The following is a 121,238-nucleotide window of genomic DNA, read 5'->3' on the forward strand; positions in this document are numbered from 1 at the left end:
AGCGTGGCTCAGTGGAAAGAGCCCGGGCTTGGGAGTCAGAGGTCGTGGGTTCTAATCCCTGCTCCGGCATCTGTCTGCTGTGTGACCTTGGGCAAGTCACTTAACTTCTTTGTGCCTCAGTTACCTCATCTGTAAAAATGGGGATTAAAAAAAGAGCCCCACGTGGGACAATCTGATTACCCTGTATCTACCCCAGCGCTTAGAACAGTGCTCTGCACATAGTAAGCGCTTAACAAATACCATCATTATTATTATTAATTATTATTATCCCCCTCCCCTCGACAACGCTGCCCTCTGCCGGACCCAGGAGGAATTGCAGCACTTATTATGTGCCAAGCACTGCTCTAAGCACTGGGATTGATGATAACAATAATGTTGGTATTTATTAAGCGCTTACTATGTGCAGAGCACTGTTCTAAGCGCTGGGGGAGACACAGGGTCATCAGGTTGTCCCACATGAGGCTCACAGTCTTCATCCCCATTTTACAGATGAGGTCACTGAGGCAGAGAGAAGTGAAGTGACTTACCCACAGTCACACAGCTGACAGGTGGCAGAGCTGGGATTCGAACCCATGACCTCTGACTCCCAATCCCATGCTCTTTCCACTGAGCCACACTGCTCCAGCTAATCAGTTTGGACACAGTCTCTGCCCCACGTGGGGCTCACGGTCTCAATCCCCATTTGACAGATGAGGGAACTGAGGCCCAGAGAAGTGAAGTGACTTGCCCAAGGTCACACAGCAGGGAACTGAGGCTCAAAGAAATGAAGTGCCTTGCCCAAGGTCACACGCAGACAAGTAGAGGAACCAGGATTAGAACCCACGAGCTTCTGACTCCCAAGCCCGGGCTCGATCCACTACGCCATGCTGCTTCTCAATAATAATCATGGTTTTTTGTTGATCACTTATTATGTGCCAGGCCCTGTACTAAGCGCTGGAGTGGATACTAGCTAATCGGGTTGGACACAGTCCCTGTCCCACATAGGGCTCACAGTCTTCATTCCCATTTTGCAGATGAGGGAACCGAGGCACAGAGGAGTTACTTGCCCAAGGTCACACAGCAGACAAGTGGCAGAGTCAGGATTAGAACCCATGACCTTCTGACTCTCAGGTCCGGGGCTCTATCTGTATGTCACCCCCTCCCTCCCCCCACGGCCCTTCCCCCCGCCTCAGGCTCTGGTCCTGCTACCCAGACCCCCCCGCCTGCCCCCTGGCTCGTTTCCAATGCCAGATTCCCCTTTGGGTCCCGATTCTCCAACATCCTTTCCTCCCAGTGATAATAATAATGTTGGTATTTGTTAAGCTCTTACTACGTGCAAAGCAGTGTTCTAAGCACTGGGGAGGATACAAGGTGATCGGGCTGTCCCACGTGGGGCTCACGGTCTTAATTCCCATTTTACAGATGAGATAACCGAGGCCCAGAGAAGTCAAGTGACTTGCCCAAAGTCACACAGCTGACAAGCGGCGGAGCCGGGATTTGAACCCATGACCTCTGACTCCCCAGCCCCTGCTCTTTCCATGAAATCCAATCTCATGCTTCCTCTCCACAAGCCCTTAACAGGACCTCCACATCCCATCCGTTTCCCTGTCTTTATAATAATGATAATAATAATGACAGTATTTGTTGAGCGCTTACTACCTGCTAGGCACCGTACTGGTAACCATTTGTCTCCTTAGGACGGTCGTTTTTCTGGGCCTCGGTTTACCCGACCGTAAAATGAGGGCTTAACGCCTGGTCCCCTCCAACTTCAACTCTTAAACTCTAAACTGTGTCCAACCTGATTAACTTGTATCTGCCCCAGAGCTTAGAACTGTGCTTGGCACATAGTAAGTGCTTAACAAATATTAATTAATTCATATTATATTAATAATAGTCGCATTAGCAGCCGCAGTAAACAGCGTTAGTAGCATCAAACTGAGAAACGGTGTTGCCTAGTGGAAAGAGCGTGAGTATGGGCCTGGGAGTCAGAGGATCTGGGTTCTAATCCTGATTCCACCACTTGTCTGCTGTGTGACCTTAGGCAAGTCACCCAACTTCTGTGCCTCAGTTACCTCATCTGTGAAAACGGAGATTAAATCCTTTTCCCTCTGACTTAGACCGTGGGCTCCATGTGGGACGGGGACTGTGGCCACCCTGATTATCTTGGATCTACCCCAGCGCTTAGCAGAGCGCCCGGCACATAGAAAGTGCTTAACGAGTACTATTGGAATAAATCAAACAAATAAAAAGCTGTCTAGTGGGGGAGATGGATGTTAAAATAAATTTCAAGAAAGCGCTCGGAAGAGTGCACGACACTGAAGGACAAGGTCCTGGTTTATAAGGAGTTGGGCTTCTTTGTGATATTCGTTAAGCGCTTACTATGTGTCAAGCACCGTTCTAAGCACTGGCGTAGATACAAGTTAGGCTAAATACAGTCCCTGCCCCACTTGTGGCTCACAGTGTAAGTAGGAGGGAGAACAGGGATTGAATCCCCATTTCGCAGCTGAGGAAACGGAAGCCCGGAGAAAGGAAGTGACTTATCCAAGGCCACACGGCAGGCAAGTGGCGGAGCCAGCATTAGAACTCGGGTCCTCCGGCTCCAAGCCCGTGCTCTATCCGCTAGGCCATGCTGCTTCCCACTCTGACAGAGCCTCTGCCTCTCCCAGACCCCACAAACTGCCCATGTCGTTTGCCCCACTTAGGAGGAGGTCGGGGGGAAGTTATATTCATTCTTTCATTCATTCAATAGTATTTATTGAGTGCTTACTATGTGCAGAGCACTGTACTAAGCACTTGGAATGTACAAATCGGTAACAGATAGAGACAGTCCCTGCCCTTTGACGGGCTTACGGTCTAATCAGGGGAGACGGACAGACAAGAACAATAGCAATATATAGAATCAAGGGGATGAACATCTCATTAAAACAATAGCAAATAAATAGAATCAAGGTGATGTACATCTCATTAACAAAATAAATAGGGTAATGAAAATATACACAGTTGAGCGGACGAGTACAGTGCTGAGGGAAGGGAAGGGAGAGGGGGAGGAGCAGAGGGAAAGGGGGGAAAAGAGGGCTTAGCTGAGGAGAGGTGAAGGGGGGTTAGAGGGAGAGCAGAGGGAGCAGAGGGAAAAGGGGAGCTCGGTCTGGGAAGGCCTCTTGGAGGAGGTGAGCTTTAAGTAGGGTTTTGAAGAGGGGAAGAGAATCGGTTTGGCGGAGGTGAGGAGGGAGGGCATTCCGGGACCGCGGGAGGACGTGGCCCGGGGATCGACGGCGGGATGGGCGAGACCGGGGGACGGTGAGGAGGTGGGCGGCGGAGGAGCGGAGCGTGCGGGGTGGGCGGTGGAAAGAGAAGGGAGGAGAGGTAGGAGGGGCAAGGTGATGGAGAGCCTCGAAGCCTAGAGTGAGAAGTTTTTGTTTCGTATGGAGGTCGATGGGCAACCACTGGAGGTTTTTAAGAAGGGGAGTGACATGCCCAGAGTGTTTCTGCAGGAAGATGAGCCGGGCAGCAGAGTGAAGAATAGACTGGAGCAGGGAGAGAGAGGAGGAAGGGAGATCAGAGAGAAGGTAGACACAATAATCCAGCCGGGATATTATGAGAGCCTGTAGTAGTAAGATAGCCATTTGGGTGGAGAGGAAAGGGCAGATCTTAGCGATATTATGAAGGTGAGACCGGCAGGTTTTGGTGACGGATCGGATGTGTGGGGTGAACGAGAGAGCCGAGTCAAAGATGACACCGAGGTTGCGGGCCAGAGAGACGGGAAGGATGGTCGTACCATCCACGGTGATAGGGAAGTCAGGAAGAGGACAGGGCTTGGGAGGGAAGATGAGGAGCTCAGTTTTGGACATGTTGAGTTTTAGGTGGCGGGCAGACATCCAGGTAGAGACGTCTTGGAGGCAGGAGGAGATGTGAGCCTGAAGGGAGAGGGAGAGGACAGGGGCAGGGATGTAGATCTGTGTGTCATATGCATAGAGATGATAGTTGAAGCCGTGACAGCGGATGAGTTCACCGAGGGAGTGAGTGTAGATGGAGAACAGAAGAGGGCCAAGAACTGACCCTTGAGGAACCCCGACAGTTAGAGGATGGGAGGGGGAGGAGGAACCCGCAAAGGAGACCGAGAATGAAAGGCCAGAGAGATAAGAGGAGAACCGGGAGAGGACGGAGTCCGTGAAGCCAAGGTGAGATAAGGTGTAGAGGAGAAGGGGATGGTCAACAGTGTCAAAGGCAGCTGAGAGGTCAAGGAGGATTAAGATAGAGTAGGAGACACTGGATTTGGCAAGAAGGAGGTCGTGGGTGACCTTAGAGAGAGCAGTCTCGGTAGAGTGGAGGGGACGGAAGCCAGATTGGAGGGGGTCCAGGAGAGAATGGGAGTTAAGGAATTCTAGGCAGCGAGTGTAGATGACTCGTTCTAGGAGCTTGGAAAGGAAGGGTAGGAGGGAGATAGGGCAATAACTGGAAGTGGGGTCTAGAGAGGGATTTTTTAGGATGGGGGAGACATGGGCATGTTTGAAGGCATAGGGGAAGAAGCCATTGGAGAGTGAGCGGTTAAAGATAGAAGTTGAGGAAGGGAGAAGGGCAGGGGCGATGGTTTTTATAAGGTGAGCGGGAAAGGGGTCAAAGGCACAGGTGGAGGGGGTGGCACTTGCGAGGAGGGAGGAGATCTCCTCTGAGGATACTGCAGGGAAGGATGGGAAAGTAGGGGAGAGGGTTGGGGGGGGAGGCAAGAAGGGGAGGGGTGACTTTGGGGAGCCCAGACCTGATTGTGTTAATTTTCGTGATGAAGTAGGTGGCCAGATCATTGGGGGTGAGGGAAGGGGGAGGGGGAGGAACAGGGTGCTTAAGGAGAGAATTAAAGGTCCGGAACAATTGGCGGGGGCGACGGGCATGGGTGTCAATGAGGGAAGAAAAGAAGTTTTGCCTAGCGCAGGAGAGGGCAGAGTTAAGGCAGGAAAGGAAAAATTTCAAATGGATAAGGTGGGCTTGGTGTTTGGACCTTCGCCAGCAGCGCTCGGCAGCTCCAACATAGGAGCGAAGGAGGCGGAGAGAGGCGGTGACCCAGGGCTGTGGGTTAGTGGAGCGAGAGCCCGGAGGGAAAGGGGGGCGAGAAAGTTGAGATGAGTAGAGAGGGTGGAGTAGAGAGCGGTGACCTGGTCATCGAGAGTGGGAAGAGAGGAAGTTATATAAACTTCTTTCGCCGCTTAGTCCCCGACTTTGGCATGTCTCCCTCATTAACTGGAAAATAACTACCGGTCTCCTCCCCTGAGCTGGCATTCGTGGCAAAATCAGATTCTCTTCCTTGCAGGTCAAAGGTTGGGAATCTCAGGGTCATTTCCAATAGCAGGAGGGCAGGACCATGCGTCAGAGGCATCGATGAGCGGCTGGGAGTCGGTCAGTACGTATTTATTGAACGCTTCCTGTGTGCAGAGGACTGTACTCGGTGCTTGGGAGAGGACGATATAAAAAAAATAACCGACACTTTCCCTGCCCATGGCGAACTTACAGTCAAGAAGGGGAGAGAGACATGAGTAGAAATAAATAAATGGTGGATAGGGACATAAGTGGTGCGGGGCTGGGAGGGGGGATGAATAAAGGGAGCAAATCAAGGCCATGCAGAAGGGAGAGGGAGAAGAGGAGAGGAAGGCTTAGTCAGGGAAGGCTTCTTGGAGGAGGAGATGTGCCTTCAATAAGGCTTTGAAGGCAGGGAGAGTCATTGTCTGTCGGGTATGAGGAGGGAGGGCGTTCCAGGCCAGAGGCAGGACGTGGGCGAGAGGTCGGCGGTGAGACAGAGGAGATCGAGGTAGAGCGATAAGCTTGGCATTAGAGGGGCGAAGTGTGCGGGCTGGGTTGGAGTAAGAGAGTAGCGAGGAGAGGTAGGAGAGGGCAAGGGGCTTGAGGGCCGTGGGAATCCAGACCGCCCTACCTCCTGTCACCCCCGGCCCCCTCCCCCACCTCCGCCCCTCCCTCTGCTCAGTCCCGGAACCCAGGGCCTCTCCTAGAACTTAAAGCATCCCATCCCTCACCCCGCATCCCTGCATCCCGGCTTGGCACCTCCTAAGATGCCCCACCCACACACCAAGGTCCCAGATGGCCTCCTTGGCTAGCGCCCACGACCCCGGCCCCTGAGAGCCGGGTGGCGGAGCCCCAAAGTTGAGGTCGGGTGGGTGGGTTGTCTCGGGAGGTTGTCACATCAAGGGTGGGGTGCTCTGAGAAGAGCGGGAGGCAAATCTCTCCCAGAGGCTGAGGTGGGTTGAAGGTGGGGGTGCCCATAAACGGGCCCTTTGAGCCCTGGGCGGATGAAAGGAGACCGAGGGGGAGGCCAAAGGGTAGAGTGAGGATTTAAAAATCCTCACCGGGCTGCCTCCGCCTCTCCGATCGCCAGGGGCTTCCAAGAAGCGCTCTCCCTCTCCGGCCCCCCGCCCCCATGGCTGCCCCGGCCTGGGCCTTGCCCCTGCTGATGCTGTTACTGGGGCCTGCTGAGGGCCAGGGACATCAGCCCGCTCCTGTCCGGTGAGCTTGTGGGAGGGTGACGAGGAAGAGGCCAGGAACGGCTCAGCGGAGAGGGCGCCGGTTGGGGGGGGGGGCAGGCTGAGTTGGGGACGGATGGACAGAGGCCAGAGAGGATGTCTTGGACAGCGGGTGGACCGAGTAGGGGTCGGCTGGAATTTCTCGGGGGATTTATTTTATTTATTTCTATTAACGTCTGTCTCCCGCCTGTAGATTGTAAGCTCACTGTGGACAGGGGATATGTCCGTTTTATTGTCCTCTCCCGAGCACTTAGTACAGTGCTTTGCCCACAGTAAGCGCTCGATAAATATGACTGAATGAATGAATGGCACGAATGGAGTCCGGGACCTGCGGGGAAGGGGTGGGGGGAGAAAGGCCCACCTCCAACCCTGTGGACACAAGGAGTGCACGGGATTCCAGACACCGTCCTGGTTAATAATAATAATTTTGGTATCTGTTAAGCACTTACTACGTGCCAAGCACTGTTCTAAGCTCCGGGGCAAATGCAAGGTAATCAGGTTGTTCCACGTGGGGCTCACAGTCTTAATCCCCATTGTACAGATGAGGTCACTGAGGCACAGAGAAGTGAAGTGGCTGGCCCAAGGCCTCTCAGCAGACAAGTGGCGGACCCGGGATTAGAACCCACGTCCTCTGACTCTCAAGCCTGTGCTCTTTCCACTAAGCCTCACTGCTTCTCATCTCACGCCGCTTTTCATCATCCCTGGCTCAGAGAGAGCAGCGCATACTCGATTCAGCCATCCCCGAGAGAGGGGGCCCCGAGCTTCTGCTGCCCCAACTCCGTCCCCAAGACTGTCAGCCCCCCTGCCCTTCTGAGGGGACAGCTCTCACATCAGAGAGCAGGGTGGCCTAGGGGAAAGAGCCCGGGGCTGGGAGTTTGGAGACCTGGGTTCGAATCGCCGCTCGCCTTGCCCAGTGTGTGGCCTCGGGCAAATCACTTCTCTTTTACGTTTCTTTATCCTCATTCGTAAAATGGGGGTTCGGTCCCTGTTGTCCCTCCCACTTAGACTGGAAGCCCTTGTGGAATATGGATTGGGTCCAATCTGCTTATATTGTCCCTATTCTTGTGCTTGACCCGTAATAACCATTTAACAAATTCTTCTTCTGCTTCTCCTTCCTCCTTTCTTTTCTTCCACTTCTTCCTCTTTTTCCTTTTTCCTCCTCCTCCTTTTTCTTCTTCTCCTATTATTATTATAATTATTATTAATAAGAAGAAATCAGATCTTCTCTCCTCCTGGTTACATTTCTCAATTCTTGGCAATGTGAGGAACAGTCAGCAAAGTGGAAGGGAAGTGTTTCTGGGGGGCCTGTAGGTGTCAGGTCCTGGAGGGCAGGGATCGGGACTGTTAATTCCACTGTACTCTCCCAAGATTTTAGTACAGTGCTCTGCACCCAGAGGTGGAGCTCAATAAATCCCGCTGCATGGATTAGGCAGGGGGAGTTCCTAGGTGTGGTCTGAGCCTTTGATAATCTTGACTTCTCTCATTTTGACTTCTCTCCCCCCCCTCCGATCTCAATCCCCACAGGAGAGAGAAGCCCCTGGATGGGAGCGTCAGAATCCACCACTCGCTGGGCAGATGTAAGTTAAACCAGGGGCGTCTTCCCTGGCTCCACCCTCGTGACCCCCAGAGCCCCTCAATCTGCTCCTCTCCCTGCCCCCCCAGCAGTTATGTCCAGATCTGTCATATATTTATTGCTCTTAATATCTGTCTCCCCCTCTAGACTGTAAGCTCATTGTGGGCAGGGAATTATTGTTCTACTGGACTCTCCCAAGCACTCAGTGCGGTGTTCTGCACACAGTAAGTGCTCAATAAATACCATTGCCTGCCTGACTGACTGACTCTCCTCTGTTCCCCACAGCCCAACACCCCGCCAACCCTATTCCAATTAGAGGACCTAGTTATCCTGCATTTCGGCACTAATGCTTCTTTCCCTCCACCCTCTCCCGGAGCCAGATCTCCCCGCTCCCCCATCCATGATGGCGGTTTCCCCCCGGCCCCTATTCGGCTCTGGGCCTGTTGGCCCCCTGTGCCCAACCAAGCGCTGGAAGCAGGAAGCTGAAAGGGGTCCGGCTGCCATTTCGGATTTAGGTCCCAAGGGGGGAAATGAGACCAATCTGGGGCACTCTAGCTCCAAAGGCCTCCGGGGGGTCGGGGGGTGGGAGGGGGAGTCCGGGTCAACTGAGACCTCTCCGTTCAGGTCCCGGCTGTTTCCGGCCCTCAGAACCCACCGGAACCGTGACGTGGCCCTCTGAGATTTGTCAGCACCCCACTTGCCCACATCTAGGTCAGACCCTTGGATCTGATACCTGTGGGGGCAAGACCCCCACCCCGCCCTTGCCAATCCCCCCACACTCCAGGAAAACGCCAAGCTGATCCAGTTAGGACCCAAACTCAGGTTTGGAGAGAACCGACCTAGCCGATGGGCACAGGGAGGGAACTGGTCATCCCACAGTTTATCTGCTCACCAGGTCCACCTTGCCGGACAATGTCCTCACCCCTATCCCCCCGCCCCGTTTTCTTTGCTCTTTGACCCTCCATCACCCCGCTAATCCTTTATCATCTTTGTTCCCCTCCCCAGCCACGCTTGCGCAGTGCGATTTTGAGGATGACGCCGACCCCCTCTGTGGCTGGACCCAAATGCCCGGAGACGACGGGGATTGGACTCGGACTGACGGTCACACCCCTACCGAGAGCACTGGTCCCCCTGGGGGCTACCCCAACGGAGGTGAGAGACCAGTTTGGGTCCAGGGACCGGAGCTGGGGGGCTGGAGGACCTGGGCACTGGGGAGGATATTGGGGTTTTGGATGGGGACTAAGGAAGCAGTGGGCCGGGAGGTGTCTGTTATATTGTTCTATTGTACTCTCCCAAGCGCTGAGAATAGTCCTCTGCGCACCAGAAGAACTCAATAAATAGGACTGATTGATCGATTTAGTTTGGGCTCTAGGACGGGAATTGATTTGGGAGAAGACGCCAGAGGAGATGGAGGGAGGGAAAATGATGTGGTATCTCGGTGACTCTGCCCACTCTGCGCAATTTAGTTTAACGTCCGTCTCACCCGCTAGATTGTAAGCCCTGGGAGGACAGAGTTCATGTTTTCCTACTCTTTAGGAGTCCCCTGAGAGGTTGCACAGTAAGCACTCGGCAAGTACCAATCATTCAACGGCTTTATCAAGCGCCTACTATGTGCAGAGTCCTGCCCTAAATGGTTGGTAGAGGACCACTGATAGACTAATTGATCGACCCCCCCCCCGCCCTTTCAAAGTTTTATTGAAGACCCGCCTCCTCCCAGAGGCCTTCCCTGACTAAGCCTCCCTTTCCTCTCCTCCCACTCCCTCCCACATCACCCTGACTTACTCCCTTTATTTGTCCCCCCCAACCCCACCGCATTTACGTCGATATCCGTCATTTATTTCTATTAATGTCTGTCTCCACCTCTGAACTTTAAACTCACTGTGGGCAGGTGTCTTTTATATCGTTATATTGTCCTCTCCCAAGCGCTTAGTACCGTGTTCTGCACACAGTAAATGCTCAAAAAATACGATTGATTGACTGACTGGATCCCCTGGATTTTCACTCTGCCATCATGCTGTCCCCCGGAGCTAACGTCAGGAGGGCCAAGTGTCCTCACCTCCTTGTTTTCTCTCTCTTTCTCTCCATTCCCAGAGGGATATTACTTGCACATGGAAGCTGGAGAGTTCTCCAAAGGAGGGATGACTCAACTGCTAAGTCCCCCGCTCTCAGAGTCTGGCCCAGTGTGCGTGGAGTTTGCTTACCACATGTTTGGACTGCCTGATTCGTCCCAGGGTTTCCAGCTCAAGCTTCTCCTGAAGGGGCCCGGCAGCGGCCCCCCGACTCTTCTCTGGAACCGTACCGCCTCCCAGAGCCCCTCCTGGCTCCGGGCTGCCATCACGGTCACCCCCGCGTACCCCCGGCCTATGGAGGTGAGATTCACGGGCGTCCACGGATTCCCATCCAGATGCCTGTGGAAATGGGGGAGGGGGCAACTGGTCATCGGAGCTCGGTGGAGAGTGGAGGCTGGGGAGGGGGTGGGGGAAGGGCAGGCTGATTGGGTCTTCGAAGGGAGAGGTAGGTGAGGGGGAGATTGGAGATTTGGGGAGGGCAGGACGACTGACCTCTCCGCCCCCTTCCTTCTTTTTAGCTGATATTTGAGGCGGTGAGAGGAAATACCCCCTACTTGGATATCGCCCTGGACTCTGTGTCCATCCATTCCGGATCCTGTGAGGGTAAGTAATATTCCCCGATCTTTTTTTGCTATCCTTCTCCTGACCCCCGATTTCCCGGGATCCACTCATTCGGCTAATGATGATAATTGTGATATTTGTTTAACGCCGACAATGTGCTGAGCCCAGCCCGGGTGAATCGACTTTGATGCTTCGGCTTAGACCTCTCCATTCTGACTGGTCTCATGCGGCATGGCTCTAACCTTCATCAGTGTACGCAAACTCTCCTGGCATGATAAGGTGTCCATTCACAGATACGCACACCAGAGCGACTTTATGACAGAAGACGGGATGTTCTGAAGGGGGTGTGTCCACGGAGTCGCTACGGGTCGGAAGCGACTCCACGGCATTTTGAAGAGGAGGAATGTGCTGAGCGCTGGGATAGATTCGATACAATCGGATGAGTCACGGTCCCTACCCACGTGGGACTCCCAACCTCAGCGGGAGGGAACTGTATTCCCAAGAGTCCCTGCTTTATTATTATTAATAATGACCCAATGTTATTATAATATATAACATTATATAATACACAATATAATTGTATTGTATAATATTATTATATATAACAATAATAATGAAAAGAAGAAGAGTGGTACTTGTTAAGCGCTTACTCTGGCCTAGTACTGTTCTAAGCACAAGATAATTGGGTTGGACACAGTCCCTGTCCCACAGGGGGCTCACAGTCTTAGTCCCCATTTTACAGAGGAGGTGACTGGGGCCAGAGAAATGCAGTGACTTGTCCAAGGTCACACAGCAGGCATGTGGCAGAGCTGGGATTAGACCCCAGATCCTCTGACTCTCTGGCCCGTGCTCTTTCCACAAGGCCATGCTGCTCCTCACAGTTTCAATCTCGGCTAATGCCTCTTCCTGTTCCTCCCCGTCGACCCCAAATCGGCAGACCCCCTGAAGTAGGGGGACTCCGATTCATCACCATGGGACCGACCAAGCCCCTTCCCCAGAGCCAGTAGCATCGCAGGGCCTGGAAGATCACCCGGATGGACGGAGTAAGAGAGGTGATGCAGTCTAAGATGGGCAGCGCAGGAACTAATGAGCTTATTCCTTCCCTCAGCTTGTTCTTTCAGCTCCTGTGACTTCGACTCCCGTGGCGACCTGTGTGGCTGGAGCCGAATTTCCGAATCCCGGGACGCCAACTGGAACCAGCGGACGGGATCGGTGGCAGGGGGGCCTGCAGACGATTTCTCCAAACCCGGCAGTGAGTGACGCTGTCCACCCCACCCCAATACTCCCAACCAACATCTCGTTCGCCTCTCCCTTTACCTTCCTACTGGTGACTTACTCTACCTGTCTCCATTCATTCATTCAATCATATTTATTGAGTGCTTACTGTGTGCCGAGCACTGTACTAAATGCTTGGAAGAGTACAATGCAACAATAAACAGACACATTCCCTGTCCATAACGAGCTTACAGTCTCCTTCCCCCTTTTAGAGGGTAAGCATTTTGAGAGGAAGGACAGTACCTGTGTCTCCTTTTCTCCGCCACCCTACACTGAGAAACAGCATGGCATAATGGCTAGATCACGGGCCTGGGAGTCAGAAGGTCATGGGTTCTAATCCAGCCTCCGCCACTCTTCCGCTTTGTGGCCTTGGGCTAGTCACTTCGTTTCGCTGTTCCTTAGTTCCCTCATCTGTAAAATGGGGATTCAGACTGTGAGCCCCATGTGGGACAGGGACTGTGTTCGATCCAAATTGCTTATATCCACTCCAGCACTTAGCACATGGTAAACACTTAACAAATACCGCAATTATTATTATTATTATTACTACGACACAGCAGGGAGAGTCTCATCTGACCTGCAGCAACCACAAGCCTAATAGGGAGAGGGATTAAATCTCCCAATGGCTGCTGCTCTTCGTTGCCTTCTCCTGTCTTTCGGGGTCTTGGTACCTGTGGTCATTTCTCTTCTGGGTTAGTGTCCTCTTTCCCTTCATCCTCCCCATCTATCTCCATTCCCACCTGCTCTCTTCATCTCTATTTTCTTGTCACCACTCTCCTTTCTTTCAGTCTATCCCCTTTCCCACTCCAAACAAAGGTTTGTATTGAGCGCTTATGGCATGCAGAGCACTGTACTAACTGCTTGGGAGAGTACAATAAAGAGTTGTTAGACACATTCCCCGCCTACATCAAGCTTACAGTCTAGCCCTCTCTTCCCCCCACTCTTCTTTACCACCTCCCTTTTCTCCCCTTCTCTTCTCTCCTCACTTCCCTCACTTATTTTAGTCCCTATTTCTTCTCCTTCCCCTCCTTTTCCCTCTCCATCACACTGTTCTTCATTCTCTCTTTCTTGGCAGCGTGGCATAGTGGATAGAGCACGGGTCTGGGAGTCAGAAGTTCATGGGTTCTAATCCCGGCTCTGCCACTTGTCTGCTGAGTGACCTTCGGCAAGTCACTTCATTTCTCTGTGCCTCAATTTCCTCATCTGTAAAATGGAGATTGAGACTGTGAGCCCCACATTGGACAGGGAATCTGTCCAAGCCTGATTTGCTTGCCTCTACCCCCGTGCTTAGAACAGTACCTGGCACATAGTAAGCGCTTAACAAATACCATGGCTATTATTGTTCTTTCTCTCTCTACCATCTCCCTCACTTCCTCTTCTCCCACTCCTTTCTTCATCATCTAGATTTACTTCCTTTATTCACCCCCCTCCCTCAGTCCCACAAGCACTCCTGAACAGATCTCTAATTTATTTTTTCATATTAATGTCTGCCTCCCCTTCTAGACTGTAAGCTCTTTATAGGCAAGGAATGTGTCTACCAGTTCTGTTATATTGTTATATTGTATGCTCCCAAGCGCTCAGAACAGTGCTCTGCACACAGTAAGCACTCAATAAATACCAGCGATTGATTGATTCCCTGCCTTTTCCTCTCTGATCCCATTTACCCCTTGACTTTCCTCCCTTTTCATCCTCTAGGCTGTGAGCTCGTTGTAGGCAGGGGGTGTCACTATGTTGTTTTGTACTTTCCCAAGCGCTTAGTTCAGTGCTCTGCACACAGTAAGTGCTCAATAAATACGACTGAATGAATTTCCCTCTCTGTCTCCTCTCCTTTCTTCCTCTACCCTCCTTTTTTTCTCCTTTTCTCATTCATTTTCTCTCATCTCAACTATTCACCTTTTTCCTCGTCCTTCAAGTGCCAACGCCGAGAGACCGAGAAAACTCCTTCATCCCGGCCCCAAAACCCGCCTTCCCCCAGCCCGGTTCCGCTACGGAAACGCCCGGGCAAAAAGGACAACCTTCCCCTCCTCAGAGTCAGCTGTTCCTGAGGAGAAAAAAGGCTGAATTATAGGAGATTCATTCATTCAATCGTATTTACTGAGCGCTTACTGTGTGCAGAGCACTGTACTAAGCACTTGGAAAGTACAGAGGGTGTCCATCCCTATCCAACAACGGGCTCAGAGACTAGAAGGGAGAGACAGACAACAGAACAAAACAAGTAGACAGGCATCAATACCATCAAAATAAATAGAATTCTAGATAAAGACACATCCTTAATGAAGTAGAGTAATAAATATGTACAAATATACACAAGTGCTGTGGGGAGGGATGTGTCTTATCCCTATCTCCAGGAAGGCCTAGGGCATGGGAGCTCCCCGGTTCATTTTGGTGACGATCCCGCCCTAAAAGCAACCTTGACTAGGAGGAGGGTGATGACTGTTTTTATATGTGGTTGTTGGGGCGGCACCCCAGAGGCAGCCGCTTCCCCGGGGTTGAGGTTCGGGTGGACGGCCGTGACTCACAGGGGAGAGGGAGAGAGATGGCCGGATTTTTCTGTCATGGATTTCGGCTCCACCCTGGGATCAGCCACCTTTGAGGCTGGAAACGGCTCAGGTTCTACAAGGCCCTTTGAACTCCAACCCAGAGGCAGTTGGGTGTGAGGGGAGAGAATTGGCCGGGTTAGCTATGGCGGCTGGGGCTTCCCCCCGACCAGAGGCTTATAATAATAATAAAATGATGGTATTTGTTGAGCGCTTACTAGGCATCAAGCACTCTTCTAAGCTCTGGGGTCCACGCAAGGTCATCAGGGTGTCCCTCGTGGGGCTCACAGTCTTCATCTCCCATTTTACAGATGAGGTAACGGAGGCATAGAGAAATGAAGCGGCTTGCCCAAGGTCACACAGCAGATAAGTGGCGGAGTCAGGATTAGAACCCAGGTCCTCTGACTCCCACACCACGCTGCTTCTCTTTGGGAGCCTCTCTTATGGAAGCATAAAGCCCTCCAAAGAGTTGTATGCTGCTGCCTCAGTGGCCCCTATTATTTGTATTAATTTGTGGACCGCTTACAATCATAACAGAAGTAATAATTACAGTATTTGTTAAGCGCTTCCTATGTGCCAGGCACTGTACTAAACGCTAGGGTGGATACAAGCAAATCGGGTTAGACAGAGTCTGTATCTTCCCCAGTGCTTAGAACAGTGCTTGGCACATAGTAAGTGCCTAATAAATACCATTATTATTATTAATAATAAATAAGCACATATCCTGCTCACAATGAGCTTACAGCCTAGAGATGAGCTTACATTCAATCGATCAATCAGTGGTATTTATTGAGCGCTTACTATGTGCACGGCACTGTCCTGAACGGTTGGGAGAGTCCAACAAGATAATCAGTTGGACGCAGTCTAGACACATAATAAACACTTCACAGAGTATTCTTAGGAGTAGTGTAATAATAATAATCCCAGACACAGTCCCTGTCCCGCATGGGCCTCACCTGCCTCTCCGCTGTCCTTGTCTCCAACAGACGGCTACTACATGCTCCTGGACCCCAAGAATGCTTCACCTGGAGCAAAGGCCTACTTGATGAGCCCCCTGACCCAGACCGGCAGCTGTCTGAGTCTCTCTTTCCATTACTTCCTCCATGACCCCTCCCCTGGTGCCGTCCTGCAAGTCTACACCCTAGTCCCAGGTAAGTCTTATCTCGGGGTGCTACGTTCACATCATAATAATAATAATAATGATGATGGTATTTGTTAAGCTCTTATTCTGTGCCAGGCACCGTACTAGTCGCTGGGATGGATACAAGTAAATTGAGCCGGAGACAGTCCCTGTCCTACATGGGGCTCACAGTCTCCATCCCGTTTTACAGAGGAGGAAACTGAGGCACAGAGAAGTTAAGAGGCTTGCCCAAGACCACACAGCAGACAAGTGATGGAGTCACGACTAGAACCCAGTTCTGATTGATTAGATTTACTCAATCAACCTGTCAGTGGTATTTATCGAGTGCTTACTGTGTGCTGTCTTCTATACACCTTATTCGTTATTATTATTCATTATTATTATTATTATTATACGCCTGGGGACAGACGATATAATAACGTGGGTAGACCGATCCCTGTCCTTGGGGAGCTTCAAGTCTAACGGAGGAGACAAACATTCGCGTAAATTACAGTTAGGGGAAGGGGCAGAGTAGGGGGCTATGAACATTGGTTCTAATTCCGGATCCGCCACGTCTGTCGTGTGACCTTAGGCGAGTCACTTCACTACTCTGTACCTCAGTGACCTCATCTGTAAAATGGGGATTGAGACTGTGAGCCCCATGTGGGACGGGGGACTGTCCAACCCGATTTGCTTGGATCCACCCCGGTTCTTAGTACAGTGCCTGGCACACAGTAAGCACTTAACAAATGCCATCATCATCATTATTATTATTAAGCGTTGCGGGGCTGGGGGAAGGAGTACGAAAGCTCATACGCGGCTGCTTTTATTCAGTCAACCCTATCGATGGGATTTATTGAGCACTTACTGTTTGCAGAACACTGAAGCACTGGGAGAGTATATTCATTCGGTCATATTTATTGAGCGCTTACTGGGTACAGAGCACTTTATTGAGCGCTTTGGAAAGTCCGATCCAACAATAAACAGCGACATTCCCTGCCCACGGCGACTACAGCCCCTCGTTCTGATTTAGACCCGGTCCCCGCTCACAATTTCAGGGATGGGTTGAGGTGGGAGAGGGGAGACGGGTGAGTCGGGGGGAGCGCGGGCAGGGCCGAAGAGTTTCTTAAGACTCCTAATCCCTCGTTCTGACTGCGTCCTCCTTGTCTTCCGATGCAGGGGGTTCCTTGGGACCGACGCTCTTCTCGGGGCAGCCGGGTTCCGGCTGGCAGCCTGCTAACATCAGTTACACGGGCAGTGGAGAAGTCCAGGTATGAGGGGAGTGGGGTGTGTCCTCCTACGTCCAGGAGGGAACATGTGGGGGGCCGGAGGGTGAGAGGGCGGTACCTCTGGTTATCTGTAGATACAAACAAGATAGTGGCCAGATCCCAGGCCTGGGAGTCAGAAGGACCCGGGTTCTCATCCTGGCTCCGCCACTTGTCTGCTGTGTGACCCTGGACAAGTCCCTTCACTTCTCTGGGCCTCATTTACCTCATCTGTAAAAGCGAGATTCGCACCGTGAGCCCCATGTGGGACAGGGACCGTGTCCAACCTGACTGTCTGTATCTACCCCAGCGCGTAGTAGAGTGCCTGGCACATAGTAAGCGCTTGATAAATACCATTAAAAAAAAGAATAGAAAAAGAGTGCAAATAGAACACAGGCTGGAGAATCAGGCTACCAGGGTTTGAATCCCAGTGCCACCACTTGCCTGCTGGGAGACCTCGGGCAAGTGACTTACCTCCTCTGTGCCTCAGTCTCCCCATCTGAAAAATGGAGATGAAATACACCTTCCCCCTCCCCCTGTGACTGTGAGGCCCACGTAGGGCAGGACTGTGTTTGACCCGCTCATCTTGTGTCTATCCTACTGCTTAAAACAGTGGTTGTCGCATTGTAAGCGCTTAACCAACACCGAAATTAGTATTATTATTATTTTGAGAGGAGAGGAACAGGACTTTGGGACGGGAAGCCAAGGGGGTTGGTACTGCTGAGGGTTTGGGTCGGGGGAGGTATTTCTTCTTTGAGGAGAATAAGGAATCCATTCTCATCCCGTTTCCCCAATTTCTCTTTCTCAGTTTGTTATTCAAGGTGTGTTTGGCGAGACCCCTGGGCCAGCTGTGGCTGTGGACGCTGTGAGCATCACCCCCTGTGGAGGTGAGATTGGGAAGACCCAAAGTTCCCCTACTTGAGGATCGATCCGTCAATCAGTGGCATTTATTGAGCGCTTATTGTGCGCAGAGCACTGTACTAAGCGCTTGGGAAAGGATAATACAATAGAGTTGGTAGATGTGATTCCTGCACACAAGGAGCGTACGGTCTAGAATTAATTGGTATTAACTGTATTTGTTAAGCGCTTATTATGTGCCAGGCACTGTCCTACATGCTGGGGTGGAGACAAGCAAGTCGTGCTGGATACAGTCCCTGTCCCACGTGGGGCTCACGGCCTCCATCCCCCTTTTACAGATGAGAGAACTGAGGCACAGAGAATAATAATAATGTTGGTATTTGTTAGGCCCTTACTATGTGCAAGCACTGGGGTAGTTATAAGGTAATCAGGTTGACCCAGGTGGGGCATCCCCATTTTACAGATGAGGTCACTGAGGCACAGAGAAGTGAAGTGACTTGCCTAAGGTCACACAGGTGACAAGTGGCAGAGCCAGGAGTGGAACCCATGACCTACTGACTCCCGGGCCCGGGCTCTAACCACTAGGCCATGCTGCTTCTCACGTGCTGCTTCTACACGGGGAGATGGACATTAAAGTGACTGAGGGATGGGGGAGAGGTCGAGGGTGTGGGAGAGGGCTCCCACTAGCAAAGGAAGTGGGTAGCCAGATTCCCATCACTCCTTAAATTGGAAGCTCCTCGAAGGCAGGGATCGGATCTACTCACTCCCAGGCTTATGAGAAGCAGCGTGGAATAGCGGATAGAGCACAGACCTGAAAATCAGAAGGACCTGGGTTTTAATCCCGGCTCCGCCACTTGCTTGCTGCGTGGCCTTTGGGCAAGCCGCTTCGCTTCTCTGTGCCTCAGTTCCCTCATCTGAAAATGGGGGCTGTGAGCCCCAAGTGGGACAGGGACTGTGTCCAATCCGCTTGTCTCATATCTGTCCCAGGCCTTAGAACAGCGCCTGACCCATAGTAAGCGCTAGCAAATGCCATAATTATAATAATTATTATCATTATTTATAATAACAAATATTATTATTATTGGTACAGTGTTCTCTCCACCCTAAGCGCTCAGTCAAGCCCACTGATTGATTGATTAATCGGTCCTGCTTAGGTCCCCCCTCAGATATCTACCAGCAGTGTGACTTTGAGGACAACGCTCGGCCTTTCTGCGACTGGTCCCAGTCTTCGGGAGATAACGGAGACTGGATCCGGACCACCGGACCCACCCATTCTCCGGGCACCGGCCCGGAGGGAGGCTACCCCGACGGAGGTGAGACGGGTCCCCGGGCCACGGATGATCCGGGATGTCGAAGAGGTCCCTGAGCCCAGGGTTCCTTCGGTAGACTGTAAGCTCGTTGTGGGCAGGGAATGTGTTTATCGTTGGATTCTCCTCTCCCAAGCGCTTAGGATATTATTATTGTTATTATTAACGATTACAGTGGTATTTCTTAAGCGCTTAGTATGTGTCGAGCACTCTACTAAGAGCTATGATAGATCTATGATAATCAGGTTGGACCCAAGTCCCGGTCCCACACAAGGCTTCCAGTCCATATAGGAGGTGGAAACAGGTACGTAGTACTTTACCATTATTATTATTATTAATAATAATATGAGCATTGTAACTATCCCCAGGAATATCTGTTTCCTACCCTCTAGGTACTTTACCATTATTATTATTATTACTATTATTATTCCTTTATGGGCATCATAACCATCCCCAGGAATGTCTCTGCTTCCTACCTCTGGGCGAAAAGCTCTGGTCTGGGTTGAAATGCCAGATATCCATGTTCAATCTCAGGTTTTAACCGAGGAAAGGAGAGGGATCAATTCACATATCAATAGATAGCTGTATCTCAATCTAAATGATTACTAGATCAATCGATTCAGTACTTAATGGGAGGAGTAGATTCCTGATTGTCCGGGTGAGTTAATACTCAAGGAATGTGCTTCGGGCAGCACTAGTGTCCGTATCTTTATGCCCTAATTGCTTCGTCCTTCCGATCATTTATTTTAGTGTCTTGCCTCCTACGCTAGTCTGTAGAATCCTTGAGGGCAGGGATCGTGACTATTAACTCTAATGTGCTCTTTCAGTGTGCTTAGCGCAGCGCCCTGCAAAATCAATGCCGTCGATCGATTGAATGATAAGAGCAGATGTATCTCTGGGCAGCCTGAAGGAGGACGGGTGGGGCAGAGTGGATAGGAGCAATAAATCTGTCAGATAAGGACTAGCAGAAAGAATACGGGCCTGGGCGGCTGGAGAACTGACCTCTAATCCGGGCTCTGCCATGCCCCTGCTGTGTGACCTTGGGCAAGTCACATAACTTCTCTGGGCCTTGGGTTTCTCCTCCGTCAAATGGGGATGGAATATCCCGGGTTCCTCCCGCTTAGACATAGAGCCCCATTAGGGACTGGTCTTTTATCTAACCCGGCACTTAGCAGAGTGTTCGGCACATAGTAGAGGCGAAACAAATACCTCCAAAGGCCAGCGTAGGCAGAGTTGAACAGGCGGTGACCGTGCGAGGCAGCCAGTTTAGCTGGGCCAATAAAAATAGTTAAGGACAACTGGGCTAAATGTGAAGTGCTTTCCGGGTGCCAACACTGTCCTAAGCGCTGAAGGAGATACAAGATCATCAAGTCAGGCACAGTCCCTGTCCCACATGGGGCTCCCAGCCTAATGGAGAGGTAGAAGAGGTACTGCACCTCCATTTTCCAGATAAGGAAACTGAGGCCCAGGGAAGCGACTTGCTCAGAGTCGCCCGGCAGGCCGGGGGTGGAGCTGAGAGTAAGAATAATAATAATGGTCCTTGTAAAACACTTACTATGTGCCAAGCACTGTTCTAAGCGCTAGGGTAGATACAAGTCAGTCAGGGTAGACACAGTCCCTCTCCCACATGGGGCCCACACTTTTAATCCCCATTTTACAAATGAGGTAACAGGCCCAGAGAAGTGAAGTGATTTGCCCAAGTCACACAGCAGACGGAGGCAGAGCTGGGATTAGAACTCAGTCCTGGGCCCCTTTCCACTCAGCCAGCTCGCTTCTCTAGCACAAAGCCCCCATTCCATGGCGTAGTGGCTAGAGCACGGGCCTGGGAGTCCAAAGGTCATGGGTTCTAATCCCGGATCCACCACTTGTCTACGTGTGGCCTTGGGTAAGTCACTTCTCTTGTCCTCGCCTCAGTTACCTCATCTGTAAAATGGGAATTGAGACTGTGAGCTCCTGGTGGGAGGGGGATCGGATCCAACCCAATTTGATTGTATCCACCCCAGCGCTTAGTACAGTGCCCGGCACATAGCAAGCGCTTCACAGACACCATCATTATTATAATTATTGTTCTCCCTTCTCCCCAGAGGGTCACTACATCTACTTGGAAGCGGGCAACTTCTCCAAGGAGGGGCAGCTCATCCGGCTGGAGAGCCGCCCCATCTGCACCCCCGGGGCCATCTGCGTGGGTTTCGCCTACCACATGTACGGGATGGGCGAGAGAGCCCAGCTCCGCCTCCTGCTGCAGAGCTCCGCTGGGGACCTCCCGACCCCGCTCTGGAACCGCTCCGGCATCCAAAGCAGCGCCTGGCTCTATGCCAACGTCACCGTTCCCTCCGGATACCCCCAGCCCATGCAGGTATGCAGGTCGGGGGCCGCGGGACCTGAGCGGCACGTGGGCATCGAGGCGGGGGTGGGAGCGCCGGATCTCTGAGGGGACGGGCGCCGGCCGGGCAGGTCTGGAGAGGCGTGGGGGCCGGGGCCGGTGGACCCAGTGCTGGGTGTGTGACCTTGGGCAAGTCACTTCACTTCTCTGGCCCTCATCTGTAAAATGGGAATTGAGTGAGCCCCATGTGGGACAGAGACTGTGTCCAGCCTGATCAACTTGAACCTACAGCGCTTAGAACAGTGCTTGGCACATAGTAAGCTCTCAGCAAGTACCATAATTATTATTATTAGACTGTAAGCTCGTTGTGGATAGGGAATGTTTTATTGTTCGATTGGACTTTCCCAAGCGCTTAGTACAGCACTCTGCACACTGCAAGTGCCCAGTAAGTATGAATGAACAAGAGCAGGGCAGAGAAGAACCAGAAGCTTGAGGAGGCCCATCCAGGGAGAGTTTCAGCTGCGGGTGGGGGTCATCGTTCACTCCTTCCCTTTCTTTCTCCCAGCTCTTGCTCGAGGCTGTGAGGGGCAACACCGCCTTCATGGACATCGCCGTGGATTCCATCTCGGTCCAGCCGGGACCCTGCCTAGGTATGCTGGAGTCTGAGCCCCTGAGGTGCTCCTGGTGAGGGAGGCTGGCCTCCGGGGCCCACCCTTGCCTCACACCACCATCTGTCTCGACCTCTTTTCCTGTCTTTTCCCCCTTCTCTCCCCGCCTCCCCACTCCTCTCTTCCCTCTCCTCTCTTTTCTTCTCTCCCTTCTCTCCTTACTCCCATCGTCTCTCTCCTCTCTTCATCCCCCTTTCTTTTTCTTTCCCTTCTCTCCCTGCTCCCCTCTCCTTTCTCCCTCTCCCATTTTTCTCTCCCTTCTTTCCCCACTCTCTTCTCTCCTCTTCCTACTCCCCTCTTTTCTTTCCTCTCTCACTCCCCCTTTTTCTCTCTCTTCTTTTCTCCCTCCCTTCTCTCCCTCCCCCCTCTTTTTCTTTCCCTTCTCTCCCCACTCCCTTCTTCTCTTTCCCCTCTCCTTTCTCCCTCCCCCCTTTTCTCTCCCTTCTTTCCCCACTCTCCTCCTCTCTTCCTACTCCCCTCTTCTCTCTTCTCTCCTGCTCCCTGCTCTGTTTTTCTCTCCCTTCTTTCTCGACTCCCTTTTTGTCTCCCTTCTCTCTCCATTCCCCTCTTCTCTCTCTTCTCACTCCCCCCTCTCTTTTTTCTCTCTTTCCCCACTGTCTTCTTTTCTCTCCTCTCTCACTCCCCCCTCTTTTTCTCTCTCTTCTCTTCCCACTCCTCTTCTCTTTCCCCTCTCCTCTCTTCCCCCCTCCTCTCCCTTCCCCTTCTCTTTTTCTCTCCCTTCTCTCCCCAATTCCTTCCTTGCTCTCCCTCTCCCTTCTCCTCTCCTCTCTTCCCCCATCTCTCTCCACTATCTCTGCCTCTCTTCCTTTCTCTCCCCTCTTCCCAACCACCTTCTTGCTCTCCCTCTCCCATCTCTCTTCCTCTCTCCCCTTTCTGCCTCTGCACCATCTCTGTCTCTCTCCTCACTATCTCTGCCTCTCTCCCTTTCTCTCTTTTCCATCTTTTCTCTCCCTTCTCTCCCCATTCACCTCCCCTCTCTCCCTCTCCCATCTCCACTCCTCTCTCTCTCCTTCTCTCCACTTCTCTCCCACCCTCTCCCCATTTCCATTCCCCGCCACCCCCTGCCTTAGAATGCCTGAACAAGTGTGACTTCGACGCCGTGGACGACCTGTGCGGCTGGAAGGCCAACCCCTCGCCCAGCGGGGCCGAGTGGATTCAGTGGTCCGGGCCGACTGATGAGCCGGGGGTGGGGCCGGAGGATGACTTCTCCAAACCGGGCTGTGAGTGCCATCTCCCATCTCCTCCTCCCAGCCTCCCATCCCCTCCTGTCGTCCCAGGACAATCCCACAGTCTGCCCAACTAACCCCACAGCCAGCTGTCTCCTGGAGGGCATGGGTTTTAGGGGGGCACTCTGGTGGGTGAGATATTTTATGCCCGGGGGCAAGTTTGACACCCCAACCCAAAATGCCCCTTGGACTCAACCTTTTCTGCCCCCGGCCGCTCCGGAATGAGCGAACCATCCGATTCACCTTCTGGCTACCTGCAGAGGCCTCAGAAGTGGCTCTGAATTCGCACTGCCGGGACTTCTCCCTCCCTCCTGCATCACCTGTACCCTTAAGAGTCTGTATCCCCCTTGGATCCTCACCCCACAGCACTTAGGAACTTATCCTTCTGCTCAAGTGCTTAGTACAGTGCTTTGTGCACAGTAAGCGCTCAATAAATTCAATCGAATGAATGAATGGATGAACTCCGTCGCTTCCCCGGAACCTGTCTTTTAATGTCTGTCTCCCGGACAAGATTGTCAGCTCCTCGAGGGCAGTCTTCGTGCCTACCAACTCTAGTGGATCCTCCCAAGCGCTTAGTACAGTGTTCTGCCCACAGGGAGTGCTCAGTAAATACTGTCCATGGAGCGGGTGTGGTTCAAGCGTGAGGGCAGTGCCTTGGGCCGACTCCACCGGCTTCCATGCCAAGCCTGAGGTAGCTTCCCTACAGGTCCCTCTCTGGTTGAATTTCCCCGAGTGTTGGTGGGGGCAGGCTGGATTTGAGCACAATAGATTGGTCGGGGGTTGTCATCCTTACAGTCTCCTGCAGAAAAGCCTTACCGTTCTGTCGTATATGGGTTGCTGTGGTACCACCTAGTAATAATAAGAATAATAACTGAGGTATTTGTTAAGTACTTACTATGAGCCAGGCACTGTACTAACCTCTGGGGCGGGGAGTCCGGGGGGGTTACAAACAAATCAAGTTGGACACAGTCCTTATCCCACATCGGGCTCACGGTCTTAATCCCCATTTAAAAATGAGGTAACCGAGGCCCAGGGAAGCAAAGTGACTTGCCCAAGGTCACACAGCAGATGAGTGGCAGAGCAGGGAAGTGACCCATGACCTTCTGGCTCCTAGGCCTCTGCTCTAGCCACGAGGCTATGCGAGCCATCTCCCTCCCCTGGGGCTAATATTAATAATTGGGGTATTTCTTCAGCACTTACTACGTGTTCAACACTGTACTATGCACTGTGGTAGATGCAAGTTAAGTTCTTGTCCCACAAGGGGCTCGCCGTCTAAGGGGGAGCGAGAACAAGGACTGAATTCCCCATTTTACAGATGAGGAACCCAAGGCCCAAAGCAGGGGACCCACTTGTCCAAGGTCATACCGGCTGGCAAGAGGCAGAGCCGGGATTAGAATCCAGGTCCACTGGCTCCCAGGCCCTGGGTTCTTTCAACTCGGCCCCGTTGCTGCTAATTTTCCTAATGCTACCACGTCTGAGCCTCACCCAGCCGACTTCTCTCCGGCCTCCTCTCCCATTAGTGGGCTACTTCATGCTTCTGGATTCTTTCGATGCCAAACCTGGAGAGAAAGCCACCTTGCTGAGCCCTTCAGTTCCATCTCCCGGTTGCCTGAGCCTCTCTTTCCACTACATCTTCCGTGGCAAGTCACCCGGCTCTGCAATGCACGTCTACGCTGGAGCCTCCGGTAATAATAATAATAATAATAATAATTGTACGTGTTAAGCATTGAGGGGAGATCCAAGTTAATCAGATGAGATTCATCCCCGGCCCACACGGAACGCACAGTCTGAGGGGGAGGGAGAACCGGTACTGAATCCCCATTATCCAGATGAGGCAACTGAGGTGCAGAGAAGGGAAATGACCTGTCCAAGGTCACACCGCAGGAAAGAGGCAGAGCTGGGATTAGAACCTGGGTCTCGGGAAGCCTGGACCCTTGCTCTTTCCCCTGGGCCGAGCTGGGAGGAGTAGTGGCAGGTGAGAGGTTAGAGACCAGTCAGAGGCGTTATATAATAATGATGGTATTTGTTAAGCGCTTACTATGTGCCAAGCACTGTTCTAAACCCTGGCCTAAATACAGGGTAATCAGGTAGTCTCACGTGGGGCTCACACTTTTAATCTCCAATTTACAGATAAGGCACAGAGAAATCAAGGGACTTGCCCAAGGTCACTCAGCAGACAAGTGGCGGAGGCAGGATTAGAACCCACATCCTCTGACTCCCAAGCCCGGGCTCTTTCCACTAAACCAAGCTGCTTCTAAGCTGCTTCCAAGCTGTTTATATACCCAGATGGCTCACCCCTCCCCAGAACCTAGGCCTCTATTTTAGTGACGCCCCAAACGAGATACGGGCTTGGGGCCAGGTCTAGTTGGGGGAGCCTGGGGATGGATAGTGTTCAATCAAACAATCACTACCATTGATTGATTGATTGAAGCTCTTGCTTGAGGAGGGAGGGAAGCAAGACCGAGAGGCATTGGGAGGAGAGGAACAGGACCCGGGGGTGATGCGGGAAAAGGAAGGGGGCTGAGGGGGTACTGAGGATAGGGGAGCAGGGTCTGGAGTGGGGAAGGCATGAGAAATACTGGGCAGTGAGAGGGGTCGGAGGAGGGGGTGGAAAGGAGCCATCCGGGCGAGAAGAAGGATTGTTACCCGTCTCCCTCCCTGCAGGTGCCGCTCTGGGATCGCCCCTGCTCACCCTGACCCCCAGCACTGGGGCGGAGTGGACGGCTGTCACCGTCAACTTTGAAGCCAGCGGGGACATCCAGGTGAGGAGACCAGAGCCTCCTTCCCACTCCCCTAGATGAAGAGGGTCCTGTCCTCAAGTCCTGCCTCTGGCCTGGAACACCCTCCCTCCTCAAATCTGACAGACGATGACTCTCCCCCTAGTTCAGAGCCTTAGTGAAGGCCCATCTCCTCCAAGAGGCCTTCCCTGCCTAAGCCCCACTTTTGCTCATCCCCCACTCCCTTCTGCGACACCCTGATTTGCTCCCTTAATTCATCCCCCCCTTCCCAGCCCCACACCACTTATGCCCCTCTCCGTCATTTATTTAATTCTATTAATGTCTGTCTTCCCCTCTAGACCGTAAGTTCATTGTGGACAGGGAACGTGACTGTAATATTGTTATATTGTACTCTCCCAAGCGCTTAATACAGTGTGCAGAGCACACTGTAAGCGCTCAATAGGTAAAACTGACTGAAGCCTGGTGGGAGTTGGGCGATAAGAATCACACTAATTGGGATTATCTGTTAAGCGCTTACACTGTACGGAGCGCTGGGGTTGAGCCACGATCATCAGGTTGGATTCGGTCCCTGTCCCGCGTGAGATTCCCAGTCTAATAATGGCAATAATTATCATGGTATGTATAGATTACTTACTCTGCACCAAACACTGTACTAAGCACTGGGGTAGGGACAAGATCATCAGGACAGAAACAGTCCCTATCCCATTTCCAGTCTAAGTAGGGGTGCCTCTCTGTGAGATTGGGCACTGTGGAAATGGAACGGGGAGACGGGGGCGGGACGGGAGGATGGGGAAAAAAATCTCTTCTCCTGGGGGGGCGACTCTAACATCACTCTCTCCCTCCAGTTTGTCCTGGAAGGGGTGTTCGGAAATCCACCGGAGCCGTCTATGGCCGTCGATCAAGTCTGCGTGATTGGCTGTCAGGGTGAGTCTGAGACTTTATTATTAATAAAGGTAATTATGGTATTTGTTAAGCAGCTGCTACTTGTTAAGTGGCTATTACTCATCAAGCACCATCCCAAGTGTTGGCGTAGATAGGAGTTAATCAGGTCAGACACAATCCCTGTCCCACATGGGGCTCACAGTCTACGTAAGAGGGAGAGCAGGTATTGAATCCCTATTTTACAGCTGAGAAAACAGAGGCACAGAGAAGTGAAATGATTTGCCCAAGATCACACAGCAGGCAAGCGGTGGAACAGGATTAGAATCCAAGTCCTCTGACTACCAGGTCTGGGCTCTTTCCACTTAGGCCATGCTCCTCTCAGGGGGACCCGCTGAGGGGTCAGCAGAAGGCAGAGGGAGGGAAGTGGAAATGCTGTAATTCCCTTTCACTCTCTGCCTCTTTCTGCTCCAGAGGCTAAAAAATCTCCGGGACCTTAATTTCGAGGATTTGGTCGTAGCTTGGGTTCTTCTCCGCAACTGTGCCAACTCATACGACGGAGAGAAACAGAGAGAAATAATTGCGGCATTTGTTCGGCGCTTACTATGTGCCAGTGACTGTACTAAGTGCTGGACTGATATAATGCAGTCAGGTTGGACACAGTTCCTGTCCTCCATGGGGCTCACGGTTGCACGGAGAAAAGGCAATTCATCCCCCTTTTACAGGTGGGGAAACTGAGGCCCAGAGAAGAGCCTTCAAAGGCTTATTGAAGACACATTTCCTCCAAGAGGCCTTCCCAGGCTAAGCCCCACCTTTCCTCATCTCCCACTCCCCTTCTACGTCACCCTGACTTGCTCCCTTTGCTCGTCCCCCCCTTCCCAGCCTCAAAGCTCTTACGTACGTAACTGTAATTTAATATATTTGTACTGATATCAGTCTCCCTCCTTCTAGACTGTAAGCTTTTTATGGGCAGGGAATGTTTCTATTTATCGTTGTCTTGCGCTCTCCCGAGCGCTTAGTACAGTGCTCTCACACAGAAAGCACTCAAATACGATTGAATAAGTGAATGAATGAATGAAAGTGAAGTGACCTGCTCAACGTCACCCAACAGGCGAATGGCGGAGCCGGAATTAGAACTCAGGTTCTCCGACTCCCGGGCCCGTGATCCTTCCGCTAGGCCACGGTGCTTCTCTTCTCTCCTCCCCCCACCGTAATATCTTCCCTTTCTGCCCCGTCAAACTTTAGCTTATCAGGCCTCCAAGAGTTTCACCTCCTCTTAACTTTCCCATCACTGTCAAAAGCAGCCCCTTTGCCTCTCGGAGGTTTCTATACCTCATCCCACAGCTGGTTTCCTTCCAAGTTTGGTCTTTCCGTCCTTCCCATTTTTTCCCAGATGGAGAATGGACACCACCTAGTGGAAAGAGCCCCGGTCTGGGAGTCAGGAAACCTGGGTTAATAATGTCGGTATTTGTTAAGCGCTTACTATGTGCAGAGCACTGTTCTAAGCGCTGGGGGAGAAACAGGATAATCAGGTTGTCCCACGTGAGGCTCACAGTCTTCATCCCCATTTTACAGATGAGGGAAATGAGGCACAGAGAAGTGAAGTGACTTGCCCACAGTCACACAGCTGCCAAGTGGCAGAGCTGGGATTCGAACCCATGACCTCTGACTCTAACCAGTGGGTCTTTATTTATGGATTGCTAAGCTCATCGTGGGCAGAGAATGTCTACCCACTGTCGTACTGGACCCTCCCAAGCAGTTAGTACAGTGCTCTGCACGAAGTCAGCACTCATAATATACCACCGATTGAGTTCTTAGTCCCATGGCACTTATGTACCAATCTGTATTTATTTCTATTAACCTCCGTCTCACCCCTCTAATAATAATAATGTTGGTATTTGTTAAGCGCTTACTATGTGCAGAGCACTGTTCTAAGTGCTGGGGTAGATACAGGGTCATCAGGTTGTCCCACGTGAGGCTCACAATCTTCATCCCCATTTTACGGATGAGGTAACTTAGGCACAGAGAAGTGAAGTGACTTGCCCACAGTCACCCAGCTGCCAAGTGGCAGAGCTCACATTCGAACCCATGACCTCTGACTCCCAAGCCCGTGCTCTTTGCACTGAGCCACGCTGCTTCTCAAATAATAATAATAATGGTATTTGTTAGGCGCTTACTATGCGCAAGGCACTTTTCTAAGCACAAGTTGTCCCATATGGGGCTCACAATCTTAATCCCCATTTTCCAGACCCGGGAACTGCGGCACAGAGACGTGAAGTGACTTGCCCAAAGTCCCACAGCTGATAAGTGGCAGAGCTGGGATTAGAACCCATGACCTCTGACTCCCAAGCCCGGGTTCTTTCCACTGAGCCTCGCTGCTTTTCAAGACTGCAAGCTCGTCGTGAGCAGGAAACGTATCTTCCAACGTAGGCACAGTGGATAGAGCACGGGCCTGGAAGTCAGAAGGTCATGTTTTTTATCCTGGCTCTACCATTTATTTACTGTGTGATCTTGGGCAAGTCACTTTACTTCTCTGGGCCTCAGTGACCTCATCTATAAAATGGGGATTGAGGCCGTAAGCCTCTCGTGGGACAGGCATGGTGTCCAACCTGATTTGGTTGTAACCAACCCAGCTCTTAGAACAGAGCCTGGCACATAGTAAGTGCTTAATGAATACTATAAAAAATTGAGAAGCAGCCTGCTTGGGAATAAATGAGAGCCCGGGCTTGGGAGTCAGAGGTCAAGGGTTCAAATTCCGGCTCTGCCACTTGTCAGCGGTGTGACTGTGGACAAGTCACTTAACTTCTCTGTGCCTCAGTTACCTCATCTGTAAAATGGGGTTTAAGACTGTGAGCCTTACGTGGGACAACCTGATTCCCCTGTGTCTACCCCAGCGCTTAAAATAGTGCTCTGCACATAACAAGTGCTTAACAAATACCAACGTTGTTATTATTATTATAATTATTATTATTACTCTCTCATGTGCTTAATACAGTGCTCTGCACACAGTCCGTGCCCAATAAATAAATACCATCGATATTGACCGGGGACAACCTGATTCCCCTATGTCTACCCCAGCGCTTAGAACAGTGCTCGGCACATAGTAAGCACTTAACAAATACCAACAAATAAATACCACGGTACTGACAACTTAATGTTTGCCACGCACTGAACTGAGCGCTGGGAGAAGACTATACGACAGAGTTGCTAGATACGATCTCTTTCCGCTCGCTTACTTTGTGACCTTGGGCTAGTCACTTCACTTCTCTGGGCCTCAGTTTCCTCATCCGTCCAACGGGGTTTGCATTTTTTTGTCTAATCGTATGTCAGTGTCTCTGTTCTTTGCCAGACTCCACCCTCCCTTCTTGAAGTGCACATTCCTTGAGGACAAGGCCCAGGGTTTTGATTTCATTTCCCTGCAGCTCATGCCAGCACCAAGTCCAGGGTCTGCTTAGAAACAGCGTTCAGTCATGACTGCGGCTCATGATATCAAGGGGGTGGGTAAACTGAGGCCCAGAAGGGCAATACATCACGTCCGGCCCGACCTGGCCTGATTCTTCCCCTGGCCTGGGCCAGTCGAGGTGCTGCCGTGAGGTGGTTGGAAACTACTTCTTGGAGATGCCCCCCCCCCCCCCCACCCGGGATAGGTCGGGGTGCTGAGGAGGGAGGACGGGGGTGCCCAGAAGTTGGCCTGGGTGCAGCCGGGTCCTGCTCTGTCCTGGGGCTCAGGACCTACAGCCGTATCGGACGCAGCGGAGCTCTAGCGAGAGGTCCCTGGGGGCTGACATTTTGGGTTTTCTTGGTCTGCAGAAACCGGGCCCACAGCTAAGCCCCCCGGCCCCACGGACCCCACCAGGCCCACCGGCCCCACGGACCCCACGGCCGACCCTCCCGGCACCAGCACCCCCACAGCCAAGCCCCCCGGTCCCACGGACCCTACTTCCAAGCCCCCCGGCCCCACGGACCCCACCAGACCCACCGGCCCCACGGACCCTTCAACCAAGCCCCCCGGCCCCACGGACCCCACCAGGCCCACTGGCCCCACAGACCCCTCAACCGAGCCCCCCAGCCCAACGGACCCCACGTCCAGGCCCACCGGCCCTACGGACCCCACTAGGCCGACCGGTCCCACGGACCCTTCAACCAAGCCCCCCGGCCCCACGGACCCCACCAGGCCCACTGGCCCCACAGACCCCTCAACCGAGTCCCCCAGCCCAACGGACCCCACGTCCAGGCCCACCGGCCCTACGGACCCCACCGGGCCGACCGGTCCCACGGACCCTTCAACCAAGCCCACCGGCCCTACGGACCCCACGGCCAACCCTCCCGGCACCAGCCCCCCCACATCCAAGCCCCCCGGTCCCACGGAGCCCACACCCAGGCCCCCCGGTCCCACTGACCCCACGTCCAGGCCCACCGGCCCTACGGACCCCACCGGGCCGACCGGCCCCACGGACCCTTCAACCGAGCCCACCGGCCCTACGGATCCCACGGACAACCCTCCCTGCACCAGCACCCCCACAGCCAAGCCCCCCGGCCCCACGGACCCTTCAACCGAGCCCCCCACTCCCACGGATCCCACACCCGATGTGACGACTTCACAAACTCCCACTGCCAGCACCACTCCCAGCCCCATCACGGGCAGCACGCCAGCCCCAGGTATGGGGGTGGAGAGGGGTAGACAGGGGCCAACAGAAGGAGCCTGGGGTGAGCCTGAGGAGAAGGAGTGAGGGTAGATTGCAGAGGGCGGCGGGGATGTGGAGGCGAAGAAGGAGTTGGGGTGAGAGGCAAGGGGAGGAATGATTTGGGAGAGGAACCGAGCTGGGGTCAGGCAGGGATGGAGCCCTGACTGCCTCCTGGGGTGGGGATGTCCCAGGATCGTGCCCCCCGAACTCTCACTACGATCTGTGCGTCTCGAGCTGCCCCCCGACGTGTGAGGACCGCAGCCCCGACTGCGACCTCCCCTGCCAGCCCGGCTGCGCCTGCAACCCCGGCTACGTGGTCAGCGGCTCCCGCTGCGTCAGCGTCTCCTCCTGCGGCTGCTCCCGAGGAGGACACTACTACAAGGTGATCACCCGGGGGGCCGGGAGGGAAGGAACCTGGGTCCGCCGGGGGAGCCGGGGAACCGCCTGGCAGAAATGGTGCTGAGCCCGGCTGTCGGCGTCCCCAGCCCGGAGAGGTGATCTTCTCGGAGACGTGCGACGAGATGTGCCAGTGCCTGGGAGACAACCGGACCCAGTGTTTCCCCACCGCCTGCCGGCCCGGAGAGATCTGCATCAGCCAGAGCACGGGGGTCCAGGGATGCTTCCCTGAAGGTCAGCGGGCCGGACCCCGGGAGGAACGGGGGCTCGGGGGGTGAGGGGCAGACCTGGATTGAGGGCAGGTTTGGTCCGGCCAAGCCGGAGCCCGGGGTCCCCGAGCGGGTGGCATAGGGGACGAGGGGGGCAGGGAGAGACAGAGACCAGAGGAGAGCTCTTTGTTGTTGCTTTGTACTCTCCCACGTGCTTAGTACAGTACAGTGCTTTGCAGGCAGTAAGCGCTCAATAAATTTGATTGATGATGATATCTTGGGAGAGTCCAGCAGAGTAGACCCGATCCTTGGCTTTGACAAGCTTATAGGAGGTCAGCCAGTCATATTTATTGAGCTCTTACTGGGCAAAGAGCACCCTACTAAGCACTTGGAAGAGAACAATGTAACAATAAACGGACTCATTCCCTACCCACCATGAGCTTTTAGTCCAGCAGAGGTCCCGGGGTAAAAGGTGGGTGTGGAGTAAACGGACACCCGAGACCTGGCATCTCGAGCCGGAGCAGAGGGGCAGCTTGACTGGGAGTCCTGATGCCCGGGTCCGTCCTCCCCCGATCCAGAGTCGGGCACCTGCGTGGCCACGGGCGACCCCCACTTCACCACCTTCGACAAGAGGAAGTTCGACTTCATGGGCAACTGTAGCTACGTCCTGGCGGCCACCTGCAACGCCACGGGCTCCGGCCCGGCCTTCCATGTGGTCGCCGACCTGGAGCGTCGTTACGGCAACCAGAGGGTCTCCTACGTCCGCGCGCTGCACGTGGACCTGCTGTGGCTCCGTGTCTCCCTGCTGCGGAACCGTGTGGTCCGGGTGAGGCGGGGGTGCTGGGTCCCGGGCCCCAGGACGCGGAGGGTGGCGGTGGGAGAGGCTGGGTGTGTGGAGGAGCTGGCTGTGACCCAGGGGGCAGAGGGGTAGGGTTGGGGCATGTGAGGGGTTGGCAGATATGTGCCGGGGTGCTAAGGGATGGGGCAGGGGGATGATGGTGCTGGGAGCGATGGGGCACAGTGGGTCACAGTGAGGTGACCGGGCACGAGATTGGGGGAGGTGGTCCCTGGGACGCTGGGATGGGGTCTGGCGGGCAGAGGGGCAGAGCCGGGTCACGGTTGCGGTGGTCGGACACGAGAGGCCCCGCCGTGACCGGTCTTTCCCCGTCCCAGGTGAACGGCTCCAGGGTGACCCCGCCCAGCAACCTCGGTTCCGGAGTGACCGTGTCCGTGTCCGGCCGCTTCGTCACGGTGGCCTCCGGCTCTGACCTGGAGGTCCGCTACGACGGGGAGCACCACGCCGAAGTCCGCGTGTCCCGCAGGTCAGTGAAGAAGTCAGTCAATCGTATTTATTGAGCGCCTACTGTGTGCGGAGCACTGTACTAAGCACTCGGGTGAGAACAACAGAACAATAAACAGGCACATTCCCTGCCCACAACGACCTTACGGTCTAGAGAGGAAGAGGGTGGTTGCCCGTCTCGGTGTTGGGGGGAGCCTGGTGACCGGGCCCGAGGCGGGGGACCCCAAGCGCACCCACGTCACTCTCTCCCTGCCCCCCGCCACCGCCCCAATAGGTACCGTGAGCAGATGTGCGGCCTCTGCGGAGACTTCGACGGAGACGGCACCGACGACTTGCAGTTGTCCAACGGGACCCTGGCCCCCGGCCCCGGCCCCTTTGGAGACAGCTGGGTCACCGACAGCAAGTGAGAAATCCCATCCCCGGGACCCCTTCCCAACAGCGTGGCTTAGTGAATAGAACCTGGGCCTGGGAGCCAGAAGGACCTGGGTTCTAATCTTAGGTCCGCCACGTGTCTGCTGCGTGGCCTTGGGCAAGTGACTTCACTTCTCTGTGCCTCAGTTCCCTCATCTGTAAAATAGGGATTAAGAGTGAGAGCCCCTTGTGGGACAGGGACTGTGTCCAACCTGATAAATTGTTTCTACACCAGCACTTAGAACAGGGCGTGGCACATAATAAACGCTTAGTAAGAACCATAATTATTCATTATTGTTGTCCCTCGGCTGTCTTCCACGGAACCGCCAGCCCTTCCCAGTCCCCATTCTTGCCCTCCTGTCACCTCCTCCACCCCATCCGCTCCCTGTATTCTTGCCCCTCGCCCCCTCGCCCCTCACGGCCAACAGCGGCCTACGGCCCAGCCTGCCTTCACGGCCGTGTGTGACGGGTTTCTCTCCCCGGTTGTTGTTTGCTCTTGCTCTCTTCCCCTCCGTGAGTGTCTCCAGCATTCAGGGTCTGCCCTCCCAAGTGGGTGGCGCGGGGTTCACCGTCCCCCCTCTCTCCTGACAGCTGCAGCTCCCCGGTCCCACCCCCCGCCCCGCCCTGCCCCGAGGAGCAAGTGGAGAACTACGAGAGCTCCTGGTTCTGTGGCATCCTGACCAACCCCCAGGGACCCTTCGCCTCCTGCCACCCCTTCATCAACCCCACGGTGAGCCGCCGGGGACCATCGCGGCCGGGGAGCCGAGGGGAGGGAGGGAAGGATGGAGGGGCCCGGCCAAGGAGGGTGAGCAAGTCGGGGGGTGACCCCGAAGTCACTTACTTCTGAAGGCACAGGAGAAGTGATGAAAAGTCGAGTTTGGGAGGAAGAGAAAGAGAGGGAAGGAAGGAGACATGGAGACGAAAGGAAAGTGCACAGAAAGAGGGGACAAAGGGAAGAGAGGAGGGAGAAAAGGGAAAGGATGGAGGGATTGAGACAGGGAGGAAAGAAGACAGTTTGAAGAAACTCCCTGAGGTCAGGAATAGTGTCTACAACCTACTGTAGTGCACTCTCATAAGCATTTAGTACACTGCTCTGCACCCACTAAACACTCAATAAAGATCATTGATGGAATGATTGATTAGAGGGGCAAGGGAAGAGGCTGGGAAAAACGCAAGAAGCTACTGCCCAGTCATGGAACGTAGCGGCTGTGGAGAAAATCTATCAGTTGATCTATGGTTATCATTTATTGAACACTGAATGTCTGCACTGCCCTGTATGAGCGCCTGGAGTGCAATAAGATAGTTGGTAGATATGATTCATGCTCCAGAGAAGCTTATAGTCTGTTAGGGAAGAGAGATATTAAAGTACAGACGGGGGAAGTAAGTCGGAATAGCTACGGCGGAATGGGGGTTGGAGGGAGGACATCACACGGGAGGCCAAATCTAGAGAGTGGGAGGGATTTGGGGAGCGGGCCGGGCGGTGGGAGGAACGTGGAGGAAGACTGGAAGGAAGCCAGGAGATTAGAGAACAGTCAGTCAGGGAGAAATGGGGCACCCCTGGAGCGAGGAGGGACACTGAGGGCAATCGGGGTCGGGGGGTGGCGCCGTTCGGGAGGGGAGGGGAGCGGGTCCCTGAAAGGGGCCGGGTCTGAGGCCAGGACGGATCCGAGCCTCCCCGACCCCCTTCCCGCCAGACATTCGCCAAGGACTGCGTGTTTGACCTGTGCGAGACGGACGGAGACCCCGGCCAGTTGTGCCGCTCCCTGGAGGCCTACGCTGCCGCGTGCCAGGCCGCGGGGATCTCCCTCGGGCCCTGGAGGGACCAGACCCGCTGCCGTGAGTGCCCCTGCCCCCTGCCCCCTAGTCCCCGCCCCCGAGCCTCTCTTCCTGCCCAGCCTCTGTGCATTCCCAACCCCTGAGCCTCCTGAACCTTGCCCCAACCCCAGCTACCGACACCTCAGGCAGATTCGTTCCTCTCCACCCTGGCCCCGGCCCTATTTCTGGCCCATGATGCCCGTCCTCTGCCTGGCCCCGTTGCATCACCCCAGTCTGTCTCCTGCATCCCCAACCCTGGCTCTCTCTGTCTCTCTCTCTCTCTGCACAGCCCTCGTGTGCCCTCTGAACAGTCACTACGAGGCCTGCGGTACTCGCTGCCCAGGCTCCTGTGCCAACGGCGGGGCCTCGTCCTGCTCGGGGGGCTGTGTGGAGGGCTGCCAGTGTGACCCTGGTTTCCTGCTGAGCGGAACCACCTGTGTACCCCGAACCCAGTGTGGCTGCACTGTCAACGGGCAGTATTACAAGGTGAGCGGGGCAGTGGTTGGGACGCCGCCAGGGACCGGACGGGGTCCCCTACAGTGGCCACGGTGATGGGGTCCACCCGGGGGACCACACGGATGGTGGGGATGGTTCAGGAGGGAATGAAGTTGGATGTCAAAGAGGATTTGTTTCTGGGGGTGCAGGGATAAAAGGGCATCTCCTTCCTTGGATATCTCTCCGTGCTTGGCTGCAAAAAGGGCCGGCCGGCCCTCAGGAAGAGGGGGGGACAGATTGACCCTGGAGGTCCGTAACCCGTCTGTCCTCCCGCCAGCCCCAGGAAGAGTGGTACGGCTCGGGCTGCGAGGAGAGGTGCCGCTGCCTGGGCGGGAACCACACGGAGTGCCGGGAATGGCAGTGTGGGCCGCAGGAAGTCTGCCAGCTCCAGGACGGGCACTATGGCTGCCACTCCAGCGGTGAGGCTCCCGGCTCCACCCCTGCCCCACTCCCACGGTGACGCTCAGCCCGGGGTTCATCAGGCGTTCCTCAACCCTGCGCGCTGGGCGGGCCCCAGAAGCTTCTTGAGGCCAGGGATCGGGACTCCCGACTATTGGATCGGTGTCTCCCAAGTGGCCGTGGATCTCCTCAGTGGGTACCACGGTTAGATTGGGAGCAGATGACCACATGTCCCCCGCCTCGACCAGGGAACGGGTCAAGGCCACTGGCAGATGACGATCCAGGGGCAGAGAGCCGGGATTGAGGAGGGGGCGCGAGATCCCCGGCCACAGACCGGGCCTTCTCTCCCCCGCCGGATTCCGGCATTTCTTAACCCCGGCCCGGGGCCAAAGCTCGGGGTTTAGTCTGGGATCGGGGTGACCTCCCGATCCAATTGCACAGGCTCGGCCTCCTGCTCCATCTCCGGAGACCCCCACTACCACTCCTTCGACGGCCGACGATTCAGCTACATGGGGACGTGCACCTACATCCTGACTCAGCCCTGCAACGACTCCTCGGGTACAGAGGCGGGAGAGTTGGGAGATCCAGAGGCCAGGGGGACAGAGGACCGCCATGGAAGGGTTGGGAGCCGGGTCAGGAACGGGGGCCGACGTGGAAGGAACCCCAAAATTAGGACTTGCATCCGGGAAGCGGGGTTGGGGGTGCTCGGCGGGCCGAGACCCGTGCTTGCTGTGGGGCGGGGGCTAAAGACCGTAGTGTGGCAGAGGAGAGAGAGATGGAGGGCATGTGGCCAACTGCTGCAGGGGTCTGAGAGGGGTTGGTGAGGGGATATGAGAGGAGAGGGAAGCCGAGGGAGAGGCCCCAGCCTGGTCCTCGGGGCCGGGGCCGGGCCGGAGCATCCTCTGAGGGACAATGGCCCTCTGTGCACCACTCCAAGAGGGCCAGGCGGAGACAGAATTAGAGGAGGAGAGGGGGTAAGATGCCCCACTGGAGACAGGATGCCCCAGTGGAAACCCTCCAGCCAGTAGGGATCCTGGCCTTGGCAGAGGTGGGGGAGGTGGCAGAGGATGGCACTGAGGGAAGGGAAGGGGTGAGGTGACGCCATCTCCGTCTCCCCCGCCCTCCACGTCGGTGCAGACCGGATGTTCAGCGTGGCCGCCAAGAACGAGGAGCGGGGCCAGCGGGGCGTCTCCTACCTGAGCAAGGTCTACGTGAGGGTCCCGGGAGCCAACGTGACCCTCCTCAAGAGCCAACGGACCCTGGTGAGGCCCGGGATGCCCTGCCCTGCCCCAGTCTCTGGGAAACCCGGGGCGCCCCCCGTGGGTTGGGGGGCAGGGGAGCCTCCTGTGGGGGAGAGGTGTGTGCCAAACCCCTTCTTTGGGGACCATTCCTCCCCTTGGGCCTGAGAGGCCGCCCTCTTCCCTGCCCCTCCTTCACTGAGGCCCTGCTCCCATCTCTGGACTCCTCGGGATTGGTTCAGCTGTTTCCCTTCCTCCAGACCTCGTCCTTCAGCCGCCGCAGTCAGGCTGGGGATTGGTAGTCAGTCAATCATCCAGTCAATCATATTTACTGAGCACTTACTGTGTGCATAGCACTGTACTAAGCACTTGGGAGAGTTCAGTACAATAATAGACACATTCCCTGCCCACAAGGAGCTTACAGTCTAGAGGGAGAAAGAAACATTACTAGAAATAAATCAATTAAGGATTGGCCCGTCCTTGCCCCTGCCTCGCTGACCATAGCTCTGTCCTGGGGACTCTTAGGGGATTGTCTGTGTGTCTCTCTCTCCTGAGTGACCGTCCCTGCCTCTGTATGTCTCCATGTGTCTCTGACAGGTTGGGGACCAGCGGGTGACCCTCCCGTCCGAGCCGGCCCCGGGCGTCTCCCTGGCCCAGAGCGGCCGCTTCGTGGAGCTGCAGACGGCCTTTGGGTTGCGGGTCCGCTGGGATGGGAACAACCAGCTGGACATCACCGTGCCCAGGTGCAGACCGGGGTGGCCCCGCTGCCTCTGCTCTCCCTCTGGTCCCCCCCGGAGCCGAGACCCCCCCCAGCCCGCCCTACCCCCTGCCCCACCTCTGCTCCACCGACCCTCTTTGCCCCCCGCCCCTGCAGCCTTGCCTCCCGCTCATTGAGTGGTATTTATTGAGTGCTTACAGTGTGCAGAGCACTGTACTAAGCACTCGAGCACTGTATAAAGCCCTCAGCACTGTACTAAGCGCTTCCCTCACTGGTCCGGTGACCCCTGGGCCGTCCATGGACACTTCCCCTCTCCGTTTCTCCGCCCGCAGCTCCCTCTCCGGCCAGCTGTGCGGACTGTGTGGCGACTACGACGGGGACGGCGGCAACGACAACCGGAAGCCGGACGGCAGCGCGGCCGCGGACGAGGACGAGTTCGGTGACAGCTGGCAGACCTCAGGGGACGAGGATGAGGAGTGAGTGGGAGTGGCCCTGCCGGACCCCGGGAGTCCTGTGCCTCTAGCCCTCCTCCCCGGCAGCCTCCTCCTCCCCGGCCCCGTCAGGACCCGGGCGACCTGCCTCCCAACCCGATTCTCCTCCCCATCGCCGGCTTTCCCAAAGGCAGGAACAGCGGGCAGCAGAGTCCCGGGGCTCTTCCTATGCCCGTTTTGGTGGCCCGGCGGAGTGTTGGCTTGGGGCCCATTGTGTCTGGTCCGAGCCCTGGGAGGAACCCTGACAGGTGGGGCAGGTGTCTTCTCCACAGCTGTTGCCTCGTGGATCTGGTCCCCTTGTATCTGGAAGTCTTCCTGCCCTCTGGCACTCTGGAGTCCAAGGAACCGGCCTGAGCATCCCTTGCTCGACCTGGAGCTCTTGGGTCCGGTGAGGGTGTGTGGGAGTGTCAAGAGCCTCCCCACAGACCCCAGTCCGGCCACTGGGGCTGGAGAAAGGCAGGCTGAGCCCTAGCCTGGTTGGTTCCAGTGGGGGCTCCCTGGGCTGGTGGCTTCGGGTGGGCTCAGCGTGGGCGGTGGGCGGGGAGGGCGGAGACACATTCCGCCTTGGGCACTGAGCTCCGGACCGGCGGGCATATACCCTCCCTCCCCGCCTCGCCCCCAGGTGTCGGAACAACCAGACGGCGCCCCCGACTTGCGACCCGGCCCTGCAGGAGAGTCTGAAGGGACCCGAGTACTGCGGGCGGCTCACCGACCCCAAAGGAACCTTCAGGTACCAGCCTTCTGGGTTCTGGGCCTTCCTCTATCTGGCACCCCATGAGTTGAGCCCGGAGACCCCAACCCTCTCTTCAACTCTTGATCCTGCCGGGCCACTCAGTCCCTCCTCTCGTGCCCCCGGTAGTGGAGCCCAGAGGCCCCTTACAGTGTCCCCCGCCTCGGATTTCTGAGCCCGCTTCTCCCCGCAGAGCCTGCCTGCCTCACCTGAACGCCTCCTCCTACTTCGAGAACTGCATGTTCGACATGTGCAGCTACCAGGGGCTGCAGCAGACGCTGTGCGACCAGCTGGCCGCCCTGACCGAGGCCTGCCAGGCCGCCGGGTTTCCCGTGGAGCCCTGGAGGGGACCCCAATTCTGCCGTGAGTGACCCCCTCCCCTCGGCTCCCCACACCGGTTCTCAAGGGGTAGCAGAGCGCTTAGCACAGAGTAGGTGCTCAAGAAAACCCAGGTTTTTCAGGGTTACTGTGAATAATGAGAGGCAGGCCTTGTCCTCCTTGAACTTGGCCACTCAGAGAGCAGGGAAAGAAACAGATAGAGGCAAACAGAGCCATCCCCATGCAAGGGGTGTCCATGCTTCTCTAGTAGGAGGAGGAGGGAGGCGGGAACCCGTTGCTGGACATCGGCCAGGGCAGGGCCAGTGACAGGGAGACCGATGATTCCCGGTGATGACACCTGCCCCCTACGTCAGGCTCCCTCTGATTCCGCTCCCATCCTATCCTGCACTAATCCGTGCCCCGCACCGTCTCCAACCCCGCTCGCCATCCCTCTGTCCCGCAGCCCTGTTCTGCCCCGCGGGCAGCCACTACGCCCTGTGCGCCGACCCCTGCCCGGCAACATGCCACCGGGGCTTCTCGCTCCCGTCCTGCCCCTCCCGCTGCACCGAGGGCTGCGAGTGCGACCCCGGCTTCGTCCTCAGCGGCTCCCGCTGCGTCCCCACCGCCCAGTGTGGTTGCCTGGACCCTTCTGGAGCTTACCACGAGGTGAGGCGGAGGACCCAGGGGACCCAGGGGATTGGGGGACACATGTGTGTAAGGGACCCGGGGAAGATCCAGGCCAGGATGGGGGTGGGGAGAGGCCCAGGGCAGGTGGGTTAATGGAGTCAGGGGCAGCCAAGGGTTGGCCACGTTGGGGGTCAGTGGCCGAAGGGGCAGGTGAGGGAATGGACGGAGTCTGGGGGATGGAGAAGGGTTTGGGAGACAGAAAATGGTCTGAGGGAGCAGAGAAGCGTCATGGGGAGTGGAGAAGTCTCTATGGAACGGAGAAGGGTCCAGGGTAATTGGGAAAGGTCCAGAGGAGCGGGTGTAGGTTGGGCGAGCGGAGGTGCGAAGATTTCTGGCACTCAGAACCTCCAGTCAGAGGTCAGCGCGCTTCCCGTGGGCTCGGTCCCCAGCCCCGCTCCCTCGCGATCCGGCTGGGTCTCGTCCCCTCCCCCCAGTCCCTCCCCCGGCCGGTGCCCCTTTGCCGACACACTCCGGGCTTCCCCAGGCTGGAGAGCAGTGGTTTGGACCGGACTGCCAGGAGCGGTGTACCTGCGAGGGGCTGGACAACATCCGCTGTGAGCCCGGAGCCTGTGGGGCCCAGGAGAGCTGTGGGCTCCAGGACGGCGTGCTCGGCTGCCACCCGCAGGGTAGGCTGGGACAGGGGGCTTCCATCCACATCCCGGATCAGAGCGGGGCATCTCCACCTGGGCCGGTGGCTGCGGGGTCAGGGTAGTGCGGGCAGTCGATCACCAAGGAACCGGGACCCTGACGGCAGAGACCCAGAGAGTTGGGGGAGGAGGGCCCAGGGCGGTGCCCTGGAACTGGCAGGGAGAGCAGGAGGCCTAGGCCCCGTCGACCCCCGGCTCCTCCAACCCCCTGCCCCCCAGGCTCGGCCACCTGCAGCGCCTCGGGCGACCCCCACTACCTGACGTTCGACCAAGCCCTGCACCACTTCATGGGCACGTGCACCTACACCCTGGCCCAGTCCTGCGGCGGCCCCGGCGGGCGCGAGAACTTCACGGTCACCGCGTCCAACGAGCGGCGCGGCGGCCAAGTCCACGTCTCCTACGTCCGGGCCGTCCATGTCCACGTCTTCGGCCTCAGCGTCTCCCTTCTCAAGGGGCGCCGGGTCACGGTGAGCGCCTCTCCTCCACGGAACCCCGAAACCCGTGGGCCCTCTAACCCTCAGGCCTCGGGCCCCGACTCCGTCTCCGGCCCTCCCGCTCCCGGCCCCTGCCCCTTGTCCCTCGACCTTACCCTGCCCGGACCCCCATCGCTCTGCTCTGTCTCTGCCTCCCCAGTTGGATCCCCTCGACTCCCAGTACTGTCCTTCCCCCAACATCCAAACTCCCCCCACGTTCCTGTTCCGCTCACGTCTCCCCCACCTCCGTCCTCCAGCTGGACGGGCTCCGGGTGGGACTGCCGCTGTCGGCCGCGGAGGGCCGGCTGTACGTGGGGCTCGGCGGCTCCTTCGTCCTCCTGCGCACCGACTTCGGGCTGCGGGTCCGCTACGACGGGACCCACTTCGTGGACGTCACGGTGCCCTCCTCCTACTCCGGCCAGCTGTGCGGCCTGTGCGGTGAGTGACCCCCCACCACTGACCTGCCTCAGTGTCCCTGTCTCACCCGCTGTCCCCGAAGGCCTCCAAGGGCCCCTCTCCCCATATCCCGTTTCTCCCATCCTCCGGGACTACTCAGGATGGATAAGCATCGCTGGACAGTTGTTCCAGTGCCCAGTTGTCAGATTGGCCCTGTGTGTGGGCAGGTCGTAGGTTACTGGGGCGGGGGTGGCGTGGAGGCTGGGGCTACTCCCGTGGTGGGGAGGAACGGGGCACGAGAGGCATCTGGCAGCTCCTCTCTGACCGTTCGGCATCCCCCTCCTCGCAGGCAACTACAACAGCGACAGCTCCGATGACAACATGCTCCCCGACGGGACCCCCGCCGACAGCTCTGCCCAACTCGGGGAGGGCTGGCTGGTGCCCGACCCCAGCGATCCTCAGTACGTCAGGGGTCGATCCGTCCCTCCCCTGACCTCCGCGCCACTTGGCCGCTGCCCCGGGCCCAGATGGGACTCGTGCTGGAGAGTTGCCTTCTAGAAAAAGGACTTCCCAGCCTCCCCGAGTCCTCCTTGTTGTTGAGCCCTACCCTGGGCTTCAGCTGCCCTGGTGGGCGTGGGGCTGGGAGGGGAGAGAGAGAAAGAAAGCAGAAAGGGAGACCGATGCCAGGCCCGGCACCCCTTCCCCTTCGTCCCTGTACAGATGCTCTCCGGATGGTGGCGAACCCCCCAACTGCCCGGATGACGACCAGGCCGACCGGTGGAAGGCCAACTGTGCCATCCTGAAGGACCCCAACGGTGAGCTTGCATCATTCCCTGTCCTCGAGCCAGGCCTTGGAGGGCGGGATGGGAAGCGAGTTCCCCTTGCCTTGCCCTCGCACCCATGTCTCATCTCTATCATGAATCTGCCCTTCCTACTCCCATAGGCCCCTTCGCCCACTGCCACGGACTGGTCCCCGTGGACGGCAGCCTGGCCAGCTGCGTGTACGACCAGTGTGGGACGCAGGGAGACGCCCCCACGCTCTGCCGCTCCCTGCAGGCCTACGCCGCTCTCTGTGCCCAGGCCGGCCTGCCCCTCGCCTGGAGGAACCAGACCTTCTGCCGTGAGTGGACCCTCTCTGCCCGCCGACCCCGCCGGGGCTTCGGCCTTCTCCTGCACCGCCTTCGCTGCCCGGCCCTTCCTTGCCCTGTTGTGCCTCCCTCCCCTTGGGACCGCCGTTCCTCCTCATCTGCTTGGCTCTACCTGTCCTCTTTCTACCCTCCATCCGTCCGTCTTCGTTCCCATGTCTCTGTCTCCTTGCCCACCCTCACCCGCTCTCATGCCATCTCTGGCCCCAGAACCTCCCCTCCCAGAGCTGGCATCTTTCCTCCCACCGCCTGCTCTCCCCGCTCGGCCCAGCTCCCAAATCCCCTTTAGCTGCCCTCGCCACACGGCCATTCCTCCGTCCCTCTCCCGCTGCCTCACCCCGCCTCTCTCCACAGCTCTGAACTGCCCGCCCGGCAGTCGCTACAGCCACTGCTCCAGCCCCTGCCCGGCCAGCTGCCCCGGACTATCGTCCCCCGGGGACTGCCCCTCCGGCCTGCCCTGCTCCGAGGGCTGCGAGTGTGAACCGGGCCACGTGCTGAGCGGCGACGCCTGCGTCCCCCTGAGCAACTGCGGCTGCTCCGACCCCGACGGAGGCTACCATCCGGTGAGTGAGGGCCGGGGGCCGGGGGCTCTCACATTCTCGGGGCCCACGTGGGCGAGGCCGAGGAGACCATCCCGTCCCGGAGATCAGATGGCCTAGGTGGGTGGGTGGCTCTCCGACCTGAGGTCGAGCGGGCCGAGGACGTGAGGGAGAGGAGTCCGTCACCGGCCCCCTGCCCCCTGCCTTCTTTAGGTGGGCGACAGTTGGTACACAAACAGCAACTGCTCCGAGCTCTGCTCCTGCTCCGGCCCCAACGCCGTGACCTGCCGGGACTCCAGCTGCGGCCCAACCCAGGTCTGCCGGCCCCAGGACGGGCTCCTCGGCTGCCACGACGACGGTAGGTGCCGTCCGGAACCTGACCCCACCTAACCCCCTCTTCCCGGCCCCCTCATCGTCATCATCGATTAAATGCTGACCGTGTGCAGAGCACCGTACCTAGCGCTTAGGAGGGTACAGTATGACAGAGTTGGTAGACACGTTCCCTGCCCGCAAGGAGTTTACAGTCAGATGCCATCTCACCGTGTGCAGAGAAGGACCTCTCAATCCCCTTCTCTCTCCCTTCTCCTTCCGGGGAAGACTTGGGCGTAGCCTCTCCAAACGGCTCCAGCCGCCGCCTCGGTAGCGGGGCATCCCGGGCTGGGGGTGTGGAGATGGGGAGGGTGGGATTGGGGTAGGGAGAGGGCAGCTGGGCGACTGGGTGGAGGACACCGCGGGGGAGGAACCGAGGCATGAACTGGGGAGCGTCAGGAGGAGCTCAGGGATGGATCCCTGATTGCCTCCGGGGTGGTCCCAGAATCCTGCCCCCCGAACTCTCACTACGATCCGTGCGTCTCGGGCTGCCCCCCGACGTGTGAGGACCGCAGCCCCGACTGCCAGCTCCCCTGTCATCCCGGCTGCGCCTGCGACCCCGGCTACGTGGCCAGAGGCTCCCGCTGCGTCAGCGTCTCCTCCTGCGGCTGCTCCCGAGGAGGACACTACTACAAGGTGATCACCCGGGGGGCCGGGAGGGAAGGAACCTGGGTCCTCGGGGGGAGCCGGGGAGCCGCCGGGCAGAAATGGTCCTGAGCCCGGCTGTCGGCGTCCCCAGCCCGGAGAGGTGATCTTCTCGGAGACGTGCGACGAGATGTGCCAGTGCCTGGGAGACAACCGGACCCAATGTTTCCCCACCACCTGCCCGCCCGGAGAGATCTGCATCAGCCAGAGCACGGGGGTTCAGGGATGCTTCCCTGAAGGTCAGCGGGCCAGACCCCGGGAGGATCGGGGATTTGGGTTGGGGGAGTGGGGGCGGTAGAACCCGCTGGAGTCGGAGGTTCGGTCCGGCCAAGCCGGAGCCCGGGGTCCCCAAGCGGGAGGCAGTTTGACAATTGGAGGTTGAGGGGGTGGAGGAGAGACAGAGACCAGAAGAAGGCTTGGGAGAGTCCAGCAGAGTAGACTCGATCCCTGCCTTCAAGGAGCTTATAGTCAGTCAGCCAATCGTATTTATTGAGCTCTTACTGGGCAAAGAGCACTCTACTAAGCACTTGGGAGAGGACAATGTAACAATAAACAGACTCATTACCTGCCCACGACGGGCTTTCAGTCCAGCAGACAGACGCAGAAGTCCTGGGGTAAAAGGTGGGTGCGGAGTAAGCAGACACCCGAGACCTGGCATCTCTAGCCGGAGCGGAGGGGCAGCTTGATTGGGGGTCTTGATGCCCGGGTCCGTCCTCCCCCGATCCAGAGTCGGGCACCTGCGTGGCCACGGGCGACCCCCACTTCACCACCTTCGACAAGAGGAAGTTCGACTTCATGGGCAACTGTAGCTACGTCCTGGCGGCCACCTGCAACTCCACGGGCTCCGGCCCGGCCTTCCATGTGGTCGCCGACCTGGAGCGTCGTTACGGCAATCAGAGGGTCTCCTACGTCCGCGCGCTGCACGTGGACCTGCTGTGGCTCCGTGTCTCCCTGCTGCGGAACCGTGTGGTCCAGGTGAGGCGGGGGTGCTGGGTCCGGGCCCCAGGACGCGGAGGGTGGTGATGGGCGAGGCTGGGTGTGTGGAGGAGCTGGCTGTGACCCAGGGGGCAGAGGGGTAGGGTTGGGGCACGCGAGGGGTTGGCAGATGTGTGCCAGGGCACTGAGATGGGGCTGGGGGACGGTGGTGCTGGGGGCAGTGGGGTCAGGTCTGGAGGCCAAAGGACAGAGTGGGTCACAGTGAGGTGGTCGGGCACGAGCAGCCCCGGCCGTGACCGGTCTTTCCCCATCCCAGGTGAACGGCTCCACGGTGACCCCGCCCAGCAGCCTCGGATCCGGAGTGACCGTGTCCGTGTTCGGCCGCTTCGTCGTGGTGGCCTTCGACTCTGACCTGGAGGTCCGCTATGACGGAGATCACCACGCCGAAGTCCGCGTGTCCCGCAGGTCGGTGGGGAAGTGGGTGGGAGCCCGTCCTGGAGCCCGGGGGCAGCCTGGTGACTGGGCTCGGGGTGGGGGACCCCAAAGGCACCCATGTCACGGTCTCCCCGTCCCCCGCCGCCACCCCCATAGGTACCGAGAGCAGATGTGCGGCCTCTGCGGAGACTTCGACGGAGACGGCACCGACGACTTGCAGTTGTCCAACGGGACCCTGGCCCCCGGCCCCGGCCCCTTTGGAGACAGCTGGGCCACCGACAGCAAGTGAGAAATCCCGCCCCGCGGGACCTCCTCCGGGACCCTCTCACCAGCTCCCCGGCCCTCGTCCCTCCGCTGTCTTCCAGGGAGGTCCCAGCCCAGTCCCGTCCCCACTCCTGCCCTTCCGATAACTCCCCCACCCCTGCCCCCCACATTCTTGCCCCTTGCCGCCTCGCCCCTCACCGCGGGCCCACGGCCCAGCCCGCCACCCCGGCTCTGTGTGCCAGGTTTCTCTCCCCGGCTGCCGTTCGGTCTCGCTCTCTTCCCCTCCGTGCGTGTCTCCGGCATTCAGGCTCTGCCCTCTCCGGGGAGGTGTGGGACTCACTGAATGTTGGTATTTGTTATTTGTTAAGCGCTAACTATGTGCCGAGCACTGTTCTAAGCGCTGGGGTAGACATAGGGGAATCAGGTTGTCTCATGTGGGGCTCATGGTCTTAATCCCCATTTTACAGATGAGGGAACTGAGGCACAGAGAAGTTAAGTGACTCGCCCACAGTCACACAGCCGACAAGTGGCAGAGCTGGGATTCGGACTCATGAGCCCTGACTCCAAAGCCCGTGCTCTTTCCACTGAGCCACGCTGCTTCACTGGCCCCTCTCTCCCTTGCAGCTGCAGCTCCCCGGTCCCGCCCCCCACCCGGCCCTGCCCTGAGGAACAGGTGGAGAGTTACGAGGGTGCCACGTTCTGCGGCATCCTGACCAGCCCCCAGGGACCCTTCAAGGCCTGCCACAGCCGCATCAACCCCTCAGTGAGCCCCTGGGGACCACTACTGGGGGGACTGGGGTGGGGGAGGACCAGGGAGATGAGGGGAGGGAGGGAGGGACAGAGGGGCCGGACCAAGGAGGGAGAGAGAGTCCGGGCAGGGGTGACCCCAAGGTCATATACTTCTGAGGGGACAGGAGAAATGGTGAGGCGTGGAATTGTGGGGGCAAGGGAAAGGGAGAGAAGGAAGGAAACATGGAGATGAAAGGAAGGCACACAGGAAGAGGGGACAAAGGGAAGGGAGGAGGGAGAGAGGAAAGGAAAGAAGGCAGTGTGAGGTAATACCCCAATGGCAGGGATCTTGTCTATCACCTACTGTAGGGTACTGTCACAAGTGCTCAGCACACAGTAAGCACTCCATAAATAGCATCGATGGTATTTATTGATTCACTGATTGAGGGGTGAGGGAGAAGGCTGGAAAGAGCTACTGTAGAGAAAATCTGTCAGTCGATCAATCGATATCAGTTATTGAACACTGAATGTCTGCAGCGCCCTGTATGAGAACTTGGAGTGCAGTACCATCCTTGCCCTGGAGGAGCTTCTAGTCTGATGGGGAAGACAGACATTAAAGTAAATTAAAGACCGTAGAAATGTCAGAATAGCTACGGTGGAATGGGGGTTGGAGGGAGGACGTCTTGGGAGGCCAAATCTAGAGAGTGGGAGGGATTTGGGGAGCGGGCCGGGTGGAGGGAGGAATGTGGAGGAAGACCGGAGGGAATCCAGGGGATTAGAGAAACGAGGAACCCCTGGAGCAGGGAGGGACTCTAAGGGGAATCGGGTGGGGGGGTGGGAGGGAGTGCCGCTCGGGATGGAAGCGGAGCGGGGGCCGGGTCTGAAGCAGGGATGGTTCTGAGCCTCCCCGACCCCCTTCCCGCCAGACCTTTGCCAAGGACTGCGTGTTTGACCTGTGCGAGACGGACGGAGACCCCGGCCAGCTGTGCCGCTCCCTGGAGGCCTACGCTGCCGCGTGCCAGGCCGCGGGGATCTCCCTCGGGCCCTGGAGGGATCAGACCCGCTGCCGTGAGTGACCCCTGCCCCCTACCCCCTACTCCCCCCCGCCCCCTGAGCCTCTCTTCCTGCCCAGCCTCTGTGCACCCCCAACCCCTGTAGATACCTGAACCTCACCCCGAGCCCTAGATGCCGACACCCCAACCCGATTCATCTCTCCGGTGCCAACCCCTGTGCTCTCGCCTCCAACCCCTCCCTTGCCCCATTTCTGACCTGCAGTGTCAGCCCTAGACCAGCTCCATTGCCTCACTCCTACTGGGCACCTGCATCCCGTCCCTCTGCCACTCCCCGATTTCTCTCTCTCTCTCCACGCAGCCCTCGTGTGCCCTCTGAACAGTCACTACGAGGCCTGCGGTACTCGCTGCCCAGGCTCCTGTGCCAACGGCGGGGCCTCGTCCTGCTCGGGGGGCTGTGTGGAGGGCTGCCAGTGTGACCCTGGTTTCCTGCTGAGCGGAACCACCTGTGTACCCCAAACCCAGTGTGGCTGCACTGTCAACGGGCAGTATTACAAGGTGAGCGGGGCAGTGGTTGGGACGCCGCCAGGGACCGGACGGGGTCCCCTGCAGTGACCACGGGGGTGGGGTCCACCCAAGGGCCCACACGGATGGCGGGGATGGTTCAGGAGGGAATGAAGCTGGATGTCAAGGAGGATTTGTTTCTGGGGGTGCAGGAATAAAAGGGGATCTCCTTCCTTGGATATCTCTCCGTGCTTGGCTGCAAAAAGGGCCGGCCGGCCCTCAGGAAGAGGGGGGACAGATTGACCCTGGAGGTCCGTAACCCGTCTGTCCTCCCGCCAGCCCCAGGAAGAGTGGTACGGCTCGGGCTGCGAGAAGAGGTGCCGCTGCCTGGGCGGGAACCACACGGAGTGCCGGGAATGGCAGTGTGGGCCGCAGGAGGTCTGCCAGCTCCAGGACGGGCACTATGGCTGCCACTCCAGCGGTGAGGCTCCCGGCTCCACCCCTGCCCCACTCCCACGGTGACGCTCAGCCCGGGGTTCATCAGGCGTTCCTCAACCCTGCGTGCTGGGCGGGCCCCAGAAGCTTCTTGAGGCCAGGGATCGGGACTCCCGACTATTGGATCGGTGTCTCCCAAGCGGCCGTGGATCTCCTCAGTGGGTACCACGGTTAGATTGGGAGCAGATGACCACATGTCCCCCGCCTCGACCAGGGAACGGGTCAAGGCCACTGGCAGATGACGATCCAGGGGCAGAGAGCCGGGATTGAGGAGGGGGCGCGAGATCCCCGGCCACAGACCGGGCCTTCTCTCCCCCGCCGGATTCCGGCATTTCTTAACCCCGGCCCGGGGCCAAAGCTCGGGGTTTAGTCTGGGATCGGGGTGACCTCCCGATCCAATTGCACAGGCTCGGCCTCCTGCTCCATCTCCGGAGACCCCCACTACCACTCCTTCGACGGCCGACGATTCAGCTACATGGGGACGTGCACCTACATCCTGACTCAGCCCTGCAACGGCTTCTCGGGTACAGGGGCCTCAGAGCCGGGAGGAGCCGGGGGCCGAGGGGAGGGGGGACCGCCATGGAAGGGTCGGGGGCCGGGGCAGGGACGGCGGCTGACTTGGAAGGAACCCCAAAATCAGGGCTGGGAGCTGGGGGGTCGGTAGTGGTTGACCCCTATGGAGGGGAAGGGCAGGGTGATGCCACCTCCGTCTCCCCCGCCCTCCACGTCGGTGCAGACCCGATGTTCAGCGTGGCCGCCAAGAACGAGGAGCGGGGACAGCGGGGCGTCTCCTACCTGAGCAAGGTCTACGTGAGGGTCCCGGGAGCCAACGTGACCCTCCTCAAGAACCAACGGACCTTGGTGAGGCCTGCGATGTCCTGCCCTGTCCTGGGCTCCGGGAAAACCAAGGCACCAGTTGGGGAGAGTGGGCGGTGGGGGCGGGCAGCCTCCTCGGGGGGAGAGGTGTGTGCCAAACCCCTTCTTTTGGGCCCATTCCTCCCCTTGGGCCTGAGAGGCCACCCTCTGTCCCCGCCCCTCACCCATCAAGGCCCCGCTCCCATCTCTGGCCTCCCCGGGATTGGTCCAGCTGTTTCCTTTCCTCTAGACCACGCCTTCCACCCACCGCAGTCCGGCTGGGGACTGGTAGTCATTGGTCATGTGCATAGCACTGTACTAAGTACAATCTCGCCCACCTGGCTGACCGTGACTGGTCTGGGGGCTCTTTAAGGGGTACGTGTCTGTCTCCCGGGTGACCGTCCCTGTCTCTGTGTGTCTCTGTGTGTCTCTGACAGGTGGGGGGCCAGCGGGTGACCCTCCCGTCCGAACCTGCCCGGGGCATCACCCTGGCCCAGAGCGGCCGCTTCGTGGAGCTGCGGACGGCCTTTGGGCTGCGGGTCCGCTGGGACGGGAACCACCAGCTGGACGTGACTATGCCCAGGTGCGGAACCGGGGCGGCCCCACCGCCTCTGCTCTCCCCCTGGTCCCCCCGGAGCCGAGACCCCCCAGCCCGCCGACCCCTCCCCCACATCTGCTCCACCGGCCCTCCGACCCCTGCAGCCTCACCTCCCGCTCATTGAGTGGTATTTATTGACTGCTTACGGTGTGCAGAGCACTGTACTAAGCACTTGAGCACTGTATCAAGCGCTTAGCGCTGTACTAAGTGCTTCCCTCACCGGTCCGGTGACCCCAGGGCCGTCCGTTCACCTTTCCCCTCTCCTTGTCTCCCTCCGCCTCCCCCGCCCGCAGCTCCCTCTCCGGCCAGCTGTGCGGACTGTGTGGCGACTACGACGGGGACGGCGGCAACGACAACCGGAAGCCGGACGGCAGCGCGGCCGAGGACGAGGATGAGTTCGGTGACAGCTGGCAGACCACAGGAGACGAGGATGAGGAGTGAGTGGGAGTGGCCCTGCCGGGCCCCGGGAGTCCTGTGCCTCTAGCCCTCCTCCCCGGCAGCCTCCGCCTCCCCGGCCCCATCAGGACCCGGGCGACCTGCCTCCCAACCCGATTCTCCTCCCCATCTCCGGCTTTCCCAGGGGCAGGGACAGCGGGCAGCAGAGTCCCGGGGCTCTTCCCATGCCCGTTCTGGTGGCCCGGCGGAGCGTAGGCTTCGGGCCCATCGTGTCTGGTCCGAGCCCTGGGAGGGACCCTGACAGGTGGGGCAGGTCTCTCCCCCACAGCTGCTGCCTCGTGATCTTGGTCCCTTTATATCTGAAAGTCACCCCGACCTGCGACTCTCTGGGGTCCAAGGAACCGGCCTGAGCCCCCCTGCTTGACCAGGCGCTCTTGGGCCCTCTGGGGACATCAGGAGCCTCCCCACAGGCCTCAGTCTGGCCACTGGGCCTAGGGAAAGGCTGGTTGAACCCTAGCGGGGTTTGGCCAAGTGGGGGCCGCTGCTCCCGCTCCCCAGTTTGGCGGCTTAGGGCGAGCTCAGCGTGGGCAGCGAGATGGGGCGGTGGGCGAGGAGGGCGGGGACACATTCCGCCTTGGGCACTGAGCTCCGGACCGGCGGGCGTATACCCTCCCTCCCCGCCTCGCCCCCAGGTGTCGGAACAACCAGACGGCGCCCCCGACCTGCGACCCGGCCCTGCAGGAGAGTCTGAAGGGACCCGAGTACTGCGGGCGGCTCACCGACCCCGAAGGAACCTTCAGGTACCAGCCCTTCCGGGTTCTGGGCCTTCCCTTATCTGGCACCCCCATGAGTTGAGCCCGGAGACCCCAACCCTCTCTTCAACTCTGATCCTCCCGGGCCACTCAGTCCCTCCTCTCGTGCCCCCGGTAGTGGAGCCCAGAGGCCCTTACAGTGTCCCCCCGCCTCGGATTTCTGAGCCCGCTTCTCCCCGCAGAGCCTGCCTGCCTCACCTGAACGCCTCCTCCTACTTCGAGAACTGCATGTTCGACATGTGCAGCTACCAGGGGCTGCAGCAGACGCTGTGCGACCAGCTGGCCGCCCTGACCGAGGCCTGCCAGGCCGCCGGGTTTCCCGTGGAGCCCTGGAGGGGACCCCAATTCTGCCGTGAGTGACCCCCTCCCCTCGGCTTCCCACACTAGCTCCCAATGGGTAGCAGAGCACTTAGCACAGAGTAGTCGCTCAAGAAATCCCAGGTTTTTCAGTGTTGCTGTGAATAATAAGAGGCAGGCCTTGTCCTCTGGGAATCCTTGTCCTCCGGAGACCCTGCCTGCCTCCTGTGGGGAGACTGGTGGTTCTGGGAGATGTCACCTGCCCCCTCCGTCATGCTCCCTCTGCCTCCACTCGCACCCCCATCCCACACTAATCCATGCCCCCCCACCATCCCCGCCCCCTCTGACGTCCCTCTGCCCCACAGCCCTGTTCTGCCCCACGGGCAGCCACTACGCCCTGTGTGCCGACCCCTGCCCGGTCACGTGCCACCGAGGCTTCTCGCTCCCGTCCTGCCCGTCCCGCTGCGCCGAGGGCTGCGAGTGCGACCCCGGCTTCGTCCTCAGTGGCTCCCTCTGCGTCCCCACCGCTCAGTGCGGCTGCCTGGACCCCGCCGGAGCCTACCACGAGGTGGGGTGGGGAGTCTGAGGGACCTGGGGGGACATGGGGACTGGGGACCCAGGAGAGATCGGGCCGAGCTGGGGGCGGGGTGAGGCCCGTGGGCGAATGGAGTCCGGGGCAGCCCGGGGTCGGCCCGGTTGGGGGGTCAGTGGCCGAAGGGGCAGGTGAGGGAATGGATGGGGCGTGGGGAATGGAGAAGGATTTGGGAAACAGAAAAGGGTCTGAGGGAGCAGAGAAGAGTCATAGGATGTGGAGAAGGGCCCAGGAGATGGAGAAGGGTCCAGAGAAATCGGGAAGGGTCCAGAGAAGCAGGTGTAGGTCAGGGGAGGAGAGGTGCAAAGATTTCTGGCTCTCAGAACCTCCAGTCAGGGGTGAGCGCGCTTCCCGTGGGCATCCATCCCTGGCCTGGCCCTGATCAGTTCCCTCGCGATCAGGCTGGGGGTCGCCCCTGCCCCTCGGCTCCTCCCCGAGCCGGTCTCCCTTTGCCGACACTCTCTGGGTGCCTCCAGGCCGGAGAGCAGTGGTTCGGACCGGACTGCCGGGAGCGGTGTATCTGCGAGGGACTGGACAACGTCCGCTGTGAGCCCAGCGCCTGTGGGGCCCAGGAGAGCTGCGGCCTGCAGGACGGCGTGTTCGGCTGCCACCCGCAGGGTAGGCTGGGACAGGGGGCTTCCATCTACATCTTGGGTCAGAGCGGGGCATCTCCACCTGGGCTGCTGGCCGCGGGGTCGCCAAGGAACCGGGAGCTTGACAGCAGAGACTCAGAGAGTCTGGGGAGGAGGGCCCCAGGGTGATGCCCTGGGACCGGCAGGGAGAGCAGGAGCCTAGGCCCCGCCGACCCCCGGGTCCTCCAACCCCTCGCCCCCCAGGCTCGGCCACCTGCAGCGCCTCGGGCGACCCCCACTACCTGACGTTCGACCAAGCCCTGCACCACTTCATGGGCACGTGCACCTACACCCTGGCCCAGCCCTGCGGCGGCCCTGGCGGGCGCGAGAACTTCACGGTCACTGCGTCCAACGAGCGGCGCGGCGGCCAAGTCCACGTCTCCTACGTCCGGGCCGTCCACGTCCACGTCTTCAGCCTCAGCGTCTCCCTGCTCAAGGGGCGCCGGGTCACGGTGAGTGCCTCTCCTCCACGGAACCCCGAAACCCGCGGGCCCTTCTAACCCTCAGGCCTCGGGCACCAATCCTGTCTCCGGCCCTCCCTCTCCAGGCTCCTGCCCCCTTCCCCTCGACTTTCCCCTACCCGGACCCCCAATGCTCCGCTCTGTCTCTGCCTCCCTGGTTGGTTCCCCTTGGGTCCCGGTACTGTCCCTCCCCCCAATCCATACTCCCCCCACATTCCGGTTCCGCTCACATCTCCCCTCTCTCCGTCCTCCAGCTGGACGGGCTCCGGGTGGGACTGCCGCTGTCGGCCGCCGGAGGGCCGGCCTGTACGTGGGCATCAGCGGCTCCTTCGTCCTCCTGAGCACCGACTTCGGGCTGCGGGTCCGCTAAAACGACGGGACCCACTTCGTGGACGTCACGGTGCCCTCCTCCTACTCCGGCCAGCTGTGCGGCCTGTGCGGTGAGTGACAACCCCCACAGACCTGCCTCAGTGTCCGTGCCTCACCCGCTGTCCCCGAAGGCCACCAAGGGCCCCTCTCCCCGTATCCCATTCCCCCCATCCTCCGGGACTACTCAGGATGGATAAGCATCGCTGGACAGTTGTCCCAGTGCCCAGTTGTCAGATTGGCCCTGTGTGTGGGCAGGTCGTAGGTTACTGGGGCGGGGGTGGCGTGGAGGTTGGGGCTACTCTCGTGGTGGGGAGGAACGGGGCAGGAGAGGCATCCGGCCGCCCCGCTCTGACCGTCCGGCGTCCCCCTCCTCGCAGGCAACTACAACAGCGACAGCTCCGATGACAACCTGCTCCCCGACGGGACCCCCGCCGACAGCTCCGCCCAACTCGGGGAGGGCTGGCTGGTGCCCGACCCCAGCGATCCTCAGTACGTCAGGGGTCAATCCGTCCCTCCCCTGACCTCCGCGCCCCTCGGCCGCTGCCCCGGGCCCAGATGGGTCTCGTGCTGGAGAGATCCCTTCTAGAAAGGGGACTTTTCAGCTTTCCCTGCATCTTCCTCGTTGTTGAGCCCTACCCTGGGCTTCAGCTGTCCTAGTGGGCGTGGGGCTGGGAGGGGAGAGAGAGTGAGAAAATAGAAAGGGAGACAGATGCCAGGCCCGGCTCCCCTTCCCCTTCGTCCCCGCACAGATGCTCCCCGGATGGTGGCGAACCCCCCAACTGCCCGGATGACGACCAGGCCGACCGGTGGAAGGCCAACTGTGCCATCCTGAAGGACCCCAACGGTGAGCTTGTTCACGCCCCGGGCGCATACACACGTACCCTCAAAGCCCCTTCCCAACCTCCCCTACAACCCCATCGTTCCCCGCTCCCGAGCCGGACCGTGGGGTCCCCCTTGCCTGGCCCTCACACCGGCCGCGCATCTCGATCGTGACTCTGCCCTCCCTACTCCCATAGGCCCCTTCGCCCACTGCCACGGACTGGTCCCCGTGGACGGCAGCCTGGCCAGCTGCGTGTACGACCAGTGCGGGACGCAGGGAGACGTCCCCACGCTCTGCCGCTCCCTGCAGGCCTACGCCGCGCTCTGTACCCAGGCTGGCCTGCCCTTCTCCTGGAGGAACCAGACCTTCTGCCGTGAGTGGACCCTCTCTGCCCGTCGATCCCACCGGAGCCTCGACCTTGTCCTGCCCGGCCTTCCTTGCCCGGCCCTTACTTGCCCTGCCGTGCCCTCCTCCCACGTGGGACCTCCCGTCCTCCTCCTCGCCTCGGCTCTACTTGTCCTCTGTCTGCTCTCCGTGCGTCCGTCTTTGTCCCCATCTCTCCGTCTCCTTGCCCTCCCTCACCCGCTCTCATGCCATCTCTGGCCCCGCATCTCCCTGTTCCTGGAGCTGGCACCTTTCCACCCACGCCTGCCCTCCCCGCTCGGCCCAGCGCCCAAATCCCCCTCCAACCACTGCCCGGCTCCCACCCGCTGCCCAAGCCACGCCACCCTTCCCGCCACCCCCGCTCCCGCCGCCTCACAGCATCTCCGTCCACAGCTCTGAACTGCCCGCCCGGCAGCCGCTACAGCCTCTGCGCCAGCCCCTGCCCGGCCAGCTGTCCCAGCCTATCGTCCCCCGGGAACTGCCCCTCAAGCCTGCCCTGCTCCGAGGGTTGCGTGTGTGAGCCGGGCCACGTGCTGAGCGGCGACGCCTGCGTCCCCCTGAGCCGCTGTGGCTGTTTCGACCTTGACGGCGGCTACCATGCGGTGAGCGCGGGGCGGGAGGCTGGGGGTCGGGCTGGAAGGGGAGGCTCTCACACTCCCGGCACCCCTGTGCTTGGGTGGGTAGCTGTCCATCTGGGGGCGAGCGGGCCGAGGGCGCGAGGGAGAGGAGTCCGTCACTGGCCCCCTGCCCCGTGCCCTCTTTAGGTGGGCGACAGTTGGTACACAAACAGCAACTGCTCCAAGCTCTGCTCCTGCTCTGGCCCCAACATGGTGACCTGCCGGGACTCCGGCTGCGGCCCAACCCAGGTCTGCCGGCCCCAGGACGGGCTCTTCGGCTGCCACGACAATGGTAGGGGTCTCTCCGAGGGTCCCCCGACCCTCCCCAATCCATCCCACCTCCCCCTAATCCAGGGGATCAGGGCCTCAGTTCTCCTGCTCTCCACCCTCTGTTGGGATTTTCCCTCCCGAGTCAGTCTCACACTCCTCTTGTTCCCTGCCATATCCGGTCCCCCGAGAGCCCCTCTTTGAGGTCCCCCCAACTGGGCCTCCAGTCTCACCCCATATCCAGCCTCCTCTGCCTCCCCGGACCCTACACTCTCCCCCTCTAGTTCCCCTCTCTTCCTCTCCCATTCTGAATCCTCGCACCCAGAGCTGTGAATAATAACAATGATAAAAGCCTTTGTTAGGTGCTAGCTATGTGCCAAGCCTTCATTCGTTCAATCGTTCAATCGTATTTATTGAGCGCTTACTGTGTGCAGAGCACTGTACTAAGCACTTGGAATGTACTGTACTTAAACCTCCAGGTAGTAGAAGGTAGTCAAGTCAGAAAAGCGGCGTGGCTCAGTGGCAAGAGCCCGGGCTTGAGAGTCAGAGGACGTGGGTTCTAATCCCGGCTCCGCCACTTGTCAGCTGTGTGACTTTGGGCGAGTCACTTCACTTCTCTGGGCCTCAATGACCTCATCTGGAAAATGGGGATGAAGACTGGGAGCCTCACGTGGGACAACCTGATTACCTTGTATCTACCCCAGTGCTTAGAACAGTGCTTGGCACAGAGTAAGCTCTTAACAAATACCATCATCATTATTATTATTATTCTCTCTGCCACAGTTACCTCATCTGTAAAATGGGAATTAAGACTATGAGCGACTATATCCAACCCAATTATCTTATATCTACCCCAGTGCTTAGAATAGTGCCTGGCACATAGTAAGCACTGAACAAATACCTCAATTTATTATTATTATTATTATTATTATTATTATTATCTCAGACACAGTCCCTTTCTGAGTCTAGAGGAAAGGGAGAGCACTTGTCTGCTGTGTGGCCTTGGGCAAGTCACCTAACTTCTCTGTGCCTCGGTTGTCTCATCTGCAAAATGGGGATGAAGACTGTGAGCCTCAAGTGGGACAACCTAATTACCCTCTATATACCCCAGCGCTTAGAACAGTGCTCTGCACATAGTAAGCGCTTAACAAATACCAACATTATTATTATTATTAAAATGGATTTTAAGACTGTGGAATGGGGACTGGATCCAACCCAGTTATCTTGTATCCATCCCATTGCACAGTGCGGTGTCCGGCACATAGTAAGCACTTAACAAATAGCATAAAAATAAAATTTTGAATCCCATTTCACAGCTGAGGAAAACGAGACCCAGAGAAGTGAAATGTCTAATCTGAGGTCACAACAGTGGGCAAGTGACAGAGCTGGGTCCCCTGACTCTTAGACCCCGGGGTCTTTTTGCAGGGCCACACCCTCACCCCTGCTCTGTCTTCGCCTTCCCTCGCGGCCCATACTTACTTAGCCCTCTGTCCCCCAACTAGCCATCGCCGTATGCCACGTCTCGGGGGATCCCCACTACCTGAGCTTCGACGGCACGTACCACACCTTCATGGGCACCTGCACCTACACCCTGGTGTCTCTGTGCCAGCCGGGCTCGGGACTGGTGCCCTTCAACGTCTCAGCGAAGAACGAGGAGCGTGGGGGCCGGGCCCAGGCCTCCTACCTCCGCCTGGTCTACGTGGACGTCTACGGCGCCCGCGTCACCCTGCAGAAGGGCCGGCGGGTCCTGGTGAGTCCCGGGACCACCACTGGTCGGGCCGGGAGGGTCTCCTCGCAGGCCTCCCGGCCTCCGGCCTCTCCCTTTTCCAGACTAAGCTTCACTCCCCGACCCAGATCATTTTTCCAAAAAATCGTTCTGCCCTCATCTCCTCACTCCTCATAACTCTCCGGTGGTTGCCCATCCACCTCCATGTCAAACAGAAACCCCTTGCCGTCAGCCACGAGACACTCAATCAGGTCTTCCCCTCCTAACTTACCTTGCTGATCTCCTTTTACAACCTAATCTGCACGGGCTGCCCCTCTAAACTGCTCCCTGAACCTCCGTCTTGTCTGTCTCGGTGCTGACCCCTCGCCCACGCCCTCCCTGTGACGGGGAACTCCCTACCCTTCCATAACCTCTTCTCATCTTCAAAGCTTTACTCAAATCACATCTCCTCCAGGAAGCCTTCCTTGACTAACCTCGCCACCCCCTCCTTCTCTTCTGAACCTGCTCTGCACTTGATTCTCCTTCACCCTTTGATATTCACCCCACTCCAGCCCCACAGCACTTGTATCCTTGTCTTTTCACTCTGCTATCTCCCCTCCCTGTATTTATTTTATTCAGGGCTTTCTGCCTGTTGGATTGTAAGCTCGCTGAGGGCAGGGATCAGGTCCCCCAACTCTATTCAGTCAGTCAGTCATTTTACCGTATTTATCGAGCGCTTTATTGAGTGCAGAGGACTGTACTAAGCGCTTCAGAGTGTCCAATATAACAATATAACAGACACATTCCCTGCCCACAATGAACTTGCAGTCCAGAGGAGGAGGGATTGTCTCTATCTGTTGCCGAATTGTACATTCCAAGCGCTTAGTACAGTGCTCTGCACATAGTCAGCCCTCAATAAATACTACTGATTGAATGAATATAACCAGACTCCACCAGCTGAGAGAGGGCCAGATGCCCCGGGGGGGAGTGCTCGATTGTATGGTGGTTGCTTAGTACGGGGTTCTGTCTCCAGGAAGCGCTCAGTAAATACCATCGATGGATGGAGCAGTGTGGCAGGGTGGGTGGAGCTCGTTGCGGGCAGGGATTGTCACTCTTTATTGCTGTATTGTACTTTCCCAAGTGCTTAGTACAGTGCTCTGTACAGAGTAAGTGCTCGATAAATACGATTGAATGAATGAAATAGAGGTGGGGAGGGAAGTCTTTGCCATCTCTTTAAGGTGGGGGTTGAATTGGAATGAGATCAGGAGATGATGGGTCTCTTCCCCTTCTTCCGCCTCCCCCAACTCTCGCCTGCCCACCCACCCCCCAAGATCAACGAGGAACGGGTCCGCCCGCCAGTGGTCAATCACGTGCCGGGCGTCACCATCACCACCAGCGGCATCTACGTCGTGCTCACCACCGACTTCGGGCTCCTTGTCAAGTTTGACGGGAACCACCACCTGGAGATTCAGATCCCCGGGGGTTACTTCAACCAGGCAAGTGGTGGAGGTATCGGGCTACCGGGGGAGGGGGTCTGCGGGGGTGACGGGCAGACAGATGGGGCTGGAGGGGAGAGGGCTCTCACCCTGAGGAGGAGGAGGATGAGCGGCCCCCAGGAAGCTGTGCCCTCCCGAGCCCCCTGCCTGCCGGTCCCCCACCAGGTCTGCGGCATGTGCGGGAACTTCAACAACCGGACGGACGATGAGCTGATGACGCCCCAGGGGACCCAGGCCCGGAACGACACGGAATTCGGAAACAGCTGGATGGCGGAAGGAGATTCGGATCCGGGGTAACCATCCCCCTGAGCCAGAGATGGGGTCCTGACTGCCTTCTGAGCCCGGGCTGGAAATGGGGGCGGACGGGGGACCGGGAGGATGAAGGGGCTGGGGACAGGTCACCGAGGCCTAATAATAATAATAATAACAGTACTTGTTAAGTGCTTACTATGTGTCAACCACTTTTCTAAGCACTGGGATAGACACAGGCTAATCAGGTTGGACTCAGTCCCTGTCCCACATGGAGCTCACAGTCTTAATCCCCATTTTCCAGATGAGGTAACTGAGACCCAGAGAAGTGAAGTAACTTGCCCAAGGTCACTCAGTGGACAAGTAGTGGAGCCGGAATTAGAACCCAGGTTCTTCTGACACCCGGGCCTATGCTCTATCCACTAGGCCATGCCGCGTCTCGCTTTATCCAGAGGCCTAAATGAAAGAGCCCAGCCCTGGGAGTCAGAGGACCTGGGTTCTAATCCTAGTTCCACCACCTACTTGCCGGTGTGATGATGATGATAATGATGATGATGATGTTAGTAAGAAGAAGTGGTGCTTATTTAGTGCTTACTAAGTGCCAAGCACTGTACTAAGCATCGGGACGGATCCAAGATAAGCAAGTCAGACGCAGTCTTGGGCAAGTCACTTAACTTCTCTGTGCCTTGGTTTCCTCATCTGTAAAATGGGGATGAAATACTTGTTCTCCCTCCTAGACTGTGAGCCCATGTGGAAAAGGGACTGCGACCAACCTGATGTTCTTGTATCTCCCCCGTTGCCTAGTACAGTGCTTGGCAGATAGGAAGTGCTGAATTTATTATCATTAGCCCCAGAACAAGGCAGCCTGGAAGTCAGATGACCTGGTTACTAATCCCGGCTTTGCCTTGGGCAAGTCACTGCACTGCTCTGTGCCTCAGCTTCCTCAAATGTAAAATGGGGATTCGATATCTGTCCCCCCTCCTACTTAGAATATGAGCCCCAAGTGGGACAGTGTCTGATCTGGTTATCTTCTATCTATCCCAGTGTTTAGAACAGTGCTTGATACATAGTGAGTACCTAACAAATATGTGGCCTAGTAGATAGAGCCTAGGCCTGGGAGTCAGAAGGAGCTGAGTTCTAATCCTGGCTCCGCCACATGCCTGTTGTGTGACCTTGGGCAAATCACTTAATTTCTCTGTGCCTCAGTTCTCCCATCTATAAAAGGGGATTAAGCTTGTGAGCCCCCTGTGCGTAGGGACTGTATCCAACTTGATTGACTTGTATCTACCCCAGTGCATAAAACAGTGCTTGGCACATAATAAGAACTTAAACAAATACAGTAATAATACCCAGGATGCCAGGACAGCCCACGGACAGGGCAGATCTGTAACTTGTCCTCCCTGGGGTCCAGGTGGTGGAGGGGCAGCGAGAGGGGCCTCTGGCCCGACCTCAGCGCCCTGGAGGGGGTCTGGCCGGGCTGGGGGCCAGGCCTGATGGGGTCCCCATTTCTTAGAAGGCGAGAGTGCGGTTTCCGTCGATTCAGGATCTCCCTCTCATTGAGGGGAGAGATTGTGTCTACTGTTGTATTGTCCTCCCCCAAGCTCTTAGTCCAGTGCTCTGCACACAGTAAGCGCTCAATAAATACGATCGAATGAATGAACCTCCCCTCCTCTGCCCGCAGGTGCCAGCCAGACAGTCGAGAGGACTTGAACGGGAGCTGCGGGGCAGCGGAGAAGGTGGAGGCGGCGGCTCGGTGCCAGGCGGCCCTTGGGGGCCCCGCTTTCTCCGCCTGCGCGGGGCTGGTGCCCGTGGAGCCCTTCCTCCGCGGCTGCGCCTTCGACCTGTGCGAGTTCGGGGGCCTGGGCAGCCTGCTCTGCGACACCCTCCAGGCCTATGCCGCGGCCTGTACGGCCCAGGGCCTGCGCCCACCCCCCGTCTGGAGGAACGAGACTTTCTGCCGTGAGTCGCCCCCTCCCCTCTTCCCCCACTCGGCCGCCCCAGCCTGGCCCCGGGACCCAGGGACCCCCCCCTCCCCACCTCCAGAAAACCACGAACTGGCACTGCAAGGGCCTGTGCCCAGGCCTGCCCCAGCCTGGGGGAACAACTCTCCTCTCACATGGCTTCCTGCCCCCTCCTGGGCACTCCCCGGGCGCAGCTGGCCCCTCAGCCCTGTGCAGGACGGGGGTCTGAGGAAGCCTGAGCCCACGGCCCAATCAACCCCTCCCTCAGAAACCCGGCACCTTTGAGCCCCGGGCCCCCTCCAGCACGTCAGTGGTCTTCCCCAGCTCCCTGGAAATCAATCAATCAGTCAGGCAGTCAACCTTTCATTCATTCACCGAATCGTTTTTATTGAGCGCTTACTGTGTGCAGAGCAATGTAATAATAATGGTATTTGTTAAGCCCGTACCGTGTGCCGAGCACTGGGGTAGATACAGAGTCATCACACTGTTCCACGTAGGGCTCGCGGTCAATCTCCATTTTACAGATGAGGTAACTGAGGCACAAAGAAGTTAAGTAACTTGCCAAAGTCACACAGCAGACAAGTGGCAGGGTGGGGATTAGAACCCACAACCCCTGATTCCCAAGCCTGTGCCTTACTAAGCACTTGGGAGAGTACGACACAAGAATAAATGGACACATTCCTTGACCACGATGAGCTTACAGTCTAGAGTCAGCATGGCATAATGGCTAAAGCAAAGGCCTGGGAGTCAGAAGGTCATGGGTTCTAATCCCGGCTCTGCCCTTGCCTGTGTTACCTTGGACCAGTCGCTTCACTTCTCTGGGCCTCAGTTCCCTCATCTGTAAAATGGGGATTGAGACTGTGAGCCCCATGTTTGACGGGGACTATGTCCAACCGGATTTGCTTGTATCCACCCCAATGATTAGTACCGTGCCTGGCACTTAATAAATGCCACAATTATTATTATTATGATGATTCGAGTCAGACTGTCTCACTGTTCCCCTCCCCTCTCTCCTCTGCAGCACTGCTCTGCCCAGCCAACAGCAGCTACACGCCCTGTGCCCCCACCTGTCCCCCGACCTGCCCGGATCTGGAGGGCTCCTGCGGGGGTATCAGAGTGGGCTCGCTGCCCTCCTGCTCCGAGGGCTGCGCCTGTGACCCGGGCTTCGTGCTCAGCGAGGACCAGTGCGTGCCCATGAGCCAGTGTGGCTGCGTCGATTTCCAGGGCGGATACCATGAGGTGAGGCTGCCGGGGGGCAGGTGTCGGGGGCCGGGGGCACCTTTCTGAGGGCCCCTCCGGGGCATTCGGCCGGCCACTAGCCCTCGGCCCCAGAGCCGGTGGCTACAAAGGTTGGGCCAGGCTGATTCCCGCTCCGCCCCAGAGGGCCGGAACGTGGCCGGCTTGGTTCTGGATCCGGCAGACGCTCAGCTCTGCCCGGCAGCTTCCGGCCTCTGTGCCGGTCAGGGAAGGGACAGCGGGGGGTGGAGGCGATCATCAACACTCGATAAGGCCAGCTGGTGTTGGATGCCTGCAGGCTACTGAGACGATAATAATAATAATAATAATAAAAATTAAGGTTTTTTTTAAGCACTTATTATGTTCCAGGCACCGTACTAAGCGCTGGGGTGGATACAAGCAAATCGGATTGGACACAGTCCCTGTCCCACATGAGGCTCAAAGTCTCAAACCCTGTTTGACAGAGGAGGTAACTGAGACCCAGAGAAATGAAGTGCCTTGACCAAGGTCACACAGCAGACAAGTGGCGGAGCTTGGATTAGAACCCACGACCTTCTAACTCCCAGGCCCGAGCTCTAGCCACTAGCACAGGCTGCTTCTCTAGTAGTCAGCCGTGCCCGGTGACTGACTCCCCAGCATGGTGGATTGTTCGCCCCGCTGCCCGCACCATCCTTGTCCTTGTCTGCTGTGTAACCTCGGGCAAGTCACATCACTTCTCTGAGCTTCAGTTCCCTCATCTGAAAATGGAAATTGAAGACCATGAGGGAAAGGGACTGCGTCCAACCTGATTACCTTGTATCTCCCCCAGTGCTTAGAAGAGTGCTTGGCACATAGTAAGCACTTAACAAATGCCATCATTATTATTATTTATTATTATTAGAGCGGCCCCCTGTGCCAACGTCCGGCCTCTCCGGGGGGGAGCAGAGTGATCTCGGGGGGCTCTGACAGACTGTGAGTGGGTGGGAGGCGGGACGGTCCTCAAGGGCCTTGCAGCAGCAGGGATCGGGGTCCCCCCGACCCTTCCAGGACACCTCTGCCGCCGCCCCAGTTCCCACTCGTCACCCTTCCTTCCCACTCCCGGCAGGAGGGGGATTCGTGGCTGGTGGGCGACTGCCAAACACACTGCACCTGCACGAGCGGATCAGTGAGCTGCCGGTCTCTCAACTGCCCCTCCGGATCCCGGTGCCAGCTGGGCCCCAGCGGCCCCGTCTGCAAGGCCGTCTGTGAGTGTGGGCGACGGGCGGGGATCACGGGAACCGGGGGAGGACGTTAGCGGCAGGAGCCTGGGCCGTTTTTCATTCAATATTCATTCAATAGTATTTACTGAGGGCTTACTATGTGCAGAGCACTGTACTAAGCGCTTGGAATGGACAAATCGGTAACAGATAGAGACAGTCCCTGCCCTTTGTCGGGCACACAGTCTAATCGGGGGAGACGGACAGACAAGAACAGTAGCAGTAAGTAGAATCGATCGGGTGGTGGGGACGGGGCGCAGGAAGGAGAAAGGGGACAGAGAGGGGTGGGGGAGGAATCCGTCAGTCAATGGTATTTATTAAGTAATAATAATAATTATTATTATGGTATTGGTTAAGTGCTTACAACGTGCCAGGCACTGCCCTAAAAGCTGGGGTGGATACAAGCGAATTGGGTCGGACACAGTCCCTGTCCCCCGCGGGGCTCACAGTCTCCATCCCCCCTTGACAGATGAGGAAACTGAGGCCCAGAGAAGCCAAATGACTTGCCCGTGGTCACACCCGGTGGCAGAGCCGGGATTAGATTGATCACTGACGGTGGGCAGAGCATTGTGCTAAGCATCCCTCTAGTCATTCAATCATTCGATCGTATTTATTGAGCCCTTACTGCGGGTTCTGCAAGTAGTTGTGAAGTAGACCCTCTAGACTGTAAGCTCCACGTAGGCAGGGGACGTTTCTACCAACCCTGTTCTGGTGTGCCCTCCCAAGCGCTTAGTACAGTGATCTGCACACATAAATGCACAATAAATACCAGTGATTGGGAGAGTTCAATACATGATCCCTGCCCCCAACGAGCTTGGAATCAATTAATCAATCAATCTCCTCTGAAGAGGGCCCGACCCCCCTCACCCGCCGCGTCACCCCCGGACGGGTGACTCTCCTCAGTGCCTCAGTCTCCTCCTGTAGAATAGGGATTAAATCAGTGCTAATATTGGCATTTAAGACCTCGCTAGGGGCCAGGCACTGTGCTAAGTGTCCATCCCCTTGATTCTATTTATCGTGATGAAGTCGTCTTGTCTGTCTCCCCCGATTAGACTGCGAGTCCGTCACTGGGCAGGGATGGTCTCTATCTGTTGCTGAATTGTCCATTCCAAGCGCTTAGTCCAGTGCTCTGCACATAGTCAGCGCTCAATAAATACTATTGAATGAATGAATGAATCATCATCATCATCATCACTCAGTCAATGGTATTTACTGAGCACTTAATAATGTTGGTATTTGTTAAGCGCTTACTATGTGCCGAGCACTGTTCTAAGCGCTGGGGTAGACACAGGGGAATCAGGTTGTCCCACGTGGGGCTCACAGTCTTAATCCCCATTTTACAGATGAGGGAACTGAGGCGCAGAGAAGTGAAGTGACTTGCCCACAGTCACACAGCCGACAAGTGGCAGAGCTGGGATTCGAACTCATGAGCCCTGACTCCAAAGTCCGTGCTCTTTCCACTGAGCCACGCTGCTTACTGTATTAGGGTCTCCCAAACACTTAGGACCGTGCTCTAGACACAGTAAGCGTTCACTGAATATTATTAATTCGATTATTGGTTCCTTGAAGGGCAGAGATCGCATCTACCAACGTGTGGCATAGTGGCTAGAGCCTGGGCCTGGGAATCAGAAGGTCATGGATTCTAATCCTGACTCTGCCACTTGTCGGCTGTGTGACCTTGGACGAGTCACTTCTCTGGGCCCTAGTTCCCTCACCTGTAAAGCGTGGGTTGAGACTGTGAGTCCACGTGGGACAGGGACTGTGTCCAACCCGATTTGCTCGTATCCACCCCAGCGCTTAGTACGGGTGCCTGGCTCATAGTTTTGCACTCAGTAAATACTACAGTTATTATTCTTGAAGGGCAGAGATCGTATCTACCAACGTGAGAAGCAGCATGGCTTGGTGGAAAGACCCCGGGCTTGGGAGGCAGAGGTCATGGGTTCTAATTTCGGCTCCGCCATTTGTCAGCTGTGTGACTGTGGGCAAGTCACTGAACTTCTCTGTGCCTCGGTTACTTCATCTGTAAAATGGGGATTAAAACTGTGAGCCTCACGTGGGTCAACCTGATTACCCTATATCTACCCCAGCGATTAGAACAGTGCTCTGCACATAGTAAGCACTTGACAAATACCAACATTATTATTATTACCCCATCTGTAAAATGGGGATGAAGACTGTGAGCCCTACGTGGGACAACCCGATTACCTTGTATCTACCCCAGCGCTTAGAATAGTGCTTGGCACATAGTGAGCACTTAACGCATACCAACATTATTATTATTATTACCAATTGTGTTGTTCTCTCCCAAGCCCTCAATCCAGTGCTCTGCACACAGTAAGCGCTCAATAAATACCACCGATTCATTGATCGGTCTGGGTCAGGAGGGGGTGGAAGACGGAAGCAGGAGAGCGTCAGGGTGCGCGTATGTATGTGGGTCTTGGAGGTGGGCAGGAGGAGCAGCAGAAGGGGGGGTCCTGGGAGAAAAGAAGTGCTCACGAGGAGCCATCTCTCTCTCTCGCCCCACCCACCAACCGCCCCCCGCCATTTTGGACCCCAGCCACCGAGCGGTGCTCCATCTCCGGAGACCCCCACTACCGCACCTTCGACGGCTTCAGCCACCACTTCCAGGGCCGCCAGACGTACACGCTGACGCAGACGGTAGACGGTCTGCCCCGGGAGCTGGAGCCGCTGGCCGTCGAAGGCCGCAACAAGAGGCGCTCGGGCTGGACCCGCGTCTCCTTCCTCCACGAGATGGCCGTGGCCGTCTACGGCTACAGCATCCAGCTCCTGCCCGGACGCAAGCTGGTGGTCAGTGTCCTCGGGGGCGGTGGAGGGGGCACGGGGAGGGAGGTGAGGGTGGACTTGAGGGGAAGCCCAGACCCCTTCTAGGCTGTAGGTTCGTTGTAGCCAGTGAACGTGTCTGATTATTGTCCTATCGTCCTCTCCCAAGCGCTTAATACCGTGCTCTGCACACAGTAAGCGCTCAATAAATACCACTGAATGAATGGAGAGACCCTTCCCTAGAGGTCAGCCGGTCCTCTCCCAAGCACTTAATACAGTGCTCTGCACACAGTAAGCACTCAATAAATACCACTGAATGAATGGAGAGACCCCTCCCTAGAAGTCAGCTGGTCCTCTCCCAAGCACTTAATACAGTGCTCTGCACACATTAAGTGTTCAATAAATACCACTGAATGAATGGAGAGACCCCTCCCTAGAGGTCAGCCGGTCCTCTCCCAAGCGCTTGATACAGTGCTCTGCACACAGTAAGCACTCTATAAATAACACTGAGTGAATGAAGGAGAGGCCCCTTCCTAGAGGGCAGCTGGTCCTCCCCAGGCGCTTAATACAGTGCTCTGCACACACTACACGCTCAATAAATACCACTGAATGAATGAAGGCGAGACCCCTCCCTGAGAGACCAGCTGGTTCAGCTTCCTGACTCCCGGCAAGACCGGGTGAACGCTGGGCCAACGGGCGACTCTTCTAAACCCTAGAGTCACCCAGCACGTAAGTGGCGGAGCCAGGACTAGAACCCAGGTCCTCTGACTGCCAGGTCTGGGCTCTTTCCACTAGGCTACACTGCTTCCCCAGTGATGGTATCTGTTGAACGCTCACTCTGTGCTGAGTACAGTGAACCCCAGGCTCCAAACAAAAACAAGCAGTTCAGACCCAGGAGAGACACACAGAAAAGAGAAATGAATTGCAAATTACAAGCCACAGGGGGCATTTGAAAAACACAAGCAGGGAGAACTAAGAGCAGAGAAGTCTCATTTGGAACGGTGTGGCCTAGTGGAAAGAACCCAGACCCGGGAGTCAGAGGACCTGGGTTCTGATCCCGGCTCTGCCAATTGTCTTCTGTGCGACCTCGGGCAAGTCGCATCACTTCTCTGTGCCACGGTTCCCTCGTCTGTAAAATGAGGAATTAACACGAGAGCCTCGTGTGGAACATGGACCGTGTCCCACCTGATTAGCTTATACCTACCCCAGCACATAATACAGTGCCTGGCACGTAGTAAATACTTAATAAATACCATTAAAAAAGTGGGGGAGAGAGCTCCTTGGGGTTGCTGAGGGAGAATCCTTCAGGGGAGCGAGAAGCAGCATAGCTCAGTGGAAAGAGCACGGGCTTGGGAGTCAGAGGTCATGGGTTCGAATCCTGGATCTGCCACTTGGCAGCTGTGTGACTGTGGGCAAGTCACTGAACTTCTCTGTGCCTCAGTTACCTCATCTGTAAAATGGGGATTAAGACTGTGAGCCTCAAGTGGGACAACCTGATTACCCTGTGCCTACCCCAGCGTTTAGAACAGTGCTCTGCACATAGTAAGCGCTTAACAAATACCAACATTATTATTATTATCTCCTGAGCTGCAGCAGGAAGGAGAAAGGCCAGCCTTCAAGGAGGACTTCCTCCTGTCAGGGAAATAATGATGGTATTTTTCAAGGGCTTACTTTGTGCCAGGCACTGAACTAAGCGCTGGGGTGGACACGCGCTATTTAAGTCGGACACAGTCCCTGTCCTATGTGGGGCTTGCAGTCTCAATCCCCATTTTCCAGATGAGGTAACTGAAGCCCAGAGCAGTGAAGCGACTTGCAGGCAAGTGGCAGAGCCGGGATCAGAACTCATGACCCGACTCCCAGGCCCGTGCTCTAGGCACTGGGCCGCGCCGCTTCTCTGAAGAACAGAGGGAGGAGAGCGAGAGCTTTCCTTGGCCGGAAAGGCGTGGGCCCAGGTGGGGAAGCGGTAGGAGGGTACTGTCGACTCGGTTTACCTCTAACTCCCCCTCCCTGCCACCCTACCCCAGGTGAACGGGGAGAAGGTGACACCCCCTTTCCGGCCTCACGACCACCTGCACATCTACCTGCGAGCCCGGCGCCTCTACTTAGAGACCGACTTCGGGCTGGCGGTCAGCTTCGACGGCCAGGACAGCGCAGGTGCCGTCCGGAGGCGGAGGGAGGGGTTGGGGGCCGGGTGGACGGGGTTGGGGGGCGGGGAGGGGACCGAAGGGAGAGAGCTAGAGAGGGTGGGTGACGAGATACTGTACTCTCCCAGGCACTTAGTACAGTGCTCAGCCTTCAATAAATATGATTGACAGATTAAAAGGCGGCGGGGAGAGGAAGAGTCAGAGATCATCTGGGGACTTGTAGGGGTGGATCTCCCAGGAGCTCTGGGCTGAGGGATCCCCGGAGACCCTGGGGTCACTGACCTTCCGCCCCTCCCTACCCTGCGGTCTCCCCCTGCCGCCCTTGCCAGTGATCACCCTGCCCAGCACCTACCGCACCCTGGTCCGCGGCCTGTGTGGGAATTTCGACGGGAACCGGAAAAACGAGTATATGCTACCCAGCGGGACCCTGACCCGCTCCCTCGACACCTTTGGCAACAGCTGGGAGGTCAAGGACAACAGGGCTGGGGCTCGGCGGCAGCCCAGGTGAGGCAGCGGTGGGGCCGATGGGAGGGCGGGGATGCGAAAATGGGTCAGGGCTGGGCCGGGGAGGCTGGGGGCGGTGGGGCCCGAGGCTTGGGGCTGCTTGGCCTTTTGGAGTCAGAGAGCTGGGGAGAGGAAGAACCAGAGACTTGTCCCTCGCTGCTTCACTCTCTACCTCCTAGCTGTCTACACGGCTCTGGCCCCCTTAGACTGACAACTACCTGAGGGCAGGGTCTGCTTCTCCTTCCTCTGTCATTGCCCATACTGCTGTCGATAGCTGCAACCTATGGCTGATTCTCTTTTCTTCCTTCTTTTCCTCTTTCCATCCTTCTCTTTCCCCCTCTTTTCCTCTTTCTATCCTCTTTCCCTCTCTCTTTTCCTCTTTCCATCCTTCTCTTTCCCCCTTTTCCTCTTTCCATCCTGTTTCCCTCTCTTTTCCTCTTTCCATCCTTCTCTTTCCCTCTCTTTTTCTCTTTCCCACCCTTCTCTTTTCCTCTCTTCCTCTTTCGACTCTTCTCTCTCCCTCTCTCTTTTCCTCTCTTTCTCCCCTCTCTCTTTCCCTCCCTCCTTTCCTCTATCCATCCTTTCCCTTTCTCTTCCTTCCTCTTTTCCTCTTCCTCTCCCTCTTTTCTCCTCTCTCTCTCTCTCTTCTCCCCCTCACCCCTATTTCTGCTGCCTCTCACCGACCCCATGAAGTCGCTAAGGGAGTGCCAGCCAATGTCCAGTTTAAGGAAATTCCGCGGCCCCCCCAACCCCTGGGTCGCATGCAGATGGGCCCCCCCCGCCTCTCTCCCCCGCCTCTGCCTCTCTGCCCCCTCCTCACCCCGATCTCCCCGCCCGCCTGCCCACCCCCAGGGCCGCGCCCAAGGAGGAGGAGGGAGAGAGCGACTCTGGCTTCGACTTGTCCGCGTGCACTGAAGAGCAGCTCCGGGTCATCAACGGCAGCCAGCATTGTGGGGCCATGTCCGACCCCCAAGGCCCCTTCGCCTCCTGTCACGGCCTGGTCGACCCCCAGCCCTTCCAGAAGTATGAGCAGGGGCTAAGGGGGAGCGGGGATGGAACGGGGGTGGGGAGGGAAGGGTCTCCTCCCAGAACCCTTTCCAGTCCACCAGCTTGATTGCATCATGATCATCCTGGGTTCTAATCCCAGCTCCTCCACTTGTCTGCTGTTTGACCTTGGGCAAGTGACTTAATTTATCTGTGCCTTAGTTGCCTCATCTGTAAAATGGGGATTAAGAGACTATGAGCCCCGTGTAGGATGGGGATTGTGTCCAACCCAATTTTCTTGTAACCACCCCAGTGCTCAGAAGAATGTGTGGCACATAGTGAGTGCTTAACAAATGCCAGAGTTATTCTTTTTTATCGCAACCACACCAATAATAACTGTGACATATGTTAAGCCAAGATTAGGTGCCCAGTCCTGATCCAAGGACATCCAGTATACTCAGGCCTACATGGGGCTCACAGTCTATGGGGGAGGAGGAGCACAGGTACTGAAAGCCCATTTGACAGAAGGGGAAATTGAGGCCCAGAGAAGTGAAGTGAAGTTGCCCGGGGTCCAACACCAGGCAGGTGGTGGAGCCAGGACTAGAACCCAGGTCTCTCGACTCCCAGCCTTTTTTTTAAACGGTATTTGTTAAGCATTTACTATGTTCCAGGCACTGTACTAAGCACTGGGGTAGATACACGCTAAGCATGTTGGACACAGTCCATGTCCCCCATGGGGCTCACAGTCTTCATCCCCTCCCTTTATAGATGAGGTATCTGAGGCCTAGAGAAGTAAAGCAGCTCTCCCAAGGTGTGCCGGCAGATGAGTGGTGGAACTGGAATTAGAACCCAGGTCCTCCTGCCTCCCAGGCCCGGGCTCTATCCACTAGGCCACACTGCCTGCCGGGACTGTCTTGGACCTGCAGCCTGCTTTGTTTCTAGTCCGGCAACTGATTTCACTCAGCTTGATTTCCTTTTTGCCCACAGCCTGGCTTCTCCTCACGCTGCAGACCCTAAGGCCTGGATCTCCCTTCAGGCCTCGGGTCCTCCTGACTTTCTCTCTCTCTCTCTCTCCCTCTCTCTCTCACCCCGACCCCTCACGCTGCAGTGACTGTCTATTTGACCTCTGTGCGATCCAGAGTCAGACGGAGTCCCCGGAGCTGCGCTGTCAGAGCTTCACAGTCTACGTAGCCGCCTGCCAAGCGAAGGGAATCCCGCTCTTGGGCTGGAGACAGACCCTGAAATGCGGTGAGGCCGCGGCTACTCCTCCTCGCTCCCCCGGACCACCCCCTGACCGCCCCGAGTGTCCCCTAACACCCCAGACCACCATCCGATCAATCCATCCATCCATCCCTGCATCATCTCTACTGAGAGCTTACCATGTGCAGGATAAATCTATCAATGATATTTTTTGAGCGCTTACTGTGTGCAGAGCACTGGACTAAACGCTTAATGATGAGGAGGAGGATGGTATTTGTTAAGCACTTACTATGTGTCAAGCTCTGTCCTAAGCAATGGGTATTCCTTCACTCAGTCACTGATTGTGTGTGTGACTTTGTCTTGGCCTGTCCACCCCACAGTCATGTCTTGCCCAGCCAACACCGTGTACCAGGACTGCATGACCCCATGCTTGTCCAGCTGTGCGGAACTGGCGGCCCCCGTGGAGTGCCCGGGACCCTGCGAGGAGGGTTGCGCCAGCCTCCCGGGCCACGTCTACAGCGGCCTGGACAGCCTGCCCCTGCAGAGCTGCGGCTGCACCCGCGGTGCCCGCTACTACGAGGTGCGGGCTGGCGGACCGGGGTCCCGGGCGGGCCGGGAGCCCCGAAGCGGGGGGGACCCCAAGGCGGCGAGGCCCTGACCCCTTTCTTGCGTCCTCCTAGCTGGGGGAGACCTTCGTGAACCAAGACTGCTCAGAGCGCTGCAGCTGCATCAGCTCCGGGACCCTACGGTGCCAGCCCATGAGCTGCGAGCCCGGGAAGATCTGTGCCCTGGCCAACCACACCTGGGGTTGCTTCCAAAGTGAGTCGGCACGCCCACCCTCCGCCGACCACTCAGGCGACGGGCTCACCCCCTCCACCAGCCCCCGAGTCAGCAGTCGCACTCCCCACTGGCCCCCGAATCGGCAGACCCATTCTGGTCTCTGAACCAATAGGCCCACCCCTCTACCCCGCCATAGTGATGACCGGTGGTCAGGGAGGGGGCGTCCCGGACCCCCAACACTGACCCACCATCAGGGAGAGAGAGGCCCAGACTTGTCCAGCTCCAACCACCAGTAGTCTGGAAGAAACAGAGTCCCAGAGGATGCTTCCTTTTCTCCCTGCGCTCTCCCTCCACGCCAGCTCTACACCTCTGGGGACAGGGCCGCAATGAGCTCCCGCCCCAGGGAACCCCCTTCCGGGGACCCTCAGCCACCGGCTGAAGTCGTCCCCCCGACTCTCTCGGCCCCTCGGTTGCCCTCCGCCGGCCCTCTGCTCATGCCCCCTCCTCTCCACAGAGAGCCCCTGCCTCCAGAACCCCTGCTGGAACGACGGGCGATGTCAGGAGAAAGGCGGTGACGACTACATCTGCGAGTGCGAGCCCGGCTACGGTGGGCCTAAATGCACTGAGCTTCGCGATGACCCCAGCCCTGAATCTGGTAAGAGAAAGCTCCCGTCCTCCCATATCCCCCTCCATTCCATCTCCCAGTGCCACATTCCCAGATGAACTACATCCCCAGTGAGCTCTTGGGGCGAGGGTGAATGAGCAACTGGTGCCAGGGGATCAGGGAAGTTGTAGTCTCGATTGGTCCTGAGGCTGATGGGGCCTCCCATCTAACGCTGCTTGTGTTCACCTCCACCCCAGGATGGGAAAGAGGAGGAGAGGCAACCTTCTTTATACCCTCTCGTTGCTCTGGTCCTCCAACAAACCCCTGGGCCAATTCTGCCTCCATCAGGACGAGCATCCATCCCTGAAGCCGATGTTCTCTCTAAGCGGGGAAGGGGCTTGGGAGCGGTTGGGGAGGGATGGAAGGGACAGGGGATTCCCTCTCAAGGCTTGTCTCCGCTCTTCCTTCCAGATGAGAATCAACTCGTGGCCATATTGTTAGGCATTCTGATCCCCGTGGCCGTGATTGTGCTCATCGTGAGCGGAGCCTTGATCTACCAGAGGCAGAGGAAGTGAGCGCGGGCTTGTGGCAGAGGGTGGGAGGAAGGAGGGAATTTCTTGATAGGGGCAGGGGACTGGGTGGCGGAGGGTGGGTGGAGTCGGGGGCTGGGGAGGAGGACCGCTGCAAGTCTGGGATTGCGTCGGAGACCCGAGAAGGGGAGAAGGGGTGGGATGCGGAGAAGGGGCCGGGCATGGGAGGTCAGTGAGAGATCTGGGGGAGTCAGGGGAATGGGGATTTGGGGAACGGAGGAGAAGCCCAGATAGAGGCAGACTTGAACTTCTCGGTGTGGTCTCCTCCCACCAGGAAGAAAAGCCGAAGGCTGAACAACGAAATTACCCTGTCAAGTGAAGGTGAGGAGCAGGAATCAAATTCACGGGTTCCCGGGGGTTGGGAGGTGTAGGAGGCTGAGAACTAGGGTCCTCAGGGGTGCGGGAGGCCAAAAGCCAGGAGGAGAATAGAGCCCTCTTGTTCTGAGAGCCACCTCTCACTCCCTTACCTCCATTCCACTCTTCCATCAGATATGATCCCCGAGAGCACCATGAAGATCACCAAGTTTTAAATTGACTCCCAGTGAACCGGGATGCTGGCTCGTCCCATCCTTCAGACATCACTTGTCTCCCCCACCCTCCCCATTTCCACAGCCACGGTCCCCTCCAGGGGGCCAAGATAGTCTTCATTTTGCTGAATGTCCCCTGTTGTCTTCTCTGCACACAGTAAACGGTCAATAAATGCTACTGATTGATTAATTGAAGCCTGGGCCTCAGCTGGACGCTTGCATCCCTGAGGTGGGAAGGAGCGAGTCAAAATGCTTTGGATGTTGTGCCCCGGGGGGAGGGTCCCTGCTGGGATTTGGTGGGTGGGCAGAGATGGTGGGCTAGAAGCGAGTGAGGGTCTGGGGTGGGGAGACCGGATTGGGGCAAGGAGGCCGGTGGGAGTTGGGAGGAAGCCACCGGAGCTAAGCACCCCCCGGAGACCGAGCCTCAACCCAGCCCTCCTGCTTCGCCCCTCTGATGCCAGCCTACTCACTGTGCCCCCTCTATCTGTCAACTCTTTGTTCCTATCCCCCCACCCCTTTCATACCCAACAGACGCCCTAGTTCTCCCCCTCTTTATAGCCCTCTTAAAAAGTGGAATAGTAGATAGTAGACCTGGGAATCAGAAGGTCATGAGTTCCGGCTCTGCCACCTCTCTGCTGTGTGACCACGGGCAAGTCTCTTCTGGGGCCTCAGTTACCTCATCTGTAAAATGGGGATTGAGACTGTGAGCCCCACATGGGACAGTGACTGTGTCCAAATTGATTTGCTTCTATCCACCCCAGCGCTTAGTTCAGTGCTAGGCCCAGAGTAAATGCTTAACAAATACCACAGTTATTATCATTGTTATTATTAAAATCCTATCTCCTCCAAGAAACCTTCCCTGGCTAACCTCTCATCTCACCATCCTATTCTCCTCCCCGACCGCGTCAGGTATATACATGGATCCACAGCCCGTAAAGTACTTTGATCCTCTCCCCAGCCTCAGAGCACTTACATCTACTTCCTTATACTCTTTTGCTTCCCCTCCCTGTAATTTATTTTATGTGTCTCCCCCACTAAATTGTAAGCTTGTGGGCAGGGATATGTCTGCTTACTCTCTTGTGCTCTCCCAAGCACTTACTACAGTATTCTGCCTGCTGATTACCTGAGATTCTTCCACATCTCTGAGGAACTCCCCAAATTCAGACCTGTAACTGGAGGTGGGGAGGGGAAGGAGGAAAAGGGACCCCAGGGCCTAGGCTGGTGTTATCTTCCCTGCCCCCAACCCTCCTCATCTGGTCCTCTCTGATGTCTCATCTTCAGCCCAAACGATCTCTGACACAGTTGACCTTCCTCCTCACCCCCATCACTTCACACGCCAAGTCAAGAGACAAACAGGAGACAAAGATGATTAGAAGCAGCGGGGCCTAGTGGAAAGAGCACAGACCTGGGAGTCAGAAGACCTGGGTTCTAATCCAGGCCCAGGCTGTCAATTGCTTGTGTCTGATCTTGGGCAAGTCACTTCTCTGGACCTCAGTTGCCTCGACTGTAAAATGGGGATTCAATACCTGCCCTCCCTCCTGTTTAGCCCCATGGGGGACTGGAACTGTGTCCAAACTGATTAACTTGTATCTATCCCAGCGCTTAAAACGGTGCTTGACACATAGTAAGTGCTTAACAAATACCATAATAACAATAATACTGATAATGAGAGACAATTAGAGGCAGGTAAGAGAGAGGCAGAGAGACAATGACTTGAGTCTGTCGCCTGGGGAGATACAATTTGGATTTCCCCTCACTGCAATACCTCCTCTCCCCCTCTAATAATAATAATAATAATAATTGTGACATTCGTTAAGTGCTTACTATATGCCAGACTCTATACTAAGTGCAGGGGTAGGTACAAGTTTATCAGGTTGGACACAGTCCCTGTCCCTTGTGGGCTCACAATCTCAATCCCCATTTTATAGATGAGGGGACCGAGCTGCAGAGAAGTATAATGACTTGCCCAAGGTCACACCCTCTAGCCTGGAAGCTCCTTGTGGGCAGGGTTCACGTCTACCGACTCTATTACATTGTACTTTCCCAAGCGCTTGGTCCAGTGCTCTGCACAGAGTAAGCTCTAGTAAATATCGTTGATTGACGGATCGCTGCTCTCCACCGCCCCAAGCCAATCATCATTCATTCAATCTTATTTATTGAGCGCTTACTCTGTGCAGAGCACTGTATTAAGCGGTTGGAAAGTACAATTCAGCAAAAAATGGAGACAATCCCTACCCAACAACGGGCTCACAGTCTAGAAGTGGGGAGACAGACAACAAAATGAAATAAAACAAGTAGACAGGCATCGATAACATCAGGATAAATAAATAGAATTACAGGTGATAGGTGAGGATCCTGAGGAGCGGGATGAGGTGAAGTTGGCTGGGGAACCAAAGATAGGACCGAGACCCTCGAGGGGGATGGGGAGACGATCTGGGGAAAACTCAGTGTGCCCCTGAGCCAGGAGACGTGGTTCTAATTCCGACTGTACCACCCATCTGTTGTGGGATGGTGATAATATTTGTAGTATTGGTTAAGTGCTTGCTATGTGCCAGGAAGATGAAAGAAGATAAAAGATAATCAGGTTGGGCACAGTCTCTGTCCCACATAGGGACCATGGACAAGTAGCTTTTTTAAATGATATTTGATTAAATGCTCAGTATCTGCCATCATTGTACTAAGCTTGGGGGTAGATACAGGTTCATCAGGTTGGACACAGCCCCTGTCCCACATGGGACTCGAACCCTTAATCCCCATTTTCCAGATGAGGTAACTGAGGCCCAGAGGGGAAAAAAAAATTTTTGGTATTTGTTAAGTGCTTACTACGTGCCAGGCACTGTTCTAAGCACTGGGTTAGATATAAGGTAATCAGGTTGGCCCACATAGGGCTCCCGGACTTCATCCTCATTTTCCAGATGAGGTAACTGAGGCCCAGAGAAGTGAAGTGACTTCTCCGAGGTCACACAGCAGGCAAGAGGAGCCGGGATTAGAACTCACATCCCTACGACCCCCAGTCCCCGGGCTCTATCCACTAGGCTACGTTGCTCCCCTTTCCCCAGGCTCTATCCGCTAGGCCGTGTTGCTTCCCCTCCCCTTTAGGCTGACGCCCTCGTGGCACAGGGTGTGTCTGACCTCATCTGCTTATATCTGGCCCGGCGCTTAGCACAGCGCTTAGTACAGGGAGTTGGGGGAAGGGGGAGGGTGGCACTTGGGCCCGAAAAGTAAGGGGACTCAGGGAAGAAGGGAGCCGAAAACTTGGGGTTTCGGCAGAGATGTTGGTATGCTACCAGGGAGCGTCCCGAGGGAGGAGCCGGGTGGAGGGGCCTAGAGCTTGAGATCCATGCCAGGCCCTGCCACCTCCCCCCAAAAAATCCCCCTGGTTCCCGCCCCCCAACAAGACTCCTCCCCGAAAGAGGATTATTGCCCAGGAGGGTGGGATGGGGGTGGGGAGGCAGACACCCAGGCGGACTCCTGCCCCCTCCTCTCAATCTCCCCGGGGCCTGGGAGAACCGGCCGGGGCGGCCTCCTCAATGGGGGATTGTCCTCCCAGCCCAGTGCCACACGTGGGGTAAGAGGAGGGGGAGGAGGAGGAGGAAGGGGGCACCCTGAGCCTGCCACCCTTCCCCCACAGCCAAACCAGTCCCCCATTCTGGCCCCTAGCTCCCCCTCGGCTGTCAACATCTGGAGCGCATCTGTCTCCCCTTTACTGACCCGCCCCTCCCCACCCCCATCCCCTTCCCAACTCCCTCTCCAGGCCTAACCGCCCCCTCCCCTCCCCAGGTCTGCAGGGCGAGAGGGAGGGGGAAGGGAAAGAAGGGGTGAGGCGGGAGAGGGGAGGGGGGCAGGGAGAAGGGCGGCCCCACCCCGGAGATGCCTTGGGCTGTTGGCAGCGCCAGCCGGAGCCGTTAGGAACAGAACAGCTGCCTCCACATGACTCATCCCTATCCCCCTCTTCCCTCCCTCCCCCACCCCGGGGGAACCAGGAACCCCCCACCCCACCCCCTCAAGCCCCCCGAGTCCCATGGGGACTCAGGTGTCCTCCCCAATCCCTCCTCTTTCACCGACCAGGCTTCCGGGCCCTCAGTCGCCCCAGACCAGTCTGTTTCCTCTGGCTTTTTATTTATACAAAAACAAAGTCTTTATAACTTAAGGACCTTCCCCCCGACCCACAGGGCTGGGCTGGGCTGGGGTCCTCACTTCCTGGATCTCCCCCCAGCCCTAAAATCAAAGCTGGTGGGCAGGGGGGAACGGGGTGCCATGGCTGGGGTGGTCCCCAACTGAGGGGCGGGGGGAGATGAACAGGCCTGTGTCAGATGGGCTTCGAAGGGTCCAGGTAGCCTGGATCCGTCCAGTTTCAGTGGTATGAGGGGGGTCATGGGGAGTGTGTTCCCCTGACCCGTGGGGGAGACCCAAGCGAGAGACAGAAAAAAACATTTTTAAAAAAGCAAAAAACAAAAAAAAAAAGCCTTCAATATGAAGGTGGCAGATACCAAGGAAAAAGGAAGTCAGAAGGGGCGGAGGGCGGGGAACATGGTTGGGTACACACGGTGACATCATAGCTGCTTCCCAGGCGCTCGTGACATCATTTCTTCCCCGTGTGACACCATGTTCGGTTCCCCGTAGCCTCTCAGGGCAGCGACCACAAAGAGCTCCCTCCCCGCACACGCCTGCACCCCTTCGTGATTTCTTTGGTTTGTGACCCTGGGGAGAGGGAGGAGAGGGAAAAAGTGGGGGGTAGTGGGGTGAGAAGGGACCCCAAGAAAGAGGCCCAGCCCCCCTTCCCCCCCTCAAGGGTGGGCAGGAGGCATTTGCCCCATCCCTTAGTCTTCCCCAAATCCCCACCCCAATCCTCCATGTCCTTCCAAAGCTGAGGGAAGGTAGGAGCCTACCCACAGTCTCCCCCAACTGGGGTTCTTTCCCCCGACCCCCACGTTTCCATGAGTTCAAAGTGCAATCCGGTGTGGCGGGCGAGGGAGCTCCTGGGTCCTCCCCCGCCCCTCGTCCGTGCAGGGTCCTGGGATGATGGGAGGGGCAGGCCTGGGGGGGTGACAGGTCAGTACTGGGGAGCCGGGGTCCCCGGCCCGGACGTCGACGCTCCGGGTTTGGCCTGCGTCTTCATGTGCTGGACGCTGGTCAGGATCTTCTTCTGGTGTCCGGCCAGGGTCACCCCGATCCGGAGCAGGTCCCTGAGAGGGGGAGGAGAAGGAGGTACAGGAAGGGGGTCAGCCCCACACGCACCCCCAAGCCCTGGCTGCAAACTCTCGCCCCCCCTCTCTCTGCGGCCCTCTCCCTGAAGCTCTCTCAGGTTCTGACAAGGGGATCGGCCTCTTTCCAAGGTTCTCACAGGAGGGTCTCGCTATATTCTGGTTTTGGCTATCAAACCCTTTCCCTGTGCCCCTTCCCCGCTTTGGGCCACCGGTTTCATCGATTTCATTAATCGGCGCGTAAATCTCTGCTCGGTGGTCGGGGGACCTGGGGGCTTCGCCAGTCACGGAGGGGCCGGAGGAAGAGGAGGACCGTGGGGCTGGGGGTGTCAACCGGGCTTAGCACGTGCCGGGAGTCGAGGGAGGGAGGGGTGGGAGACGCAGATGGCGAGAGAAACAGACCCGAGGTGAGACCGAGGCAGAGAGACTCAAGGGAGTCGGAAACAAGAGACAGACAGAGAGAATATGAGGGGAAAGAGAGAGGGACAGAGAGGACCAGAGAGACTGCGGGGAAAGAGACATAAGGAGACAGAGAGATCAAGAGAAACTCTTGGGAAAAGGGAGGCAGGGACTGACGAGAAAGAGAGACAGAAAGAGACAGAGAGATTAAGAGAGACTCTGAGGGAAAAGAGAGAAACTGAGAGAGAAAGAGAATCTGAGGGAGACTGAGAGGGGAATAGATATATAAAGAAACAGAGAGACCAAGAGAAACTGAAGGAAAAGAGAAACAAAGAGATAGAGTCTGAGGGGAAAGAGACAGAGACTCAGAGAGAGATTGAAGGGGGGAGATAGAGACATAAAGAGATAGAGAGACCCAGGGAGATCCTGATGGGAGAGAGACTGGAAAGAAAAGAGAGAGATGCAGAGAGATTCTGAGGAGAAGGATTCAGAGACCCAGAGAGAAGGGGGTATAGGCTTGAAGAGACAGAGACCTAGAGAGATGCTGAGGGGAAAGAGAGAGACACAGAGAGACTGGAGGATAGAGATATAGTCACAGAGACGCAGAGATTCAGTGAAGGGATAGCACAAAACAGGTAGACACAGAGTGAGGAAAAAATAATGAGCCAGAGCAGGATCGAGATAGAGGGGAATAAATAGCTACAGCCGGGCCGAGAAGAGGAAGTGGGAAGAATGATTGTGGAAAGGGCATAAAGGCAGGAGAGGAAGCGAAAGAAAGGAAAAAAGAGGAAAGGGAAATGGGGGCAGGAAGGGGAATGAGTGTGGAGAGTCAGGAAGAGAAGTGATTACAGAGAAGAGGGCGGGGTGGGGAGTCAGGGAAACGGGGGATGGCGGTGGGCAAGACAGGACCAGACAGGGGAGAGAAAGAGAAAAGGCTGGGGAAAGCAGAGTGAAGATAGGGAGGGAAAAGAGTTTGTGGAAAAGGAGGACGAGAAAAGTGAGGAAAAGAGAGAAGAGGGAGAGAGAGAGGGAAAGGCAATGTCATCAAACAAGTCTGGGCACATAATGTTTTAGTTATTGGTGCTAAATTTCTTCCAAAGAGCACAGCAAATATTAATAGGCGAGGGAAGGGACTTGGGGAGAGGTGGAAAGGGAATGGAGAAAGACAGGAGGTTGGAGAGAAGGAAAAATGGGAAAAAGAAGGAAATTTATGGGTCAGAGCTCGAGAGATGGGTGGGAACTACGGCCCGCGTAGCCCGAGCCCTCCTTCGAGCCAGAGAAGGGGCGGCCAAAATTCCAGGAGAGTAATTAATTTATTTCTATTAATGTCTGTCTCCTGCTCTAGACTGTAAACTTGTGGGCAGCGAATGTATCTGTTTATTGTTCTATTGTGCTCTCCCAAGTGCTTAATACTGTACTCTGCACACAGCAAGCACTCAGTAAACACAATCGACAGACTGACTGATTAGACTATAAGCAGGGAATGTGTCTGTTTACTGTTTTATTGTCCTGTCCCAAGCACTTAATACAGTGATGTGATGACGATAGCATTTGTTAAGCGCTTAAACCCTTGGGAGAGTAATAAGAATTATGGTATTTGTTCAGTGCTTACTATGTGCCCAGCACTGTTCTAAAAGCTGAGGTAGGTACAAGGTCATCAGGTTGTCCCACGTGGGGCTCACAGTCTTAATCCCCATTTGACAGATGAGGTTACTGAGGCGCAGACAAATTAATTGACTTGCCCACACACACAGCTGATAAGTAGCGGAGCCGGGATTAGAACCCACGACCTGTGACTCCCAAGCCCGGGTTCTTTCCACTAAGCCATGCCGCTCCCACACTGCTCAGCACACAAGAAGAGCTCAATCAATAGTGACTAGCGAGACTAGAGTGTAAGCTCATTGTGGGCAGGGAATCTGTCCGTTTACTGTTCCGTTGTCCTCTCCCAAGCGCTTAGGACAGTGTCTTGCACCCACTAAGCTCTCAGTAAATACAATTGAATGAATGAATTAATTAATGAGAGTGGAGGGTTTTTCCTCCCACCCTGAGCTCGAACACAGGTCAGCGGGGTTCGGTCTGGGCTCCCGCCCCCGCCCCTCAGCCTAGGGTCGGTCGGGTCTCCGGTCGACCCTCCCGCAGCTCCAGCTTCTCTCCCGAGTCGGTTGCCTCCTCTCCGGTCTCCTCCGCCTCCCCCCCCGCCCGCTCCCGGCCCCGGGACTCACTCGGCCGAGATCTGGCTGACGAGCTCGAAGGAGTTGAAGCCGGCCGCCGTGAAGCTGTCCTCGTATCTGCCCATCTTGATGGCCCGCAGCCACTCTCCCACCGAGCCGAAGGCCGAGAAGTGGGGGAGCCGCTGGTCCAGGAGCGGGTGGGAGGCACTGGGGAGGGGAGAGAGTTGAGGGGGGGCCGGTCCTGAGCATTCACACAGAAGCTTAATGCTTAGTTCAGTGCTCAAGCGCTTCCAGCACTTAGTATAGTGTGTGGCATATAGTAAGTGCTTAACAAATACCGTAATTATTTTTAGTAGGAGTATGTGGTCATTCATTCAATTGTATTTATTGAGCACTTACTGCAAAGCACTGCGCTAAGCGCTTGGGAGAGTACAATATAACAATAATAATAATTATTATGGTACTTGTTAAGCACTCTCTATGTGCCAGACACTGTTCTAAGCTCTGGGGTGGACACAAGCAGATCGGGTTGGACACAGTCCCTGTCCCCACGTGGGACTCACAGTCTCAGTCCTTATTTTACAGATGAGGGAACTGAGGCACAGAGACGTGAAGTGGTTTGACCAAGGTCACACAGCAGACAAGTGGCGGAGCCGGAATTAGAACCCATAACCTTCTGACTCCCAGGCCCGGGCTCTAGCCACTACGCCATGCTGCTTCCGGACTGGGAGTCAGGGCCCCTGGGTTCTAATCCCACTTGCTGGCGGGATGACCTTCTCTGGGCCTCAGTTTCCTCATCTGTAAAATGGAGATTCAGTAGAGCTGTTCCTCCCGTCGGCCTGTGAGCCCCATGTGGCAAGGAAGCGGAGTCCAATCTGAATGTGTTGTTATCTACCCCAGCGCTTGGTACATAGTAACCGCTAAACAAATACCACAGTTATTATCGTTATCTGCGTATCTGTATGTCTGATCGTTTATTCAGCTAGTTAGTTTACCCGGGTATTTGGGCTACAACGTGATACAGTCATTTTTCCCTCCTCCTCTCCGCGATACTGGTAAAATTGGATCCCCCGTCTCTCCCCGGCTGACTGGAAGCCCTTTTATGGCCCGAAGGATGATGATGATTATGGTACTTGTTAAGCGCTTTCATTCATTCATTCAGTCGTATTTATTGAGCGCTTACTAGGTCATTGGACTAGGTTACCATGCAATGCACCGCACTGTGCTGAGCACTTGGGAGAGTAAAATAGAACAATAAACAGGCACATTCCATGCCCACTATGGGGCAGGGGAAGCAGCGTGGCTCAGTGGAAAGAGCCCGGGCCTGGGAGTCAGAGGTCATGGGTTCGAATCCCGGCTCTGCCACTTGTCAGCTGTGTGACTGGGGGCAAGTCACTTCACTTCTCTGGGCCTCAGTTCCCTCATCTGTAAAAGGGGGATGAAGACTGTGAACCTCACCTGATTACCCTGTATCTCCCCCAGCGCTTAGAACAATGCTCTGCACATAGTAAGATCTTAACAAATACCAACATTATTATTATTATGAGCTTACAGTCTAGACAGGGAGATAGGCATGAATGGAAATAAATTATAGATACGTACTATGCCAAGCACTGGGGTAGATACAAGTTAAACAGGTTGGACAGAGTCCCTTCCTCTACTCCCCCGCCCCACCCCATCTTCCCGATTCGCTCCCTTTGCTCTACCCTCCTTTCCGCCCCACAGCACGTGTGTATATGTACTTATTTATAATTCTATTTATTTTTATTAATGATGTGTACATATCTAATAATTCTTTTCATTTATAATAATGCTACTGATGCCTGTTTACTTGTTTTGATGTCTGTCTCCCCCCTCCTAGACTGGGAGCCCATTGTGGGCAGGGATTGTCTCTACTTGTTGCTGAATTGTACTTCCCAAGGCTTAGTACAGTGCTCTGCGCCCAGTAAGCGCTCAATAAATATGATTGAAAGAATGAATGAATGAACATGGGACTCACAGTCTCAGTAGGAGGGTGTAATGGCTTGGTGAAATATCACTGATTGATGGATTGGTTAAATACCATTAGCTGATGGATTATTAAATAGTATTGATTGAGGGATAGATTAAATACCATTGTTGGACGGACGGATTAATTACCACTGGCCGAGGGATTGATTAAATACCATGGGCTGATGGACTGATTACACAGCATAGATTGGAGGAGTGATTAAATACCGTTTACTGACGGATTGATTAAAAAGCACTGATTGACGGATTGATTAAGTGGCACTGATTGGCTAGAGAAGCAGCGTGAGCCTAGAGGCTAGAGCCCGGGCAGCGTGGCTCAGTGGAAAGAGCATGGGCTTTGGAGTCAGAGGTCATGGGTTCGAATCCCGGCTCTGCCACTTGTCAGCTGTGTGACTTTGGGCAAGTCACTTAACTTCTCTGTGCCTCAGTTACCTCATCTATAAAATGGGGATTAAGACCGTGAGCCCCACGTGGGACAACCTGATTCCCTTGTGTCCACCCCAGCGCTTAGAACAGTGCTCTGCACATAGTAAGCGCTTAACAAATACCAACATTATTATTATTATTCTAATCTCGGCTCTACCACTTGTCGGCTATGTGACTTGGGCAAGTCACTTCACTCCTCTGGGTCTCAGTTAACTCAGCTGTAAAATAAGGATTAAGACTGGGAGCCCCACGTGGGACAGGGACTGTGTCCCACCTGATTATCTTGTAGATACCCCAGCGCTTAGAGTAGTGCTTGGCACATAGTAAGCACTTAACAAATACCATTATTATTAGTAGTAGTAATAATCTTGACCCGTTCTGGCCCGTTCTGGCGGAGGTGGGTCCCCGATCAATGGGGTCTTCCAGGGGCGGGGACCGGTCACCCCCTACCCCAGCAGGTGGGGGGTTGGGAGGATGGTCGTGGGAACGGAGGGCCCTCCCCACACCCCTACCCTGCCCCTCACCCGCCATTGTCTCGAGCCACAATCTTGAGGCTGGCCGGGTTCCGGATGAGCTTGTCCAGGGCGCTGACCACCTGCGGAAACCGAGGCCGGGCGTTCCGGTCCTTCTGCCAGCAGTCCAACATGAGCTGGTGCAGGGACGTCGGGCACTCCGGCGGCGGGGGCAGTCGGTAGTCCTGCTCGATGGCGTTGATCACCTGCGGCGGGGGGCAGAGGGGACGGGCTGGGGTCAGAGGGCGGCTGGCTCGGGGCGGGGGCCGTGATCCCTGCTTCCTCCTCTAGACTCTCAGCTCGTGGTGGGCAGGAAATGGGCCTCTTTTATTGTTCTAGCGTCCTCGCCTAAGCGCTTAGTACAGCGCTCTGCACATAATAAGCGCTCAAGAAATACGACTGAACGAATGAATCTCACCCCCGCCCCACCCGGGCGACAGCCACGAATAACAACCTCCCATGACAGAGGGTCCTGAGTTGGAGCGAGTAACAGTCTAATGCCTTCTGCCCCCCACCGAGAGGCAGCTGGAGGAGAGTTGGGGTGAGGGTGCCAGCCATCGACAGCACCCTCCTAGCCCGAGGAGCTCCGGTGCGCCCCACTCTGGGGTGGAGATGGAGGGTGCCCGGCCAGGGAAGATTCGAGGGGGAGATGGGGAGGAGGACGGGGGGAGCGCGTACATCCTGGTTGCTCATGTCCCAGTAGGGCCGCTCTCCGAATGACATGACCTCCCACATGACGATCCCGTAGCTCCAGGCGTCGCTGGCCGACGTGAACTTCCGGAAGGCGATGGCCTCGGGGGCCGTCCAGCGGATGGGGATTTTCCCGCCCTGCACGGAGACAGCGGGGGTGTGGGAGGAGGGTCGATTAGACTGTGAGCCCGTCGTTGGGCAGGGACGGTCTCTATCTGTTGCCGAATTGTACATTCCAAGCGCTTAGTACAGTGCTCTGCACATAGTAAGCGCTCAATAAATACCCTTGAATGAATGAATGAGAAACAGGGTGGGATCGTGGACAGAGCACAAGGCAGAAAATCGGGAGAACCTGGTTCTCTTTTTTAGTATTATTATTACTGTTGTTATTATTATTTTAATATGTTATATAATATATATATGGATATGCTGTATAATACAATGTTGATATTGTATGTTTGATGCAATGCGTATTATATTATAACTGTGATTTATAACATAATGCATTTTCCTTATATGGTATTTTAATGCACACTTATAGTTGTGTTCTATTAATATAATTATATCTCATGATATTGCTATTGTATAGTGTTATATATTATAATGTACGTTCTATTATAATTATAACATAGACTATGTCATATTAGTATATTGTATTAGTATTTTCATATATGCTAATATAATATTACATTATTATAACATAATGATGATAATAATAATAATTCCAGCTCCACCACCTGCCTGCTGGGTACCTCAGGCAAGTCACTTACCTTCTCTGGACCTCGGTTTCCTCATCTGCAAAATAAAATACCCGTTCTCCCTCCCCCTTAGGCAGTGAGCTTTGTGTGGGCCAGGGTCATTCATCCAATCGTATATATTGAGCGCTTTCTGTGTGCAGAGCACTGTGCTAAGCGCTTGGGAGGCTGCAATTGAACAATAAACAGACACATTCCCTGCCCACAGGAGATTACAGTCTGCGCGGGAGACAGACATCAAGAGAAGTAAAGAAATGACGGATATGGCATAAGCGCTGTGGGGCTGGGAGGGGGAAAGAACAAAGGGAGTGAGTCAGGGAGACGCAGAAGGGAGGGTCTGATCTGTTTATCCTCTGTCCTGCCCCAGCGTTTAGCACAGTACAAAAGTGCTAGACTGTAAGGTTGTTGGAGGCAGGGAATGTTTCTGTTCTATTGGCCTCTCCCAAGGGCTTAGTAGAGTGCTCGGCACACAGTAAGCGCTCAATAAATACGATGGACTGACCGCTACTTGTGGGCAGGGATTGCTGAGAAGCAGCATGGCCTAGTGGAAAGAGCCTGGGCCTGGGAGTCAGAAGACCTGGGTTCTAATCCAATTGCTTGCTTATTGACCCTGGGCAAGTCACTTCGCTTCTCTGGGCTGCAATTTCCTCAACTGTAAAATGGGGATTCAATACCCGTTCTCCCTCCTACTTCGACTGTGAGCCCCAAGCAGGACAGGGACCATGTCTGGCCTAATTACCCCAGAACTCAGAACAGTGCTTGACACATAAGCACTTAACAAATACCATTAAAAAAAATCTGTGGTATTGTACTTTCTCAAGCGCTTAGTACAGTGTTTGGCACACTGTCTCTTACCCTCTAGACTATAAGCTCATCGTGGGCAGGGAATGTGTCTGTTATACTTCGCCACTTGCCTGCTCTGTGACCTTGGGCAAGTCGCTTAACTTCTCTGTGCTTCAGTACCCTCATCTGTAAAAATGGGGATTCAATCCTACTCCTTCCTACCTAATAATAATAATAATAATTATGGTACTTGTTAAGCGCCATGTGCCAAGCACTGTTCTAAGCACTGGGGTAGATACAGTTAATCGCTGTTCCACTCGGGGCTCAAACTCTTAATCCCCATTTTACAAATGAGGCCCAGAAAAGTGAAGTGATTTCCTCTAGGTCATACAGCAGATATGTTCATTCAATAGTATTTATAGAGCACTTACTATGTGCAGAGCACTGTACTAAGCGCTTGGAACGTACAAATCGGCAACAGATAGAGACAGTCCCTGCCCTTTTAATATGTGCTTGAGTCGGGATTAGAACTCAGGTCCTTCTGACTCCCAAGCTCATGCTCTATCCACTAAGCCACACTGCTTCCACTCTGCTACCTAGACTGAACCCCACATGGGACAGGGTCTGTGTCCAACCTGATAAACCTCGTCGATACCCCAGTGCTTAGAACAGTGCTTGGCACACAGCAAGCACTTAGCAAATACCATGATCATTATTATAGTGTACTCTCCTGAGCGCTTAGTACAGTGCTCTGCACACAGTAAGGGCTCAATAAATACGATCGACTGTCAACGTTCACTAAATATCCTTCATTGTTTACTAAACACCTGAGTTGGTATTCTTCCCAGAATCCCTGATCCCCAGGCCCACCGGAACCCGTACCAATCAATCAGCGGTATTTATTGAGCACTTACTATGTGCAGGACACTGTGCTAGGCGCTTGGGGGAGTCCAATACAAAAGAATTAGCAGGCACGTTCCCTGCTTATTCCCAGTTTCTCAGAGGTTGCACGAGAATTTCTAACTTCTCGGTGCAACGGGGGAAATAAACTAGAATGTGTCCGTTTATTGCTGTCGCGTCCTCTCCCAAGCGCTTATCCCAGTGCTCTGCACACGGTAAGCGCCCCATAAATACGACCGAGTGAACGACCGAGCCGACCATCACCCTAACGACATGGGAATGGTGGTTTCCTTCGGCTTCACCCCCCCAGTGGAGAAAAATGCCAGTGCCCTACCAGAGAGCTGGTGTAGGTGGGGTCGGACGAGTTCTCCTCCAGGAAGCGGGAGAGGCCGAAGTCGGACACCTTGCAGACCAGGTTGCTGTTGACCAGGATGTTCCGGGCGGCCAGGTCGCGGTGGACGTAGCTCATCTCGGCCAGGTAGCGCATGCCCGAGGCGATGCCCCTCAGCACGCCCACCAGCTGGATGGGCGTGAACTGGCCGTCATTCAGCTGATCGCCGCGGGGAGAAGGAGAGGAGACGGAGAGTCAGAGGGGGGACGGCGGGAGGGCCGAGGCGGGTGGGGGCCGGCTCTGGGGAGGGAAACCCCGGCCGCCTAGAACGGGTCTGCCAGGCGCGGGACAGGGGCCGGTCGGAAGCTTCACGCGGGGTGGCAGGGATTGACCGAGTCGTTCGTTCATTCGATCGAATTGATTGAGCGCTTACTGTGTGCAGAGCGCTGGGGAAACTGTGGCTGGGGAGGAGCGTCCCGGCTGGGGGACGGCTGAGGCTGAGCCTCCGGAGAAGCAGCGGGGCCTAGTGGGTAGAGCCTGGGCCCGGGAGTCAGAAGGACCTGAGTTCTAATCCCGGCTCCACTACATGTCCAACCCGATACCCTCTGTGAACACATTGTGAGCAGGAATGTGTCTGTTTGATGCTACATTGTACTCTCCCAAGCACTTAGTACAGTAAGCACTCAATAAATACGATTGAATGAATGAATGCAAGAAGTGTCACTTCACTTCTCTGGGCCTCAGTTCCCTCATCTGGAAAATGGGGATTGAACTGGTGAGCCCTGTGTGGGACAGGGATTGTGTCCCACCCAATTATCTTGTATGTACCCCAGTGCTTAGTACAGTGCCTGGCCCATAGTAAGTGCTTAACAAATACCGTTATTATTATTATTGTTATTATTGGCTACGTTCCACCCAGAAGACCAGCTGTGGCTGGGGAAGAGCATCTCAATTGGGTACAGCCCAGAAGGACAGTTGAGGCTGGGGAGGAGCCTCTCAGTAGCAAAAAACCCAGAAGACCAGTTATAGCCGGGAAAGAGCATCTTAGCTGGGTACATTCATTCATTCAGTTGTATTTATTGAACACTTACTGTGTGCAAAGCACTGTACTGAGCGCTTGGAAAGTACAATTCAGCAGTAAAGACAGATAATCCCTGCCCACACCGGGTTTACAGTCTAGAGGGGGAACAGAGAAGTGGCATGGCGTAGTGTTTAGACCCTGGGCCTGGGAGTCAGAAGGTCATGGGTTCTAATCCCTGCTCTGCCACTTGTCTGCTGAGTGACCTTGAGCAAGTCACTTCACTTCTCTGGGGCTCAATGACCTCATTTGGAAAATGGGGATTGAGACTGTGAGCACCACGTGGGACAGGGACTGAGTCCAACCCGATTTGCTGGTATCCACCCTAGCGCTTAGTACAGTGCCTGGCACATAGTAAGCGCTTCACAGATACCATAATTATTATAATTATTATTAATATGACAGCCCAGAGGGATGGCTGAGGCTGGGGAGGAACCTCTCGGCCGCCTACGACCCAGAGGACCGGCTGTAGCTGGGGAAGAGCGTCTCAGCTGGGGACGGCCCAGAGGGACGACTGAGGCTGGGGAGGAACGTCCCGGCCGCGTAAAATCCGGAGGACCGACCGAAGCCGCCCGGCCTCCTGGGACCCGGGGGGAGACCTCTCTCGGCAGGGCAGACCCACCCTCCCGCCACATACCCCCACCGGAGGGAGAGGGCGGAACGATCGCGGACGGTGAGAGGCGGCTCACCCGCAGGAAGGAATCGAGGGCCCCGTTCTCCATGAACTCGGTGAGGATCATAACCGGTACGCTGTTGGTCACGACCCCCTCCAGCCGGATGATGTTGGGGTGCTCAAACTGGCCCATGATGGAGGCCTCGCTCAGGAACTCACGCCTTTGACGCTCCGTGTAGCCTCCCTTGAGTGTCTTGATGGCCACGTAACTCTCCTTCTTCCCCGGCGCCTTCAGCCGGCCCCGGCACACCTCTCCGAACTCCCCTGCACGCGAAAACGGACCCCCGGGGGGGGAAGGGGGAGCTGACCCTCGGCCCGACCCGGCCGCCTCACCCCCCCCCGGGGTGACCCCTCACCCACTCCAGGGATGCCACGTGCCCGGGAGCGACTTCAGTGTCTCCTCGGTGCTTAACACAGTGCTTGGCACCTCGTGAGCGATTCACAAGCAACGCAGCAGGGAGAGAAGCAGCGGGGTCTACTAATAATAATAATAATGTTGGTATTTGTTAAGCGCTTACTATGTGCCGAGCACTGTTCTAAGCGCTGGGGTAGACATAGGGGAATCAGGTTGTCCCACGTGGGGCTCACAGTCTTAATCCCCATTTTACAGATGAGGGAACTGAGGCCCAGAGAAGTGAAGTGACTTGCCCACAGTCACACAGCCGACAAGTGGCAGAGCTGGGATTCGAACTCATGAGCCCTGACTCCAAAGCCCGTGCTCTTTCCACTGAGCCACGCTGCTTCTCACTTGCTACTAGTGGCTAGAGCCCGGGCCTGGGAGTCAGAAGGACCTGGGTTCTAATCCCAACTCTGCCACTTGTCTGCTGCATGACCTTGGGCAAGTCACTTCACTTCGCTGTGTCTCCTTCACCTCAGCTGTAAAAAGGGGGATTAAGACTGTGAGTCCTAGGTGGGATGGGAACTGTGTCCCATCTGATCGACTTGTATCTACCCCAGCTTTTAGTACAGTGCCTGGCATAGAGTAAGCGCTTTACAAATATCAGTAATTATTATTATTTTTTGCTGCCCTCAAGGAGCGTAAAATCCCAGTCCTTGGAGTACTGCCCCCCAGGCGCTTACTGTGCGCAGACCGCTGGACTCACCGCTCGGAAGAGTATAATGGAGATGGTAGACGTGATTCTTGCCCTCAAGGAATTTACAATCTACTGTGCAAAGCACTGCCCTAAGCAATTGGGCGAGTACAGTAGGGTTGGTAGATATGAGACACATAGATAGAGAAGCAGCATGACCTAGTGGAAAGAGCAGGGGCCTGGGAGCCAGAGGACCTGGGTTCTAATCCCAGCTCTGCCACATGACCTTGCGCAAGCCACTTCACTTCTCTGTGCCTCAGTTACCCCATCTGTAAAGTGGGAATTAAATCCTACTCCCTCCTATTTAGACCGTGAGCCCCGTGTGGACACGGGGACTGTGTCCAACCTGATGATCTTATATCTACCCCAGCGTTTAGGGCAGAGTGTGGCACATACACGGCGCTTAATGATAATTCTTCTTCTAGTTATTATTATATGATCCCTACCCTCAAGGACCTGACCATCTAGGAGGGGGAGACAGATGCGAATATAAATCCGACGATGGTTTACTTCCTTAGTGTTTTATCGCACTCTCCCAAACACTTAGTACAGTGCTCTGCACAAAGTAAGTGCTCAATGAATTATATTGACTGACTGATTGCCACCAAGGTCGACACCTCCGGCACACACTCTTTTCTCAGACCCCAGCCCCGCCGCCCCCCCACCATCTCCCTCCCGGGGTCCTCACCTGCTCCGATCACCTCCTCGATCTTGACGTAGGAGACGTCAATCTCCTTGGCAAATTCCCTCACCGCCTCATTGGGGTCTTCGTAAGTGAAGGGGTCGATGTAGACCTTAGTGCCTGGGGTGGGAGGGACCGCGGGTGTCCGTGAGCCCAGCGGTTTTCCGCTCCCGGTCCCCCATCCTCCCGCCATGTCCCCAGGCCCCACCCCCGGCCCCGGTGGTCTCGCATACCCACCGTGCCCGATGAGGTACTGCCCGGGTTTGTCCGAGTATTCGGGATCCCGACTGCTGCTCTGCTTCCTGCGGGCCATGAGGGGAGGGGAGGGAGGGGTCAAACAGGATCCAGAGCCCCCCCAGAGCTGGGGGGGCAGGAGTAACCCCCGCCCCGACCCCCTACGCCGGGCTGGGTCACCCCAGTTTTCTGCAGACAGGGAATGTGTCTGTTCATTGATCTATTGTCCTCTCCCAAGCGCATATCCAGTGCTCTGCACACAGTCAGCGCTCAAACGATACGAGGGACTGAATGAATGAATGAATGAATGAATGAATGAATGGGAGGGCAGGGCCACCGGCGCCGGGGGTCGTCACCTGAGGCAGAGGACGGCCACCACAACGACCACGAGGACCAGGACGACACCCACGACCGCTGTGCCCGCAATCAGTGCCAGCTGCTCCCTCCAGGTCTCGTTCTCTGTCAGGGCGGAGTTGGGGGGAGACCGGAGGTCAGGGGACTGCGGGGGAGAGGGGCAGCCCGGGGGGCGGGGGCCCAGGTTCAGGGGTCCAGAGGGGTAGGGGGGATGCGGTGATGGGAGGAGGGAGCAGGGTTGGGGGGGAAAGCAGGGTGCCCTTCGCTAGGGACCGAGTGGAAGTAAGGGGTGAGGGCAGAGACGGTGGGCCTAGTTATCTGGGAAGAGACAGACCTCCGCGCCCTCCCGCCCCCTCCAAGGCGGGGCCTCACCATCCAGCTGGGTCTGGGTGTGGTGCTCGCGGCCGAAGGGTCCATAGCCGGCCTCGGAGCGGGCCCGGACCTGGACCAGGTAGGTGGCCCCCAGCTTCAGCCCCCTCAGCTCCACCCGGTTCTCCGAAGTCTTCAGGAAACGAACCCCGCTGGGGCCCTCCACGCCCTGCGCGCGAGCCGGGGAGGGGGCTCAGCTTCCCTCACTCCCTTCTGGAAACCCAGGCGTCCTGTTCCTACTCTCCCACCCCTTCCTGGGGCCCAGGGGTCTTTTTTTCCAATCTCCCAGAGCCTACCCACCCCAGCCCCCGCTCCCCGCATGGGACCCAGGCCTCCCCCAGTCTTCAGCGCCCCACCCCCCTCACCCCAGAGCTCCACTGTCAGCCCTGCCGACCCCACTCACCTTTTCATGGTACTTGACCTCGTAGTCGAGCACGGCCCCGCTGGACGTGTGGGGGACACTCCAGCTCAGCCTCAAGCTGCTCGGGGACCTCCCTGTCACCGCGACGTCGGATACAGCGGGAGGCACTGAATGGACCCGGGGATGTTGATGATGATGGTTGATTTGGGAGGAGGGAGAGAGGAGGAGAAGAAGAAAAAAGAAGAAAGAAAGACGAAAAAGGAAGAAGAAAGAAGAAGAAGGAAGAAGGATGGCATTTGTTAAGCTTTTACTGGGGGTCAAGAACCGTTCTAAGCACTGGGCTAAATATAAGGTAATTGAGTTTGACACAGTCCCTGTCCCATTTGGGGCTCACGGTCTTCATCTCCATTTTACAGAGGAGTTAACTGAGGCCCAGAGAAGTCAAGTGACTTGTCCAAGGTCGCACAGTGAACGAATGGTGGAGTAGGGACTAGAATCCAGGTCCTTCTGACTCCCAGGCCTGTGCTCTGCCCAAGGGAGCAGGTTGTATTTCTCCGGCCCCCTCCCCCGGTCCTCCCCGTACCCCACCCCTGCTCCCGGCTCCCCCCGGCCCGGCCCTCACCTTCACGGTCAGTGGTGACGTTGACTGCTTCGGCCGGGGGCGGCCCGGGGGCCTGGGCGGACACCCCGTTGGAGGCGGTGACCTCGAAGGCGTAGGTGACGTCGGGGCGCAGGCCCTGCACCCCGACCCAGGGTTCGGCCAGGCCGCGGGGGCCGGGGTCGAAGGCGATGCCCCCGCTGCAGGGGACGCACGAGCCCCCCGGGCGGCACTCCCGGCAGCGCAGCCCGTAGGTCAGGTCCTCGCGGCCCCCGGTCTCCAGCGGGGCGCTCCACTCCAGCCGCAGGGACGACCCGTTGAGGCGGGCCACCACGCTCCGGGGGGCCGACGGGGGTGCTGGGGGTGGTGGGACGGGGGAGGGAGGGGGGAGAGAAGCAGAGACGGGGGGCACCCGAGTCAGTTGACCTGTGGCGCCTCCGGAGCCCCGTGCCCACGTTGGCGATGGTGGCTTCTCCTGGGGTGGGAGGGAGGTGCCTGGGCATGGAGGTGGGGGAGTTCGCAGCAGAGCGGGGCCCTGGGGAGGGGAAGGGAGGAATGCGGGACTCCTGGGTCCGAAGGAGAGAGGGGTGGGGAGTCAACCCCCCGAGGCTTCACAGAAAGGAGGAATCGGGGAGGCAGGAGGAGGGAGGATGAGGCAAGGAAGGCCTAGGGAAGTGGCCATGAGAGAGAGGGGACGGAGAGATAGTCAACTGTATTTATTGAGGGCTTACTGTATAAAGAGCGCTGTACTAACCGCCGGGGGAGATAGAGTACGACAAAAAACCCGACACATTCGCTGCCCACAACGAGCTTAAGGTCTAGAGGAAAAGTAGATGGGTGCGGGGGGAAGCGGGCGGGGCGGGGGTCCGGTTCTCGGTCGGAGTCACTCACTGGTGCAGGGGGAGCCGGGAGAATCCGTCGGGGCCCGGAAGTAGCCGACGCCGACACGGACAGAGGACAGAGCCGGGGCGTTGGGAGCGCTGTTCTGGGGGCACTGCTGACAAGACCCTCTCCCGCCAGCGGTTTGAAGAACCCGGAGGCACAGGCTGCAGGAGAGAAGGAGGTCATGAGAACTCCTCCCCGGGACCCCAGCTCGGAAGGCTGGGGGGGACTCGAAGGAAGGCGGCGGGAAGAGGGTCCGCAGATGCTGGAGAGGAGAGATGAGCAAGACCCCAAGGGGGTAGGGGGGAAACCCGCTGAAACTGAGAATGGGACCGAAGGAAAAGAAGCCAGGGGTCAGAGTGGACCCTTGCACCGCCAGGATGCACCCACATCCTTCGCTACACGTAGGACCCAGGTCCGGGCTGCAGTCGGAGGGGGCCCCGCTGAGTTCCAGTCCGAGGAGAAGCAAAGTGGTAAAGTGGAAAGAACAGGAGCCCGGGAATCAAAGGACCTGGGTTCTAAACCCCAGCTCTGCCAGTTGCTTGCTTTGTGACCTTGGGCAAGTCACTTCCACTTCTCCAGGCCTCCGTTTCCTCCCTGTAAAATGGTGATTCAATCTCCGTTCTCCCTCCTGTTTAGATTGTGAGCCCCACGCGGGACAGGGGCCGTGTCTGACGTAATTAACATGTACCTACCCCACCGCTTTACAGCAGCGTTTGACACGTAATCAAGCGCTTAATTACCATTAAAAAAAAAAGGACAGGCAGAGAGACCTCAAGGGAGGGGCCCGGCTGGGACTCTGGGGAGAGGGAGCGAGCAGGAATCTCGCTTCCTGACAGGGAAGGGTGGAGGAGCCCTGGAAACCGGAAATGTAGAGCAGTAAGAGAAGCAACGTGGCCCAGTGGAAAGACCCGGGCCCGGGAGTCAGAGGGTCATGGGTTCTAATCCCGGCTCCACCCCTTGTCTGTTGTGCGGACCCTGGGCAAGTCAACTCACTTCTTTGGGCCTCAGTTCCCTCATCTGTCAAATGGGGATTGATATGTGAGCCCCACGTAGAACAGGGACCGTGTCCAACTGGATGGGCTTGGATCGATCCCAGTACATAGTAAGCGCTTAAAAAAATCCCATCATTAGAGGCATGCAGGGGATGGACCCCCACCCCCATTCCGCTCCCATCCCCGTCCCCCTTACCACGGCAGCGGGTGTGCTCCTCGGCGGCCTCGTAACCCGGGGCGCAGACGCAGCCGGTGACCGGCTGTTCGGCCCACTGACCGTCCTCCCGGCAGTAGAGGCTGGGGCCGGGCCCGGGGGCCGGGGCGGTGCCCGCCACGCAGCTCCCGGCCACGGGCACCACCAGCTCCCGGGGCACGGTCTCGGGGAAGCGGGTGAGGTTGACGGTCAGCTCGGGGCACTTCTTGTAGAAGAGGTGGAGGGAGAGGAGAGCCATGCAGGCCCCCTGGTCCTGGAAGGCCAGATAGAAGCCGGCCTTGGACAGGGGGCCCAACCTCAGCGTCTTCACGTTCACCTTCCCCGTCGCCTCCGCCCCAGGGCGTTTCCGCGTCAGATGTTCCGCCGCCACTGTGTCCACCTGGAACGGGACGGGACGGGAGGGAGGGTCACCGAGGGGCAATGTCGCCTAGTGGATAGAGCCCGGGTCTAGGAGGCAGAAGGACCTGGGTTCAAATCCCGGCTGTATGACTTTGGGCATGTCATTTTCATTCATTCAATAGTATTTATTGAGCGCTTACTTTGTGCAGAGCACTTCACTTCTCTGGGCCTCAGTTCCCTCATCTGGAAAATGGGGATTAAGACCTACTGGATAGAGCATGGGCCTGGAAGTCAGAAGCATGTGGGTTCTAATCCTGGCTCTGCCACTTGTCTGCTGTGTGACCTTGGACAAGTCACTTCACTTTTCTGGGCTTCAGTTACCTCATCTGTACAAAAGGGATGAAGACTGGGAGCCCCGTGTAGAACAGGGACTGTGTCCAACCCAATTTGCTTGTATCCACCCCAGAGCATAGTATAGTGCCTGGCACATAGTAAGCGCTTAACAAACACCATAGGTATTATTATTACTATTACTGGAGCCCCATGTGGGATAGGAACAGTGTCCAACCTGATTAACATAGATCTACCCCAGTCCTTGGAACAGTGCTTGGCACATAGAAAGCGTTTTATTCATACCATAATCATCACCAATCAACAGGACTGACTGAGTGCCCATTAAGCACTGTGCTAAATGCTCGGAGGAGCAGGCTGTGATGTCCCCACCCTCAAGGAGCTGATGGTCTATCCGGAGATGGGCACTCTCTGTAGGCAGAAAGCGCTGGCCGGACGGAGAGCACCGGGACCCTGGTGTCCTGGCCCTCGGCCCTCATCCCTCCCCTGGTTCCCATCGCCTTCAGTCCGATCCTGCTCTCCCCTCCCAGAAACCGAGGTGTTCTGCTCTCCCGCTTGGGGTGGGCTTCCCCTCCTGACTCCAGACACTCTGTCCCACCCCCCAACCCAGAGACTCTGTCCCACCAGGACCCAGGAGTGCTGTCTCCCCAGGTCCAGGAACTCCAATGATGATGGTATTTGTTAAACGCTTACTGTGTGTCAAGGGCTGCTAAGCGCTGGGGTAGATACAAGCTCATCAGGTTGGACACAGAGTCCCTGTCCCACATGGGGATCACACTTGTAATCCCCAGATGACAGATGAGGTAATTTAGGCCCAGAGAAGTGAAGCGACTTGCCCGAGGACACACACCAACTAGAAGCAGGGCCAGGATTAGAACCCAGCTCTTTCTGACTCCCAGGTCCGTGCTCTAACCCCTGGGCTACGCTACTTCCCCGACCCAGGTACTCTGTCCCCCAACCCAGGTACCGTGACTCCCCCCAACCTAGGAATTCTGTCCCCCCAACCCAGGCATTGTACTCTCTCTACCCAGAGATTTTGTCCCCCCAGGACACATGCTGTCTATCCCTGCTGACCCAGGCACCCCATCCCCCAACCCAGGAATTCTGTCCCCCAGACCCAGGTGCCATCCCCCCACTTCCCAGAGATCTTGTCCCTCTGACCCAAGCACCCTTTCCTGCCATTCCAGGAACTCTGTCCCTCACCAGATCCAGGCACCCTGTTGTCCCCAAGACCCAGGCAACTTGTTCCCTCCTCCCAGTTGCCCGGAGCCCACGTCCCTCCCCGGGGCCCTCTCCCGGGCCCAAGCACCTTGACGTAGGGGTTCTCCATCCAGGAGGGACTGAGGGCAGTGGCGGTGTCGGCGTCGCTTTCGTAGTAGAAGACGGTGAAGGTCTCCTTGCAGGCCCGGCCGGCGCGGGCCAGGGACAGGCACTCGAGCATGGTGAAGCGCAGGGTGGCGTAGACGGTGGACGCCCCCCGCCGGGGCACCCAGCCCGTGCGTAGCCAGTGGGGACGACCCGCCGGCCGCTGAACGTCGCACACCTCGTAGGTTCGCACGCTGTTCTGCTCCTCGTCCAGCCCGCTCAGTTCCTCCCACTGTACCCCGCCCCCCCAAGAGACCACCGGTCAGCGGGAGGCCTGAGGGGCAGCGGCGGAGGGGGACCGAGGGCCGGGGACGCCGTCGGGGACCTCGGGGACCCCGGGGCCGGGGAGGGAGCAAGTCGAGCGGGAGAGGCGGAGGTCAAAGGGCAGGGACCCAGGGTAGAGGTTAGGGAAATGGAGGAATTGAGGGGTGGAGAGGGTCAGAGGTCGGGGAATCCGACGACTGGGGCATGGGGTCAGAGGTTGAGGCAGTGTGGGGGGGTGCCGTGACAATTATGGATCACACGGCCAACCAGCAGAGATCGGGGAACTTGATGTCCGGGGGGCAGAGGCCGGATTAGCGGGGACCTCCCCCCGGCCCTGACCACTCTTGGGGTACGGGGACCCGCTCCTCCCTTCTCCGCCCCCACCCCAACCCAGCTCTCACCTGCCCCTCCACCTGGGGGTGAGTCACCCATTTCAGGTCCGCGGTCTCCAGCTTGGTGTTCAGGAGGGTCTCTGAGACAGACCAACGGACAAGGTCGGGGCGGGGGCTGGGGGCAGTGGGTGGGGGGGAGAGGGGCTGAATGAAGGGGCTGGACGGATGGACTGAGGGGGGCTTTGGTGGGGGCAGGACCAGAGGCTCAAGAGAACTCGTCCTAGGGGAAAAGAAGAGGGAGATCTGGGGGAATAAAAAGAGAGGTCCTGGAAACTGATCTGGGGAAAGAAGGGGGGCCTGGAGGCTGATATGGAGGAGCAGAAATGGGGGTGTCTGGTGACTGGAAGAGCAGAAACGGGGGGGGGTGCCTGGTGACTGGTCTGGGGGAACAAAAAAGGTAAGGGGTGACTGGTAATTGAACTGGGAGAAAATCCTTTGAGCATTGATATTTCCCAACCCCTCCAGCTCTTCTATACATAAATTATTTCCTCTCTTTCTTCCCCTCTCTGTAATTTATTTAAGTGTTTGTCTCCTTCACAAGACTGTAAAGTCCTGGAGGGCAGGGATCATGCCCACTACACTTTCCCAAGCACTTAGTCTCATGCCTTGCATCCAGGAGGAGCTCAGTAAATAATAACTGTGGTATTTGTTAACTTCTTACTATGGGCCAAGCACTGTACTAAGTGCCGATGGATCAGGAAGCAGAGTGGTCTAGTGGAAAGAGCCCCAGCCTGGGAGTCAGAGGAGCTGGATTCTAATTCCGACTCTGCCAATTGCTTGCTGGGTAACCTTGGGCAAGTCACTTCACTTCTCTGGGCCTCAGTTACCTCACTCTGTCAAATGGGGATGAAGACTGGGAGCTCCCACGTGAGGCAACCTGATTACCCTGATCTACCCCAGTGCTTAGAACAGTGTTGACACATAGTAAGCAACTTAACAAATACCAATATCATTATTATTATTATTCTCTGGGGCCTCAGTCTCCTCATCTGTAAAATGGGGACTTAGACTGGGAGCTCTACGTGGGACAGGGACTGTGTCCCGATCTGATTAGCTTGTATCTACCCCAGGGCTAAGAACAGTGCTTGACACATAGTAAGCGCTGAACAACTACCATTATTATTATTATACTGAAATAATAATATTAGGGAAGACAAGGTGTGTACAGGCAGCTGGAGCAGTGGAGATGATGAGGATAAATCCAGTCTAATCTGACACATGGAATGAAGCTCCTAGGTCCGGTCTTGGAAGGTTTTTTTTTCCTTTTTATGGTATTTGTTAAGTGGCTTACTAGGTGCCAGGCACTGTAGTAAACGCTGGGGTAGATATGAGCTCACCAGGTTGGATACAGTCCCTGTCCCATGCAGGGCTCACAGTTCCTAGTCCCCATTTTACGGATGAGGAAACCGAAGGCGCAGAGAAAGTCGAGTGACCAAGGTCACACAGCAGACAAGTGGAGGGAGCCCAGGAGCAGAACCCAGATCCTTCTGGACTCCCAGGTCTGGACTCTATCCACTGGTTTTGGGGAAGAGGGGAGGCGGAGAGGGAAAAGATGTGGGGACAGAGGAGATGAGTTTTCAACAGCGTGGAGAGCCTCAGTACAGTGCTCTGCACACAGTAAAGCACTTTAAGTAAATATGATCAATTGATTGATTGATTGAGAAGGAAAGGAGAGAGAAGGAAAGGACTAACCCTCCCCATAGTCCCTCCACCAGCTGGTGGGTTGCCTGATTCCCTCCGTCTGTCTCCCCATAGTGTACTCTGCACCCCCCACAAAAAAGCAGCAAGCCTAGTGGTAGAGCACCTGCCTGGGAATCAGAGGGACCTGGGTTCATATCCTGGCTCCACCACTTGTCTGCTGTGTGACCTCGTGCCCCAGTTACCCGGTCCTGTTACATAGGGATTAAGTCAGTCAATCAATCACACTTATTGAGCACTTACTGGGTGCAGAGCACTGTACTAAACCCTTGGGAGATTCGATAGAACAACAGAACAGACACATTCCTTGCCCACAGTGAGCTTACAGTCTCGAAGGGGAGATGGACATTAATAGAAATAAATGAATTACCCCTATGGACATAAGTGCTGTGAGCCCCTTGTGGGACAGAGACTATTTCCACCTGATTATCTTTACGCTACTCAGTGCTTAGAACTGTGCCTGGCATCCTTTAGAACTGTCAGCTCGTTGTGGGCAGGGAATGTGTCAGTTTATTGTTGTATTATACTTTCCCAAGCTCTTAGTTACAGTGCAGTAAATGCTCAATAAATATGATTGACTGGACTTAGAAAACCCTAAACAAATACCCTCCCCTGAGGCTCCCAGAGCACCAAAGTCCTCTAGCATCATTCATTCATTCAATGGTATTTTATTGAGCGCTTACTGTTCACAGATACTGTACTAAGCGCTTGGAATGGACAATATAACAGACAAATTCAATCATTTGATTGTATTTATTGAGCACTTATTGGGTGCAGAGCACTGTATTAAGCCCTTGGGAGAGTCCAGTAGAACAGTTTAAACAGACAAATTCCCAGCTCACATTGAGTTTACCGTCTAGAGGCGGGGGACAGACATCAAAACAAATAAATAAATGACAGATGTGGACATAGGTGGTGGGGGACTGGGAGGGAGGAAAAGCCAAGGGAGCAAGTCAGAGCGACGCAGAAGGAGGGGAGATGAGGAAAAGTGGGGCTTAGTCTGGGAAGCCTCTTGGAGGAGATGGGCCTTCAATAAGCTTAAAGGCGGGGGTAGAGTCATCGTCTGTCAGATCTGAGGAGGGGCGGTTCCGGGCCAGGGCAGGACATGGGCTAGGGGTTGGCGGCGGTGAACAGGCGCCTGGTCACGAGCTTACAGTCTAGAACACTTGGGTCCCTAGAATGGTTGGGTGAAGGAAGTGGAGGAAATGGCTGGCCTTCAAGGTGAAGCATTCCAACGTGACAGTCATTATCACTGTGCCGGTAGGATAAGCGCTTACTATGCTCCAAGCTTTGGGGGGAGATACAAGATCATTCAAGGACTCTTCCCTACCTGGTTGTCTTGTATCTACCTGGCGCTTAGTACAGAGCCTGGCACATAGTAAGAGTTTAACAAACATCATAAAAATTATTAATAATGTGTATTTGTTAAGTGCTTACTAGTGCCAGGCACTGTATTAAGCGCTGGGTAGACATAAGCAATCGGGTTGGATTACAGTGCCCGTCCCATGAGGGGCTCACCGGTTTTAATCCCCATTTTACAGATGAGGGAACTGAGGCACAAAGTGACTTGCTAGAGTCACGCAGCAGGCAAGTGGTGGAGCCTGGATTAAACTCAGGTCCTTCTGACTCCGGGCAGGGCTCTATCCACTGGCCATGCGAATTTCATTATTTTCCCTTTCCTCTTCTCCGGCTCCTTCCTGGGTCATCCTTGCTCATGGATTTGCTCCCTTTATTCACCCCTCCCTCAGCCCCACAGCACTTAAGACTATTATTTACTTATATCGCCAGGACGGAACGGTCAGTGCAAGTTGCAGAGAAGTAAGCGACTTGCCCAGGGTCGCCTGGCAGGCAAGGCCGCAGAACCGGATTTAGAACCCGGGTCTTCAGACTACCGGGCCTCGGTCTCTTTCGGCTAGGCCGCGCTCCTTCTCCGTAGGTGGTGGAAGGGGTTAAAAGCAGCACCACCGTTAGCCCTGACCCTAACTCTGACCCCATCAGACAATGACCCTTGGGTGACCAAAGATCCCAGCCCGGTTGGGTCCCTCCCTCCAGTCCCTGGACCCAGAGGCCCGGTTCACTCCTCCTCCACCCCCAGCTACAACCCGGGTTCTGGAGTTCCAACTGAGGAGGAGGAAGGCGGCGGGGGAGGGGGGGATGCCTGGGTCCATACCCTGGCCCCTGTGTAGGCCTCACATCTGGATCAGTTATGGGGAGGTGGGGGTGCGGGGATCGAAGCCAGAGGGGTGGGGGGGTGGGGGGCCAGGGAAACACACCTGGCTCTGCTTCTGCCGGGAGTGGGGGGAGGGTGGAGATTTAAGAGAAGAGGCAGAGGAACCAGCAGAGGAGCCCCCCCCCCAACACTGGGGAGCGGAAGGCAGGGGGAAACCCCCCATCGAGGCCTGCCAGGGCAATGGGCAACGTGGGGGGCTGGAGGCCTGGGTCCCAGGGAGGAGAGAGAGCGAGCCCGGAGGGAGGTGGCTGGTGGGGAGCGGAGGGGGTGGGACTGGGGAACCAGGGCACCTGGAAGGAACAGCACTTTTGGGGGGGCACTAAAATCTTGGGGGCCCAACTGTATATGTAGCAGAAGGAGGGGGCTTGGGAGAGGGCTCAGGAGGATGTGAGTGTGGTGCTAATAATCACAATAATAATAATCATGATAATGTAAGTGCTTACTGAGTGCCAGCCCGTACTAAGCGCTGGGAAGAGAGCTCTAACAGTCCCCTTTCCCACTATGGAACTTCCAGACTAAGGGGGATGGACACGCCACTGGATCTCAGGGTGAGGATTAACAGGGATTTGTGGAGGGGAGTGTGGGATGAGGAGACTGGGGGGAGGGAGGAAAGGGGGTGCGTCCCTTCCTGTCTCCCCAACTGTGTTCCGTGTGCAGAAAAGTGAGAAGGTATGCTAACTACCTCCGTCTGCGCAAGCCAGGACGGTCTCTGGGGTGTAGGGAGGGGGGATCCCCGTTTCCCCCTGCCTTTCCTGGAGCCTCTAAGGGCTCTGGGGACAGGCAGGACGCCTGGGTCTGGAGGGGCTGGGGGAAGGTCGAGTAAGGTTGAGTCCCTCCCCCCACCCTCCATTGTTCAGCTCTAAGCGAGTTTTCCTGTCTCTCTTTTACCGAGATGTCTCTTCCTCCCTGTCTCTCTGCTTCGATCCCTCTGTCTCTGTATCTCTGCCTTAAATATCTGTGTGAGCGTTTGGGCGAGCGGGAGGCGTCCTGCTTCTCTTTGTTCTCTCTGACTCCTCTCCCTCTCTCCCTTTCTATTACGCCTTCCCAGGCGCTCAGTACAGTGTAAGTGCTCAAGAAATACTATGGATTGCTTGATTCCCCCCCCACCCCGCCCAGTCTCTTTCATTGGGTTTCCCTGGGTTTGGGTCTGTGATGTTTCTCCCTCCCTCCTACCCCAAATTTCTTCCCTCCATTTCTCAGAGGTGTTGCTCCTGACCTCTCGCTCCTCTCCACCACTCCCCTTTGATGGGGAGCTTGTTGGGGAAGAGGGAGGGAGGGGATTCTCTTGATGGCCTTTGATTAGCCCCCCCCCCCAGTGGTTCCCCCACCCCCCGCTTTCAGAGGACACCTTTTTGATTTTGAGTCTCAACAAAAGGGGGAGTGGGAGGGAGTTTGGGAGGGGGATTAAGAGTGTAGTGTTGGGGGATTAACTCTCCTTTCAGGGTCTCTGGGCTTGCGGGGGGCGGGGGGGAGGTCTTTCTCCCGGAGGTGAAGGGAGTGGAGATGGGAGGGGGGCAAGAAAGAGCCAGACACGAAGGATAGAGAGATGGGGGGCGGGGGCCAGTGAATTGAGGTGGCCAGTGGCCCGGCGCTACCCCCACTAAAGGCCTGAAAACTGGGGGAGGGGGGTTTTAGGGGGTCTGGGGGAGGGAGGGCACGGGTTTTGAAAAGCTGCTTGGGAGGGGAGGGAGGCCGATATTTGGGTCAGGGGTGGTTGATGGAGGGGGAGTTTTGTCCTCTGGAACGGGAGTTGATAAAGTAGTCCGGGGTCTGTGGCTTGTAATTTTGCTTGAATCTGGGGAGCCTTTTAGGAAACGGGGGGGGGGATGAGCAGTTTTTGGGGGATGAGCAGAGTTTGAGGGAGGATGAGCAGAGTGTGGGGGGGAGGACGAGCCGAGTTGGTAAACTGGGAGAGGGGGAGTCGGGGTTTGGGCCGCTAGAGAAAGTTGAGGAATGGGAAGGGAGAGTTGGGGAGGAGAATTCTCAGGCAGGGAGGGAAGAAAAGTTTGAGGGGGAGAGAGTCGGGGTGGGGGATCCCAGTGGAAGAGTAGGGGATCGGGGCGTAGGGTTCGTGGGGCCGGGGTCTGGGTGCTGGTCCCGGATAGAGGCGGGGGCGCGGAGGGGAGAGGTTGGGGGGAGGTCCCCCCTCTCCTGCCCAAACAAAAGAAATCTCGTTTCCCGGACCGGGCCGGAGTCTCCCGTCCGCGTTCCGTCCGCAGGAGGGCTCGGGTCCCCAGCTCCAGGGGCAAGCTTTGGCGAGGGGGAGAGGATCAGGTTGGCCCCCCGCCCCGGGACCCCCACCCCCTCCGATCACCCACCTTCTAAGCGCGGCGGCCAGCGACGCCCAGCACAGCAGCAGTCGAAGCTCCATGGCGCGGGCGCGTTCCCGGAGGAAGGTCCGGGGTTTTGGGGGGGAGGCGGAGGGGGGCTCCGGGCCCCCCCAGGCTCCGACCCTCCCCCTCCCCCGCTCGCCAGCCCCGCTCAGCGGGGCGGCCATGCGGGGGTCACCCAAGCGGGGGTCGCCCGGGCCGGGCGGCGGAGCGCGTCCTACCCGGGCTGCGGGGCCGAGGGGATCACCCCACTCCTCGCGGGGGGCGAGGCGGGGGTCGGGGGGCGCCGGGCCCCGCGCATAATCGTGGGCGACCCCCGGACGACTTCGTGGTGAGCTGCGGCGAGAGGGCGAGGGGGCGTCGTCGGGGCGCCTGCGGGCTCCCCGCTCCCGCAGCCAGGACCGGTCGGGCCGACGGACGGACCGACAGGACGGACCGACGGATGGACGGTGGACTGGATACGACGGACGGACCGCATGGATGGACCCAAGCTAGCCAAGTTGGGCGCGCTAGCGCGCGCTGGGGCCTGGGCCTGGGCCAAGGCTGGGGCCGGGGCCTGGAGGAGGGAGGGGCCGGCGGGGAGGGGATGGGGGAGACACCTCCCCTCCCTCCCCTCGGCAGGGACGGGTGGGGGGAGAGAGACCCGGCGGCGACGATTGGAGGGCCGGACGCTGAATTATGCAGCAGGGAAGCGGCCTGGGAGAGGCTGGGAAGTTGGGGGAGAAAGTTTGGAGGAGGGACGAGGGAAGAGGAGGGAGGGACGGAGACGGGGGAGAGGGACAGAGACCGAGAGAGGGGAGGGAGAGACGAAACGGGGATCCGGAGCGCGGCTCAGTGCCGAGACCGCGGGCTGGGGAGTCGGAGGACCTGGGTTCTAATCCCGCCTCCCACACGTAATCACAACGATGATGGTATTCGTTAAGCGCTTACTGTGTGCCAAGCACTGTTCCCTTAATAATGATAATGATGGCATATGTCTCGCTCTCGCTGTGTGCCGAGCACTCTTCTAAGCGCTGGGGAGGATGCAAGATAATCAGATATCCCACGTGAGGGTCGCAGTCTTAATCCCCATTTGACAGATGAGGGAACTGAGGCCCAGAGAAGTGAAGTGACTTGCCCAAAGTCACCCAGCTGACAAGGGGCGGAGCCGGGATTTGAACCCATGACCTCTGACTCTCCAGCCCGAGCTCTTTCCACTGAGCCACGCTGTTGTGTGTCCTTGGGCAAGCCATTTCACTTCCCGGTGCCTCGGTTCCCTCATCTGTAAAACGGGGATAAAGACTGTGAGCCCCATGCGGGGCGACTCGGTGACCTTTTATCTACCCCAGCGCTTGGAACAGTGCTTGGCACACAGTAGGCGCTGAACAAACACCATAATTACGATTGCCTCGTTACTTGTCTTGATGCCTGTCTCCTCCCTCCTAAGACTGTGAGCCCCTTCGTTGGGCGGGGATTGTCTCTGTTGCTGAATTGTACTTTCCAAGCGTTTAGCCCAGTGCTCTGCACAGAGTAAGCGCTCAATAAATATGATTGATAGGATGTGGAGAGCGAGCCACAGGACACGAATACAGAAACCCACAATTCGCATAAAGAAGCACATGGGGAGACAAGAAGACATCGCTTAAATGCACCCGCACATACACACCCCTACGGGAAGCGGTCGCCTAAATACCCACCCTCCTATAATAATAACAATTATGATGGCATTTGTTAAGCGCTTACCCTGTGCCAAGCGCTGTTCTAAGCGCTGGGGGTGGGGGGTACCAGGTAATCATGTTGTCCCACGTGAGGCTCCCGGTCTTAATCCCCACTTTACAGATGAGGTAACTGAGGCCCAGAGAAGTGAAGTGACTTGCCCAAGGTCACACAGCTAAGTGGTGGAGGCGGAATTGGAACCCAAGACCTCTGACTCCCAAGCCCGGGCTCTTGCCACTGAGCCACGCTGCTTCTCTAACGCATGTACACCCGGGCTCCGACCCAGACAGACACACACACCCCGATTCTCACACACCCACCGGGGCAAGAACACCAGGAGACACAGTTGTAAATCATAAATATACTGGCAGGCACACAAGCGCACACACACACACTTTCATTCATTCAATCTTACTTATTGAGCGCTTACTGGGTGCAGAGCACCGGACTAAACGCTTGGGAAAGGACAATACAACAATAAACAGACACATTCCCTGCCCACAACGACCTCGCAGTCTTCTTTTGTTGTCTGTCTCCTCCTTTTAGACTGTGAACCCGCCGTTGGGCAGGGGTTGTCTCTTTCTGTTGCCGAATTGTACATTCCAAACGTTTAGTACAGTGCTGTGCGCATGGTAAGCGCTCAATAAATACGACTGAATGAATGGGAGGGGAGACAGACATCAATACAAATAAACAGACATCGATATAAATAAAGAGTCGACAAGTAACGTGAAGACCGAGGACTCAGACTGATAATACTAATGATGGTATTTGTTATTATTAATAATGATGATGGTATTTGTTTAGCGCCTTCTATGTGCTGAGCACTGTTCTAAGCGCTGGGGTAGGTACAAGGTAATCAGGTTGTTCTACGAGGGGCTCACAGTCTTCATCCCCATTTTACAGGTGAAGTAACCGAAGCCCAGAGAAGTCAAGTGACTTGCCCAAAGTCACACAGCCTGCTAAGTGGCGGAGGCAGGATTAGAACCCACAACCTCTGACTCCCAAACCCGTGCTCTTTCCACTAAGCCACGGGTTTACTATGTGCCAACCACTGTACTAAGCATTGATCGTTCCATGCAGGTCTAAAAATAAGCCAGACAGGTGGAGACACAGACATACACACACACACACACACACACACACACGGGATTAGCCCAGCGCAACACACAGCCCACGCCACATTATTTTTGTCCATATCCGTAATTTATTTATTTATATTGATGTCTGTCTCCCCCTCTAGATTGTCACCTCATTGTTGGCAGGGACCGTGTCTACCAACTCTGTTTTATTGTACTGTATTTATTAGAGAGTCAGCTTGGCTTAGTGGAAAGATCACAGGCTTGGGAGCCAGAGGATGTGGGTTCTAATTCAGGCTCCGCCCTTGACTGCTGTGTGACCTTGGGCAAGACACTTAACTTCTCTGGGCCTTAGCTACCTCATCTGTAAAATGGGGATTGAGACTGTGAGCCCCATGTGGGACAACCTGATTACCTTGTCTCTACCCAGTGCTTAGAACAGTGCTGGGCACATAGTAAGCACTAACAAATACCATAATTCTTATTACTCTCCCAAGCTCTGAGTATGGTTTGCCACTGGGAGAAGCAGCGTGGCTCAGTGGAAAGAGCCTGGGCTTTGGAGTCAAAGGTCATGGGTTCGAATCCCAGCTCTGCCACTTGTCAGCTGTGTGACTGGGCAAGTCACTTAACTTCTCTGGGCCTCAGTTACCTCATCTGTCAAATGGGGATTAAGACTGTGAGCTCCACGTGGGACAACCCTGATCCCCTGTGTCTACCCCAGCGCTTAGAACAGTGCTCTGCACATAGTAAGCACTTAGCAAATACCAACATTATTATACACAGTAAGCGCTCAATAAATACCGCCGATTGATCTGTCTGACGAAACTCTCATCTCCTTTAATGTCACAAGCATCTCAGGTCTCAGCTCCTCATTTCCGCTCATGTCTCTTTCTCCAGACCCTCCCAGACTATTAGTCAGTCAAATCAATTCATGGCATTTATTGAAATGTCTGCTGAGGGCAGAGCACTGTGCTACGCACTAGGGAGGGTACACCAGAGGCAAGACATAGGGAACAGATGGTGAGCGCTTTGTGGGCAGGGAATCGCCTGCTAATTCTGCTATACTGTCCTTTCCCGAGCGCTTAGTAGATTGCTGTGCACACGGTAAGCTCACAATAAATAACATCATTAATTGATATGTTCTAGGGGGCAGATAAAGTATTTATAAACAGTAGAAGAAGGGAAAATAAGGGGCTGATAATGAGAGGAAGGTAGGAGGATGAAATGGCAGACTAAATACCTGAATATACAGAGAAATATACATCTGTACAAAGGTTAAAATAGCTAAATATTTTATCAGGCGAGACGGTTTTTTGGAGTAGAGGAAGGGGGAGGCCGGGACAGAATCTGGCTTGTCGTCAAATCAATCAATCAATGGTTTTTATTGAGCTCTTACTATAAGATAATTATAGTATTATAGTAATAGGTAATAACCGTATTTGTTAAGCGCTTACTATGTGCCGAGCACTGTTCTAAGCGCTGGGGTCGATCAGCTTGTCCCACGAAGGGTTCACAAATGTAAAATCCCCATTTTACACATGAGGTAATGGAGGCCCAGAGAGGTGAAGTGACTTACCCAAGGCACACAGCGGACAAGTGGCGGAGGCGGGATTAGAACCCATGTGCAGATCACTGTACTAAGCGCTTGGGAGAATCCAAGAGAACAAGTAGACACGATCCCCTTACAGCGCTTAGCACGGTGCCTGGCACGTAGTAAGCGCTTAACAAATACCATCATCATTATTCATCTTGTAGACTTGTAGTTTATAACACTAATCTTGTAGTCTTGCAGACTGTGAGCCCGTTGTTGGATAGCGATTGTCACTCTCTGTTGCCGAATTGGACTTTCCAAGCGCTTAGGACAGTGCTGTGCACACAGTAAGCGCTCAATAAACGATTGAATGCATGAATGAATTTATCGAGCATTTACTATGTGCAGAGTGCTGGACTGACCCGATTTGCTTGCATCCACATCAGCGCTTCGTACAGAGCCTGGCACATAGCAAGCGCTTAACAAATACCATCATCATTATTTATCGAGCGCTTATTATGTGCGGAGGGCTGTACTGAGCGCTCGGGAGAGTCCACTGCAAGAGAATTAGCGGACACGCTCCCTGCCCACGACCAGCTGACAGTCTAGAAGGTGAGACGTTCGGCAGGAGGAAGGGATTCGACCCCCCCCCCCCCACCCCGGGCGTCCCCAATCTTATCATTCCCCAGTAGTGGGGACCCGCACCCCTCTCCCGCCCCCTCCCCCTTTCTCCAGACCCCCGGGGCGTCGCCCAAGCGGCTGGCTCTGTCCTTCCTGAGGTTGTTTCCTGTCTGGCTCCAGGCCCCCCCGGACCTGCTTGGGAGGGGCTCTTCCTTTCTCTCCTCTCCTCCAAGCCCCCTCCCCCAATCCACCCTGCCTGCTAGGGAAGGGGGCCTGGAAAGGAGAGGGTGACCCCCCTAATCCACCCTGCCTGCTAGGGGAGGGGACCTGGAGAAGAGAGGGTGACCCCCCCAATCCACCCTGCCTGCTAGGGGAGGGGGCCTGGAGGGGAGAGGGTGACCCCTCCCCCAATTCACCCTGCCTACCTGGGGGAGGGGTTCTGGAAGGGAGAGGGTGACCCCCCATCCACCCTGCCTGCTAGGGGGAGGGATCTGGAGAGGAAAGGGTGATCCCCTCAATCCACACTGCCTGCTAGGGGAGGGGGCCTGGAGAGGAGAGGGTGACCCCTCCAACCACCCTGCCTGCCTGGGGGAGGGGGCCTGGAGAGGAGAGTGTACCCCCTTCATTCCCCGGGAGTGGGGGGCAGGAGACTGTGAGCCCCTCTCTGTCCAATCCAATATGCTTGTTCCCCCTCAAGCGCTTAATACAGTGCCTGGCACTTAGTCAATGCCATCATCATTATTAACATTATTAGGGCAGAGTGGGCAGGAGGGTGGGTAGGGGAAGACCAAGAGGAAGAATGAGGGGGGCAGAGCCATGACGGTGTTGGGGGGGCAGATGGGTGGGAGGGGGCAGAGCTGCTGCCTATCAGTGTTGGAGGAGCTGATCAGAGGGAGCTGGGGCGATGAGGCGGGGCAGGGGAGGGTATTTGAGAAACGCTCCAAGGTCAGACTCCTCCCCGATAGAGGGGCCCGGGGCCCGGAGAAGCAGCGTGACTTAGTGGCTAGGGAGTCAGAGGGTCCTGAGTTCAAATTCCAGCTCCGCCACATGTAGGCTGGGTCATCTGGCGCAAGTCACTTCATTTCTCTGGGCTTCATCTGTAAAATGGGGATTAAGAGTGTGGGCCCCATGTGGGAGGGGAACTGTGTCCAGCCTGATTAACTTGTACCTACTCCTGCACTTAGGACAGTGCTTGGCTCATAATAGGTGCTTAATACCACAATTATTATTATTATAACTCTCAGACTCAGCCCCCCCGGGGCAGGGGGCCCTGCCCAACCCCCTGCCCAAATCTGAAGTCTGTCCTACGGCCCAGAGGGCAGGAAGCAGCCAGCTCTGCTGGAGTCCGTGGGAGCTTGGGGTCCCACTGCATCAAACAGAAACTCCTCACCAGTGGCTTTAGAGCCCGCCATCCCCTCGCTCCCTCCTACCTCACCTCGCTGCTCTCCTACTCCAACGGCTATTGATTGATTGATTTCCCTATACGTCCAATTCCTATTCCTCTCTCTTCTTCCTTCAACCCCCCTCCCCACCGCACCCCCCCTACTCCCACACTTGATAGCTGCTCTTTTAACCCGGAGAAAAATGGAGAGCCAGAGAATCAGAGATCCAGACCCAGAGCCAGGAAGGCAAGGATGGGAAACAGGGGAGGGGGATTAAGGGGTTGGGTTGAGGAGGGGGGATAGGGGATGGTAACCCTCACCCCTGTGCCCCATTCCCTGCCTGCAGCCAAGGAGCAGCGTAGGCCTAGTGGAACGAGTCCGGGGCGTGGGAGTCAGAGGACCTGGGTTCTAATCCTACCTCTGCCACTTGTCCACTGGGTGAATTTAGGCAAGTCACTTCACTGCTCAGGGCCTCGGTTACCTCATCTGTAAAATGAGGACTGACTGGGAGTCCCATGTGGGACGTTGACTGTGTCCAACCTGATTAGCTTGTATCCACCCCAGCACTTAGTTGAGTGCCTGGCATATAGTAAGCATTTAGCAAATGCCATAAAAAAACCTCCGTCTTTCCCCTGTCCTCCAATATCACGCATTCCCTCATGAGAGGATTCCTTTAGGATCATCAGTCTTTCTCCTTTTACCTGTAATAAGGGTCACCTCTGGATAGAGCTCAGGCCTGGGAGTCAGAAGGACCCGGGTTCTCATCCCGGCTCTGCCACTCGTCTGCTGTGTGACCTTAGGCTAGTCACCTCACTTCTTTGGGTCTCAGTTCCCTCGTCTGTAAAATGGGAATTGAAACGGTGAGGTCCACGTGGGACAAGGACCATGTCCAACCCGATTTGCTTGTATCCACCTCAGTGCTTAGTACAATGCCTGGCACATAATAATCATTTAACAAGTGCCACAATTATTATTATTTTTCCTCTCAGCTCCCTTTCAGGGTCACTATATTTCCCCCCTCCCTCCACTTCCCTAGTAATGGGAACTGTGGTACTCCTTAAGAGCACACTGTGTGCCAAGCACTGTACTAAGTGTTGGGAGTAGATATAAGATAATCAAGTCTGGCAAAGTCCTGGTGGAGCTAGCAGTCTAAAAGGGGAAGGAGAACATGTATTTTAATTCCTTCTTCGCAGGTGAGGAGACAGGCTGAGAGATGACTTGCTCGAGGTCACACGTCGAGTCAGAACCCAGGTACTTGGCTCTTGTGCCCTTTTTTTTTAATGGTATTTGTTAAGTGCTTACTATGTGCCAGTCACTGTACTAAGCACGGGGAGGGCTAGTCAAGCTAATCAGGTTGGACACACTCCATGCTCCACATGGGGCTCACGTTCTTAATCCCCATTATACAGAAGAGATTACTGAGGCCCACAGAGGTGAAGTCACCTGCCCAAGGTCACCCAGCAGACAAGTGGTGGATCCGGAATGAGAATCCAGGTCCTCTGCCTCCCAGGCCCGGGCTCTACCCACTACGCCACGCCTGTAAGCTGCAGGGAGGGAGCGCTGGGACTCTGTGAAGTAACCCAGGCCGCGTTTGGAGGCGTCTGGAGCTGGGGAGGAGCCCCAAGGCCCATGGCAACAGAGAGACTCCTTTCTAGACTGTCAGCTCCTCGTGGGCAGGAATGTGTCTGTTTGTTGTTCTAGTGTCCTCTCCCAAGTGCTTAGTCCAGTGCTCTGCACACAGTAAGCGCTCAATAAATGCGATTGAATGAAGAAGGTGGGGCGGTGGGAGAGCTGGTGGGTGGGGGGCGTCAGAGAGGAGGGGAGGGCTCCAGGTGAGAGGAGGGGCTTGGAGAGGAGCGGGGTGGGGACTGGGAAAGCTGGACGGGCCTCTATTGTCCAGCCGGAGAGGACCCTTTGTTTCTCCTCTTCCCCTGCTAGCCGGACAGGATGCATGTGCTGCCCTCTCCCCACCCCCACCCCCTGACGGGACCCCCGCCCCCAACCACAGACACACACACACACACACTCCCTTCACCCCCCTTTCCCTGCCATTGTGTCCTGGGCAGCAGTGGAGGATGGAAAGGGGGAGCCAGGGACCCCGGGGGGATAAGACAGGAAAATGCCTGGGTTCTGGAGAGGGCCCGAGGTTTGGGGGCGGGACGGGGGGGGGGGGTGTCGGTCTGGACGCCAGGGTCCCACCGAGAGAGCCGGGGCCAGCTGGGCCGGCCGGTGGCCACCTCGGTTCCTCCCACTGGACTGTGAGCTCGTTGTGGACAGGGCCTCGTCTCGCTTTATTCCTGCACTGTACTTCCCCGAGGGCTTAGTCCGGGGCTCTGCACCCAGTAAGGGCTCGATCAGTGGATGGAATGAATGAACGAAGGGAGAGGGCCGGAGCCGGGCGGGCTCCGAAATCCTGGGAGGGGAGGCTGGAGGCTGGAGGCTAGGACGCCGGGCTTCTGGCCCGGCCGGCTGAGCTCTGCGGGCCAGTTCTCCTCCGGTCCGGCCCCGCTCGGGGCCCGGGGCCCGGGGCCGGGGAGGGGCAGGAAGCGCCGGCTGGGTGGAGACCGGAGGGAGAGGGCACCGGGTCGGGGCCGGGGCCGGAGCGCATGACGCAGTGTCCTTGGCTGCTCGTCCGGGAGCCCCGGGGACAGGCAGCTCTCTCCTGAAGCCCGACATGCCCCCCCCCCAACACACACCCCGGGAGCTCAGGCTTGACCTCGCCCCCAGCCCCATTCGCCGGACCACCACGGGACCGGACGGGGCAGGGTGGTGCTCAGGGCAGCGCGCAGGGTAGCGCGCGGGGCCACAGAGCCTCCACCCTCCTCTGCCCCCGGGGCCTGGGCTCCTTCCCCTCCTCCTCACGGGGGTCCTGGGGCTTCCATCCCCCCACTCTTCGGGGTCCTGGGGCTTCCATCCCCCCACTATCCGAGGTCCTGGGGCTCGCATCTCCCCACTCTCTGGATCCTGGGGTCTTTCCCGTCCCCCCACGGGGGTCCTGGGACTTCCATCCTCCCACTCTCCGGGTCCTGGGTTCCTTTCCCTCCCCCCACGGGGGTCCTGGGCCTTCCATCCTCTCGTCCTGAGGCTCCCTCCCCACTCTCCGGGGTCCTGGGCTTCCATCCCCCCACTCTCCGGGGTCCTGGGGCTCCATCCCCCCACTCTCCGGGGTCCTGGGGCTCCCATCCCCCCACTTCTGGATCCTGGAGTCCTTCCCCTCCCCCACGGGGGTCCTGGGGCTTCCATCCCCCGCACTCTCTCAGAGGTCCTGGGGCTCTGCGTCCCCCCACTCTCCGGAGTCGTGGGGCTTCCATCCCCCACTCTCCGGGGTCCTGAGGTTCCTTCACCCCCGGCCCCCGCGGATGGGTCAATCAGTGGTACTCGCTGAGCGATTTTTATGTTCTGAGCACTGCTCCTAAGAGCGCTTGGAGAGAACACTACAGCAGATCCTGGGGCTCTCTTCCCCTCCCCGGGACCAGGCGTCCGGCCTCCCCGGCCTCCCCGCCCCCGGCCCATATCGCTCGGGTCAGCGGTTTCTGAGGAAAGGCCCCGGTCCGGCCCGGCCCGGCCCGGCCTGGCCTGTCCCGCCACTCTTCCCGTCCCCTTTGTTCCCGAAGAGGAAGAGGGAGGCCCGGGGGGGGGGAGGCCTGGAGGGAGGCCCGGGGGGGTTCTTCTGACCCTCGGCCCGCAGCCCTGCCATCGTGGGACGGGAGAGGGGCAGCCCTGGTCCCCAGGGGGGCAGGGATACCTAGGGGTCAAAGGGCAGCGGACAGGGCCTGCCTGGCTCCAAAGTCCCTCCAGGCTCCGCAGCCGGCCTGGCCCATCCTGCCGGGGGAATAACTCAGTCCGAACCCCCAGGGGTCCGGGCACCCCGGCATTCGTTCCTTCATTCAGTCGTATTTTAAAAAATAAATAAAATAGTGGTATTTGTTAAGCGCTTACTATGTGCAGAACACTGGGGATACAAGGTGGTCAAGTTGTTCCAAGTGGGGCTCACAGTTTTCATCCCCATTTGACAGATGAGGTAACAGGCACAGAGAAGTGAAGTGACTTGCCCAAAGTCACACAGCTGGTAAGTGGCGCGAGCGGGATTAGAACCCACAACAGCTGACTCCCAAGCCTGGGCTCTTTCCCACTGAGCAACCGTGCAGAGCACTGGACTGACCGCTTGGAAAGGACAATTCGGCACTAAGGAGTGACAATCCCTGCCCACAGCGGGTTCACAGTCTCAAAGGGGGGAGACAGACATCGAAACAAGTAAACAGGCATCAAAAGCATCAACATGAATAAATGGAAATGAGACCTATATATGCACATCAAAACAAGTAACGGGGCATCGATATAAATAGAACTATAGCTGTGTACTATGTCATCATAATGGTATTAAGCGCTTACTATGTGCCAAGCATGCTCTAAGCATTGGGGTAGATACAAGGTCATCAGTTGTCCCACGGTGGGGCACACAGTCTTTGTCCCCATTTTCCAGATGAGGGAATTGAGGCCCGGAGAAGTGGCTTGCCCAAGATCACACAGCAGACAAGGGCGGAGCCGGGATTAGAACCCATGTCCTCTGAGCCCCAAGCCAGGTTCTTTCCAATAAACCACCTTCTTCACGCTGCTATAATGGGGCTCACCTCCTCCAGGAGGCCTTCCCAGACTGAGCCCCCTTTCCCTCTGCTCCTCCCCTCCCCATTTCCCTCTCTCCCACCCTCTGCTCTACCTCCATCCCCTCCCAAAACCACTTGTGTATATTTGTATATATTATTATTACTCTATTTTATTCACAATGTGTACCTATCTTATGATTCTATTTATCTTGATGGTGTTGATGGCTACTTGTTTTGTTTTGATTTGTTGCCTCTCTGCCCCTTTAGACCGTAGAACCCATTGTGGGACAGGGATTTTCTCTGTCTGTTGCAGAACGGCACACTCCAAGCCTTAGTCCAGCTGCTCAAGCGCTCAATAATAGAGAATAGAGAAGCAGCGTGGCTCGGTGGAAGAAGCACGGGCTTGGGAGTCAGAGGTCATGGGTTCGAATCCCCTCTGCCACTTGTCAGCTGGATGACCGTGGGCAAGTCACTGAACTTCTCTGGGCCTCAGTTACCTCATCTGTCAAATGGGGATAAAGACTGTGAGCCCCAAGTGGGACAACCTGATTCCCCTGTGTCTACCCCAGCGCTTAGAACAGTGCTCGGCACATAGTAAGCGCTTAACAAATACCAACATTATTAATAAATACGACTGACTGAAGAATGAAAGTGCTGTGGGTGGGGAAGGGGCTAGAGCAAAGGGGCTGCTGCGGATTAAGGGGCCAGTCTGGGAAGCCTCCTGGAGGAGGTGAGCCTCTAGTAGGCTTGGGGGGGGGGGAGTGAGCACGAGGCCCGGGCGGCCCGGGGCTTCCCAGCCTGCTCCGCGCGACAGAGAGCGACGCTCTAGCCGCCGGCCTGCCGTCTCGTTGGTCCGGAGGGACCGGCCACTGACGGGAGCGAGCCAGTGGCATTGCGCACGCGCGCGCGAGAGCACTCCCGCTTATCCGTGCGCGCGCTCTCCCCGCTCCGCAGGGGGGCGCTAAAGAGCAGGGTGGGGGAGGAAAAGGAAGGCGTTTGTGCTCGTGAGCCGAAAATTAGGTCAAGCGAAAGTGGGCCGCAGCCGCTTTCCTCTCAGACGTCATCAGCCTCAAGGGATGGTATTTATTGAGCGCTTGCAACGTCGAGAGCGCTGTACTACCACTAATAATAATGTTGGTATTTGTTAAGCGCTACTAGGTGCAGAGCACTGTTCTGGGCGCTGGGGTAGACAGAGGGTCATCAGGTTGTCCCACGTGAGGCTCACGGTTAATCCCCATTTTAACTGAAGCCCAGAGAAGTGAAGTGACTTGCCCCCAATCATCCAGCTGACAAGTGGCAGAGGTGGATTTGAACCCATGATCTCTGACTCCCAAGCCCAGGCTCTTCCACCGAGCCACGCTGCTTCTCTAGGCATCCGGGAGAGTACCACGGAGTGGGCAGACCACGTCCCCTGTCCACAACGAGCTTAGGCCCTCGATGAGAAGCAGCGTGACTTAGTGGCTTGAGCCCGGGCCTGGGCGGCGGGACCTGGGTTCTGATCCCGCTCCGCCACATGTCTGCTGGCTGACTCAGTTCTCTCCGGGCCTCAGTTAACTCACCTGCAAAATGGGGATTAAGAGTGTGAGCCCCACGTGGGGCGGGGCTGTGTCCAGCGGACTGCCTCGCATCTCCCCCTTCGCTTAGAATAATAATGTTGGTATTTGTTAAGCGCTTACTATGTGCAGAGCACTGTTCTAAGCGCTGGGGTAGACACAGGGGAATCGGGTTGTCCCACGTGGGGCTCACAGTCTTCATCCCCATTTTACAGATGAGGGAACTGAGGCCCAGAGAAGTGAAGTGACTCGCCCACAGTCACACAGCTGACAAGTGGCAGAGCTGGGATTCGAAGTCATGAGCCCTGACTCCAAAGCCTGTGCTCTTTCCACTGCCGCCACGCTGCTTCTCAGTGCTCGGCACATAATAAGCCCTTAAGAAGTACCATTATTGTTAATATTACGGTCCAGAGGGGAACGTCATCCTCATGGGGGGTATTTACTGAGCGCTTCTTGTGTGCCGAGCACTGTATGAAGCGCTTGGGAGAGGACACGGTAACAAAGAATGGGTGGACACGTTCCCTGCTCACAAGGAGCAGCTGCTGCCGCCCAGCGCGGGGCTCTTCTCCCTTGCTTGTCATCTCTCCTCCAATCCGATCCAGGCCGGGAATCCAGGCGTCCTCCTTTTCCAGTCCCCATTCCCGGTCCAGGCCCCCGCTTCTCCCCTTCCAGGGGATCGTGGCTCAGTGGAAAGAGCACGGGCTTTGGAGTCAGGGCTCATGAGTTCGAATCCCAGCTCTGCCACTTGTCAGCTGGGTGACTGTGGGCGAGTCACTTCACTTCTCTGTGCCTTAGTTCCCTCATCTGTAAAATGGGGATTAAGACTGTGAGCCCCACGTGGGACAACCTGATTCCCCTGTGTCTACCCCAGCGCTTAGAACAGTGCTCGGCACATAGTAAGCGCTTAACAAATACCAACATTATTATTATTATTATTATTATCCCGGGCATCCGGATTCCCGTTCCCGCCTTGGGAGCCAGACACCGGCGCCGCCCTCTGGCGGTCATGTTTGGTATTGCAGAGCCCCCCGCATTGCCCGACAGCGACACCTTGTGTCCAAAGTCAAGACGGGCGGGAGTAATAATATTCATTCATTCATTCATTCATTCATTCAACAGTATTTATTGAGCGCTTACTATGTGCAGAGCCCTGGACTAAGCGCTTGGAATGGACAAATCGGTAACAGATAGAGACAGTTCCTGCCCTTTGACGGGCTGACAGTCTAATCGGGGGAGACGGACAGACAAAAACAATAGCAATAAATAGAATCAAGGGAACATCCCATTCAAAAGAATTAACAATCAGTAATAATCATCATCATGGTATTTGGTAAGCGCTTACTATGTAATAATAATGACGATGGCATTTGTTAAGCCGTAACTATGTGCAAAGCACTGTTCTAAGCGCTGGGGGAGGATACTGGAGAAGCAGCGTGGCTCAGTGGAAAGAGCCCAGGGTTGGGAGCCAGAGGTCGTGGGTTCTAATCCCGGCTCTGCTGCTTGTCAGGCGTGTGACGTCGGGCAAGTCACTTCACTTCTCGGTGCCTCAGTTACCTCATCTGTAAAATGAGGATGAAGACTGAGAGCCTCACGTGGGACAACCTCATTTACCTTGTATCTACGCCAGTGCTTAGAACAGTGCTGGGCACAGAGTAAGCGCTTAACAAATACTCAGGTTGGGTGCAGCCCCTGTCCCACATGGGGCTCAGAGTCTTCATTCCCATTTTACAGATGAGGCAACTGAGGCCCAGAGAAGCGAAGTCACTTGTCCAAAGTCACACACAGCAGACAAGTGGCAGAGTCGGGATTAGAGAACAGTGCTCTGCACATAGTAAGCGCTTAACAAATACCAACATTATTATTAAGTCAGGTCCTTCTGAATCCCAGGCCCCTGTTCTATCCATTAGGCCTTGCTGCTCCTACCTGATTAGCTTGTATCTACCTCAGCGCTCCCTTCCCATCCCGTCAGCACTGTACTCGTCTGCTCAACTGTATGTATTTTAATTACCCTACTTATTTTGTTAATGAAATGTACATCGCCTCGATTCTATTTAGTTGCCACTGTTTTTACGAGATGTTCTTCCCCTCGACTCTATTTATCGCCATCGTTCTCGTCTGTCCGTCTCCCCCGATTAGACCGTAAGCCCGTCAAACGGCAGGGACCGTCTCTATCTGTTGCCGACTTGTTCATTCCAAGCGCTTAGTACAGTGCTCTGCACATAGTAAGCGCTCAATAAATACTATTGAATGAACAGCACCTAGCACACAGTGACCGCTTAACAAATACCATTTAAACAACAAAAAAGGCGTCATTCAGTCATTCAATCGTATTTATTGCATGCTCACTGTGCGTGGAGCACTGTACTCAGCACGGCCTAGTGGATAGAGCAGGGCCCTGAGCGTCAGAAAATCGTGATTTCTAATCCCGGCTCTGCCGCTCGTCTGCCGTGTGACCTTGGGCAAGTGACTTCACTTCTCTGGACCTCGGTTTCAGCCTCCGTAAAATGGAGATTAATACTGTGAGCCCCACGTGGGACGGGGGCTGTGTCCAACTCGATCTGCTTATATTCACATTTTTAGTCGTATTTATAAAGCGTTTACTCTAGGCAGAGCACTGTACTAAGCGCGTGGGAAAGTACGATGGGACAATAAACAGCGACAATCCCTTCCTACAAAGAGCCCACAGTCTAGAGGAGGGAGATAGACATCAAAAGAAATAAAATTACAGATAGACACACAAGTGTCGTGGGCCTGGGGAGGGGGATGATGGTGATGATGGTGATTCTGTCCACTCCAGCGTTCAGTACAGTGCTCGGAACATAGTAAGCGCTTAACAAATACCCCAACCCTTCTAGACTGCGAGCCCGGTGTGGGCGGGGATGGTTTGAAGCAGCGTGGCTCAGTGGAAAGAGCAGGGGCTTTGGAGTCAGAGGTCATGGGTTCGAATCCTGGCTCTGCCACTCGTCAGCTGTGTGACTGTGGGCAACTTCTCCGGGCCTCAGTTACCTCATCTGTAAAATGGGGATTAAGACTGTGAGCCCCACGTGGGACAACCTAATAATGATAATAATAATGTTGGTATTTGTTAAGCGCTTACTGTGTGCCGAGCACTGTTCTAAGCGCTGGGGTAGACACAGGGGAATCGGGTTGTCCCACGTGGGGCTCACAGTCTTCAGCCCCGTTTTGCAGATGAGGTCACTGAGGCACAGAGAAGTTGCCCACAGTCACACAGCTGACGAGTGGCAGAGCTGGGATTCGAACCATGACCTCTGACTCCAAAGCCCATGGTCTTTCCACTGAGCCATGCTGCTTCTCAACCCCAGCGCTTAGAACAGTGCTCGGCACATAGGAAGCGCTTCACAAATACCAACATTATTATTCTTCGTGGCTGAATCGTCCTCTCCGAGCGCTTGGTCCAGGGTTCTGCACCTAGGAAAAGCTCAGTAAAGACGACTGAGCGAATGGCCCCCTCGGGACTGGTCGTGGGCCGGGAATGTGTCCGTCCCTCTCCCGAGCGCTTAGTGCAGTGCTGAGCACCCAGGAAGGGGTCCGGCGAGCGAATGGAGGGGGAGGAGGAGGGACAGCCGGGAGTGG

The 121,238-nt window shown here is 56.5% G+C and overlaps 2 protein-coding genes across 2 annotated transcripts; one reads left to right on the forward strand and one right to left on the reverse strand.

The window, feature by feature from the left end:
• The first annotated feature begins 6,400 nt into the window (after positions 1 to 6,400).
• On the forward strand, positions 6,401 to 74,693 carry ZAN (zonadhesin). Its single transcript, XM_039910881.1, is given in 82 exon segments — positions 6,401 to 6,486; positions 8,028 to 8,080; positions 9,082 to 9,228; positions 10,168 to 10,445; positions 10,664 to 10,748; positions 11,815 to 11,958; positions 15,505 to 15,669; positions 16,818 to 16,909; positions 17,712 to 17,790; positions 18,928 to 19,074; positions 21,153 to 21,424; positions 21,957 to 22,041; positions 23,151 to 23,300; positions 24,827 to 24,991; positions 25,971 to 26,068; positions 26,890 to 26,968; positions 30,734 to 31,582; positions 31,800 to 31,990; positions 32,094 to 32,238; positions 32,792 to 33,039; positions 33,387 to 33,535; positions 33,788 to 33,916; positions 34,516 to 34,654; positions 35,619 to 35,760; positions 36,029 to 36,225; positions 36,512 to 36,653; positions 37,075 to 37,191; positions 37,771 to 37,895; positions 38,469 to 38,614; positions 38,922 to 39,065; positions 39,703 to 39,810; positions 40,004 to 40,173; positions 40,592 to 40,794; positions 41,300 to 41,441; positions 41,682 to 41,929; positions 42,193 to 42,373; positions 42,681 to 42,792; positions 43,052 to 43,146; positions 43,275 to 43,451; positions 43,831 to 44,039; positions 44,229 to 44,373; positions 44,830 to 45,020; positions 45,124 to 45,268; positions 45,757 to 46,004; positions 46,282 to 46,430; positions 46,557 to 46,685; positions 47,289 to 47,427; positions 48,320 to 48,461; positions 48,765 to 48,961; positions 49,247 to 49,388; positions 49,810 to 49,926; positions 50,139 to 50,263; positions 50,695 to 50,840; positions 51,149 to 51,292; positions 51,944 to 52,051; positions 52,246 to 52,415; positions 52,726 to 52,928; positions 53,429 to 53,570; positions 53,789 to 54,036; positions 54,300 to 54,347; positions 54,350 to 54,485; positions 54,792 to 54,903; positions 55,164 to 55,258; positions 55,431 to 55,607; positions 56,012 to 56,220; positions 56,383 to 56,527; positions 58,005 to 58,252; positions 59,539 to 59,703; positions 59,869 to 59,996; positions 61,634 to 61,911; positions 62,935 to 63,152; positions 64,234 to 64,372; positions 66,942 to 67,234; positions 69,190 to 69,319; positions 69,639 to 69,813; positions 71,906 to 72,045; positions 72,378 to 72,577; positions 72,678 to 72,816; positions 73,292 to 73,432; positions 73,853 to 73,952; positions 74,246 to 74,292; positions 74,461 to 74,693. Coding segments are annotated over 82 exon segments (13,167 nt in total). The 3' UTR covers positions 74,502 to 74,693.
• Positions 74,694 to 78,596: 3,903 nt separating this feature from the next.
• EPHB4 (EPH receptor B4) lies at positions 78,597 to 105,243 on the reverse strand. The gene is given in 18 exon segments (XM_029055840.1): positions 78,597 to 79,684; positions 82,324 to 82,479; positions 85,233 to 85,426; positions 85,899 to 86,048; positions 88,683 to 88,898; positions 90,447 to 90,694; positions 92,210 to 92,323; positions 92,441 to 92,505; positions 92,794 to 92,896; positions 93,164 to 93,329; positions 93,564 to 93,688; positions 94,144 to 94,476; positions 95,011 to 95,124; positions 95,127 to 95,165; positions 96,193 to 96,589; positions 98,210 to 98,497; positions 98,931 to 99,001; positions 105,151 to 105,243. Coding segments are annotated over 18 exon segments (2,982 nt in total). The 5' UTR covers positions 105,221 to 105,243; the 3' UTR covers positions 78,597 to 79,551.
• Positions 105,244 to 121,238: the final 15,995 nt, after the last annotated feature.

The sequence above is a fragment of the Ornithorhynchus anatinus genome, chromosome X5 (assembly GCF_004115215.2).
Source record: "Ornithorhynchus anatinus isolate Pmale09 chromosome X5, mOrnAna1.pri.v4, whole genome shotgun sequence".
NCBI lineage: Eukaryota > Metazoa > Chordata > Mammalia > Monotremata > Ornithorhynchidae > Ornithorhynchus > Ornithorhynchus anatinus.